Source organism: Rana temporaria, chromosome 5 (genome assembly GCF_905171775.1).
Source record: "Rana temporaria chromosome 5, aRanTem1.1, whole genome shotgun sequence".
In the NCBI taxonomy this organism is placed as follows: Eukaryota; Metazoa; Chordata; class Amphibia; order Anura; family Ranidae; genus Rana; species Rana temporaria.
The window spans coordinates 144,729,658-144,843,382 of record NC_053493.1 but is presented as its reverse complement, the minus strand read 5'-3'; the positions used below and the strand labels follow the sequence as shown (position 1 = coordinate 144,843,382).

General features: G+C 44.0%; 1 protein-coding gene across 1 annotated transcript; it reads left to right on the top strand.

Annotated features, from left to right (window-relative positions):
• Window positions 1–20,085: 20,085 nt before the first annotated feature.
• On the top strand, window positions 20,086–94,434 carry EPDR1 (ependymin related 1). Its single transcript, XM_040353208.1, has 3 exons — window positions 20,086–20,411; window positions 65,686–65,894; window positions 93,915–94,434. Exons 1-3 carry the CDS (start codon window positions 20,146–20,148, stop codon window positions 94,103–94,105), a joined length of 666 nt encoding a protein of 221 aa, XP_040209142.1. The 5' UTR covers window positions 20,086–20,145; the 3' UTR covers window positions 94,106–94,434.
• Window positions 94,435–113,725: the final 19,291 nt, after the last annotated feature.

The following is a 113,725-nucleotide window of genomic DNA, read 5'->3' as shown; positions in this document are numbered from 1 at the left end:
GCACCCCAAAGCTCAAACATATCTGTATATATATATATATATATATATATATATATATATATATATATATATAGATAGATAGATAGATAGATAGATAGATAGATAGATAGATAGATAGATATATAGCAGTAGGGTAATTGATAGTGTCAGTAGAGCAGCGGACAGTGTCAGTAGGGCAGAGATTAGTGTTAATAGTTTATTTTTATTTATTTTTCATTATCACTTTTTTACAATATTTATTTTAAATTGTAATTTCTTTTTTGTGCCCCATCGGAGAAATTATGATGAATTCCATCAGATTTCAAATATACTGTAGAACATATTCTATTTTACTCTGATAGAATTGTGTCAGAATTCCGATGTGCTTTTGGCCGGGCAAAAGCCTGATCATGTGTACGGGATATTAGAGTTAATACAAGTTGGAGAGTGACATAATATTTAGAAATAACCATATCATGCATTGGTTAGTGGAGCGGTTCAACCTCAATGAGACCAGGGCCAGGTCATTTATTTCCAAAACTTTTAATGCCTCAAAATGTATGGGCTGCCAACTCACCCCAACATGCCTAAAATCGTACTTTATACATGACTCTTTTTTTATAACACAGCAAACTACTGTGTGGTGTGCTACAATGCAGGTGCCTTATACTACCTTAGTGAATTGGGTGCTATTAAAAATAAATTATTACAAATAAATTATTAAAAATAAATGGCGCTGCACGCATGCTATGTGCATTACCCTTAGCTGTGGAATGTGAATCCGGTCTCAAATAAAATTATATTCTTACAATAAAAGTATGAGAATACAATGGTGCCTGCTGTGTACAGTTCGCCTATGGATCTACCTTGCAGTCATGTAATCAGTACATGACTACAAGCTAGATCCATAGACATACATAGCAGGCTGTTCTGTTGCCATTTTAGGCATTGACATATCTCCTCAAGCCCAGTCAGTCCCGACAGCTTGGTCACCTGCTGACTTTGCACCACCTACTAGCAGCTTAAAGAGGAAGTAAACCCTGATGGGTTTTACTTTCTCTTTGTTCCCCTGCAAACCCTGCAAAGTAAAAGCATAATGGACTAGTATGCATTGCATACTAGCCCATTATGTACCACTTACCTGAAAACGAAGCCTGCGGTGTCCCTGCTGGTGACCGCATCCATCTTCTGCCCTCTTCCTTCCGGAGCCATGGACTCCAGCTCTGTGACTGGCCGGAGCCACGTGATGTCCCTGACTTGCATGCGCGCAGGAACCTTCAGTCAGGGCACGTACGAGTGAAGAAATGGCACGGAGGTCCATTTTTTCACAGCGCATGCGCCAATGACATCATCGGCGCAGTGTACAGGAAATATCTTCTAAACGGCGCATGTTTAAGAGTTATTTCCACTACCTATAGGTAAGCCTTATTATGGGCTTACCTATAGGTAAAACTTACAAATGTGGGTTTACAAACCCTTACTCAATAAGAAAGATATTTAAAATATATTGATTTAGTTGCAATTTAACTTTAGCAGCTAGTAGAACAGCGGATGTTTTTCTAGACTGGTTGACACTGTGGTGGACTCTGATCGACACTGTGGTGGGCACTAATTGGCACTTTTAAGCATATTTAAACCCCCAAAAAAATGAATTAAACATATTGCATTTTAACAGTCCTTAGATGTGGAAGATGTATTAGTTTTGTTTTTCATGTTTTTGTTTTCCTGCCAGTTAGAGCCGGTTCACACGAGGCAACACGACTTTATGCGCGACTTTGCGAGGCGACTTGGACACGACTTGAGCGTGAACCACAGCGCGACTTGGGGCGACTTACAATGCGACTTGAAGATGCGTCCAGGACAGGGGACTCCACGCCAAATTTTAAATAAAAAAACAGCATGGGTTCCCCCTCCAAGAGTATACCAGGCCCTTAGGTCTGGTATGGATTTTAAGGGGAACCCCTACGCCGAAAAAACAGCACAGGGGTTCCCCCAAAATCCATACCAGACCCTTATCCAAGCAAGCAGCCCGGCCTGTCAGGAAAGGGGGTGGGGACGAGCGAGGTCCCCCCACCCCAAAGCACCTTGTCCCCATGTTGATAAGGACAATTGGGCCTCTTCTGGACAACCTTGGCAGTTGGTTGTCGGGGTCTGCGGGCAGGGGCTTATCGGAATCCGGGAGCCCCCTCTAATAAGGGGGGCCCCAGATCCTGGTCCCCCACCCTATGTGAATGAGTATGGGGTTTTTAAAGTAATTTATTAGGCAGCTCCAGGTGTCTTCTTTTTCCGACTTCGGGGGTCTTCATCCGACTTCTCCGCTCTCTCCGGCATCTTCTCCCGCTCCGGTGCCTTTTGCTGGGCTCCTCCGCTATCTTCCAGTTCTTTTACTAGCGGTGGCCGGTCTTCTCCATCGTGTTCTTCCCTCTTCTCCCGCTCTCCGGTGCCTTCTGCCGGGCTCCTCTGCTTTCTTCTTTCAGCTCTTTTACTAGCGGCGGCCAGGTCTTCTGCATCGTCGTTCTTCCGATGTTGACTCAATGCTCTCTCCCGCTGTAATGCCGTGTGCGCGGTGCGCAATGATTTATATAGACATGGGGTGTAGTCATCTGGTGATGTCACCTGGTGACCACGCCCCTTATGGCCTCACAGTCCCGGGGCATGATGGGGAGCGGGAGAAGAGGGAAGAACACGACAGGGAAGACCGGCCACCACTAGTAAAAGAGCTGGAAGATAGCGGAGGAGCTCGGCAGAAGGCACCGGAGAGCGGGAGAAGACGCCGGAGAGAGCGGAGAAGTCGGAAGAAGACACCCAAAGTCGGAAGAAGACCCTGACCCCAGAGCTGCCTAATAAATTACTTTAAAAACCTGTCTAGTGTGTTTTTTTTCTTGACACTTTTCCCCCCCAGGTGAATGGGTAGGGGTAGGATGTACCCCATACTCATTCACATAGGGTGGGGGCCAGGAACTGGGGGCCCCCTTAATAAATGGAGCTCCCGGATTCCGATAAGCCCCCCGCCTGCAGACTCCGACTACCAATGGCCATGGTTGTCGGGAAGAGGCCCTTGTCCTCATCAACATGGGGACAAGGTGCTTTGGGGTGGGGGGGCCGCAGGGCGCCCCCCTGCCCAAAAGCACCTACCCCCCTATGTTGAGGGCATGCAGCCTGGTACAGTTCAGGAGGGGGGGTGTTCGCTCGACCCCTGCCCCTTTCCTGACCGGCCAGGCTGCGTACTCGGATAAGGGTCTGGTATGGATTTTCGGGGAACCCCCACGCCATTTTTTTCGGGGTAGGATGTACCCCATACTCATTCACATAGTGTGGGGGCCAGGATCTGGGGGCCCCCTTAATAAAGGGGGCTCCCGGAATCCGATAAGCCCCCCGCCCGCAGACTCTGACAACCAATGGCCAGGGTTGTCGGGAAGAGGCCCTTGTCCTCATCAACATGGGGACAAGGTGCTTTGGGGTGGGGGGGCCGCAGGGGGCCCCCCTGCCCCAAAGCACCTACCCCCCCATGTTGAGGGCATGCAGCCTGGTACAGTTCAGGAGGGGGGGTGTTCGCTCGACCCCTCCCCCTTTCCTGACCGGCCAGGCTGCGTACTCGGATAAGGGTCTGGTATGGATTTTGGGGGAACCCCCACGCCATTTTTTTTCGGCGTAGGGGGTTCCCCTTAAAATCCATACTGGACCTAAGGGCTTGGTATGCCCTTGGAGGGGGAACCCATGTCGTTTTTTTTTTTATTTTAAATTTGGCGTGGAGTTCCCCCTCAAGATTCGCACCGCACAAGTATCAGCTCTGTGGAAGGGAGGGGTTTGCCTGAGAAAACGATTTTCTCTTTCTGTAAAGTTGCTTCCGTTAAGACACTGATCCAACTTTGGAGGCAACTTCCATTGAAATCAATGGGTACAAGTTGCCTACAAATCGCCTAGAAGTTGGATTGAAGTAGTACAGGAACCTTTTCTGAAGTCGGAGCGACTTCAGTAGTGTACATTTACATTGATTTTCTCATGTCACTCAACTTGACTTGACTTGAATTTGCCCCTGTGTGAACCAGCTCTAACACTTTCTTCCCTAGAAGGACAAAACACACTCATGGAACAGCTTTGTCACCCTTCGGTGCCCTCACAATTTGGTTTACAAATACCTCCTTTATTTCCATTACATAGAGAGGAGTTGCTTTGTAGGTCACTAAAGATAGTGGAGAAAGCTGATAGCATTGTTTGACATGTCAGTTCTGTACAGGAAGTTACAAAGACACTTGGACCCTAACAATATCAATAGTTTTCTCTATTTTCAGAAAATGCCTAAAAAAAGAAAACAAATGCAGCCGCCACAAGTACTGGTAAGCTGTGGGTGCAATGAGGTAGTAGGCTGTTGGCCATTTTGAATGGCACTCCAGTGCACTTCACCAATGCTGCATTGAATTGCAATGCTACATTAACCAGCCCATTAAAATGAAGGTCTGCCTTAATACAACACCTGCTAATGCACAGCATAAGTAGCATGAAAACACATAAGCAATAGTTTGAACAGGTCCATAAAGTGTTACTAAATGTATTTTTTTTAAATAAAATAATAAACATTTTATACTCACCTGCTCTGTGCAATGGTATTGCACAGAGCAAGCCAGATCCTCCTCTTCAGGGTTCCCTCACTGACAAACTTTCAATCTTTTTTTGTTTTTTTTTAGCAAAAAATAAAAAACCCAGAACAAGACATAAGTTTCACTTTAAGGAAATTTTCAGATAAGCTTATGCCGCGTACACACGGTCGTTTTTTGTGATGAAATAAAATGAAATTTTGAAAAACGTCATTTTAAATGACCGTGTGTGGGCTTCACATCGTTTTCCGTCTTCTGATAAACGACAAAAAAAAAAATGGGTTCAGAAGCTGAGTTTAGAGGCATTTTAAGCGCCAAGCACTTCTAAACGCAGCTAAACGCGGTAACCATGTTTCATTTACAGGCGTTTTTCGTTTTTGGCTATTTAAAAAAATATATATATATCTTTTTATAGAAACGCTTCTAAATGCAAACGTGACAAAATGCGGCAAAATGGACATTTTAAACGTGGGTTACTATCTGTCAACTTAAATCGTTCAGGAGCGGTTGTAAAAACATCCCGTGTACATTAAACTGACTTTAGGCTATCTTAGATGTTACGGCTTGATGGTCAGGCTGCTTTCACACTGAGTCGCTTTACAGGCGCTATAGTGCTAAAAATAGTGCCTGCATAGTGCCTGTAAGGCCCCTTTCACATTGGGGCGTTTTTCATGCGATACAGCGCTAAAAATAGCGCTGCTATACCGCATGAAAAATCATGCCCTGTAGTGTTCAATGTGAAAGCCCGAAGGCTTTCACATTGAAGCGGTGCGCTAGCAGGAGCGCACCAAAAGTCCTGCTAGCCGCATCTTTACTGCGGTATAGGAGAGGGGTGTTCACCGCTCCTATACCGCGCCTTCCCATTGAAATCAACTAACTAGTTATGAATGAATTCTCCCTGAATTGCCGCTAGCGGGGGTTAAAACCTCACCGCTAGCGCCCGAATATCGCCCGAATATCGCGGTAAATACGACGGTATAGCCGCGCTACAAATAGCGCGGCTATACCGTCACCGCGGCTGCACGCCCCAATGTGAAAGCAGCCTAAAGCACTTCTCCTCTCACTCCAGTGTGAAAGCCTGGGGGCTTTCACACTGGAGCGGTGCGCTGACAGGATGGTAAAAAAAGTCCTGCAAGCTGCATCTTTGCAGCGCTGTAGGAGTGGTGTATACACCACTCCTAAAGCGCCCCTGCCCCATGAAATCGATGGGCAGCGCTGCTGAACTGCTGCAGCGGTGCTTTGCGGGCGATTTTAACCTCTTTTACGGCCGCTAGCGGGGGTTAAAAGCACCCTGCTAGCAGCCGAAAAAACACTGCAAAAAAAACAGGTAAAGCGCCTCTAAAAATAGCGGCGCTTTACCGCCAACGTCCCCAACGCCACAATGTGAAAGCAACTTAAAGGAAAAGCCTCAACAGTAGCTTGCAATGAGAAAGAAGAAATTGCCAGGCAACACAATTAACATCTCAGCACTCACAGTTCCTTGCCAGGAAACACCTGCAACACAGAAGTCATTTAACCATTTGCTTCTGTGATGGATGGGGAATGGAATTTCATACAGTTCATTTTACTTTGCAGAATTCCCTCAACCGCACAGCCATCACTGCACCTTTTGCTTTCCTTGCTACAGAAACTACTGTGATCTTTTTTCTCTCTGCCTAGAGTTCTCAGTGCTCCCAGACCATTCCTTATGCCGTGTACACACGGTCGTTTTTCAGCATGAAAAAAAAACAAACATTTTTAAAACGTCATTTAAAATGATCGTGTGTGGGCTTCACATCTTTTTTCGGCTTCTGAAAAATGACAAAAAAAAAATTCGAACATGCTGCATTTTTTCATGTCGTTTTTCAAAATGTCGTTTTTCGTGTTGTACAAAATGATCGTGTGCGGGCAAAGTTTTAGACCCGCGCATGCCCAGAAGCAAGTTATGAGACGGGAGCGCTCGTTCAGGTAAAACTACCATTCATAATGGAGTAAGCACATTCATCAAGCTGTGACAGACAAAAAAGCGCGAATCGTCTTTTACTAACAGGGAATCAGCTAAAAGCAGCCCAAAGGCGAATAGAACTTCCCCTTTAGAGTGCCGTCGTGCGTGTTGTACGTCACTGTGCTTTGTTCATCATTTTTCAAAAACGATGGTGTGTGGGCAACATCGTTTTTAATGATGAAGTTGGAAAAACATAGTTTTTCCATGCCGAAAAAAGACCGTGTGTACGCGGCATGAGTCCCCCTGCTTTCTCCATCTCCATTTCAGGCACTGCCATTGAATAATTGCTTTAGTCAGGTCTTGTAAGTATGTAATTTCCCAGTTCAATTCTCAGTGACAGAACCTGTCGTTCTGTGTTAGGTAGCACAGCTATGTTAAAGCGGTTGTAAACCCGCATCCAAATTTTTTATTTTTTTTTCTCCTGCAAGGCAAAAGTCATAATGAACTAATATGCACCGCTGGAGTGGCGATGACGTCACTCCCGCGCGTGCGCGCGGGAGATTTAAATTCGGCAAGGTCTGGCGGCTGCCGGTCCTTTCGCCGTAGATCCCCCCTGCGCATGCGCCGTGGCGCATTGCGAGGGGAATATCTCCTAAACCGTGCAGGTTTGGGAGATATTCTCCTTACCTACAGGTAAGCCTTATTATAGGCTTACCTGTAGGTAAAAGTCAAAAAAGTGGGTTTATAACCACTTTAAGTGAGTTGCTGTTCTGTTCCTTTAAACTTTTTCTAAACTGAGGTGCTTTTGAATTACTTCTTACCTGATTTTATTAAAATCTGAACTCCAGGCAGATAGAAAATACTTGTTTAAACTACTTGAAGACCACCTTTTTTTGGACTTTTTTGGCACTTAGAACCCTCAAACATTATATGATTTTTTAAAGCAGAGGCCACAGAAAATACATTTTTAAGTTTAAGTTTTGCAATTTATTTTATCTCACATGATATTGGTGCACCTGTTTTTTAAATGCAATTTTGGGAAAATACACACTTTTTTTAATTTAAATGCAAAAAAACATAATCCATAATCTAGTTACGGAACCGGAAACTACGGTTTGGAGTCCAACAGATGTCACTTCCGGTTGTCGGTGGAACGCACGCCAACAGTGACGTCTCCGATTGCAGTCTCTTGCTAATATATGCCTGTTTTTACTCTGCTTTTTGTAAGTATCCAGTTTATTTGCGCAATAAAGATATTGCCAAACAGTACTTCACTATAGTTTCCTCCTTTTTATCTCATTTCGGGCACCATTATCCATGGATGATTGTTATGAGTATGCGAGATCTTCTTTGTGAATTAATGTAAATCTGCCCTTTCCTGGCCAACATTTTAAGCCTGAAACGACCCCTAGACTGAAAAGCTAAGACCCCTTTCACACTGAGTGCATATTGCAGGCGCTATAGCGTTAAAAATAGTGCCTGCAATCCCCCTCAGACAGCTGCTCCATTGTCTCCAGTGTAAAAGCCCGAGGGCTTTCACACTGGAGCGTTGCGCTTATCAGGACGGTAAAAAAAGTCCTGCAAGCCGCATCTTTGGAGCGGTGAAGGAGCGGTGTGTTTACCGTTCCTCCACTGCTGCTGCCCATTGGAATCAATGGGACAGCGCGGCTATACCACCCGCAATGCGCTGCTTCAGCAGCGCATTGTGGGCGGTTTTAACCCTTTCTCGGCTGCTAGCGGTGGTTAAATGCACCCCGCTAGTGGCTGCAATGCGCCGCAAATCCGCCCATAGCGTCGTTGGTAAAAATAGCAGTTTTACCACCGACGCTATGGGCGGCTCAGTGTGAAAGGGGTCTAAGGGTTCATTACATCTGGTGAGTGGGGACACAGGAGGGGGTGTTGCGCACCTCAAATTTTGGAGCACTTTGCACTTTGGATTGTAGCACATCGTTCACTAATATATGGACATTCACTTATTAATGAATTGTTATTATGTGATTATTTAGGTCATTGTTTTTTATTATTGCGAGCGCTGTAATATTTATATATTTTTGATCTGTCAAGTGAATAGCACCTTGTGTACAGCACCTGCAAGATATTTTGTTCACAATTTTTCACTTCTAGCGCGAGTATATATATTTCTAATATATTTCTTCACAGAACGACAGTCTGCCTTGTTTACATTCCGATCGCGGGTGGCCAGCGGCCATCGCGGTCATCGTGGCCGCCGGACCCGCAGATTGGCTCCCGCCATGTCCATTGACAGCAGGAGCAGGTCGCCGGTGGTGCGTGCGCACGCCCCAGATCGGTGAGTGCGAACAACATACAGGTATGCTGTTTCCACAGCCAGGCCGTTCTGCTGCAGTATATGTGGGTGGTCCGGAAGTAGTAAAATAATTCTAATTTTTTTTTTTTACGTTTTCACACCTCTCATTTTTCAGAGATAGAGGGAGGGACCCTTTATAGCTCAAAGTATGACAATATAGCTCAAAGTATGACACCCACACCCCTGTCATACCCCAAAGCCCCTTGTTTGCTTTTATGTGGCCCTTGGGTGCTATTTTAGCTACTGAGAACAATGAAGGGCACGATGCCTACCAGTGACATCAGCGATGGAGCATAGGGCCAGATTCACAAATGAGATACGACGGCGTATCTCCTGATACGCCGTCGTATCTCTGTTTCTATCTATGCGACTGATTCATAGAATCAGTTACGCATAGATAGCCATAAGATCCGACAGGTGTAATTGTTTTACACTGTCGGATCTTAAGATGCAATACCGCGGCTGCCGCTGGGGGGAGTTCACATCGAAAACCAGCGTCGGTATGCAAATTAGGAGTTACGGCGATCCCCGACGGTTTTTCGCGTTCGCTACGTCGCCGCTAGTCTAGTTTCCCGTCGCAAAGTTAGTAATTTTTTTGGTGCCTTAACTTTACATAGCAATCGTATTGCTGTGTAAAGTATGGCCGTTGTTCCCGCGTCGAAATTTAAAAAATAACGTCGTTTGCGTAAGCCGTCCGTGAATACGGAATTACGCTACGCACGTCGCCGTTCAAAAAAATTACGTCACAGGTTGCAAAGCACGGCGGGAGTTAAGAAACGGAGCATGCGCAGTAGGTCCGGCGCGAGAGCGCGCCTAATTTAAATGGCACACGCCCATTTAAATTGGCCCGCCTTGCACCGGAGGCCGCCGGCGTAGTTTTCATCGCAAGTGCTTGGTGAATCTACGATACGTTACGCCGCCGCTGCCCTATGTGAATCTGGCCCAAAGTTCCTCCCAAGGACACCAACAATGGGGCCCAATAACACCAATGATGGGGCACAATTCCTCCCAATGACACCAACGATGGGGCCCAATGACACCATTGATGGGGCACAATACCTCCCAATAACACCAACAATGGGGCATAATTCCTACAACTGAATGAAGGGGGATTGTTTATTCCCACTGATGCTGGGACAACATTTTGCACTCCCTGGCCCAGATTCTTGTACGAGTTACGCCGGCGTATCTCCAGATACGCCATCGTAACTCTGAGTTTGAGACGTCGTATCTATGCGCCTGATTTTTAGAATCAGTTACGCATAGATTTCTCTTAGATCTGACCTGCGTAAGTCTCTTACGCTGTCGTATCTAAGTTGCATATTTAGGCTGGCTGCTAGGTGGCGCTTCCGTCGATTTACGCGTCGAATATGGTAATGAGCTAGATACGCCGATTCTCAAAACGTACGTGCGGCCGGCGCATTTTTTTACGTCATTTGCGTAAGGCTTTTGTCAGCGTATAGTTACCCCTGCTCTATGAGGCGTAGATGAGGCGTACCAATGTTGGGTATGGACGTCAGAACAGCGTCAAATTTTTCACATTTTACGTCGTTTGCGTAAGTCCTCCGTGAATAGGGCTGGACGTAAGTTACGTTCACGTCAGTTTTCAGGCGTTTTAGTGCTAGATATAGCGCCTGTAAAGCTCCTGAAAACTGCCTCCCATTAATTTCAGGGTGCTATACAGAGCTCTCAAAATTCCCTGCTCATTCAAATGAATGGCTAGCGCTTTCAAAGTGCCTGAAAAGCACTTTGAAAGTGCCGCAACACCCGCCCTCCTCTAGACTCCCCTTGTCAACATGCATTTTTTCCTATGTATTCACTAAATGATCACTAACATCCAGTCAAAATCCAGAAAAGTAACCACATGACTTCAGAAAAGGAGTGGGGGTGGGAATTAAAACATAATGCCTGTCTCCAGGCTAGTGCATGAGATATGTAAATAACCTGTCACTCACAGCAAGGGGGCGGAACGGACTAAAGTTTTTCTCTGTAAAGTCCGTTTTATTTCACTGAACAATAAAAGAAGATTGCTCAGAGCTGGATTAACTCTGTGTGGCAAGCCTGGGCACAGATGATAGGAAATCTTATACTGTACATTGTGACATCAATTTTTTTTAAAAAAAATCGGGTTTACATCCACTTTAAGGAATCCTTTTTTTTATGTATATTTATATTATATACTGTTGTGTCTTGGTATGATGCAGTCTGAGAACTTCTCCAGCAGGGTATCAATGCTTTACAAGGCTTTATTGTAGTTGGAAAGGACAGTCACAGCTTAAATCAACTGTCTTTGTGAACATAATCAATGACTTCTGCAAACTAGAGGAGATCCAATACTAGTGTTCTCCTGTTTACTATAATTTTTTAGTGTGTCTGGTGGCATTGTCATTGAAAACACACACAAGAATGATGTGTGAAAGTATCAATACTATCAAAATAAGAGATCTGTGGATAAGCCATTACTATCTGCTACCTATTACTCATGTCAAAAAATTGATATACTACAATTACCATCATCATCATCATTATTTTCCAATTCCCATTAAGCAACACAATCAGTATCTGCATCATCCAAAGCCATCAATATCACTTTACCACCAGCCGTAGCTGTTCTGTTACCCAGCCACTTCTATCAGACCATCCTTACACAGTGCCTCATCAGAAAAACTAAACATTTCCTATCAAATACTTACTGTAATTTTCTTTTCCTGATGGACTCCATGGCAGCAAACTTTTGGGTAGACCCACACTCACTCCTACCAAACCTAGACCTAAGCTCTATGAGCTTGTTGGCTAGCTCGAATGAACCATCCAGTGATGATTCTAGATAATATCTCTGTCCCTCTAGTTTTACTAGAGAGAGTGGCGAGAGTGACACAGATGTCCTACACACTGAGGAAAGCTGTAGCTTCTGAGCATGCTTGAAGTATCCCAATATCCATGGCATGGAACCAGTTATCCTTATTGGTCCTGCATATGGGAGCAACAAATCTTTTGTTCTCATTGGATGCAGAAACCACCTTAAATTGCAACCCAGTATGAATATTGTTCCCCATTGATAACGTCTACTTGATGACGAAACGCATCTGGGACGGCGCACACTGACGTCACCACGTGTTTACGATTGGAGGAAGGGCTCCTAGTGCCGGCCGGCAACACTATTATTGTTTTTAAACAACGTAACTTGCTGTAAGTACGTTTTTGACTTTTTAAAATAAAATTTTAATCGCAGAGTTACACTATTGGTCCGTATCTCTCTATCCATCCATGCACTGAGGATCTGCCTGTCTTAGAGGATGCGAGTGCTCCCTGCCTTCCATTTGGATTTCGCCATGATCCCATTCCAAGGATGGAGTCTTTATATGCCCACTAAGCTTGTGGTTGCGGTAAGCGGCTTTCCATCAGTTTGGTGGTCTCATCACAGGAATTTTTTTGTTCACGGTGGTCGTTTATATCCTGCTTCTGGGGTCTGCATTGATCCCTCTCACATTTATTTGGACTTGAACATTACTATTTCATTTGAATGGCACACACAAGTGTGTTTGTCTATATCATTGTTTAGAGGCACTATTGATTTATATTGAGCACTGGCCTTTTGTGCTAGTCCTATTCATTGGCGCAATATATTTTTTAATTTATGCTCAGTATGAATATAAACACTACCTATATTAGGCAGGATGCCAACAAGGATTCCTCATGGCCCCAGGCCCAGTTGACAGGAAACCTCCTGACTGTGAAAAAAAGAACCCAAAAGGCTCTGACACACGATCGGATATCTGATGGAATCTAATCTGAAGGATATTTTCATCGGATATCCGATGAAGCTGACTTTCATCAGTCTTGCCTACACACCATCAGTCAAAAATCCGACCGTGACAAAACGCGGTGACGTAAAACACTACGACGTGCTGAGAAAAACTAAGTTCAATGCTTCCGAGCATGCGTCGACTTGATTCTGAGCATGCGTCGAATTTTGACCGATGAACTTCCACACAGACGATCGTTTTTTTCTGTTGGTTTTTTATCCATAGGAAAAATTTAAAACATGTTCTATTTTTTTTCACCGATGGAAAACAAACGATGGGTCCCACACACGATCGGTTTGTCGGATGAAAACGGTCTGTTTTCATCGGACAAACCGATCGTGTGTACAGGGCTGACTGAAAAACACTCATAATAACATTTTAGTGCCAGCTTTTAGTAGTTTTAGCAGCAGTTAGAACCAGCATTTTTTTTTTTTATGCTGGAAAATCGCTCCCAAAAATGCAAAATAGGCAGAAAGTAATGGGTGCCCCGGGAGCCGCACATCAATTCAAAGCCTGCCATGTGACAGTTAATGGAAGTCTCAGCCTGGATCCCTGCCAGGCCATGCCCCCAATGTGTTTCATTCTGCCAACCAGAGCTTACTCATGGGGTATGCCTACCTTTCCTTCATTCCCCTACAACTCTGTTCAGTACCGGGGGCCAAATAGATTATTTGGTACTTTTGGGTATGAAGGAGCATGTCTAAAGGAGCAATTTGGCCCACTGCTATATAGCCAGCCATACATGGGCCAACATTTCAGCAGGTACCAGCTGACTTTCAATCCATGTATGGGCACCCTAGTTGTACACAAGTCAATCTATAGCCAGGAGCAATATATAGTGCTGGGAGCAATAGTCAGCGAAACTAACCATTGTGTTCTGCCAACATTGAAGGCATTCCCTACTCCCCGCCAGCAGAACACAATAGCGCTGCAGGAAGGATTCCCCCATCAACACTGACTGCCACACTCCGTTGAATGACGTCTTTATTAAGTAAAATCAAAACAGTCCAAAATTATACAGTCAAAAATGAAAAGTGAACATCAGTAGAAAGGTGGCAGAGCCAGCACCTGTCGGTTTCAGTAGGGCGGGAGCAATCCAGGGCATTAGCAGCTTTCAGAGGGGTATCACTCTTTTATTTTAGGCTGGGTTCACACTATACTACACAACTTTCATCCTACTTTGCTCTGCAACATTGGTCCTACACTGATCCTACATTGGTCCTACATCCATCCGACTTTCATGAACAGGATACTACTTTGATCCGACTTTGTCCTGGACTTGAAGTCCGACTTTCAATGAGTGGGGATCCGACTTGGATCCCTGCCAATATCAGGCACTGTGTTTGATATGAATCTTGAGGGGGAACTCCACGCCAAATTTTAACAAAAAAAACGGGATGGGTTCCCCTCTAAGAGCATACCAGGCCCATGGATCTGGTGCGGATTTAAATGGAAACCCCCTATGCCAAAAAAACGGCGTGGGGGTCCCCCAAAATCCATACCAGACCCGTATCCGAGCAGCAGCCCGGCCGGTCAGGAAAGGGGGTGGGGACAAGCGAGCGCCATCCCCCCTCCTTAACCATGCCAGGCCGCATGCCCTCAACATGGGGAGGTAAGTTCTCTGGGGCAGGGGGGTGCGCTGCCCTGCCCCCCCCCACCCCAAAGCACCCTGCCCCCATGTTGATGGGGACAGGGCCTCTTCCCGACAACCCTAGCTGTTGGTTGTTGGGGTCTGCGGGCGGGGGGCTTATCGGAATCTGGGAGATCCCTTTAACAAGGGGGCCCCCAGATACCGGCCCCCCACCCTAGGTGAATGAGTATGGGGTACATCGTACCCCTACCTATTCACCGGGAGGAAAAGTGTCAAGAAAATAAACACACTACACAGGTTTTTAAAATATTTTATTAGTCAGCTTCGGGGGTCTTCTTCCGACTTCTCCGCTCTCCCGGGGGCTTCTTCTGACTTCGGGGGTCTTCTTCTGTCTTCTCCGCTCTCTTCTTCTGCTTTCCGCGCTCCCCGGTTCTTCTCCCGCTCTCCGGTGCCTTCTGCCAGGCTGCGCCGCCGCTGCTATCTTCTTTGTAGCTCTTTTACTAGCAGCAGCGGCCAGCCCGGGCTTCCTCCGCCGTCTTCTTCCTCGTCGCCTTCTTCTTCCCTCTTCTTTTCTTCCGGTGTTGACTCGCCGCTCCCTCCCGCTGTAATGCCGGGTGCGTGGCGATTCATATAGGCCTCTCATGACGTCACAGTCCGAGCATGCTCCGGGTGGTGACGTTACCACCCGGAGCATTCTGGGACTGACGTCATAAGAGGCCGCACACCCGACATTACAGCGGGAGGGAGCGTCGAGTCAACACCGGAAGAAAAGAAGAGGGAAGAAGAAGACGATGAGGAAGAAGACGACGGAGGAAGCACGGGCTGGCCGCTGCTGCTAGTAAAAGAGCTACAAAGAAGATAGCAGAGTACAAGTCGCATGCCAAAGTCGTAGCGTGCAACACTGCAATCCGACTTTGATCCTACTTCAATGATATTCAATGGAGTGAAGTAAAAATCAATGTTTCCCTATGAGAGCCGTCTTAACTGGTCCGACACAAGTCGGTCCGACTTTGAAGACGCTCCCTCTACTACTTTGGTCCGACTTTGATCCTACTTCACTGAACATCATTGAAGTAGGATCAAAGTCAGAACGCAGTCTTGCACACTCCGACTTTGGCATGCGACGTGTATTCTACTGATCTTGAGGGGGAACTCCACACCAAATAAAAAAAAAAAAACGGCATGGGTTCCCCCTACAGGAGCATACCAGGCCCATGGGTCTGGTGCGGATTTAAAGGGGAACCCCCTACGCCGAAAAAATGGCGTGGGGGTCCCCCCAAAATCCATACCAGACCCGTATCCGAGCAGCAGCCCGGCCGGTCAAGAAAGGGGGTGGGGACGAGCGAGCGCCCCCCTCCTTAACCGTGCCAGGCCGCATGCCCTCAACATGGGGAGGTAGGTGCTATGGGGCAGGGGGGCGCACTGCGGCCCCCCACCCCACAGCACCCTGCCCAATGTTGATGAGGACAGGGCCTCTTCCCGACAACCCTGGCCGTTGGTTGTCGGGGTCTGCGGGCGGGGGGCTTATCGGAATCTGGGAGCCCCCTATAACAAGGGGGCCCCTAGATACCGGCCCCCCACCCTAGGTGAATGAGTATGGGATACATCGTACCCCTACCCATTCATCTGGAGGTAAAGTGTTAAAAATAAATAAACACAGGTTTTTAAAATATTTTATTGGTCAGCTCCGGGGCCCCGCCTTGCTTCTTTAGCTCTTTCACGAGGGGGGGCTTGCTTCTTCTGACGTCTTCTTGGAGGGGGTCCCAGTCTTCACCGCCATCTGGTTCTCTTCCGCCGGGTGGGGGCCGCTTTCTTCTTTAGCTCTTTAACAGCGGCCCCCCTTCTGTCGCCTTCTGCCTTCTCCTTCTGCCTTCTCCTTCTGCCTTCTGCCTTCTCCTTCTGCCTTCTCCTTCTTCGCTGTTGACACGTCGCTTCCTTCCGCTGTAATGCCGTGTGCGGCGGCTCGCACCGACTTTTATAAGTCTCTCATGACGTCACAGTCCCATCATGCTCCGTGCACCCGGAGCATGATGGGACTGTGACGTCATGAGAGACTTATAAAAGTCGGTGCGAGCCGCTGCACACGGCATTACAGCGGGAGGAAGCGACGTGTCAACAGTGAAGAAGAAGAAGGCAGAAGAAGAAGGCAGAAGGAGAAGGCAGAAGGCAACAGAAGCACCCCCCCCCGCCCGCCGAAGACATCGGAGGAAGACCGGGAGGGGGCCGCTGTTAAAGAGCTAAAGAAGAAAGCGGCCCCCACCCAGCGGAAGAGAACCAGATGGCGGTGAAGACTGGGACCCCCAAGAAGACGTCGGAAGAAGCAAGCCCCCCCTTGTGAAAGAGCTAAAGAAGAGAGGGGGGGCCCCCGGAGCTGACTAATAAAATATTTTAAAAACCTGTGTTTATTTATTTTTAACACTTTACTTCCAGGTGAATGGGTAGGGGTACGATGTACCCCATACTCATTCACCTAGGGTGGGGGGACGGTATCTAGGGGCCCCCTTGTTACAGGGGGCTCCCATATTCCGATAAGCCCCCCTCCCGCAGACCCCGACAACCAACGGCCAGGGTTGTTGGGAAGAGGCCCTGTCCTCATCAACATGGGGGCAGGGCGCTGTGGGGTGGGGGGGCCGCAGTGCACCCCCCTTCCCCATAGCACCTACCTCCCCATGTTGAGGGCATGCGACCTGGCACGGTTAGGGGGGGGGGGCGCTCGCTCGTCCCCACCCCCTTTCCTGACCGGCTGGGCTGCTGCTCGGATACGGGTCTGGTATGGATTTTGGGGGACCCCCATGCCGTTTTTTCGGCGTAGGGGGTTCCCCTTTAAATCCGCACCAGACCCATGGGCCTGGTATGCTCCTGTAGGGGGAACCCATGCCGTGTTTTTTTGTTAAAATTTGGTGTGGAGTTCCCCCTCAAGATTCATATCAAACACAGTGTCTGATATTGGCAGGGATCCAAGTCGGGTCCCTGCTCATTGAAAGTCGGACTTTAAGGCTGGGTTCACACTACTACACTACTTTCATCCTACTTTGCTCTGTGTTCAATGTTTCCCTATGAGAGCTGTCTTAACTGGTCCTACACAAGTCGGTCCGACTTTGAAAATGCTCCCTGTACTACTTTTGGTCCTACATTGATCCTACTTCAGCCCATTGAATATCATTGAAATCGGACCAAATTAGTATCCTGTTCATGAAAGTAGGATAGATGTAGGACCAATGTAGGATAAATGTAGGACCAATGTAGCAGAGCAAAGTAGGATGAAAGTAGTGTAGTAGTGTGAACCCAGCCTCAGGCTGGGTTCACACTACGGCTGGGTTCACACTACTACACTACTTTCATCCTACTTTGCTCTGCTACATTGGTCCTACATTTATCCTACATTGGTCCTACATCCATCCTACTTTCATGAACAGGATACTACTTTGGTCCGACTTCAATGATATTCAATGGGCCTGAAGTAGGATCAATGTAGGACCAAAAGTAGTACAGGGAGCATTTTCAAAGTCGGACCGACTTGTGTAGGACGCTACAAGACGCTCTCATAGGGAAACATTGAACACAGAGCAAAGTAGGATGAAAGTAGTGTAGTAGTGTGAACCCAGCCTACTACACTACTTTCATCCTACTTTGCTCTGCTACATTGGTCCTACACTGATCCTACATTGGTCCTACATCGGTCCTACATTGATCCTACATTGGTCCTACATCCATCCTACTTTCATGAACAGGATACTACTTTGATCCGACTTTGTGATAGTCTGACTTGTTCTTTGACCAATCAAAACAATCCCAGAGTGAGATAAATTCCTTTTACTGCTGCTGTAATCACAAGTCGGATGTCAAAAGTCGGATGGTTAGGACAAGGCTCCTACTTTGGTCCAACTTCAATGATATTCAATTGGCTGAAGTAGGATCAATGTAGGACCAAAGTAGTACAGGGAGCATTTTCAAAGTCGGACCGACTTGTGTAGGACCAGTTAAGACAGCTCTCATAGGGAAACATTGATTTTCACACGTCATGCTACATGAGCTCCCAATGTAGGATCGTTGTCGGACAAGTGTGAACCCAGCCTAAGTCCAGGGCAAAGTAGGATCAAAGTAGTATCCTGTTCATGAAAGTAGGATGGATGTAGGACCAATGTAGGATCAATGTAGGATAAATATAGGACCAATGTAGGATCAGTGTAGGACCAATGTAGCAGAGCAAAGTAGGATGAAAGTCCTACATTGGGAGCTCATGTAGCATGACGTGTGAAAATCAATGTTTCCCTATGAGAGCTGTCTTAAAGCGGAAGTTCACCCAATTTGTTTTTTTTTTATATTTTCCCCCTAGCTTCATGCTCGTTTTGTCTAGGGGAATCGGCTATTTGTTTTAAAAAATAATCCGTACTTACCCGTTTTCGAGATGCATCTTCTCCGTCGCTTCCGGGTATGGGTCTCCGGGAGCGGGCGTTCCTTCTTGATTGACAGTCTTCCAAAAGGCTTCCGACGGTCGCATCCATCGCGTCACTCGTAGCCGAAAGAAGCCGAACGTCGGTGCGGCTCTATACTGCGCCTGCGCACCGACGTTCGGCTTCTTTCGGAAAATCGTGACGCGATGGATGCGACCGTCGGAAGCCTCTCGGAAGACTGTCAATCAAGAAGGAACGCCCAGTCCCGGAGCCCATACCCGGAAGCGGCGGAGAAGATGCATCTCGAAAACGGGTAAGTACGGATCATATTTTAAAACAAATAGCCGATTCCCCTACTTTGGTCCGACTTCAATGATATTCAATGGGCCTGAAGTAGGAAAAATGTAGGACCAAAAGTAGTACAGGGAGCATTTTCAAAGTCGGACCGACTTGTGTAGGACGCTACAAGACGCTCTCATAGGGAAACATTGAACACAGAGCAAAGTAGGATGAAAGTAGTGTAGTAGTGTGAACCCAGCCTGAGGCTGGGTTCACACTACTACACTACTTTTATCCTACTTTGCTCTGCTACATTGGTCCTACACTGATCCTACATTGGTCCTACATTGGTCCTACATTGATCCTACATTGGTCCTACATCCATCCTACTTTCATGAACAGGATACTACTTTGATCCGACTCTGTGATAGTCTGACTTGTTCTTTGACCAATCAAAACAATCCCAGAGTGAGATAAATTCCTTTTACTGCTGCTGTAATCACAAGTCGGATGTCAAAAGTCGGATGGTTAGGACAAGGCTCCTACTTTGGTCCGACTTCAATGATATTCAATGGGCTGAAGTAGGATCAATGTAGGACCAAAGTAGTATAGGGAGCATTTTCAAAGTCGGACCGACTTGTGTAGGACCATTAAAGACAGCTCTCATAGGGAAACATTGATTTTCAATGAAACCGTTGTAGGACAAGTGTGAACCCAGCATCAGGGATGAGTTTGGGTCTGGTCGGAACCAATGTTCATCTGAATCCAGAAGGAAACTGTCAGTGTTGGTTCCCTCCAGCTGCACATGTACAAAGGAGCAGGTACAACATTGATCTAATAGGTCATTATAGAAAAATTATATAATGAGCATCCCTGTACCTTTATGTAGGTGCAGCTGATCCCCCCACCAGCAGCTGACAGGCCCGGGACTAACAAGCTCAACTTTACTCCAGATGGCTAAGCAAAGCATCTGAGCTGATTAAAAGTGTCTGTATATGTTTTACATTTATTCTGCTCCAAGTAGCCCAATGTACAACTTCATTGCTCCAGTAAGTGTGTGTAGAATTTTGAAATATGTAATTTGTTATAGTAATTGTGTATATAAACTACAATGAATGCTCTATGCTCTTCGATCTTGTGATCTGAGTGCATTACATCACTGCATTTACTGACTGCTCCTCCCTTTGCAGATAGTCAGCACAGAAGAAAGAAGGGAGGGGGAAGGGTAAACACTGCTGGCTGCAAACACAGATGATGGAGACAGGACAAGTGCAAGGTTTATGCTGTCTCATAATTGTAGGCCTTTTACTAATCACCGCGACCAGCTCCGCAAATGCTAGATATAGATCATCATCGGATCCAGTGACCCCATGTGAAGCACCTTTGCAATGGGAAGGCAGGATAGTAGTGTACGATCACAACAGCGGTACAAACACTAGGGCAAATGTCACTTATGATGCCAAACAGCAGAGAATTCGGATTCTGGAAGACAGAAAAAGCCTGATACCCTGCAAGAGGTAGGTTTTATTCAGAATTTAGATAACAGTAAAGAACAGCCATACGAGGACAAATGTTTATAGTTAATCATCACAAGGCCTGTTGTGTCAGTTATGTTTAACTTCTCATCTCTAATTTTGTATCTTTTATTGTCTAATATTTATCTGTTCTAAATGTAATAATTTAGAACGCATACATTCGGTGCTTGCAATCCCTTTCCAAAAAAAGACTTACTGGTTCTTGTTGACCATATCTTATTTTACACATTTCATAAAGGACCAGCCCAATATTATTACCAAAAAGGAATAGAAAGTGTTAATTTCACTTAATGCCCTTCTTTTTTTACAGCATACAGAACTACAATTTAAGTTTACCTCACAGGCAATACATTAGATATCTGCTATTTAACCTCTTCAGCCCCGGAAGAAATTACCCCCTTCCTTACCAGAGCACTTTTTACGATTTGGCACTGCGTCGCATTAACTGACAATTGCGCGGTCGTGCGACGTGGCACCCAAACTAAATTGACATATTCCCCCCCCCCCCCCAACAAATAGAACTTTCTTTTGGTGGTATTTGATCACCTCTGTGGTTTTTATTTTTTGTGCTATAAACAAAAATAGAGAAACAATTTTGAAAAAAATGCAATATTTTTTACTTTTTGTTATAATAAATATCCCCCCCCCCAAAAAAAAAAAAAAAAAAGATTCTTTTTTTTCTCAGTTTAGGCCGATACGTATTCTTCTACATATTTTTGGTAAAAAAATAGCAATAAGCGTATATTAATTAGTTTGCACAAAAGTCGTAGGGCCAGATTCGCATAGGTTAGCGGATCTTTAGATCCGCGTAACCTATCTGGTTTAAGATCCGCCGCCGCAAGTTTTTGAGGCAAGTGGTTAATTCACAAAGCACTTGCCTCAAAACTTGCGGCGGTGTATCGTAAATCCCCCGGCGGAATTCAAATTCCGCGGCTAGGGGGCGTGTAGTATTTAAATCAGGCGCGTTCCCGCGCCGATCGAATAGCGCATGCGCCGTCCGCAAATTTACCCAGCGTGCATTGCGCTAAATGACGTCGCAAGGACGTCATTGTTTTCTACGTGAACGTAAATGGCGTCCAGCCCCATTCACGGACGAGTTACGCAAACAACGTCAAATTTTTCAATCGCGACGCGGGAATGACGGCCATACTTAACATTGGCTGCGCCTCATAGACCCAGGGGTAACTATCCGCCGGAAAAAGCCGAACGCAAACGACTAGTTATGGCTGCGCTCTGCGATTTTTATTGTGACCGTGACTTTGCGGCGGACATATCGGACACTTTTGACACATTTTTGGGACCATTCACATTTATACAGCCATTAGTGCTATAAAACTGCACTGATTACTGTATAAATGTGACTAGCAGGGAAGGGGTTAACACTAGGGGGCGCTGAAGGGGTTAAATGTATTTACTAATGTGTGATTCTAACTGTAGGGGGAGGGGACTCTGTGTGTTCCTCTGTACTGGGAACATCAGTCTCCTTACCTGACAGGACCGTGGATCTGTGTGTTTACACACACAAATCCACAGTCCTGCCGTGTTTGCGGGCAATTGCAGGTGCCCGGCGGACATCGTGGCCGCCGGGCATGTGCACCGGGGTTACGGGCACGCACTGGCCCCCCAGGCAGCCGGGAAGCCCAGGACGTCATATGATGTCCACCCAGGATGGGAGATCCCATCTGTGGACGTCATATGACAATGGGCGTTAGGGAAGTGGTTAAGGAAACCTGTACTGAATTTTTACGGTGCATTATTTTCTGCCCGGCTGTCTTCAAAATGCAATGCTTTGAGAGCCACTGGCCTAGAACAAGCATGCTGATCTGTAAAGACCTAATGTGCATAATTGTGTCAAGACGGTACTGAAGCCATTGGGTCAACATGACATTCAGGGAATGAAAGATACAACACAAAAACATAATATAGAACTGCAAGCTTGTGCCTTATACAAAGAAATTAGTTATTACATGTATATTATACCTTCATATACAGTATAAAGCTTATACTAAAGAAGAAGTAGTTTGGAGACAGTCACTACTGACCTCCCCTTGTAAAAATACTGATTGAGTGCTGTAGGTGGGTTCGAAAACATCCTGACCACTAGCACTGGCACATCTGCCATTGTTGTATAGTGGTTGTAGCTACCTCTGAGGCCAAAAAGAGACACTAGGCTGCAAATCATTCAGCACCAGTTGTCAATAAATAGGAGCCCACAAGCTTTTAGTGGAGGAGGCAAGTACAGTAGGTTATCCAGGATAGTATGAATAAACCTCCAGCCCCTGCTTGGAGTAGAAGAAAAGGCTGCCACACTTGGAATAGATCACAAGTGTCCATGTTTATTGTAAAAACTGTCCACACACAGGGTAATGGCAGTCTCGCTTTAGAATTGCCCCTCTAACGCATTTCACCAAATCAGGGTTTAATCATAGAGATTAGTTCTGATTGGATGAAATGTGTCAGAGGGGCGGTCTTAGGGTAGGGTCTGTCATTGTCATGTATGTCTATGGACAGTTTTGACAGTAAATATGGATGATTATGATCTATCCAATGTGTGTCAGGTTTTCTTTTACCCCCTCTTAGAAAGCACAGACGGCTCAGCTTGCTTCGTGCACCTAGAGTTCGAGTGGTGCCAGGGAGCAGTAGTTTTGAGCAGAGAATCCTTTTAATCTGATGTTACCCCAGCGCCTGCTAACATAATGTGAACATCCTGTTCATTTGAGAAGATATCAACAATGTATGAATTTAACGTGCACTGTTGCTGAATTGGTGCTGTATTACAGTATCTAGTGCGTTAGAATGCGTCTATAAAAATACCTTTTGCATTTGTACAGTTCTTGACTGTTTCCCATTTAGTGGGACTGTCCCGCTTTTGGAACACAATTCCCCATCTCTGGGTTTTCTCTTTCTGGTCTAATGTATAGACCTCTATAAGAATGTACTACACTAAACCTTCCTTTAAATGACTGCATTGTTCATGATCAATAAAAAAGGAAGGATAGACCATATTGGCCCCATAAAGATTGAGGAAGGACATCTGGTTACAAAGGATGGGGAGATGGCCAAGGTATTGCATTTATTCTTCGTAGTCTTCACGAGGGAATCGGGGGCTTCAGTAACCAAAACTGCAGTGTTTATCCTCATGACACACAGGAAGCACCTCCATGGTTAACAGAGGACAAATTTAAAATTAGACTTGGTTAACCTCAAGGGGTTGTAAAGGTAAAAATGATTTTTCCTAAATAGCTTCCTTTACCCTAGTGTAGTCCTCCTTCACTTACCTCATCCTTCCATTTTGCTTTTAAATGTCCTTATTTCTTCTGAGAAATCCTCACTTCCTGTTCTTCTGTCTGTAACTCCACACAGAAATGCAAGGCTTTCTCCCAGGTGTGGAGTGTCGTGCTCGCCCCCTCCCTTGGACAACAGGAGAGTCAGGACGCTCTCCACGTTGCAGATAGAGAAAAGAGCTGTGTGTTAGTGGGCGTTCTGACTCTCCTGTTGTCCAAGGGAGGGGGAAGGCACGACACTCCACACCAGGGAGAAAGCCTTGCATTACTGTGTGGAGGTACAGACAGAAGAACAGGAAGTGAGGATTTCTCAGAAGAAATAAGGACATTTAAAAGCAAAAATCGAAGGATGAGATAAGTGAAGGAGGACTGCAAAGGTAAAGGAAGCTATTTAGGAAAACATTTTTTTACCTTTACAACTCCTTTAACATTAATAAATCACCGGGACCAAATGGCGTTCACCCGAGGGTACTTAGGGAACTCAGTCTAGTAATTGCCAGACCATTGTTCCTAATTTTTACTGACAATCTACTGACTGGAATGGTACTAGACTGCTATGACTAAGCATTAGTTGTTAATGCGAAACGCGTCAGCTGTCTATCCCACTGTATGCTGTTGTGTGCTGTGCATTTTTTCCTTTTTACAATAAAGAGCACGTCTTTTTTCAACAAGACTTTTTGGAGTGCGGCTGTCCATCCATTCTTCCACCTGCTTAATGGTGGTACTAGTAGATGATAGGCTCAGCAATGGCATGCAATGCCGAACTGCTGCTAACAAAGCAAACAGAATATTGGCATGCATTAAAAAGGAAATTAACTCCAGAGATACAACGGTAATTCTCCTGCTCTATAAGACTCTGGTCCGGCCGCACCTAAAGTATGCTGTCCAGTTCTGGGCACCAGTATTTAGGAAGGATGTACTGGAAATGGAGCGAGTACAAAGAAGGGCAACAAAGCTAATAAAGGGTCTGTAGGATATTAGTTATGAGGTAAGGTTTCAAGCACTGAACTTATTCTCTCTGGAGAAGAGATGCTTGAGAGGGGAAATGAGTTCAATTTACAAATACCATACTGGTGACCCCACAATAGGGATAAAACTTTTATGCGGAAGGGAGTTTAATAAGACACGTGGCCTCCACCACTATCTAACTGGTGTTGTGGCAATGGGTGTTTCATAGTGAAGTGTGAACTAAGCAAAGCTCTTCTTGCTGTATGTTTACCAAACCCAGTATGAAATCTGCAAACCCCAAACATATTAGAGAACCCTTCTGAAGTCTATGAAAGGCAAGTCATGTAATATTTTTTTCTCGTCCTTATCAAGGCCAAGCAAGCATTTTGTCAGGTCACCTGTGGCCAGGTGACAAGTGCACCCCGTTGGGGTCAGGGATGCACCACTAGGTAGTGAACCCTATAGCCGACTGCTGCTATCAGAGAGGAAGTGTGAACCCAAGATCGCCCAGGGCACGGAGTCTAAGACCCAGCTTTGTGTTCACCAGAGCCTCTAGTGGTGAGGATGGCCTTTGCCGCAGCTGGATCCAGGTCGCGACCCCTGGGATCCCCTAGGTCACGCTCCAAAGAGAGAGAGGGGAAGCAGCAAGCAGGACAACGGTGGTGATGGGTAAGCCGAGGTCAGGGCAACAGGCAGACTAGGGTAACCGAGGGACAGGCAAAAGATCAAGGGCACAGGCAAACAGGAGAAGTCAGGGACGAGCCAAAAACGGTACACAGGAAGATAAATGTAGCACACTGCAGACAGGAACTTAAGCAAACAACACTGTTGAACAGCACTGCAGGCCTGTAGTGCAACAGTTAATATAGACTTCCTGGGATGGCCTGGGTGGGGCCATACAGGAAGTAGAGCAGGGCTCAAAATTTCAAGTCCTGAGCTACTAGCCAGGCCTCAAGAGTTACTCGCCACCAGTTGCCCCACCTAATTCATACACTGCCCTGCGCCTAATTGCACCCGTAAACATGCCCTCGTAGATTATCTCATGGAATGACAATGTTTTATGCAGAATCAAGTTACAAAATTAAATATTACCAACAACAACTTTAACAAAATGGGACAGGGCACTGGGGGCAGACCAGAGGGACAGGGCACTGGGGGCAGACCAGAGGGACAGGGCACTAGGGGCAGACCAGAGGGACAGGGCACTATAACTGGGTCTCTTCCCCATTCTCTTGCTGTCTCCTCTACAACTCCCATCCATCCTCTCTCTCTCTCCCATTCATCTCATCATCAGGAGCCTGTGTGTGCGGCTCCACGCTTGCATGTCCCCAATTCCCCCTTTTATTCAGGCTGGCAGAGAGGAGAGGAGCTGCAGCACAGTGGGAGGGAGTACAATCCAGCGCTGAGATCCACACAACTGCACAGCCATTGACACCATAGCACAGCGCACACTGACGGCGCACAGCACACATTGAGACCAGTCTGTTCACAGTGCTCAGGCTAAACTGTTGGACACTTACATAGAGTACAAGGAGAAGAAAACTGCACAAACTAGAAGGCTGACGCTCTCATGTCAGGGCAACTTTCAGTGAGCGCTGCACCGGAGTGGTAATTTTTGCAATCCTCCACCTCACTCATTACTTTCTGCTCTCCAGCTACATTGGTCGGGGCCCTGGGGAGGGGGGCAGGCTCAGAGAGGTCATACTGTTAGGTCCCATGGCTTAATGAGAATTGTAAGTAGAGCACCTGTGTACAGCTCTGCCTGTGCGCGGCTCACCAGACTACTTTTCCAGAGCATGCACCTTTCCTCTTCGGCCGCCAATCTCATCGGTTCTCTAAGTGTAGGCACAGATTGGAGGGAGATTGGTCATGCAGCCCTGTCATCACTCGCCCCCAGCTTAAATCCACTCGCCAAATGCTAGTAGGCGAGTGGAAATTTTGAGGGCTGAAGTAGAGGAGATAAGAAGGTAACCAGAACAGAGTCAGGCCTCTTAATGGACAGATGGAAACAGGTAAGCTACCAGACTATTGTATATTCATGACACATTTACCAATAAAAAAAAATCAATATACCATTAATGTACCTTGTTGCAGAAAAGAAAAAGCTTTCCTTATATTCTGGGACAGGGGTTACCTCAGCCTCCAGTCTTCTATAGAAAATGACTCTATTACTTCCTGCTATTCGTCCCTTAGGCCGAGGAAAACTGTTAAGACTCAGGAAGTAATTCAGCAACTGACCTCATTAACACATACCTTGCACCTTCCTTCCCCTACAGGAGATTGCTCCTACCACACCCTGTACTCACATACAATTAATGACAATGAACACCATTCTCACTAATTACAGAGCTAGAGTCTTCCTCATTTTGAACCTTACCTTCTTCTTGCCTGTGACAAATGTGCTGCAAACTAATCAAAAAGCGCAGTTAAAAAATGTACCGTGCTCTGCTCCAAAAGGTTTTGGAGCTTCTTTGGCGTGTTTGTTGCACATAGTGCAGCCCATCCAAGTGAATGGGCTGTCCTATGCACTACAAGTGTGGAGCTGTGAATGGGGCCTAACACCTGAGTATCTGAGTCCGCTCCCTCCTGTGTATTTGTATAGGAAAGTTGGCGGAAATGAAATAAGAGGTGGTATAGTAATGAGGGAGGTGTGGTCCAAATAAACACCCTATTCTGTAATGGAGTAAGGCCTGATGGGAAAGTGTGTTTCCTGGAATGTCACATGATCTACAGGAAATGATGAAAGCAGAAAGCATTTTTTTTTTACGTGAATGGGTACAGAGTACCTAATACCCTTGTTGCTCATTTATTCTCCCCTCATTTTTTTAAATGTACTGTATATTCATTATCAATTATATCCAGCATTGTTGATTCAGCCTCAATCACGATAAGCAGTGACCCATCAACACAACAATGCTGTCCCGCCACTGTTCCTGTAGCAATTTTTTTTTTTTTTTTTTAATACAGATAGATAGCAGAGATACATAATAAAAATCAGACAGAAGGAATAGTTGGAGGTCATACGGTGTGATAAACATATCAAATGCCCCATCAATACACAGTATGAAAGGCACAAAGTGATGGCACGATACAGAGATATTGTCAGTGTGCGAAGCCGGGGAGGTATCCAGACAACTACCTGCGAGACCCAAAACATATACGTATGCAGAGCTATACAATACAATAAACACTTAGGCCCCGTACACACGGCCGAGGAACTCGACGTGCTTGGCACGTCGAGTTCCTCGTCGAGTTTTGGGATGAAGCCGCCGAGGAGCTCGGCGGGCCGCCTTCTCCCATAGAACAACGAGAAAATAGAGAACATGTTCTCTATTTTCTCGTCGAGCTCCTCGGCGGCTCCATCGAGCCAAAACTGTACAGACGACAGAGTTTCTCGGCAGAATCCGGGTTTTGACCGAGTTTCTCGGTGAATTCTGCCGAGAAACTCTGTCGTGTGTACGGGGCCTGACAGCTGCTCGGGGGGCAGAACAAAAAACTAAATTTTTCCAGGGAGCCTGTATGACATTGTTGACCAAATATGCTCATATTTCATCAATGACATCTTATTGGATCACTGTCAGCTTGTTTACATGTTGAAACAAGCCAGTAGAAATCTTGACTTCAGGTGAACAGAAAACAAAAATCAACAAGTTTTCAGTATGAATGAATGAATGAAAAATTTATAAAGCGCGGCACATGCGAACTGAATCGCTTCTGGGCGCTACTACATAATACATGAATGTTGGCCACAAACAAGCAGTTGTAAACATAGAAGTCCGGTTTCTGTGTTTACAAGTGACAGCTCTTCTCCCAATGGCTCTCACAGATCTGATCTTCTGAGCAGCTTTCTCTGACTGCAGGATTGGGACAAGGTAGATGAGGTACTCAGGGTGCAGTGCGGAGGCTGACACCCCCACTGGAGGATCTCCCTGCAAGTGAGAGAGGCAGAGCCACCTACAGTGTGTGGGGAGGTTTTAGAGCCAGCTGGGTGCTTCAGCTTAATACAGCAACAAAAGTAGGACATATGGAAGATGGTGGAGCTTTTAAGGAGGGGGAGAGAAGAAGGGGGCAGTGGATGGGGGGGGGGGGTTGCATGTAGAGGTCAGAGCTAAAAAAGGGGTGAAAGTGAGATGTGGATGTGGATGCAGAGGTAAGCAGCTGTTGAAAAAGGCAGAACTCTGCACTTTGTATGCAGTGCACTCCTAAACTCTGTACTTAGTGTCAGTTCACACTAACGCGACTTGTTGTGTCGGCCCAAGCCGCGCGACATGAGAAATTCAATTGAAGTGAATGAGAGACGTCTTAATGTACACCACTGATGTCGCTCCGACTTCAGAAAAGGTTCCTGTACTACTTCAAGGCGACTCCTAGGCAACTTGTACCCATAGATTTCAGTGGAAGTCGCCTCCAAAGTCGGATCACATCTTAACTGAAGCAACTTTACAGGAAAAGAAAATAGTTTACTCAGGCAAACCCCTTCCTCCCACGGAGCTGATTATTCTGTGATTGGCCACAGCCAAAGTCGCCTGTCCTGGAGGCAACTTCAAGTCGCGTTGTAAGTTGCTCCAAGTCGCGCTGAAGTTGCGCTGAAGTCGTCTTGCAAAGTCACGCTGTAAGTTGGGTTGCCCCTGTGTGAACCAGCACTTAGAGGTTGAGTTCCTGCACCTGTTTTGTGAGAAAAAAAAAGCCTTGCAAACAAGTACCGTATTTATCGGTGTATAACACACACAGGCGTATAACACGCACCCTAACTTTAAGAGGGAAGTTTCAGGAAAAAACTTTTCACAGCCCCCTGCGTATAACACGCAGGCACAGTTTACCCTCTATTTTAAGGGTAAAAACGTGAGTGTTATACGTCAATAAATACAGTATATCTTATGATTTATAGCCTTTAAAAAACACTTAACGACCGCCCACTGTGTATATATGTCCTGTTTTTAAAGATGGATATCTCGGTAACGGCAGCAGCTGCTGCCACAACCGAGACATCCATCTCTTCAGCGAGCGGTCCTGTCAACGATAACGGCGGTCTCCGCAGCGGATTCGCCGCAAGATCGCCGTTATCGGTGATGGGAGAGGGCCCCTCTCCTCCCGCCGCTCTCCCACGCCCTCCGCCGCTTACCCGAGCCGTCGGTAGCGGCGGAGGCGATCGGGCCATTTCAGCTGCTGTGTGGGGATGCGAGTGAGGGCAAGATGGCCCCCACCCGTCCCCATAGCATTGCTGGGCGGAAGTGACGTCAAAACATCAGTCCCGCCCATGCGTCTTAAAGAGACATTTTTTTGTTGTAATTTTTTCAAATGACAGAATTTCCATATTTTTTTTTGCATTTAAGTCTAAATATGAGATCTGAGGTCTTTTTGACCCCAGATCTCATATTTAAGAGGACCTGTCATGCTTTTTTCTATTACAAGGGATGTTTACATTCCTTGTAATAGGAATAAAAGTGATAATTTTTTTTTATTTCAGTGTAAAAAATGATAAAATAAATAAAAATAAATAAGAAAACAAACACAATTTTTTTTAAAGCGCCCCGTCCCGACGAGGTCACGCGCAGAAGCGAACGCATACTCGAGTAGCGCCCGCATATGAAAACGGTGTTCAAACCACACAAGTGAGGTATCGCCGCGATCTTTAGAGCGAGAGCAATAATTCTAGCCCTAGACCTCCTCTGTAGCTCAAAAAATGAAACCTACGTCGCATATCGAGATTTTTAAGGGTAAAAGTTTGATGCCATGCCACGAACGGGCGCAATTTTTAGGCGTGACATGTTGGGTATCATTTTACTCTGCATAACATTATCTTTCACAATATTTAAAAAAATTGGGCGAAATTTATTGTCGTCTTATTTTTTAATTAAAAAAAAGTTAATTTTTTCCAAAAAAAGTGCGCTTGTAAGACCGCTGCCAAATACAGTGTGACAAAAAGTATTGCAATGACCGCCATTTTATTCTCTAGGGTGTTAGAAAAAAATATATATAATGTTTGGGGGTTTTAAGTAATTTTCTAGCAAAAAAAACTGTTTTAGTCTTGTAAACACCAAGTCTGAAAAACACCTTCTATCCATTTTTTTGTTTATCCATACCCAAGGTTTTTGGCAAAACATGCATTGTTCTGATACAAAAAAAGAATAGTTTGGACCAGGAAAATTGCCCATCTCTTTTTTTTTTATCCAGCTAATAAAATGACTACATGTTTAAAATTCCAACTTGTGACATTCTGCCCTTTTGAAAATAATAAAGATAAATGTGTGTTAAATATTTTTTTACAAAGCCAGTTATTTTTTTATTTCAGCTTTCATTTGGAGTCAGTATTAAGGGAAATGCATGCTGAATAGAACAGGCAGTTTGAACCTGGCAATTCTCAAAACACCAGAGATGTGTTAGGATCTTCACATTTGATCAGCAGCCAAAACTTTAAGGCCCCGTACTCACGACCAAACATGTCTGCTGAAACTGGTCCGCAGACCAGTTTCAGCAGACATGTTTGGCCGTGTGTTGGCCCGAGCGGACCATTTTGGGACGGATCGGACAGGTTTCCAGCGGACAACTGTTTCCCGGACTTGTTTTAAAACAGTCCGCTGGAAACCTGTCCGCCCGGACATGTACGGTCGTCTGTACAGACCTACCGTACATGTCCTGCCGCCCGCATCCCTCGCATGCGTCGAATGACTTCGACGCATGCGTGGAAGCATATTTAAGGCGGCCCGCCCACGTCGCCGCGTCATTGTCGCGGCGACACCGCGTCATCGACGCGGCGACACCGCGGACACGCCCCGCGTAATGTTTACGCGCGGGCTTCTGTTCGATGGTGTGTATAGCCATCGAACAGAAGTCCCCGGGCAGTCCCCGGCCAGACATGTCCGATGGAAACGGTCTGCAGACCGTTTTCATCGGACATGTCCTGCCGTGAGTACAAGGCCTAAGATGTGTAAAACCAACCAGGTCCCTTGAGCTGATTTACATAAAGCTCACTATTGTTACACATTTCAGAAAAATTATCTCACTCTTTCTAAAGCAGAACTCTATCATGCACATACCCTTAAAATTTGGCAGCGTGGTCGGTTAAGGATAATGTAATATCTGTTCCTGGGAACTGCATATCAATGTTGACGTCAAAAATAAAGCTTTAATCACCCATCCTGGCTGTTTAGTCCAAAACAAATATTTTGATTTCTTTTTCTTTTCCATTCTATTCTTTGAACAAATATTTCAAAATGACACACTTCATCTTTTTTCTTTTTGTCCAAGTACACGTTCAAAATTATTGACTGTAGTTGTTCCGAATACTTGCGCAGGTTGCCATCTGTAATGTTTTAACGTGTTTACTTAATGGGTCATGTCATAGTAATATTTAATTATGAATACCTTGGACCCAAGAGGTTATTAAAATGTCCAGAAAATAAAAAAATATACAGGAACTGATATTGTTAGTTTGTGTTTTAAAGGTAATCTCTGAACATAAAGGCCCAGATTCAAGTAGATGGGCGCAAAATTGTGCGGGCGTAACGTATCTCATGTACGTTACGCCGCCGCAAGTTTTTCAGGCAAGTGCTTTATTCACAATTGCGGCGGCGTAGCATAAATCACGCGGCGAAATTCAAATTCGGTGGGGAGGGGGCGTGTTTCATTTAAATGAAGCGCGTCCCCGCGCCGAACGAACTGCGCATGCGCGTCCCTAAAATATACCAGTGTGCATTGCTCCAAATGACGTTGCAAGGACGTCATTGGTTTAGACGTGAACGAAAATGACGTCCAGCCCCATTCACGGACGACTTACGCAAACAACGTAAATTTTTAAATTTTCGACGCGGGAACGACGGCCATACTTAACATTGGCTGCGCCTCATAGACCCAGGGGCAACTTTACGCCGGGAAAAGCCTAACGTAAACGTCGTAACTGTACTGCGTCGGCCGCGCGTACGTTCGGGAATTCGCGTATCTAGCTAATTTGCATACTCGACGCGGAAATCGACGGAAGCGCCACCTAGCGGGCAAAAAAAAAATTGCAGTTAAGATCCGACGGCGTAAGAGACTTACGCCTGTCGGATCTAATGAATATCTATGCGTAACTGATTCTAAGAATCAGTCGCATAGATACGATGACGCTACGCAGAGATACAACGGCGTGTCTGGAGATGCGCCGTCGTATCTCTTTTGAGAATCTGGGCCTAAGCCCCTCCCAACTAATCGCCGTGTTAGTTCCAAAGAGAATCCTAATCTAAGAGCCCATTGCTTATCATATCCAAAGTCATATGGCACTCCAGGTCTTGAGCCTTCTCTATTGCTACAGCAGAGAGGCAGGGTACTTCCCTCTAAATTCTCATGAGTGCTGGCCATGCCCTGCAGTGGAGTAAGTAATAGGGATAGCAGGGGGTTAGTTCATTTATCTTAGTAGGGCTGGGCGGGTCAGTGTCAGGAAAAAAAATAGGTGTGTAGAATTTATACCCTTTAGCACCCAACTGAATAAAATAAAGCATGTTTGGCATTGTCATTAGTACAAATGATAAATATTTTGGCTTAAAAAAACTTTATATAGACACCTACAGCTTTCACAAGCTTGGTGGCAGATGGCAAGGGATTAAAGCGGAGTTCCACCCAAACATGTCATTTTTTTGGGGGGGAGTGGGGGCTTTGGTAGGAGTGGGACTTCCTGTCCCACTTTCTCCTTCCGTCCAGGGACCGCCTCTGCGACTTCTCTTCTCGCCTTAGGCGGCCCCTCCCTCTAGGCCAGAGGTGTCAAACACAAGGCCCACGTGCCGAATCCGGCCCTCCAGGCCATTTCATGTGGCCCTCGCACCCCTCCTGTAGCTGCAGGAGAGCTCCAGCCCTCGTCCTCGTCCTGGTCCTCAGCCAGACCCCTACTTTCTGCTTTCAAGCAATGCATCCAGCTTCTTCCCAGCAGCAGCATAAGGAAAAGGGGTGCACTGTGATATAAGGAAGAGTGGGGGACTCAACTTCTGATGGTGGGGTGGCTCTTGACATCTAATGTAAGGGGAGGGGATGCGCTGGACATCTAATCTTACAGACACAACCGCCCCTTTTAAAGGGCAATCATAATGCTGATGTGGTCCACGATGAAATTGAGTTTGAAATTGAAATTGAGGAAGAAAAAAGGAAAAAAGGAAAAAGTGTCTGTTTATTAAAAGTCAGCAGCTACACTTTTTGTAGCTGCTGACTTTTAATAAACACTTAAAGGCTGGAACTCCGTTTTAAGTACTATGAAGTTGCCTTGGTAGATGTGCTTGCCATGCTTTTAAGAACTTTGGTCAAAAATTGCCAATCAACACCACACAGATCTTTTTGTCTCTAAATGGTCATATATAGCGACAAAGTGCTTACTCTTACCTTAACTGTGCTCTCTGTGTCCCAATCTGCCACTGGAACCCAGAGGAAAACCTTGTACTTCTGACTGTGGGCCTTATGTGACAATCCTTCCACAATGCAGCACTTTTTGTCCTAGCAAATTATCACCAAGTCACGGTGTCAAAAATCTTATATTTGCATACATTTTCAGAGGTTTAGGGGTCCAGCATTGGCTTTAGACAACAGGGAAATGGGTTTGCTGTCCGCTGACGTCACAGAGCCGGTCCAGGCTAGAGAAAGATTGTGACCATATAGTCGGGATCCAGCAAGATGCCTGGACCTGTACTTGGCTCAGCCTCTCAGCAAGCCTCTGAAAGCCTGAGCCAGCCGCTTCCGCCCCTCCACAGCCCAGCACTCCAGTGAGCCAGGGGAGGCAGAGTAGAGAGCCAGTGACTGACAGTCACTAGCTCTCTGCTCACAGTGCACTGAAAACTGAGCGATCAGCAGTGTTTGATCACTCAGTTCTCAGTATTAAGCCTTGTACACACAATCAGATTATCGGACGAACGTTTATCTGTTTTTTGTTGCATGCTAATGTCATATCGAAAGCGAAGAGGTTACTCACCATACAAAAATTCTCGTACGACAGAATTCAACCTCAGAAGTGATGCAAACTTAGAGGCGGCGGGGGACAGATGCAGCATCGGATCGACACAGCATCCATCTAGGGGAATACAAATGTTTGTTTTTTAAACCCTGAACTTCACTATTATCTGTGCAGATATATATTTCTTAGTCTGCAAGGTGAAAGTGCAACACAATTTTATTACCTCTATTTTTTCGTGTTTTTTGTTTTGTTTTTTTTAGGGGTCTTTTTATTTCTTTTACATATATATATATATATATATATATATATATATATATATATAAATAAATAAATAAAGGGCTCAGAGGTCCCCAGGGCCCCATGTGGCAAACACCCTTTTTTTTTATAAATGTTTATTTTTTTATTTTATTTATTTTTATTAAAGGGCCCAGAGGTCCCCAGGGCCCTGGATGGCAACCCCCCCTTTTTTTTATTATTTTTTTTTTATTAAAGGGCCCAGAGGTTTCTTTTTTAATTTTTTATTAAAGGGCCCAGAGGTCCCAGATGACAACCCCCCCTTTTTTTTGTAATTTCTTTTCATAAAAAAATAAATATTAAAGGTCCCAGAGGTCCCCAGGGCCCCCCCAGATGGCAACCCCCCTTTTTAAAAAAAAAATATATATTTTTTATATATATTTTTTATTTATTTATTTTTATTAAAGGGCCCAGAGGTCCCCAGGGCGCCCCGGATGGCTACACCTCTTTTTTATATATATCTTTCTCTATTTCTTCTTTTTTTTGTAAAGGGCCCCCCACTTCTCAATTCGCGGCAGCCCCCCCCCCCCCCGCTTCTCAATTTCAGGCGGCAGCATCCACCACCGGTTCCTGAAGCTGTGTAAGGGGCCCCATAATTCCTGATGGCAGCCCTGAATGCAGATAATCATGCATGTAGCAGAACTCCTTCCTGTCAACGACAACCAAATTTAGTGTGAAAATGTAAAACAGAAGTGAAGGGTGCAATGCCCTTATGGTGTTTAATAGAATTGCCCTTTGTAACAAAATATTCTCAAAAACATAAAGTCAAGGTTAAAGCAACTCAGATAAATAATCACATCGGTGATTTAGGGGTCAAAGGGAGGCACTACTAAGCGCATTGGAAAACACAGAAGACTGACACTTCCAAAAGTATTAGTTTTTAAAAGGGACTTGAAGAGCAGTAATACCTCTTTATCACAGCAGAGTTCAGTGGCAAGGGTACCAGGAGAGACAAGTATTTATGTTCTTCTTAGCAGGGGGAATCTTTATTAGAAGATTCATTTTTGTGACCGATTTATCTCAATTTGCCAACCAAGGACCAACATTGGAGTGTGGACAGATCTAAAAGGAAAATGTACCAGTTCGGCTTGCTGATGAGGACTAAGAATCCACTAGGTGTCCTTAACCGGTTAACGCCCGCCCACTGTATATATACGTCCTCTTTTTAAAGATGAATATCTTGGTAACGGCAACAGCTGCTGCCACAACCGAGATATCATCTCTTCAGTGGGCGGGCGTGTAACCGATAACGGCGGTCTCCGCTGCGGATTCACCGCGAGATCGGCGTTATCGGTGGCGGGAGAGGGGCCCCCCTCCTCCCGCCGCTCTCCCGCACCCTCCGCCGCTTACCGGAGCCGTCGGTAGCGGCGGAGGCGATCGGGTGATGCTGCCTGATCAGTGAGGACTCGAGTGAGGGCAAGATGGCCCCCACCCGTCCTCATAGCTTTGCTGGGCGGAAGTGACGTCAAAACGTCAGTCCCGCCCAGCGTCTTAAAGAGACAATTTTTTTGTTGTCATTTTTTTAAATGACAACATTTTCATTTTTTTTTTTTTTTTTTGCATTTAAGTCTAAATATGAGATCTGAGGTCTTTAAGAGGACCTGTCATGCTTTTTTCTATTACAAGGGATGTTTACATTCCTTGTAATAGGAATAAAAGTGATACATTTTTTATTTTATTTTTATTTCAGTGTAAAAAATTATAAAATCAATAAAAATAAATAAGAAAACAAAAAGCGCCCCGTCCCGACGAGCTCGCGCGCAGAAGCGAACGCATACGCGAGTAGCGCCCGCATATGAAAACGGTGTACAAACGACACAAGTGAGGTATCGCCACGATCGTTAGAGCGAGAGCAATAAGGCCCCTTTCACATTGGACCCGTAGCTGCGTTGGCGGTATATCGCCGCTAAAAATAGCGGCGCTATACCGCCGGGATTGCCGCGGGAATCAGCCACTAGCGGTGCGGTATTAACCCCCGCTAGCGGCCGATAAAGGGTTAATACCGCCCGCAATGCGCCTCTATAGAGGCGCATTGCGGGCGGTATAGCCGCGGTTCCCATTGTTTTCAATGGGAAGGAGCGGTATACATGCCGCTCCTCTCACCGCTCCAAAGATGCTGCTGACAGGAGATTTTTTTGTCTCCCGCCAGCGCATCGCCTCAGTGTGAAAGCCCTCCGGCTTTCACATTGAGTCTGCAGTGCAGGAGTTTTTCAGGCGGGATAGCAGAGCTATTTTTAGCGCTTTACCGCCTGAAAAACTCCTCAATGTGAAAGGGGCCTTATTCTACTCTGTAGCTCAGAAAAAACAACGTATAGAATTTTTTAAACGTCGCCTATCGAGATTTTTAAGGGTAAAAGTTTGACGCCGTGCCACCAGCGGGCGCAATTTTTAAGCGTGACATGTTGGGTATCATTTTACTCGGCGTAACATTATCTTTCACAATATATAAAAAAATTGGGCCAAATTTATTGTTGTCTTATTTTTTTATTCAAATAAGTGAATTTTTTCCAAAAAAAGTGCGCTTGTAAGACCGCTGTGCAAATACGGTGTGACAAAAAGTATTGCAATGACCGCCATTTTATTCTCTAGGGTGTTAGAAAAAAATATATATAATGTTTGGGGGTTTTAAGTAATTTTCTAGCAAAAAAAAATGTTTTAGTCTTGTAAACCCTGAATCTGAAAAACATCTTCTGTCCTTAAGTGGTAGTAAACATGCAATGCATAATCCACCTGTATGAATTATTTAACCACTTTAGCCCTGGAAGAATTTACCCCCTTCCTGACCAGAGCACTTTTTGCGATACGGCACTGCGTCGTTTTAACTGACAATCATGCGGTCATGCAGTGTTTCACCCAAACAAAATTGACGTCCTTATTTTCCCACAAATAGAGCTTTCCTTTGGTGGTATTTGATCACCTCTGCGGTTTTAAATTTTTGCGACAATTTTGAAAAAAAAAATATATTTTTTACTTTTTAAATATATAAAAAAGCTAATTTCTTCCTCAGTTTAGGCCGATATGTATTCTTCTACATATTTTTGGTAAAAAAAAAAAAAAAAAAACGCAATAAGCTAATATTGAATAAATAAAAAAAAGTTATCACATCTACAAAATAGGGGATACATTTATGGCATTTTTATTATTTTTATTATTAGTAATGGCAGTGATCTGCTATTTTTATTGTGACTGCGACATTGCTGTGGACATATCAGACACTTTTGACACTATTTTGGAACCATTGACATTTATACAGCGATCAGTGCTATAAAAATGCACTGATTATTGTGTAAATGACACTAGCAGGGAAGTGGTTAAACACTAGGGGGCGATCAAGTGGTTAAGACCCCTTTCACACTGAGACACCCATAGCGTCGGCGGTAAAACACCGCTATTTTTACCGCCAACGCTGTGAGTGGAATTTCGCTTTTAACCCCCGCTAGCACCCAAGAAAGGGTTAAAACCGCCGGCGGTATAGCCACGCTGTCCCATTGATTTCAATGTGCAGAAGCAGTATGGTAAACACACCGCTCCTTCACCGCTCCAAAGATGCGGCTAGCAGGACTTTTTTTACCGTCCTCTTAGCGCAACGCTCCAGTATGAAAGCCCTCTGGCTTTCACACTGGAGACAGTGGAGCAGCTGTTTGAGGGCGGATTGCAGGCGATATTTTCAACGCTATAGCGCCTGCAATATGTCCTTAGTGTGAAATGGGTCTAACTGTTTTCAATCACTGTGTTCTAACTGTAGGGGGGATGGTCTCACTAGAACATTTGGAAAAGTAGATCTCTGTCATTTTTCTAGGCAGAACAAGGACATGCCTTGTTTACATAGGCATCTCCCTGTTCTGCCTCTCCGTGTCACGATCGCGGGCCACCGTTGGATAACGAGTCCGCGGGACCCGCAGGCACGCGGCGGACGCGGGCTCGCCTATTACCCTGCAATTTAAAGGGGATGTACAGCTACACCCACTTGTGCAGCTGTGCCATTGTGCCGACGTTCCTAGTCATGCGCTGGTCGGCAAGCGGTTAAAATAATCAAATGGCCTGGCACTTGGTGGTAAGAATTTTATAGTTGTTAAATTCATTTTCAATCCTGTTTCTAGAGACATTTTTGAATTAGAGGGTGCAGTGAAGAAAATACAGCACTTAACACGCACTCGAATGCCTCAAGCATTGAACCAAATGAACACAGGCGCAATACTCGAAAAAATCTAAATCAGAGATAACCTTTATTTTGTACGGTACTCCAGAAATATGCTCAGCAATAACAACCCCTTATAATCATGTCACTGACTCAGTCTGATAAGCAGGACCATATGGTCAGACATGAATATGATACATCAGTGGATATCAACACCTTGGGTGGATAAAAATAGTCAAGTAAATAGTATATTGTGCAATGAGTCGTGGTAAATCTCTGAATGATTACGTTTATATTTCAATATAATAAGATTTCAACTCTAAAACTTAGGAAAAGTCTATAAATAGTCTACGCTATATTTTTATTTTTTACGTTTTAGGTAGTATAGAAAACCCCAGCATTGGCTTTTTCCTTCTGAAAATGTTAGCTGACCAGCTAGCTCCAACCTAATACTTTCTGACTTACTGTCCAGGAACATGCATGCAACAAACAAAAGCCATTTCATAAAAAAATGTTGAGTAGTCACCAGAATAGTAAGTGAGGGTTAATGTTATAATGAGGAAAAATATTCCAGTTCCATATTCCAATTTTTTTTTTTTTTTTATCTTAATGCATATGCATTAAGATTACAAACCTTCTGTGTGCAGCAGCCCCCCTAATACTTACCTGAGCCCATCCCTATCCAGCAATGTTGCAGGAGTGTTTCAGCTGCCTGGGACTCTCCCTCCTCATTGGCTGAGACAGCAGCAAAGCGCCATTGGCTCCTGCTGCTGTCAATCAAAGTCAGTGGGCCAATAAGGTGAGAAAGGGTACAGGAAGCTGCGGCTCAACTCAAGTGCAACCATAGCAAGCTGCTTGTTGTGGGGGCACGCAACAGGAGAAGCCAGGAGTGCTGGCGGAGGGACCCGAAAAGAGGAGGATCGGGGCTGCTCTGCACAGAGCAGGCAAGTATGACATGCTTGTTATTTTTAAACGCAAAAAACAAGACTTTAGTATCACTTTAACTCAAGTTGGACTCCAGACCCAATATCATTACACTAGAATATGTTTCACATTTTTATACACAGTTTAGGAATAACACAAATAGTTCTGAGCACATTCTTATTAAAATGTATCTTTTTAACATTATAATAGTGTTTTATAACTCAAAATTACTAATTTTGACCTGAAAACTATTAGCCAGATTCAGAAAGACTGGCTTATCTTTGTGCAGGTGTAGCGTATCGCATTTACGCTACGCCACTGTAAGTCAGAGAGGCAAGTTCTGTATTCACAATGTTACTAAGTTATGGTGGCGCAGCGTAAATGGGCTGGCCTAAGCGCGCCTAATTCAAATGTGGAACAGGGGGCGTGTTTTATGTTAATGATTCGTGACCCGAAGTGATTGACGTTTTCAACAAACGGCGCCGTCCGTGGACATATCCCAGTGTGCAGTGCTCCAAAGTACGCTGCAAGGACGTATTGGTTTCGACGTGAACGTAAATTAAGTCCAGCCCCATTTACGAACGACTTACGCAAACGATGTAAATTTTCAAAATTCGACGCAGGAATTATCCGATCGTGTGTATACAAAACTCCGAAGTGCAAACACGCATTCTCAGAAGCAATACTCACCATAACACAACATTAGCAGAAGTTGCCCAAAGGGTGGTGTTAAAGAGCTGAAAAAACACATAGTTTTGTGTTTGTTGGCCAACAATTCTTTGCTGTTTGTATGCAATACAAGTTCACGGCCAACGCACTTCGGACAAAAGTCCTACGCTTTGTCCGATGAAAGTCCGATTGTGTGTACGAGGCTTAAGTAATAACCGACTCCTGATATACCATGAACCAAAAGGACAGCAAAAGAAAAGAGAGGCAAGAGGAAAACCTCAGCAATGAGCAAGGTATCGGTGGACTACATGGAATGTTAAGTACCGTATTTATCGGCATATAACACGCACCCCAATTTTTAGAGGGAATTTTCAGGAAAAAATAAACAACTTTGAAGCAATCTAAGGGTCAGTGCCCATGAATGTCCATCTGCAGCCTGATTAATATCCATCTGCAGCCTGATTAATGTCCATCTGCAGCCTGATTAATGTCCATCTGCAGCCTGATTAATGTCCATCTGCAGCCTGATTAATGTCCATCTGCAGCCCATCAATGCATGAATGCAGCCTGATTATTGCCGTTTTATTTTAGCTTCATTTACAGCCTCACCGTCTATTATCAAATCAACCTGAACATTGTAAAATCACAGAGCTGTCATCTCCTGTTTACTCGGCTCTCACACACACAGTCCCGCCTCCGCCATCGGCATTAGACCAGCTCCTGTGATAGACAGAACACTGGTCTAATGCCGTGGCTGTGTGTGAGAGGTGACAGTCGAGTGAGAGCCGAGTGGAGAGGAAATTACGGCTCTGTAAATTCCGGCGGCGCTCTTCCCCCTTCTCCCCCCCCCCCCGAGGTATGCTGTCGGCGTATAACACGCACCAACGATTTTCCCCTGATTTTAAGGGGAAAAAAGTGTGTGTTATACGCCGATAAATACGGTATGTCGTTTTGGCATTTCAGGACATTTATAGTGGTATTTTGACAAATTGCTCTAAGTTCCTCTTGAAGTTATATATGCAAATCATATAGAGGTATTTTTTTGTTTAAAAGTGTAACAAAAAATGTAAATTTACTTGTATCAGATACATCTAGAATTCATGACGTCTGTTTAAACCTCTTCTCCCTACTGCTGTATTAAAAAAAAACTGGCAAGGGAGCTGGACGTGTATCCTGTAGTGTCCTTTATAAACATCACTCCAGGAATCATAAACGGTGGCTAGTTCATCCGTTAATGGCTGTGATCTAGTTGTGCCTGTGATCTGAGGATTAGATAACAGGCCTTGGGTACACAGCCAATTAGAACGCCTCTGTATCTTGTGATTGCTATGATGTCCAATAACAGTAACTGCAGGCAGGGCCGATCCGCCCTATAGGCCCACTATGCAAGCCGCTTAGGGCCCCGCAAAGCTGCGAAGGGCCCCCCAAATTACTAGAGGCCCTGCCGCCCCCTCACCCCGCTTCTCAACTCGCTGGCTGCATGGGAGAAGAGGTAAGAAGTCAGCACCCCCTGCTTCTCAATTTAATGTAAGATGTAATTTCCGACAGCAGAACACCCCCTACCCCCGCTTCTCAACTTTCTTTAATGTGACATGTCATTGTCGTCAGCGCCCCCCGCTTCTCATTTTTAATGTGCCATGTCATTTTGCTTGGGGCCCCAGGGAGGTCAGGATCGGCACTGACTGCAGGAATAAACCCTCTAGTGTTTACTATGAGAGGCCCCCCTGTTACAACAGAGGAAGGGACAGGACAATCTGATCAATGAATGAATCCTTCATCGGCAGCAGAAAGGGGGACAGAAGCATTTTTTTTTTTTTTTTTTTTTAACCTCTTCACCTTCCTTATCCTGCACAGTAACCCCCTCATCTTCCTCCTCCAACTGTATGTAACCTGTACCCATTCACCAAATCCTCCCTGTGTATGATTTTAACATTAACTATATCTGTAGTGCACCATCACCAAGCTCCATGTTTTAATCACCTTAACCACTTCCAGACCGCCGAACACACATATACATCGGCAGAATGGCACAGGCAGGCAAATGGCCGTACAGGTACGTCCCTTTAAATTTGCCACCTTGCGGGCGCACGTGCCCCGGATCCCGCAAACTCAATGTTTGCCCATGGCCCGCGATTCTGAGACCGAGAGGCAGAACGGGAGATGCCTATGTAAACAAGGCATTTCCCTGTTCTGCCTAGTGACATGACAGGGATCTACTGCTCCCTGTCATCGGGAGCAGTAATTGCTGTCATGTCAGTGGTAGCCCACCCTCCCACAGTTAGAATCACTCCCTAGGACACACCTAACCCCTTGATCGCCCCCTAGTATTTGACCCCTTCCCTGACAGTGTCATTTACATGGTAATCAGTGCATTTTTATAGCATTGATTGCTGTATAAATGAAAATGGTCCCAAAAAGAGTGTCAAAAGTGTCCGACATGTCCGCCATAATGTCGTAGTCTGGATAAAAATCGCAGACTGCCGCCATTACTAATAAAAAAATAATAAAAGAAAAATGCTATAAATCTATCTCCTATTTTGTAGACGCTATAACTTTTGCGCAAACCAATCAATATATGCTTATTGCGATTATTATGTTTTTTTGCCAGAAATTTGTAGAAGAATACATATCGGCCTAAACTGAGAGAGATTTTTATATATATATATATATATATATATATATATATATATATATATATATATATATATATATATATATATATTGGGGATATTTATTATAGCAAAAAGTAAAAAATATTGCTTTTTTTTTTTTAAATTACGCTCTTTTATTGTTTATAGCACAAAAAATAAAGACCGCAGAGGTGATTAAATGCCACTAAAGGAAAATTCTATTTGTGGGAAAAAAAGGACGGCAATTTTGTTTGGGTGCAACGTCGCACGACCGCGCAATTGTCAGTTAAAGCGACGCAGTGCCGAATCGCAAAAAGTGCTCTGGTCAGGAAAGGGGGTAAATTCTTCCGGGGATGAAGTTGTTAATAGCAGCATATTTCTTCATTTTCAAAAATTGCAGGGAAAAAAATGGAGAGCATAGTGGGATATCTACTTTCCAAAAAAAGGTCATTTGGGGGGGGGGGGGGGGGGGGTTACTATGTTGCCATTTTTATTTGATATGTTTTATAACAAAATCAGATAAACTGTTTTTTTTTTTTTTTTGTTTGTCCTTTGTATAGTAAAAAAGTAAAAAAAAAATAGTTATTAAATACCACCAAAATAAATTTTCATCAAATATTAAAAAATGTTGTACTTCTAGACTGAATATTTGTCAGTCGAAAAAATCCCAGGCCTGAAAACTGAAAATATGTCTGTACAAAAATATTTTGACTTGGAAAGTCACATCCCAATGAGAATGAAAAAAAATGTGGACTGACTAACTTAGACCCCACTAACTCTGTGTGATCTCCCCTATTACATAGTTACATAGTTAGTCAGGTTGAAAAAAGAAACAAGTCTATCCAGTTCAACCATAAAAAAAATAAAAAATAATAATAACAATAATAATAATATCATACAATCCCATATACCCAATTCCATACCCACAGTTGATCCAGGGGAAGGCGAAAACCCCCAGAAGAGCACAATCCAATTTGCTACAGCAGGGGAAAAAATTTCTTCCTAATCCCCCGAGAGGTAATTGGATATTCACCAGATCAACTTTACCTATAAATGTTAGTACCCAGTTATATTATGTACATTTAGGAAAGTATCCAGGCCTTTCTTAACCACTTCAGCACCGGGCCTATTCTGGCACTTCTCTCTGTCATGTAAAAATCATATTTTTTTTTGCTAGAAAATTAGTCAGAACCCCCCAACATTATATATATTTTTAGCAGACACCCTAGGGAATAAAATGGCGGTCATTGCAACTTTTTATCTTGCACGGTTTTTGCGCATTAATTAAAAAAATAACAAAACAGTAAACTTAGCCCAATTTTTTTATATAATGTGAAAGATGTTACGCCAAGTAAATAGATACCTAACATGTCACGTTTTAAAATTGCGTACAGTCATGGAATGGCACCAAACTTCGGTACTTAAAAATCTCCATAGGACGACGCTTAATTTTTTTTACAGGTTACTATTTTCGAGCTACAGAGGAGGTCTAGTGCTAGAATTGTTGCACTCGCCCTAACGCACGTATTGATACCTCCACATGTGGGGTTTAAAAGGTGTTTAGATATGTGGGCGGGATTTACATGCGTGTTCGCTTTTGAGTGCGAGCTACCGGGGACAGGGTAGTTTTTAAATTTAATTTTTTTAATTTTATTTTACGTTTTTTTTTTTTACATTTTCTTTTTACACTTTTTTTTTATCACTTTTATTCCTATTACAAGGAATGTAAACATCTCTTGTAATAGGAATATATTGTGACAGGTCCTTTATGGAGAGATGGGGGGTCAATAAGACTCTACATTTCTCCTTCAGGCTGGAAAGCATGAGACCTGGAAAAAAAAATTCACCAATATCATGCTTTCAGTCGCGATTGCGTCTTTGTTTACTTCCGGCTACCCAGGCGTGACGTCATAACGTCGCGCCTGGGCCTCCAACAGCCAGCAATCATCGTGAGCCGGCACTGGCCGATTCATTCTCCGGGCCTCCGAGAAGCACCAGATGGCGGCGGGAGGATGTCCCCTCCCGCCACCTAAAAGAACGAGCTGCTATGATCGTTCTTATGGTGCACAGTATCGCCCACCGAAAATAATGATATCTGAATGATGCCTGTAGCTGCAAGCATCATTCAGATATCACCGCACAAAGTCGAGGACGTCATATGTGTAGTAATGGTTAAACCAATCTACTAAGCTGGCCAGAACCACCTCTGCAGGGAGTCTATTCCACATTTTCACAGCTCTTACTGTGAAAAAAACATTCCGTATTTGGAGGCAAAATCTCTTTTCCTCTAGACATAAAGAATGCCCCTTTGTCCTTTGTGTTGACTGTAAAGTGAATAACTCAACGCCAAGTTCACTATATGGACCCCTTATATATTTGTACATGTTGATCATATCCCCCCTTAATCTCCTCTTCTCAAGAGTGAATACATTCAGTTCCTCTAATCTTTCCTCATAGCTGAGCTCCTCCATGCCTCTTATCAGTTTGGTTGCCCTTCTCTGCACTTTCTCCAGTTCCCTGATATCCTTTTTGGGAACTGGGGACCAAAACTGAACTGCATATTCCAGATGAGGTCTTACTAATGATTTGTACAGGGGAAAAATTATATCTCTCTCTCTGGAGTCCATACCTCTCTTAATACAAGAAAGGACTTTGCTCGCTTTTGAAACCGCAGCTTGGCATTGCATGCTATTATTGAGCTTATGATCTACCAAAACCCCCAGATCCTTCTCCACTATGGATCCTTCCAGCTGTACTCCCCCTAGTATGTATGATACATGCATATTCTTAGCCCCCAAGTGCATAACTTCACATTTATCAACATTAAACCTCATCTGCCACTCAGTCGCCCAATTAGACGGAGCATTGAGGTCGGCTTGTAAATCGGCGACATCCTGTAAGGACGTTATTCCACTGCATAGCTTGGTGTCATCTGCAAAAACAGAAATGTTACTTTTGATCTCAGACCCAATATCATTTATAAAGATATTAAAAAGTAAGGGTCCCAACACTGAACCTTGGGGTACACCACTGATAACATTGGACCATTCAGAGTAATGCCGCGTACACACGATCATTTTTCGGCATGAAAAAAACGTTGTTTTAAAAAAAAAAATATTTAAAATGATTTTTCCATTTTTTTGGAGCATGCTACATTTTTTAACGACGTTTTAAACAATGTTGTTTTTCGGTTTGTAAAAAATGATCGTGTGTGGGCTATAACAACGTTAAAAACCTGCGCATGCTCAGAAGCAAGTTATGAGATGGAAGCACTCTTTCCAGTAAAACTACTGTTCATAATGGAGTAAGCACATTCAGCACGCTGTAACAGACAGAAAAGCGCGAATCGTCTTTTACTAACACGGAATCAGCTAAAGCAGCCCCAAGGGTGGCGTCATCTAATGGAACTTCCCCTTTATAGTGACGTCGTACGTGTTGTACGTCACCGCGCTTTGCTAGAGCATTTTTTAAAAACGATGGTGTGTGGGCAACATCGTTTTAATGATGAAGTTGGAAAAAGTTCGTTTTTTCTACATGCCGAAAAACATCGTTTTTTTTAATGCCGAAAAATGATTGTGTGTACTCGGCATAAGAATCATTAACCGCTACTCTCTGAATTCTACCTTTTAGGCCTGATTCACACCGATGCAGTTTTAGTGCTTTTTGCATTTTGCAGATTTGCACTACAGAAGGTGTTCCATAGGAAACCATGTTAAATGGACTATATTGCAAATCTGCAAAATGCAAAAAGCACTAAAAATGCATAGGTGTGAATCCAGCCATAGCCAATTTTCTATCCATTTACAAACTGATATTTCCAATCCTGTAGACTTTACCTTACACATGAGCCGTGTGTGGGGAACTGTATCGAACGCTTTTGCAAAATCCAAGTATACCACGTCCACCGCCACACCTCTGTCCAAGGTTTTACTTACCTCTTCAAAAGAGTATTGAGCCTATAAAGTCCGGCTTTTGGTCAGCCGGTAATAAAAGGGTAATGCAGGCCCGTACTCAAGTGGTTAAGTGCTTTTGGGCAATTTTCAACAATCAAGTAAAAATCGGTTATATACTGTCTCACAAAGCAGTTTCATTGAGGGCCTCCAAGGCTTCTACTTTGGCCTGTGTGTCCACTGACACGTTTTCATAAAAATGATGTGTTTGTATTGTAAAATAGTATTTCCGTTGCCAGGTTATTTGGAAATTGTTGCTGGTTGAAGTTGTACAATTGAATGCTTCTTCTTTTTATGTGTTTATTTACTTTACAGTAACTAGGTGATGCAGACTTAGCACAAAATGTAAGATAGAAACACTTGTATACACTCACATATTTTATCAGCCTTATTCCAGTTGTCACACATACGTTGCAACACCTAATCATATCACACCATTTATCATGTAGTTTGTTGGATCGTGTCATTAAATGATAAAATAGAAATTTAGTTCTCAGCTTTTTTGGATGCAAATTGTTGCAATTGAGCTACTTCAAAGACTCAAAACGAATACTACACGTTGTGTGGAAGGTATTTAGAGTACTTTGTGTTTAAAAGAATTCTTATTTTTGCAACTCTGATGTGCCCTGCTTTGAAACTCACCCATTATTTGGATCGGTTACCCAACGCTGTATCCTGGCCTAGGCCAACAAGGCCCAGGCCTAGAGCAGCACTTTGCAGGGGGGCAGCACGGAAAGCGTCCCCGTTGGCTTGCGCTACACTGTTGATATAATGCAAGCTGCTCAAGGTAGAACTATAGGCAACACTTTTTTATTTTGGATAGAGTAAGGGAGGGTTATAGCCTCTGTCATTTCATTTTTTTACCATCCCTGTCCCATTGCATAGATTTCCCATCACTTCCTGCCCCATAGCCAAACAGGAAGTGAGAGGAAATCTATGCAAATTAAGGGAATCCATTGCCCCCCCACCCAGGCCCTAAGAACTAGTGTCCCCACTTGAAAATTTCAAGGCGTGTCTTAAACAGAAAGGGTTGTGGCCTTGACAGGAAGGAGTGGGTCATATTTAAATTAGGGGTGCACGAGTCTAGTCAGGCCTAGGGCAGCACAAAACCTAAATACAATACTGTGACTACCTCTATAGCGATGCAGCATATCGGCTGTTTTAGCTCAGCAGTTGGCTGAACTTTATTTTATTTTGTAGTATGTCCCATGCACACCCCATCACCACTTTACCTCATCCAGGTAGAAAAGAAAATCTCAATGCACCCCTCACATCCCCACTACACTTCTTCCATTTTTCTGGATGTGTAAGAAGAAATTACATAGGAGTTGCAAAAACATATCGTATATTTCACACAATTATCAAAAGTGTTTTTAAAAAAACAGAGCTTGAATAAAAAAATGCAGGTTGCAAAAACACCCCCTTGGAACAGTATATGGATATCAGCTCTGTGTGTGTCTCCGCATGCACACAACCCGGTTTGGGAGCAAGCCTGTATGTGTGCCCCCATAGGGAGCACTGGAGGGGGACCCCAGAAGAGGAGGTAGGAGGAAATACGCACAGAGCAGATAAAGCATATTTTTTATTTTAGGCAGACTATATACAGTAAATACTTTAAAGGGTAAGTTCACCTTTTGTACCTTTTCTAAATTTTAGCTTCCCTATGCACCAATATAGCATTTATGTACTTTTTTTTGCATAAATATCAATGCTTTGCATTAAATCTACAGACACTTACTTTGCTTGTGCTCATCCATGTTTCCAGACGTTTCCATTAGTAATGTCTTTCTTCTTGATCAGATTAGAGGTCATGACACAGGAAGGAGTTGACCAGCTGACCTCATTAGCACACACCCTGCATCATCCACCCGCATTCACAGGTGCACGTTTTTTAAATCAAATCAGTGATCACCCTTCTTACTAAATACACAATATACAATCAGATTGCCTAGTGTACTCCCTCCTATGTAAGAGTACATAGGAGGGAATGGACAGAAACACTCAGCTGTCAAGCCCTGTTCACAACTCTGCATAGCAGGAACTCGCATTCCCACATTGGTTTTTGTTTTTTTTAGTGAGGGGGGGGGGCATTTTGGAGCATTTTTACTCATCACACATAGGATGGGCCGCCCTACACACAGCAATCGCCCCAAAGAAGCTTCATGTGAATGGAGCCTCATTGTTCTTGTGTTATCGACCAATTTCACTTTCAGTCCCCATTCACATCTAGCATAGTGGGAGCGTATGTTTTGTGACTAATTTTTCCTGTGACACGCATAGGACAGCCTGTTGGTTACATGTGGTTAATGGGACATTTTGGCATTTTATGGGTTGTGCGTTTGGCAGCATTTGCCCTTCGTTTTTTCACAAAATGTGTGTTTGCTTCTGTGTTTGGTGAGCCGTTAACAATTAATGACACTGAAAGCGCAACTAGTAATTTTAGGTGTATAAACATGGTCGGCTATACACTATACAATCTGATTGTACAATCTCCTTTAGATTTACCAAATTGATATAATCGGAGGAAACGCCTATCTAGTCAATCACTCTATATCCAATCAGGCGCTTACACTACATAGTTGATGGCAGATCTAAAGGACAATTAGATTGTATAGTCACTGTATGGTGAACTTTACAGAACCCAGGAGACCCGTCTCCTGTTTTCAATACTACAGCTCTATCTACATAGGAATGGAATTTCGAAAAAAAAAGCGTACAAAGGTAACCTTACCCTTTAACCACTTGCCGACCGCCCACCGTCCTTTGACGGCGGCAGTATGGCTCCCCTGCATGACTCGCCGTAGCTGTATGGCAGCCGCTTCAAGGGGTATAGGGCGCGTGCACGTGGTCGCCGCGTCACTTAGGATCGGTGTACATGCCCAGCAGCCGCGATGTCCGCCGGGCACCCGCGATCGCTCCTGACAGAGCCAGAAAATTGATCTGTGTGTGTAAACACACAAATCCCGGTTTTGCCAGGGGAGTAGAGACAGATTGTGTGTTCCTAGTAAGTAGGAACATCAATCAGTCTCATCCCCCTACAGGGAACACGCTTAACCCCTTGATCGCTCACTAGTGTTAACTCCTTCCCTGCCATTTTGATTGATTGCTGTATAAATAGCAGGGGGCTGCTTCACACAAAAGGCTTTTTATTTTAATGCATAGAATGCATTATGATAAATAAACATTCTGCCTTTACAACCCCTTTAAGGCCTGGTTCACACCTATGCCTTTTTTAGTGCTTTTTTCTATTTGCAAAAACGCACTACAGTCCATTTAACATGGTTTACCATGGAACATAGGGGGGGGGGGGATTAGGTTGCGCTAAATAATCAACACAACATGAACATTGTGCAAAAACAAGTGTATATAAATTAAATAAATAAAGGTCGATGTCCCTCCAGAGGGTAAAGACTATATACTATAAAGTTTAAATTGATAAATACAAATTGTGTTCAAAAATCAGTATATAAATAAAATTGTCCAATTCTCGATATTGATTCAAAAACTGTGGTAAAGTGAGGGAAGAGTCCACCACCAGTTCAAGTAGAAGTTGATTGAAAGAAGAGCTCCTCATGATCACACCAGGAAGAAAGGTAAGTAAATGCCCTTACCAGAATTGTTGGACCCCTGTTAGATGAGGTCAAGAAGGCCTGAACATCCACCCTGTCAGGTGATGGGAAATCCCAGGGGCTAAGCGTTGCTCCACTTCCAGCCGATCCTCATCAGGTTCAGGAAGGTGACTGTCTTTTCAAAGGCAATCCGCTCCTGGACTCAGCGTCACTTTTATTCATCCTTTGTTGTATCTCAGCTTTGCTGATTCTGCTGCCATCTCCTTGTTACAAGCATGTGATCCAGTAACCGCTGCTTGTCATTTCCCTAGACAGGTTTCCTGATGATAACAACAATGGACCATGCAATGTTGGGCACTTCGTAGTCTTCATTGATAGAGAGTGAGACAGGGTGAAAATGCAGGGCACAGCCAGAGAACAGGAACTCAGTGGTGTTGACCTAATCCGGAATACTATGCCAAGTTCTTGTAAGCCCAGCTGTTGATGCAGGTTGGTGTGGTTCCTTATTATGGCTATTTTCCACCCGGCTTCCGGGTACTCACTCCCGCGGGAGTAGGTGTTTCTATGCAGAGGCGCAATGTCACCTGGATTTCCCATCACCTGACAGGGTGGATGTTCAGGCCTTCTTGACCTCATCTAACAGGGGGTCCAACAATTCTTGTAAGGGCATTTACTTACTTTTCTTCCTGGTGTGACCGTGAGGAGCTCCTTTTTCAATCAACTTCTACTTGAACTGGTGGTGGACTCTTGCCTCACTTTACCACAGTTTTTAAGTCTTTATCGAGAATTTGACAATTTTATTTATATACTGATTTTTTAACACAATTTTTATTTATCAATTTAAACTTTATACTATATGGGCCTGATTCCCCAAAAAGCTGCCTAACTTAACTTTCAGCAGTTAAGTTACACTGACTTAAAATTTCTACCTAAGTGCCTGATCCACAAAGCACTTACCTAGAAATTACACGCCGTGTAACTTAAGTGCCTCCGTCGCAAGGCGGTCCTCCTCTCCGGGGGGCGTTTAAAATTTAAATGAGGCGCGCTCCCGCGCCGGCCGTACTGCGCATGCGTGTGACGTAATTTTCCCGACGTGCAGCGTGCGAACGTAATTTACGGCGGGCTTTGTGGATTGCGACGGGACACTAAAGTTGCGACGGGTGAAAAAAAAAAAAAGCGCCGGGAAAACAAAAACAAAAAAGAAAAATTGTCAGCGTCGCTCGGCATGCATTCCTGAGAGGGAGAACTCCATGCCAATTTTCAAAGAAAAAAACGGCATGGGTTCCCCCCCCAGGAGCATACCAGGCCCTTAGGTCTGGTATGGGTTGTAAGGAGACCCCCCCTACGCCGAAAAATCGACGTAGGGGGTCCCCCTACAATCCATACCAGACCCGTATCCAAAGCACGCTACCCGGCCGGTCAGGAAAGGGAGTGGGGACGAGCGAGCGCCCCCCCCCTCCTGAGCCGTGCCAGGCCGCATGCCCTCAACATGGGGGGGTTGGGTGCTCTGGGGCAGGGGGGCGCACTGCGGGCCCCCCCACCCCAGAGCACCCTGTCCCCATGTTGATGAGGACAGGACCTCTTCCCGACAACCCTTGCCGTTGGTTGTCGGGGTCTGCGGGCGGGGGCTTATCGGAATCTGGGAGTCCCCTTTAATAAGGGGGCCCCCAGATACCGGCCCCCCACCCTAAGTGAATGGATATGGGGTACATCGTACCCCTACCCATTCACCTGGAGGCAAAAAGTTAAAGTTATTAAACACACAACACAAGGGTTTTTAAAATAATTTATTAGTCTGCTCCGGAGGCCCCCCCTGTCTTCTTTATTAGCTCTAATACCAGGGGGGGCTTCTTCTTCCACTCTCCGGGGGTCTTCTCCGCTCTCCGGGGGGGTTTCTTCTTCCGCTCTCCGGGGGGGGGGGTCTTCTCCGCTCTCCGGGGGTCTTCTCCGCTCTCCGGGGGTCTTCTATCTTCGCCGCTCTCCGCTGTTGACTCGGCGCACCCCGGTTCTTCTGCAGCTGTCCGGTGCCTTCTTCTTCAGCGCTGGCTGCCTGCTATCTTCGTGTGTTAGCTCAATTACTAACAGGCAGCCAGCGCGGTCTTCTGTGACGTCATGTTCTTCTTCTCCCCTCTTCCGATGTTGACACGTCGCCTCTTCTCACTGCAATGATGGAAGCGCGCCTTGCATCCCATTTATATAGGCATCACCGTCCCATCATGCTCCGGTAGGTACCCACATGGTGGGTGCACGTGGGTAGGCACCCACCACGTGGGTACCTACCGGAGCATGATGGGACGGTGATGCCTATATAAATGGGATGCAAGGCGCGCTTCCATCATTGCAGTGAGAAGAGGCGACGTGTCAACATCGGAAGAAGGGAGAAGAAGAACCTGACGTCACAGAAGACCGCGCTGGCTGCCTGTTAGTAATTGAGCTAACACACGAAGATAGCAGGCAGCCAGCGCTGAAGAAGAAGGCACCGGACAGCTGCAGAAGAACCGGGGTGCGCCGAGTCAACAGCGGAGAGCGGCGAAGATAGAAGAAGACCCCCCCCCCCGGAGAGCGGAGAAGACCCCCCCCCCGGAGAGCGGAGAAGACCCCCCCCGGAGAGCGGCAGAAGAAACCCCCCCCCGGAGAGCGGAGAAGACCCCCGGAGAGTGGTAGAAGAAGCCCCCCCTGGTATTAGAGCTAATAAAGAAGACAGGGGGGGCCTCCGGAGCAGACTAATAAATTATTTTAAAAACCCTTGTGTTGTGTGTTTAATAACTTTAACTTTTTGCCTCCAGGTGAATGGGTAGGGGTACGATGTACCCCATATCCATTCACTTAGGGTGGGGGGCCGGTATCTGGGGGCCCCCTTATTTGAGGGGACTCCCAGATTCCGATAAGCCCCCGCCCGCAGACCCCGACAACCAACGGCAAGGGTTGTCGGGAAGAGGTCCTGTCCTCATCAACATGGGGACAGGGTGCTCTGGGGTGGGGGGGCCCGCAGTGCGCCCCCCTGCCCCAGAGCACCCAACCCCCCCATGTTGAGGGCATGCGGCCTGGCACGGCTCAAGAGGGGGGGGGCGCTCGCTCGTCCCCACTCCCTTTCCTGGCCGGCCGGGTAGCGTGCTTTGGATACGGGTCTGGTATGGATTGTAGGGGGACCCCCTACGTCGAATTTTCGGCGTAGGGGGGGTCTCCTTACAACCCATACCAGACCTAAGGGCCTGGTATGCTCCTGGGGGGGGGGAACCCATGCCGGTTTTGAATTTACAAATTGCCGTGGAGTTCTCCCTCAGGAATGCATACCAAATGCCGTCGCTTGAATGGGCCTTTACAAGGTGTGACTAATTTTCCACATTGTAAAACCAGCCCTAGTTTTGCGCAAGCAAATCGGAACTTACGCAGAAATCACAGTGCTGAAAAGCGTTGTGGATCTGCTTAAGTCCTCATTTGCATACTCAAAGCTGCTTTTTAATGAGAAATGCCCCCAGCGGCGGATGCGGTACTGCATCCTAAGATCTGACCGTGTAAGTGTCTTACACATGTCAGATTTTCTGCCTAACTTTGGAAAAAGCCTTTTGAGGATCGTTTCCAAAGTTAGGCACAGACTGAACAGCAGTTCCGCCTGCGTATCTCTTTTGGGAATCAGGCCCTATAGTCTTTACCCTCTGGAGGGACATTGACCTTTATTTATTTAATTTATATACACTTGTTTTTTGCACAATGTTCATGTTGTGTTGATTATTTAGCACAACCTAATCCCCCCCCCTTTTTTCCACATTAGCATGCCTTGTGACCGCGCTCAGCTCTACTCTGCTTGATATCCTGTTGCCAAACTTTGCCTGTATCCTGACCATTCTCTGCCTGTCGTCTATACCTACATCTGATCGTCCGTTACCAAACCCGGCTTGTCTGACTACGTATTCAGTGTCTCCCCAGCCCTGCATCTACCATCCTGTTTCCTGCTGCACCAGCTGGACTGACAAGACCAAAGACGAACCAGTCACCCATACACCGCCAGGCTCGTGCGGCCACTGTTGCAACATCGGTGGCCCTTGAGCCAGGGTTGTACGAGAAGGCCTTTCCACTGCACGTCAGGCTCATCCGGCAGGTACGTAACACCGCTCTTCTTGTTTGCAGGATTTCCAGATATTCCCTTCTTCTCCTTGCTTGTGCAAATACCTCACTGTTTTTCCCAGACGTCTACATAGAGCTTGATAACTTTTTCTTTGTTGGTGAGAAACATTCAGCCAATGCATCTATAAAAGAAGAAGATGGTATATTTTAGGCTCACCACAGACATAAAGTGGATGTATACCGATTCTTAAAATATGAGCTGGGCAAATATAGCTGCAGTGTTTTCTTATCTCACTTCGAAAAACCCTAAGTCCCGTGGCTTTCTCCTGCTCCGTTCTTCTGTTATCAGCAGGATTACTTCTGACAGTTCTCTGCCAACTGTCATAAACCCAGCCTTAATTTTGTGTCAGGGTGGGTGCTATAAATAGATTAGCAGAGAGCTGGTCTATTCACAGCACAGCTCTGCAAGTCTCTGCCTATGTGGAGTGGGGGAGTGTGCCTTTCCTCCAATCAGCTGTCTCACAGTGTATGGCAAGAATCCACACCCACAGGTGAATCCGGAAGAGACAATTCTAACAGGATGTGCACTTTCTAAGCAGTATATAAAGCTGAAGAAAGCAGATATACATGTAAAACTTATGTAGGGAGATTTGTTTCATCTCTGTGTATCATCAGAGGCCACTTTAATAGCTAATTCTAAAACTTGGTATAGTGACTAGAATAAAAGCAGTACCTCAGTTAAAGAAAGGGCACTGACCAAACCTTTACCAGTATCTCCAGAAGCAGATAATGATTTCCTTGCAATAAAGGTCTAGTAATTGACCTGGAGGCGATTGTTTGTTTGTTTTTCTTACTATATAATGATCCATATATGTCTACTGAACAATGACACTGACGGTAAAAACTAAAATCAGGCTTTTTTTTATTTTGGCATGGGGAAATATTATCATGTTATTGCATATTGCATTGCATTTTATAGGTTTTGTTTTATAAATAAGCAGAGCGTTGTCTTTTTTTTTGTTTTTACATTTTGGATAGGTACTTTGTATGCTTGATGTCTTTCTGTCCTTTAACTTATTAAATGTAATCCAGCTCAATATGTATTCCTTTGGCAGTGCAATAGATAGATATATTTCAAGGCATCCTTATTGTGGGAAGAAAAAGATATTAAACATAGAAGGAGAGAGACCAGACTGTCTGAATTCCTGGACTAATTTCTTACAAGGGGTTTTGAAGGATGAAGTGAGGTTGTATGAAGCAAAAAAATAAATAGAAGATGAAAAAGGGCACATCAAATTAGAAAATTGCTCAGTTCAGTCAAAGGACAATCTTTCCAAACTGATATGCTTGGTCTATGGAAGCAACTTGGAAATAATCCTTTGCTCTATTAGCACGAATAGGAAGGACTTGTATATGCATAAAACCACAAACAGAAGCAACCTTTGGCTAAATTCTCTCTGGAATAAGATATTTTATTCGGAAATCCCATATCCAGAAATTTCCAATAACCAGAGAAAGGAAAATGTGAAACATAGCTGTTTTCAATAATAATAATAATATCGAGCATACAGACATGGTCAACTTTTTTTTTTTTTCACATTCCCATAGATCAATAAGACATATGTTGGCAATAACAAGTCAAATGATTTTTTTGGGTGGAAAAGTACCTCTTGTTTGAGAGAAGCTAAAGAAAAAAATCTACTGTTATGCAATAAAGGTCTAGTAACACGATCGGAATTTCCGATGGAAAACGTGTACACACGATTGGAATTTCCGATGGAAAAAGTCAGATGGACTTTTTCCATCGGATACTCCTATCATGTGTAACCCCCATCTGAGTTTTTTCATCGGAAATTCCGATGAATTCCACCGGAGTTTAGATTTTTCTCTGATGGAATTCCGCAAAAGCCTGATCGTGTGTGCGCGGCATTAGGAGCTTCTTCATATGGCCTAAGACCTAAAGTGAGGAAAGATTTGACCTACATTCAGGTTTTTACTTCCATCCAGGGCTCCGTTGGAGATATTTCACAATGGTTTCACCAGCCTAGAAATTAGGAAGACTCATGAAAGAGGGACTTTCCTTTCTTTTACTGGCTGTTGGACATTTTCCCTCATTTCCTGTCTGGAAAAACATTGCCACCAGATAGCTGTAAAGACCTGACAGGTTATATAAACCGTCTCTGCCCTATCCAAGCTTAGATAAAAAACTTTGGGCTGATACTATGTTTCCACCCAAAAATGGAACTTCCGCTTTTCGGAACCCCCCCCCACCTTTCAGGGGGTGCAGATACCTGTATAATACAGGTATTTCCACCCACTTCCGGGGATAGACTCCCATGGGAGTCACTCCACTTCCTGTCCCCTCCGCTGCCTTTTGGGAAACACACTGGTCCCAGGAGACAACGTGGACCACTGGGTACGCGCCGCGATACTCGCGCATGCGCAGTAGGAAACTGGGCAGTGAAGCCGCAAGGCTTCACTTCCTGATTCCCTCACCGAGGATGGCGGCAGGGGCAGCCTAGCGACAAGCGATTTCTCGTATTCTGCTGTCGACATTGTGGGCACCCTGGACAGATAAGTGTCCATTTAGTAAAAGTCAGCAGCTGCAGTATTTTGTGGGACCTCCGCTTTAAGCTGAGTTTTTTTTTTTTACAGTAATGTCTAAAAACTATACAAATACTATAAAGTGAAGAGTCTGAATAGCCACACTCCCATAAAATCACCTTTATTGATCCATGATAGAAAAATGACAATCCATACAGCAATGGGGGTACAAATAAAGAACAGCTAACGCGTTTCACACCTTCCCTGATGCTTAGTCATAAGCTACAACTCCCTTGTTTGACCCTGACTAAACAGAAGAGGGTATATATATCCTCTCAACATGTTCTAGATGGAACCTGGAAAATGTTCACGAAGTAGATGAACTTAACTATTATGCCACTAAGCTTTTTTGATAAACAAGAGCTTTTAAAAGCCGCTATCTCCCTTTAAAGTAGCAGTGGCAGTCATTTTAATATAAGCTGTTATTTTAAACACGTACTTATCTATCCTGACAATAGCACATGCGCATTGGTCCAGACATATGGACATATTTTTAGGCAAGAAACTTTGGCAGCTTCTTGTTTCATTTCATATGTAAATATATTTGTTAGGATAAAAAAAAAAGATAATTAGTTCATTACAAAAGGACTACTCACAGATCTTTTAAATGGCATATATAGAACTGTGTGGCTAGTTAAGAAATATGTATTTATTGGAGCATACAGTGCCAGAGAAATCTAGCCATGCTTGTAACTCTACTATGCTGCACTCTTTATCACAAAGCTTTTCCACTGTAATGCCTGGTACACACGATCGACAGACTTTTTACCGCCGGGAAACCCGAGGGGGAGGCCGAGAACCGGCTCGGTAGCTTTTTACCCCTACACACGGATGGTTTTCCTGGTAGGAAACCTGCCATTAGAGCTTTGGCCGGGAAACTCAGCCGTGTGTGCTCCCCCGCTGGCTTTCCCCATAGGAAAACTGCCGGGTTAAAAAACGCCGGGAATTCCGGTGGGAAGAATGGAAACATGTCCTCATTTTTCCCACTGCGATTCCAGGCCAAAAGCTGTCATGGCAGTTTTTCCGACGGGAAAACTGGTCGTGTGTACGGGGCTTTAAATTACACATTATGAAATGGCTAGTGCTGGCAACAAGGTACAAAGGAATCTTGGTACTGGCAGACAGGTAACTATAAAGGTTACATTAAAATATTTTATTAATGTAGCGCCCCCTTACTTTCAGCATGGGCACTACGCTAAAGTTAGTGGGGAATGGGAGAGTTATTTTGCTCCCATTCACAATTTGCTAAATTTGGGCTGCTGTCATTCCTGAACTGTCCTGTAGGTCAGTCTGCTCTCCAGGGATGTAGTTTCCATCCCTGGGCGGCAGTTGGCACTAGAGGGGTTCTGGCAGAGCCACTTTTCCCCAGCAGCCAATTTGAGTTTTCCCTCGCGGGGCATGCTGGGGGAGAGTATATCTGTGGCAGACGCCATTTTCTTTGGTTCTTCGCGGGTTCCAGGTTCCAGGTGCGGCACCCACCTTCAGGGTGTGCGCATCCAACGGACCCCGGTGATGGCCTACCAGGCCGGGGTCACATTCTACGTGGAGCTCCACTTTGCTAAAGGGGCCCCAGTGACTTGCTGGGTCCCCAGTTTGACTGAGGAGATCCCAGGCTGTGTGCCGTTTGATGGGGGATCGGCTTGAGGAGAACCCGGAGGCAGGTTGTCCAACAGGGCTTAAATGAACCATCGGGGATCTGGTGACCGGAATGTTGACAGGTACACTATTGCCGTCATCCGGTGACCTATGCTTAATCCATTTAGCTCATTCAAGTAATTGGCCTGTGGCAGAGGCCCTAGAGCCAGGTCTGTGGCAGAGGCCTGTTCCTCCCCGAAATCTAAAGTGACACTTCGGCTGCCAGGCTTGTGGCAGAAGTCTGTCCGGGGGCACATCACCCACTCTGGCTAGAGTGGCAACGAATTGTGTTTATTACTACTGTGTTACTGAGAGCAGGATTGCTCGGTCCATATCGAGGCCTGATACTGAAAAGTTCTCTCTCTTGCTTCATCAACCCTTTTCTCCTCATTTGATGTTGATGTTGGGCCTGGAAATAAAGCATTTGAAAACCCTTATTCAATGACTGGACCTTCGCTCACTACTCTAAGCTACTCTACTTATCAACTACACCCCTAGACAACACTGAGGTAACTTAATACGCCGATCCCAACAACAACCAGCGGCTCCTGCGGGGGTAGCGCTACATTAAGTTTATATTATTTTAAGATTATGTTTTATGTCTGTAGAGAGGCTGTAGAACAAGACAATGGGCACACAGGGAACAAGGAGTAGAAGCTAAGTGCAACTCTCTAGAGTTTCAAAAGCGAAGCAATAGCTATAGCTATTAACAAATGCCTTTCTGGAAACAGAGCAAAAAGATTCAGGGCAAACAGGGGACTAAAAAACCTGGCAGAGACAAAGAATACAAAGACTTACTGAGTCAGGGGTATCAAAAATTGCATACGTTTCCCATCCACCAAGAGGGACTCGAGGACATCAACACCCCTTTCCAGTTTAGAGAGAGCACATGCTTCATTTTAAGTTTCTGCTGTTGATCATAAGGACTGGTGTAAGCATTTAGGGGCAGATTCACAGAGCAAGTACGCCGGCGTATCTACTGATACGCCGGCGTACTTTCAAATTTCCCGCGCCGTATCTTTAGTTTGAATCCTCAAACCAAGATACAACGGCATCTGGGTAAGATCCGACAGGCGTACGGCTCCGTACGCCTTCAGATCGCAGATGCAATACTTCGGCATCCGCTGGGTGGAGTTTGCGTCGTTTTCCGTGTCGGGTATGCAAATGAGCTTTTTCCGACGATCCACGATTGTACGCGCGGTCGTCGCATTCTCTTGCGTCATCTGTAGTCAGCTTTTTCCGGCGTATAGTTAAAGCTGCTATTTTGTGGCGTATAGATAGACTTGCCATGTTAAAGTATGGTCGTCGTTCCCGCGTCGAAATTTGAATTTTTTTTTTTTGCGTAAGTCGTCCGTGAATAGGGATGGACGTAAGTCACGTCTAAGTTAAAAAAATTATGTCGTTGCAACGTCATTTAGCGCAATGCACGGCGGGAAATTTAGGAATGACGCATGCGCATTTCATTCCGCGTGGGGACGTGCTTCATTTAAATGAAAACCGCCCCCAACCCTGCCCAATTTCAAATACGCCGCCGGAAATAGCCTGTCTTGCTAAGAAGATACTTGGTGCACTAGATTGATATCTTGTTGGGTAAGGGACAGGGTCATTGGGTGAGGTTCTTTAGTGAAACCCTTTACTACCTTACTGCATGAGTATTATTATCTTTTTTTTTTTGTGCTCAACTGCCATCTGCTTGCAGCACCATCTTTTTGGGATATCAGTGTGGTGGAAAAGCCAACAAAAGGCTAAATAAAAGCCACGTTGACTGGTATTAACAGAGCAGTGGTCTACATAGCCCTCCTGCTATATGGTTGCCATAATGCTTTTTTGATGTAAAGAAATTGTAAACCAAAGACAAATGGGCAAAAGGCAGATTTGCAGATCTTATTCTGAAAAATTTGAAAGATCTAGAATCTAGAAAGACAGCCTTGAGCCAGTGACTGTTTTACATGTGTTTATTTCGTTTCTATAATTTATATTTTACTATAAATCTGACAGCATGTTATACTAGAATATGACCTCTGTTCAGCTGCACCAAGTGTAAATTTAATATCACCTGATAATGTTTAATTTTGAAATTAAATCCATATGAAACTAACTGGACACAATTTCTTTATAGTTTTCAGTACATTTGCAGCAAAATAAATCTGTTATATTTGTTCTCTTTCCCAACTGCATTTACACATTAGGTGCTGACATGTCATATAACTTTCAGTAAAGCCTCATACCATTTTCTTTGTCCTAAACTCAAGTCAGTTACTTGGAAATTACACAGATGCTGCAGTTCACTGAGTTTTAAGGAAAGGCCATGCATACATTTTATAAAGTTTCACTTAAATCAGAGTAAGCGTATTTAAAAGATTGATTGCTATTTTAAATGTTGCATAATCCATGGAAATGAAAACATACATTGGGTGATTTATGAGTATGCATATACAGTATATAGGTTTGTCAAGTCCCAGACTACCCAAGTTGTCCATTGCAAGTAACTGTTCAGGGTACAAGCTTATGGAAAGAGTATGAATTTTTTTTTCTGTCACCTTGAAAAAGCACCACTTATTCGGACTCCAATTGTAAGATTAGGCTGGAGTAGAGTAATACACTTTGAGGGTGATAGTTCAAGGGCAAGAAGAGAGGAAAGAGATGAGGCAATAAGAAAAGAGTTAGACGTAATGAGACAAAATCAACTAAAGACGGCCATTAAAGCATTAAAAATAGGACCGCTCAGGGACCTTACAGGATTTGAGGAAATATGTCTGAAGGGTGAGGAGTTGAGACATGGCCTTTCAGTGATGTATAGCATGTGGGTGGAGACAGAAGCACCAAGGGAGTTGCCGTTTATACGTACCTGGGAAAGAGAGTTGGAGGTCGTGTTTTCAGAGAATCAGATAAAAAAGATTTTTAACTTTACACATAAAGCCTCATTGGCGACCAGATATCAAGAGGGAGGGTATAAAATTCTAACCAGATGGTACAAAACTCCCGTAGCATTAAATCGGATATTCCCGGAAGTTTCAGATAGATGTTGGCGATGTGGTAAAGAGGAGGGCACAATGCTACATGTTTTTTGGTCCTGTGTAAAGTTAAAAGACTTTTGGAAAATGGTCAGGGATATAGTTAAAGATATCTTGGAGGTGGATCTGGGAACTGACCCGGCCACATACCTCTTATTGGATTTACCAATTTCTTTGGCCAGGTTTAAAAGGTCCCTGATTAGACACCTATTGGTTGCAGCAAGGGCATGTATTCCAATTCTATGGAAAAGTGCAAACACCCCAAATAAACAACAATGGCTAGGTAGAATATCAGAAATTCAACAGATGGAGAAACTTACCATGGGCATAAGAGAACAAGAGGATAAGTACAGACTGATATGGACACCCTATATAAGATATAGAGAGGGAGATCTTTGAGAGAATAGGGAGGAGGGATGCACCGGCGACAATAACCTGGAGAGGTTCCCCTTTTTTTTTTTTTTTTGGGGGTAGGGTGGATGGGAGGTGGGGGGGGGGGATATACCTATGGGTTATTCAGGAACTATAGTTATTACTGTAAATCTTTATAGAAAGAATTCAAGAAGCAGAGAAGCTGAGTATATTGAGTTATGTGGTAACATATAGAAGCCATACTGTTGTGTAAATGTATTAACATGATGTGGATAACTTTGAAAAAATAATAAAATAGAGAATTTTGAAAAAACAGGCAGTGGAAGCTCTATTGGCATTGCTGGTTGTCTTGTCATACCAACGGCCACCACAAGATGGCACCAGATCACAGAAAGAACCATAGGCCTGCAGAAGGCCGCAAAGCCGTGACCTCAATTACCGGCCGGCGCGGCCCCATTCGATCGTGCGGCGCACGGAGATGCAGGATACCAAGCTGTGCCGCCCCAGTCGTCGAACCCTGGTTTAACCAATCTTGTTTTTTTGTACAATTCTCCTTCAAGGGGGTGCTGCAAAGGGTGTGTCCTATGCCTACATACTTTTGCTGATAGGTGTCCCTCATTCCCATCTCAAAAAGTTGGGAGGTATGCTAGTAATACAGTACAATGTTCTTACTGTAATAAAAAACAGCCACTGCTGTTCTCTATACTTGTATGTAGGGGTCTTGTATCTGCACTTTGCAGACAACAATTGGTAGGGGGATCTGTTATTCCCACTCAAAGCTCTGCTCCTTTTTGCATTGAGTGCAAAAAGTACAGATCAGAGAAAACAGAATGAACAGTATACTGTATGATGGTGTTCTGTTCCACTTATATGTATTTTTTAGGTTTACCGGTATGTATTGAACAGTATCAAATTACTATTCTAGTGGTGGTTTAGGACCCCTTCAACTTGTTGTCATTTGGTTTCACACTTTGTTTTACCCTCCTTCATTCAGTCCTAGCTAAACCATCCCTCTTTCTACCACAATCAGTCAGTGTTAGTTCCTCGCTTAGGAGAGTCTTTAGGGTTAATTTACTAAAGACAAATAGACTGTGCAATTTGCAAGTGCAATTGCACCAATTTTCCCCAGAAGGGCTAAGCTGCATGTGTATGGTTCCAAGCCAGCAGATGACCATACTAGACAGACTGGGTCTATGGAGGTAAAAAGTCATAGTGTGATACCATACAAGGTAGTATTTATTATAAAGATTAAAAAATTAACAGTCACATTTGGAAGAACATCATAGGCATATCATAAAGTGCAAGAGCAATGTGTGTGAATGGGTCCACCCGACGCGTTTTAACTAAACAGTCATCATCTGGGGTGGACCCATTGAAACGCGTCGGGTGGACCCATTCACACACATCGCTCTTGCACTTTGTGATATGCCTATGTTGTTCTTTCAAATGTGAGTGTTCATTTTTTTATCTTTTCAATAAATACTACCTTGTATGGTATACACCTCACCAAGTCAACACCATCTGGTAAGCCTCTTCCTTACATTGGTGGTGGTGTCTCTATTCTTTCACAGAGAGGGTCATATCCATGTGGGATTCTTAATTTCAACCCTTTTGGACTGTTATTTGTATGTGGTCACAATAGATGACTGCTTCGTTCTGATTTATTTACTTTAAATATATATTTTTTTTCACGGATCACACTCTTGTTAACCTCTTCCATACAGGGCAGTTATACACACTTCCATACCAGGCCTATTCTGGCACTTCTCTCCTGCATGTACAAATCATAATTTTTTTGATAGAAAATTACGCAGAACCCCCAAACATTATATATGTTTTTTTAGCAGACACCCTAGGGAATAAATCGACGGTCATTGAAACCTTTTATCTTGCACGGTATTTGCGCAATAATTTTTCAAACGCCTTTTTTTTGGAAAAAAATTGTTTCATGAATTAAAAAAATTAAAAAACAGTAAAGTTAGCCCAATTTTTTTGTAAAATAGGAAAGATGATTTTACACCGAGTAAATAGATACCTAACATGTCACGCTTTAAAATTGCGCACACTCATGGAATGGCGCCAAACTTCGGTACTTAAAAATCTCCATAGGCAACGATTTGAAAATTTTTACAGGTTACCAGTTTAGATTTACAGAGGAGATCTAGTGCTAGAATTGTTGCTGGCACTCTAACGCACGCGGCGATACCTCACATATGTGGTTTAAACGGCGTTTACATATTCGGCGGGACTTGCGTGTGCGTTCGCTTCTGCGCGCAAGCTACCGGGGACAGGGGCGTTAAAAAAATAAATTTTATTTCTTTTTTTTTTTTTTTAGATATTTATTTCATTTTTTACACTTTTTTTTTACATTTTTTTTTTTTTTGATCACTTTTATTCCTATTACAAGGAATGTAAACATCCCTTGTAATAGGAATGTGTGTGACAGGTACTCTTTATGGAGAGATGCGGGGTCAATAAGACCCCACATCTCTCCTCCAGGCTGGAAAGCATGAAATCGGTGAAAAAAAATTCACCGATCTCATGCTTGCTGTTGCTTAGCAGCCGCAATCGCGGCTTTGTTTACTTACGGGAACCCGGGCGTGACGTCATCACATCGCGCCCGGGTCCTCCGACGGTCATAGAGATGACTGGTGACCATCTGGTCACCAGTCATCTCTCTGCTTCCTGCGAGCGCCGGACGATTCGTTCTCCGGGCCCCCGATGGCACGGGAGAGCCCGGAGAAGCACCGGATGGCGGCGGGAGGGGGGGATGTCCCCTCCCGCCGCCTGTAACCGCCGGAACCGCCGCTATGATCGTTCTTACGTTGTGCAGAATCGCCGGCACAAGAGAAGGATATCTGAATGATGCATCTAGCTGCAGGCATCATTCAGATATCCCCCCCACAAAGCCCAGGACGTCATATGACGTCCACTCTGAGCGGCAAAGGTTCTTTGTGGACGTCATTTTACTATGGGCCGGTAGGGAAGTGGTTAACTGAATTTTTCATAAAAATAAGGGCTACACTTTTTCATATTCACCAGTTTGGGCTTTGTCTCAGCTGTGTTGGCAGCCAATTTATGTGTTCACTTATTGCACAGCGCAGTATATCCCATATACAATTTTTCTCTAACTTTTAATTGGACTATTTTATGTATGGCAACTTTCACATATTGACAACTGTGTGTTCTAAATGTGATTGAGATGATGCCACAAAGTAATCCATTATTCGCTTGTATTTCTTTCTAATAGATTCTTTGAATATATCTTTCTGTACAAAGAGTCGTTGATGTTTCAGATTGAACAGGTTACTAAAACCTGTGTTAAGAGCGCTCTGACTGCACAATGGGATCCATTTGACATACCTGAAAATTCTACCTTTGAAGATGAGTACTACATTGGAGGACCTGGGGACCAAATCATAGTCCAGGAATGGTCTGACAGAAAGCCAGCCAGAAAATGTAAGTATTCACTGCTACCAGCTTTAATAATGGCTGGTATAGGTGCAGACTATAATGTGCACATCTTCAAATGTAATGGAATTACCATGGTGACTATAATAATACTGATTCCACAGGAAAAAGAAAAAAACAAATCACAGGAAAATGTATTTAGTGTGAGCTTCAATTTAGAGTTAGCATTGCAGTATATACTGTAATTTATTAAGGATTTGCGACTTTCATTTCACATAATTGATCTTATTTTCACTATATTAAATCTTCTATAGAGATTTGTTAGTGGCAGATTGGCAACTAGAGGGAGCTGTGAGTCGCTCAATGTAATAACCACATGCAATCTTTACGTCTAGAGTAGGTTTAACCTCCATGGCTTCTTCCCAGTAAGAGTTGTGAAAAAGTGGAATAGACGCCCTCAGTTGTGGATTAGACCCCTCCCCTTACTACCCACTTGTTCTGGGCAGCTCAGTTGATTGTTTAAAAAAAGAGCTGAATGCATTCCTAAATGCACAAAATACAACTGGATATAAACATGTATAGGTAATAACAACTGTCCCTGATTTGGAGGGATTGGCCTTCATTTGGAACAAATTCCATCGGTCCCTGTTGCTTCTCATTTGTCTCTCTTTTTTGTTGAATTTACAGTATATGCCTGTCTATAAAATGCGTTATTTATCTATTAAAAAGTGTTTTACAGTGCTAATCTTTTTATTCAATCTATAAATTGTTGCATTTATAAATTACGAAAGCCGATATAAAGAATTAGTAGTGGTAAAAAAGTACTTGTGGGTTTAAGCAATCATTTTTGTCTATTAATTCTCCTTGTAACAGGAGCATGGCAAGAGGGGTGTCATATGCCTATATACTTTTTCTACTAGATATCCCTCTTCCTTATCTCAGAAAGTTGGGAGTTATGATAACACCAGAGATTGATGATCCAAGGAGTTTCCTATTACCTTAGGGAATCAGGAAGAACTTTTTTTTTTCCCATGCTGGAGCGAACTAATGTTGTATAGTTTGTTGTTATTTCCTCTGTATTAACTGAATGTATATGGTTCTATATGAGGAAATAGAGGACTTCTATTTTTTTTTCCAATGGCTGAACAAGAGAGATTTGTGTCTTTTCTTACCCAACAATATAACTATGTAACCTTACCTCCCCCATGTGTTAAAATAAATCCGCGCAAGTATATTTAGTAGAGCTGGTGCTGGTCCTACGGAGACAAGTGCTCCATAAAAGAGACTCCTAGTGTAAGGTGCAGTGTGCAAAATATACACAAAGTGCTAAACGATCCAAAGTGCCAAGTGCCTATGTAAACTACTAGAATGATTCCACAGTATATATCATAAATGCAGCTATGAAAATAAATAAAAAAATTACATAAAATATATATCACACTGCTGTGCAAATTAAAGTGCACTAGTAAACACTAGATATAAAATAGGGTAGTTTCCACGCCAAGTACTAAATAAAATTTAAAACGTGTATACAAATATATAAAATAGTTGTAAAAATTAGGCTGCTCCTCAGGGTACAGAGGTGAACTGTGGAATAAGTGTTGTGGGTATTGAAGAGGGCGCTAGATTTATATAATACCTGCCATGATTGCGCGGTGGGTATTATGAATGTGATTCACTTGTGTTAGCTCTTTTTTAATTTGTCTATATTAGATCCACTAACACTTCAATCAATATGTAATATACATTGTAAGTGATAAAAACCATGAAAAATTGGTTGTGATATATAATGTGTACAAAAGGTCTACCAATTAGACCGTGATACAATAGAATATAAAAAAAATTGAAAAAAAATTGTGAAAATAAAGTTCGTTTTGAAAAAAGTTCACATAGGAAAATTTCTTCTATAAGTGGTCATGCAATCAATTTCCAGATGATAGGACAGCCTTCACCAACTATTCAACTTCACCCCTAAGTGCTCTGGATAATCAAATGCGCTTACCACAATGAATGGACCACTTTAATACAAGTAGGTCATAAACGCTGAGCAGGATAAGTGCCTGCACACTATGCGGCAATGACTGGAACCGTGACTTCAATTTCGATACCGGTGAATAGAGCCACAAGGAGACAAAGAGGGGATCTCATAGTGTATTACCATTTATTTTAAAAGACATGTTTAAAAATTACTGATTGGCCTCTTACCTGAATAAGTGCCTGCATGCGTAGTAACTCTTGTTAGAGGATGTCGCTCGGCTGGATCAGGAGGCTTGGTTGGTCCTGGGCTGTGCAGCATTTGTCGGGTGCCGAGATCAGCTATGTGTGGGGTGACCAGATGGAAGCCACCGACATATGTTTCGTGCTAGGCACGTCATCAGGGGGGCCACTAGTAAACACTGCTAGGTAAAGAAAATGTGCAAAACGTAAAATTCCTGTACCATTAGGGTACCTATGTTAACCCTTTAAGAGATGTGCTGATAAAAAAAAAAAAAAGTAAAGTAAGTTAAGTAAACAAATCCAATTGCCAAGTGCTGAGTGATTCTAAAAGTGCTTCATGCTCTTGTTGTATGCCGTGATCACTGCAATCCGTGCTCTTATACACCCTGCACTCACCAACTGTTTCACCCCTTCTTAGGGTCTGGTGCCTTCACAGTATAGGCCACTGTGTAGCCCTCTGGCCGTTACGCGCCCCCCTGCGCTGATGATGTTAGTCCAGTAATAGCCCATACATAGGAGAGAAAGGAGCCCCAGATAGTGTAGTATCGTTTTATACTTTATTTAAATAAACGAAAAATGGGTACTCACATGTAGACAAAAAAAGTATGGCATATAATGTTGACAAAAGTCTGATGCCTGGAAACGATGTGACGTTTGTAGCGTGTTCTACCGGTTTCGTCGTGTGACTTTATCTGGAACACGCTAAGCGTCACTTTCACTTACTTTTTATAGCAGACTGTGACCTGTCTTCCACCATTTTGGGTGTGATATTGAAGACTGGAGCCTGAAATAGATCGCCCACCATTTTGGGTAGGTTTTTGAAGACCACAAAAAGTCAAGCAGCGGCCATGTTTGGTGGGATTTTGGAGACATAAGTCTTACTTCCTATTATTAAATTGTTAGTATTAGCCTGACGGCTGTTTAAATTATTTTTGAAGACACAGATCAATACAAGGTTGTAAAACATGCTATGTGTTACTGGAATCTTATAACGTCTAATCCCCAGGTCACAATGTGCTATATTAAGACGGATAAAAACAAGCTAAAAAAATTGGTTAAAAATTAGGTTAAAAAAATATGTTAAAAAAATAATTAAATATATATGTGCCATGGTGATGAACTAACCCTATTATGTTCCTACATCAATTACGGTGAAAATAAACCAGGAATAAGAATGTACATGAATCAATAAAATGAAATGTGGTGATATATTTTAACCACTTAACACCCGCCCGCCGTCAAATGACGGCGGGCGGAATGCTCTATTGTTCTGGCCGCCGGGGCACCCGCAATTGCCCAGTAACTGAGCAGGGACGTGGAGCTCTGTGTGTAAACATAGAGCTCCACGTCCTGTCAGGGAAAGGAGACCGATGCTGTGTCCCTTGTACATAGGGACACAGATCGGTCACCTCCCCCAGCCACCCCCCTCCCCCTACAGTTATAACACTCACTAGGCTACACATTTAACCCCTTCCCCGCCCCCTAGTGGTTAACCCCTTCCCTGCCAGTCACATTTATACAGTAATCAATGCATATTTATAGCACTGTTCATTGTATAAATGTGAATGGTCCCAAAAATGTGTCAAAAGTGTCCGATGTGTCCGCTATAATGTCGCAGTCCCGAAAAAAATCACAGATCGCCGCCATTCCTAGTAAAAATAAATAAAAAATAATCATTATGTCCCCAATTTTGTAGGCAATATAACTTTTGCGCAAACCAGTCACTATACGGTTATTGCGATTTTTTTTTACCAAAAATATGTAGAAGAATACGTATCGGCCTAAACTGAGAAAAAAATATATATATTTTTTAAAAATGGGATATTTATTATAGCAAAAAGTAAAAAATATTGTGTTTTTTTTTTTCAAAATTGACGCTCTTTTTTTGTTTATAGCCCAAAACATAAAAACCGCAGGGGTGATCAAATACCACCAAAAGAAAGCTCTATTTGTGGGGAAAAAAAGACATCAATTTTGTTTGGGAGCCACGCCGCACGACCGTGCAATTGTCAGTTAAAGCGACGCAGTGCTGGAAGCTAAAATCTCGTCTGGGCAGGAAGGGGGTGTATGTGCCCAGTAGGCAAGTAGTTAAATTAAAAAATATAAAATAAAAATAAATATGAACAAGGAATATTATATTACTACTATCCAAATACCCCCTACCATTTGTGTGATACAATTGGAAGTGTCTTAGTTGGAAGATAATTATAAAACCTAATAAAATGGGAATTAGGTAAAATATAGAATAAATTGTTAAAACTTAAAAAATTGGTTAGGAAACCGTTAAGATCTAGATCTATGTTCATGCCTGAGGGCTGGAGAGTGTCTAGCTGGGTCTCATTCTGAGATACTTTAATCTTTTTATTTTCCCCTCTCCAATGTCCCTTAATCTTATCAATTCCATAGAAGATCATACATGTGGGGTCCCGGTTGTGGTAATCTCTGAAATGTCTGGAAACACCGTGTTTGTTAAACCCGTTTTTGATATTGGTTCCCGTATTCTGATGTGTAACTCTCTTGTGGTTCTGCCCACATATTGCTTCCAGCATGGACATTTAATGACATAAGTTACATGGGTGCTTTTACATGTAATCAGTTTGTTTATGTTATGTTCAGATCCATTAGCTAAAGAGGTGAACTTCACTTGTTTCCTATTAGTTTTTTGCTTACCCTACAGGGTAAGCATGTGCCGCATTTGAAAAATCCTTTGAGGTGCTTAAAGATTTTAATTTGCTTCAGAGGGTCCAGGGCATTATGAACAAGCCGATTTCGTAGATTCGGTGCCCTTCCCCATACAGCAAAACTGCAGCCACCCATTAACTGTAAGCATACCTGCTTATTGAATAAATACATGTTTGCAGACTTAAGCCCCGTACACATGGGCCGAATGCGAGGCCAACATTAGGCCAACATTCGGCCCATGTATATGGGAGCAGATCCAACGAGCATGCTTGAAAACTGGCACCCAACCACCAATGGCTAAGAGCGCTGACCCTAATGCCACGTACACACGTCCGGAATTTCCAACAACAAATGTTCGATAGGAGCTTGCTGTCGGAAATTCCGACCGTGTATAGGCTCCCTCGGACATTTGCCGTCTGAATTTTCGACAACAAAAATTTGAGAGCTGGTTCTCAAATTTTCTGACAACAAAACTTGTTGTCAGAAATTACGACCGTGTGTACACAATTTCAACGCACAAAATTCCACGCATGCTTGTAATCAAGCAGAAGAGCCGCACTGGCTATTGAACTTCATTTTTCTTGGATCGTCGTACGTTTTGTACGTTCTTGACAATCGTAATATCCAACAACATTTGTGTGACCGTGTGTTTGCAAGACAAGTTTGAGCCAACATCCATCTGAAAAAAAAAATTTGTTGTCGAAATGTCCGATCGCCTGTACGCAACATAAGTGTTCTGGCAAGGGGGCCATCCCCCTGTCAGAACACAACAGCTCAGTCGGGGAGATCACTGTACTAACGTCGGATCGTTAGTACAGCGGCTCTGACCAGAGGTGACCGTTTTTTTTTTTTAACTCATTGTGTGTACCAGACTTTACCTATCAACCAGGCCACAGCTATGCTGTGTTAAAAAAAAAAGCAGTTCCTTTATTAATCCTAAACAATGACATTAATGCCAGATTAGTGTCTATGGTTTCCTACTCGTCATTATACCCACTTCGTCTGAACCCATGCTGTCATAGATCTGCCTCCTGGGGTTGGATCATCACAGCATCCTGTACTCACTTTACTGCTCCATTAAGCAGCAATCATACTTCATTCAGTGCAGCAGTAAAAACCTGTAATAAAGAAATACACTGTATATACTGTATATTACACTTCTGACTTACACCCCTTGAGTCTCCAATCAGGCTTAAACTCCATCTTCATAGTTCTAGGACTCCCATGGCTGTGAGCTTACTCTCTTTTCATGAACTGGAAAGAGCGGCAGTTGATTTCTTAGGGTGACCCATGCTTCTCTGCATGTGTATTCAATGTCACACCTCTGAAGTCTGTTCTACTCCTCCATACTTAAAGCGGGGGTTCACCCAAAAAAATTCTAAAGATTACATCCAGCATACTAACGACATGTAAAGTATGCTGGTATTTTCTTTTTCTCCGTACATACTGTGTAATTGTTATTTTCGCCCAGGCTTCCGGCTTCTGATTACTGCGGGACTGGGCGTTCCTATTGAAAGCTTAGCTAATTGACGTCTGGTGAAAATCTTCCCATGTCGCATAAAGCCCATCACCAGTTTTCCATAAATAGCCGACATGCGAGTCGGCGCTATATGGCGCCTGCGCAGTCAGATCTACATGGCGGCCGCAGGCGCCGACTCGCATGTCGGCTATTTACGGAAAACTGGTGACGCGTTTTATGCGACATGAGAAGATTTTCACCAGACGTCAATCAGCTAAGCTTTCAATAGGAACGCCCAGTCCTGCAGTAATCAGAACCCAGAAGCCTGGGCGAAAATAACAATTACACGGTATGTACGGAGAAAAAAAAATACCAGCATACTTTACATGTCGTTAGTATGCCGAATGTAATCTTTAGAATTATTTTTTTTGAGTGAACCTCCACTTTAAGCCCAGGGCCGGATTAACCATGGGGCTGATGGAGCTGCAGCTCCAGGCCCCTTTCTCAAGATAGGCCCATTTGCCCAAAAAAAAAAAAAAAAAAAAAAAAACTTTATTTTTTTTAAGAATTTTTTTTTTTAAGATAGAATTTGGGGGGTTGTAGCTCGATGACCAGAGCTCACAGAAACCCCACATTTGGGGGTAGGCATGGGAAGAGCTACCCCACAACTGGTTAAAATATGGGACGGCTATCATTTATGGTTCCGGAGATACGGGCCTGCTTGCACAGCCTGTCAGAAGCTACATACAGAGCGGCCAATATAAATACAAGCTGACACACTGCAGCAGACTGATAGGACAGTGCTTATAATAATTATTTGTATATTACTCATGGGAATTTACCCCTTGCCACCCAGGTCAATTCTGACACTTCTCTACTACATGTAAAAATCATCATTTGTTTTTTGCTGGAAAATGACTCTATGGTGGTCTTTGCACTTTTTATGTTGCAGGGTACAGAGCTGCACGATTCTGGCTAAAATGAGAATTGCAATTTTTTTGCTTAGAAGATAGATCACGATTCTCTCACGATTGTTGCGGCGTAACATCATCTTTCACATTAACAACAACAAACAAAAAAAAATGGGCTAAATTCACTGTTTTGTTTTTATGGTTTTTATTATTCATTGAAGTGGGAAAATGCAGTGTGACATAAAATATTGCAGCAATAGCCATTGTATTCCCTAGAGTCTCTGCTAAAATATATATAATGTTTGGCAGTTCCAAGTAATTTTCTAGCAAATAATATTGCTTTCTAACTTAAGAAACAAGTGTTGGACTTTAAGTGGTTAAATTTAGTTACAATGTTTCATTTTGTTTACAAACTTGGCAGACTGCCCCGATTTGTTCTTTACACACAGAAGTTTATCCCTTTGATCTAAGAAGGAAGTGTCAGTTACAATGTTTCCTGATAAAAACTTGGCAGATTGCCCAGATATTTTCTTTTGACAGCTGAAAGTCTCTCCACTTGTTATATGAAAGAATCAGCAAACTCTGCATTGAAGATCGTCAGGGGGGTTGAATCGAGATCCCGATTTTTTTAACGATTAATTGTGCAGCTCTAGCACGGTATTTGCGCAGCAATTTTTCAAACAAGTTTTTTTGGAAAAAAATGTTTCATTCATTAAAAAAACAGTTAGTTAGTTAAGTTAGCACAATTTTTTTTGGTATCCTAAGCGATGCTTTAAATTTTTTTAGGTTACATGTTTAGAGTTACAGAGGAGGTCTAGTACTAGAATTATTGTTCTCGCTCTAACGATCGTGGCGTATGTAACCTGTGTGTATCTGGCTCTGATACTACCAGGGCCTACCCAGTCACTGACTAGTATCTCTCCCCAGCCTGTCCCCACACACCCCCTCACCTGTCCCCACACACCCCCTCACCTGTCCCCACACACCCCCTCACCTGTCCCCACACACCCTCTCATCTGCTGACCTGTGGATGGGGGAATCACTCCTGCAGTGTTATTGTGTTCTGCCAGTGCGTACAATGATCAGTGTTGCTAACTTTAGCTGGCAGCACTGATTGTTTTAAGAAAAAAAAAAACAGGCTGGTTGTACTCAAGTTGATTAATAGATTGACTTGTGTAAAACCAGCTAGCCCGTACATAGATTGACTATGGCTGGTCTCTGCATAATTGGCGTAATTTCAATCCATGTATGACCCGCTTAACCACTACTCAGTCCCTAAATATCCTTCCACTCCTGTACATAGTGCTCACTGTCATACTCTCCACACTTCTCTCCTGTACATAGTGCCCACTGTCATACTCTCCACACTTCTCTCCTATACATAGTACCCACTGTCATACCCTACACACTCCTCTCCTATACATAGCACCCACTGTCATACCCTTCACACTCCTCTCCTGTACATAGTGCCTGCTGTCATACACTTCTCTCCTATACTTAGTGCCCACTGTCGCACCCTCCACACTCCTCTCCTGTACATACTGCTCACTGTCATACCCTCCACACTCCTCTCCTATACATAGTGCCCACTGTCATACCCTCCACACTCCTCTCCTATACATAGTGTTCACTGTCATACCCTCCACACTCCTCTCCTATACATACCGCCCACTGTCATACCCTCCACACTCCTCTCCTATACATAGTGTTCACTGTCATACCCTCCACACTCCTCTCCTATACATAGAGCCCACTATCATACCGTCTACATTCCTCTCCTGTACATACTGCCCACTATCATACCCTCCACACTCCTCTCCTGTACATACTGCCCCATCATACCCTCCACACTTCTCTCTGGTACGTACTACCCACTCTGTCATACCCCCTCACTCTTCCTGTACATACTGCCCATTGTCATACCCTTCACACTCCTCTCCTGTACATAGTACTTTTTTCCGTACCCTTTGTACTCCTCTCCTGTACATAGTGCTTTTTTCCGTACCCTTTGTACTCCTCTCCTGTACATAGTGCCCACTGTTAGACCCTCCACATTCCTCTCCCTCACCTGCACATACTTCCCACTTATATACCGTCCATACTCCTCCCCTATGTCGCTTACCCACAAAAACAGTTCTTTAAAATTATACTGAATATCCTCAATGTTACCAGCTCTAGAATGGACACACTTTTGTTAGTTCAACTAAAGGAAATATCAGTTCTCATATTTGTTCTGCCCCATTATTAGTACTCATTTAATTTTGTGATTACTACTATGATTTATAGAGGAACATCGGGGATCTCAGCTACTCTAAATATAGCACTTATATAAAAAAGTGGCCCTGAAAATATTTTTTAAATGTTGGCAACTGTGCACTTAGGCACTGCCCAAGGGCCACCGTCCACTGGGTCAGTAGGGGCCCCATGAGAGGCTCCTGGGATCCTGTGATAATAAAGCGGTAGTAAACTTTCCTGACATTACTACTTTTTAGAGGCCCTGGGGTAGGTTATGCCACAACGTACAAGTATGCCCAGCATATTAGCACATTAGTGTACACTTACATTTTCAGACTGAGCCCTCCAGTGCTGCGATGAATCAGGCGGGGCCTGGACACTTCCATCTTCACCCGGTCTTCCTTCTGGGTTCTGTGCCTTTGGTCACTTGCCTTGGCTGGGCTGCGTTCATGTCATTCCCACACATTTATTTATTATTTATTACACCCCATTCACACCTCCGCGACAAAACGCCCGACGCCGGCCGCTCGTGCCGCTGGAGGGGAGAATTCCCATTGCTGTCTATGAGATGGTTCACATCTCATAGACGCCGTACACCTGCGGCATGAAAAAAAGTCCCGGACCCTTTTTTTCAGGCGGCATTGGCGTTCGGCCATACAAAGCAATAGGAAGGATTTGTAAAAAAAAAGTTACACTATTCGCGGCAAAATACGCCGCGTACGCCGCGTAATGCAGCCTAAAAGGCCCCACCAAAATCCTCAGCACCAGGCCCATGATGTTCTTAATCTGGCCCTGTTTAAGCCACTTCCACCCCCTTCCATTCTATGTGGAGTTCAGGGATGTTTTCTTCAAGTAAAGGCAGACTGTCTACCTTCTCATAGGTCCTAAGACTGCCCAATAGATTTGGTCCTCGGTTTCACCCCTTCTCCCATGTATGCACTTACCCTCTCTCGGTCTCCAAATCTTAAAGGCATGGAAAAGTACATTGCCAAAAATCTTAATCAGGATTCATTCACCCACCTCATCCTCAGCAGGGGTGGGTGAATTTTTTACACAGAAGTGGGACGGTTCCCTTTTATCCTTTCATCATATCTTTTTCACACTCAGCAAATTCTTCAACCATCTCCATCGGGCCAAAATAAAATCAAAACTGGACCTATGGGGGGGCCTTACAATTTCATCAGAATCTGTACTGGAGATGAATGGAATACCATCTTCAATAGCAGAGATGGGCGTTATGAATAACTGGTGATGCCCTTTGGGTTGTGCAATGTCCAAACGGTCTTTCATCCTCTTGTTAATGACATCTTTAGAGAGATACTTTGTACACTTGGATGATATGTTGATGTTCTCTTCTCATCTCTCATCCAATTGTCGCCATGTCTGTACTGTTCTCCGATAACTGCAGGTCAAAACCCTTTAGGGGACGCTGAAAAATTGCAGCTTTGAAGTTTCATTCTTAGGGATCATCATCTCAGGAACATAGTTTGCACATAGACCCCTCTAAAGCAGGGGTGGGCAATTATTTTTTCGATGGGGCCACATGAGAAACTAAAAATATTTTGGAGGGCCGGGCCAAAAGGCTAAACTCAATACTGCATAAAATCAATTGTATTTCTTTATAAAAAGCAGTAAATATCATTGTTGGAAAACTGGGGGACAGAGGCTGGGGACATGGCACAGGAGGGGGACAGAGGCTGGGGACATGACACAGGAGGGGGACAGAGGCTGGGGACATGGCACAGGAGGGGGACAGAGGCTGGGGACATGGCACAGGAGGGGGACAGAGGCTGGGGACATGGCACAGGAGGGGGACAGAGGCTGGGGACATGGCACAGGAGGGGGACAGAGGCTGGGGACATGGCACAGGAGGGGGACAGACGCTGGGGACATGGCACAGGAGGGGGACAGAGGCTGGGGACATGGCACAGGAGGGGGACAGAGGCTGGGGACATGGCACAGGAGGGGGACAGAGGCTGGGGACATGGCACAGGAGGGGGACAGAGGCTGGGGACATGGCACAGGAGGGGGACAGAGGCTGGGGACATGGCACAGGAGGGGGACAGAGGCTGGGGACATGGCACAGGAGGGGGACAGAGGCTGGGGACATGACACAGGAGGGGGACAGAGGCTGGGGACATGACACAGGAGGGGGACAGACGCTGGGGACATGACACAGGAGGGGGACAGACGCTGGGGACATGACACAGGAGGGGGACAGACGCTGGGGACATGACACAGGAGGGGGACAGAGGCTGGGGACATGACACAGGAGGGGGACAGAGGCTGGGGACATGACACAGGAGGGGGACAGACGCTGGGGACATGACACAGGAGGGGGACAGACGCTGGGGACATGACACAGGAGGGGGACAGACGCTGGGGACATGACACAGGAGGGGGACAGACGCTGGGGACATGACACAGGAGGGGGACAGACGCTGGGGACATGACACAGGAGGGGGACAGACGCTGGGGACATGACACAGGAGGGGGACAGACGCTGGGGACATGACACAGGAGGGGGACAGACGCTGGGGACATGACACAGGAGGGGGACAGACGCTGGGGACATGACACAGGAGGGGGACAGACGCTGGGGACATGACACAGGAGGGGGACAGACGCTGGGGACATGACACAGGAGGGGGACAGAGGCTGGGGACATGACACAGGAGGGGGACAGACGCTGGGGACATGACACAGGAGGGGGACAGAGGCTGGGGACAGGCAGCCACTGTTTAATCAATAACAATTGATTAAACAGTGGCTGCATGTGATGGCACAGTGGCTGCGTGTGATGGCACAGTGGTTGCGTTTGATGGGCACAGTGGCGACAATTGATGGCACAGTGGCTGCGTGTGATGGGCACAGTGGCAACAATTGATGGCACAGTGACTGCGTGTGTTGGCACAGTGGCTGCATGTGATGGCACAGTGGCTGCGTTTGATGGGCAGAGTGGCTGCGTGTTATTGGCACAGTGGCTGCGTGTTATTGGCACAGTGGCTGCGTTTGATGGGCACAGTGGCTGCATGTGATTGGCACAGTGGCTGCATGTGAGTGGCACAGTGGCTGTGTTTGGGAACAGTGGCAACAATTGATTGCACAGTGGCTGCGTGTGATTGGCACAGTGGCTGCGTGTGATGGGCACAGTGGCTGCGTGTGATGGGCACAGTGGCTGCGTGTGATGGGCACAGTGGCTGCGTGTGATTGGCACAGTGGCTGCGTGTGATGGGCACAGTGGCTGCGTTTGATGGGCACAGTGGCTGCGTTTGATTGGCACAGTGGCTGCATGTGTTTAGGAACAGTGGCAACAATTGATTGCACAGTGGCTGCGTGTGATTGGCACAGTGGCTGCGTTTGATGGAAACAGTGGCTGCGTGTGATTGGCACAGTGGCTGCGTGTGATTGGCACAGTGGCTACGTGTGATTGGCACAGTGGTTGCGTGTGATTGGCACAGTGGCTACGTGTGATTGGCACAGTGGCTGCGTGTGATTGGCACAGTGGCGACAATTTATGGTGGCGAAGTGGCTGCGTGTGTTGGCACAAGTGGCTGCGTGTGTTGGCACAAGTGGCTGCGTGTGTTGGCACAAGTGGCTGCGTGTGATGGGCACAGTGACCTCTCCCGGCCCTGCCTACTGTTATCACAGCGGCGGGGAACATAACAGACAGCGTTCGTTTGAACAGCTGTTTTCCCCGCTGCGCATAGACACTCCCCTTTGGACGGATCTGTCCAATCGCGAGCAAGGGGGAGTGTCTATGTGACTCCCCCTTGCTCGCGATTGGACAGATCCGTCCAAGGGGAAGTGTATATGCCATAGACACTCCCCCTTGGACGGATCTGTCCAATCGCGAGCAAGGGGGAGTGTCTATGTGACTCCCCCTTGCTCGCGATTGGACAGATCCGTCCAAGGGGGAGTGTCTATGCGCGGCGGGGAAAACAGCTGTTCAAACGAACGCTGTCTGTTATGTTCCCCGCCGCGGTGATTAACGTGGCAGCGGCGGCGGGGGTGGGCCGGATTAAAAGGTCCGCCGGGCCGTATACGGCCCGCGGGCCGTAGTTTGCCCAGGTCTGCTCTAAAGTGTCTGCACTATTGGATTGGCACCTACCCACCAGCCCTAAAGCCACTTAAAGATTCTTGGGATTCTTCAATTAGTACCGTTAATTTATAAACAATTATTCCATATTGGTGGCAATTACTATTAAGAGTCGTAACATAATGTTTTCTTAAGTCCATAGAAGCAAACTGTGCTGGCTACACAAGGTTGTTACTTAAAGCGTTAGTAAAGGATTATTTTTTTTCATTTAAAATAACAAACATGTTATACTTACCTCCACTGTGCAGTTCGTTTTGCACAGAGTGCCCCCGATCCATGTCTTCTGGGGTCCCTTGGCGGCTGTCTCTGGTCCTCCCCGCAATTACTCACCACAGTCATGCGAGAGCTCGCATGGTGGTCAGTAGTTGCGGGCGCGCTCCCGGCCAAAGCCGCTCACTGTATCACTCGGCCCCGCCCCTCTGCACACTGCGTCACTGGATTTGATTGACAGCAGCGCCAGCCAATGGCTGCGCTGCTCTCAATCCATCCGCTCTAGCTAATCAGCGGCCAGGCTGAGCGGCGAAGAGGATATCGGGACCGGGACTTTCGAGGGGTCAGGTAAGTATAAGGGGGGCTCGGGGGGGGGGGGGGCGGCAGCATTCGATGTTTTTTCACCTTAATGCATAGATTGCATTAAGGTGAACATTTTTTTTTCTTTACAACTCCTTTAATTTGCAACATTTGAAAAATGTGCAATGCATATTAAGTTTTAAAACACTATTGGCACTATTCAACAACAGTGCAAAGAACAAAGATATTATACTTTGATGTTTAAGTAATCCACAGTATACAACTATAAACATGAAAATGCCCTGTACAGTAATTCATACGTTCCAACATTTGAAGAAAGAGAGACAGCCTGGGAAGGAGAAAATAAGCAGCATGTGTAGCATACCAAAGCAAAAGGTTGGTTGTTGTCACATATCCCCATTTCCACCCATGGGTTGAACACACAAACCCCCACAGCAATGGTCAACTTCTTATAACCTCACCTTATACTAATCAAGACAGTAACTCTTTCTCAGGATGTATATGGCATCTATCGCCCTCATCATTGGTAGCCATGTGTCTTTTCCTAGTCCTCGCAGTAGCATAACTCTGCATGTGTCAACCAAGCTATCAGTGTCTGAGACAAATATACTTACAGCTCACAATGGGAGGTTTTCTCTAGATTAACAGTTGTACTTTCATTCCCATTTGAAAAGGGTTACATTTTCAATTTATTTAACAGAAGCTGGTATAGGTTGTTGAGATTGGGGTTCAAATTAATTTTTGTCCATTGCCACTAGCAATACTAAAAGTGAAAATGTGCAGCACTTATAGATCTTTCAGAACAGAACCCTGGGGGACCCCACTTTGCACCCTGGACCATTCTGAGTACTCCCCATTTATCACAACCCTCTGAACTCGCCCCTGTAGCCAGTTTTTAATCCATGTACTTCACCCTATGGTCCATGCCAACGGACCTTACTTTGTACAGTAAAGGTTTATGGGGAACTGTATCAAATGCTTTAGCAAAATCCAGATAAACCACGTCTACGATCCTTTATCTAGATGGCAGCTCACCTCCTCATAGAAGGTTAATAGATTGGTTTGGCGAGAACAATTCTTCACAAATCCATGCTGATTACTGCTAATAATACTGTTGTTATTACTAAAATCTTGTATATAGTCCCTTATCATCCCCTCCAAGAGCTTGCATACAATTGATGTTAGGCTAACTGGTCTGTAATTCCCTGGGATGTAGTATTGGTGCTACATTGGCTTTTCTCCAATCAGCTGGTACCATTCCAGTCAGTAGACTGTTCGTAAAAATTAGAAACAATGGTCTGGCAATTACTTGACTGAGTTCCTTAAGGACCCCCGGGTGCAAGTCAACTGGTCCTGGTGACTTATTAATGTTATGTTTTTCAAGTCTAAAAATAATTGCTAGCCATGAGGGTGCTTCCTGTGACATGTCATGAGGATAAACATTGCAGTTTTGGTTACTGAAGCCCCCCAATTCCCTTGTGAAGACTGAGGAGAAGAATAAATTCAATACCTTCGCCATCTCTCCATCCTTAGTAACCAGATTCCCTTAATCATTCTTAATGAGACCAATATGATCTGACCTCCCTTTCTTACGATTTATTAGAGATTTTTGGGATTTCTTTTTTAACTCTCCTCCGCTATGTGCCTTTCGTGTTCTATCTTAGCAGCCCTGATTGCACCCTTGCATTTCTTGTTGCATTCTTTGTACAGTTGGAATGCTGATGACGATCCTGCAGCCTTGTATTTTTTGAAGGCCTTCTCCTTTGCTTTTATATGCATTTTTATGTTGGAGTTAAGCTACCCAGGACCTTTTTATTAGCTCTTTTAAATGTATTTCTCATTGGAATGCACTGACTAATGCCCTTTTTTTAATATACTCTTAAAGCATACCCATTTTTCCTCTTTGTTCCTAGATTTTATCCCAATTATTATCTTCTAGCAAGGATCATAGTTTTGGGAAGTTGGCTCTTTTCAAATTCAGTGTCTTTGTATTCCCCTTATGTTTACTATTTGTGTGATTTTTTTCTAAAAATAATTGACCTGTGATTGCCGTGATCAGGTCCATATTGTTGGTAATCAGTAGGTCTAGTAACACTTAGGGCCTGATTCCCAAAAAAGCTGCCTAACTTAACTTTCAGCAGTTAAGTTACACTGACTTAAAATTTCTACCTAAGTGCCTGATCCACAAAGCACTTACCTAGAAATTTCAGTCCGTGTAACTTAAGTGCCGCCGTCGCAAGGCGGTCCTCCTCTCCGGGGGGCGTTTAAAATTTAAATGAGGCGCGCTCCCGCGCCGGCCGTACTGCGCATGCGTGTGACGTAATTTTCCCGACGTGCAGCGCGCGAACGTAATTGACGCCGGGCTTTGTGGATTGCGACGGGACACTAAAGTTGCGACGGGTGAAAAAAAAATATACGCGCCGGGAAAACAAATAATTATAAAAAAAAATTACAGCGTCGCTCAGCATGCATTCCTGAGAGGGAGAACTCCATGCCAATTTTCAAAGAAAAAACCGGCATGGGTTCCCCCCCCCAGGAGCATACCAGGCCCTTAGGTCTGGTATGGGTTGTAAGGAGACCCCCCCACGCCGAAAAATCGACGTAGGGGGTCCCCCTATAATCCATACCAGACCCGTATCCAAAGCACGCTACCCGGCCGGTCAGGAATAGAGTGGGGACGAGCGAGCGCCACCCCCCCCTTCTGAGCCGTGCCAGGCCGCATGCCCTCAACATGGGGGGGTTGGGTGCTCTGGGGCAGGGGGGCGCACTGCGGGCCCCCCCACCCCAGAGCACCCTGTCCCCATGTTGATGAGGACAGGACCTCTTCCCGACAACCCTTGCCGTTGGTTGTCGGGGTCTGCGGGCGGGGGCTTATCGGAATCTGGGAGTCCCCTCAAATAAGGGGGCCCCCAGATACCAGCCCCCCACCCTAAGTGAATGGATATGGGGTACATCGTACCCCTACCCATTCACCTGTAGGCAAAAAGTAAAAGTTATTAAACACACAACACAAGGGTTTTTAAAATAATTTATTATTCTGCTCCGGAGGCCCCCCCTGTCTTCTTTATTAGCTCTAATACCAGGGGGGGCTTCTTCTTCCACTCTCCGGGGGTCTTCTCCGCTCTCCGGGGGGGGTTTCTTCTTCCGCTCTCCGGGGGGGGCTTCTCCGCTCTCCGGGGGTCTTCTTCTATCTTCGCCGCTCTCCGCTGTTGACTCGGCGAACCCCGGTTCTTCTGCAGCTGTCCGGTGCCTTCTTCTTCAGCGCTGGCTGCCTGCTATCTTTGTGTGTTAGCTCAATTACTAACAGGCAGCCAGCGCGGTCTTCTGTGACGTCAGGTTCTTCTTCTCCCCTCTTCCGATGTTGACTCGTCGCCTCTTGACACTGCAATGATGGAAGCGCGCCTTGCATCCCATTTATATAGGCATCACCATCCCATCATGCTCCGGTAGGTACCCACGTGGTGGGTGCACGTGGGTAGGCACCCACCACGTGGGTACCTGCCGGAGCATGATGGGACGGTGATGCCTATATAAATGGGATGCAAGGCGCGCTTCCATCATTGCAGTGACAAGAGGCGACGTGTCAACATCGGAAGAGGGGAGAAGAACAGAAGAGAAGAAGATGACGTCACAGAAGACCGCGCTGGCTGCCTGTTAGTAATTGAGCTAACACACAAAGATAGCAGGCAGCCAGCGCTGAAGAAGAAGGCACCGGACAGCTGCAGAAGAACCGGGGTTCGCCGAGTCAACAGCGGAGAGCGGCGAAGATAGAAGAAGACCCCCGGAGAGCGGAGAAGCCCCCCCCGGAGAGCGGAAGAAGAAACCCCCCCGGAGAGTGGAAGAAGACCCCCGGAGAGCGGAAGAAGAAGCCCCCCTGGTATTAGAGCTAATAAAGAAGACAGGGGGGGCCTCCGGAGCAGAATAATAAATTATTTTAAAAACCCTTGTGTTGTGTGTTTAATAACTTTTACTTTTTGCCTACAGGTGAATGGGTAGGGGTACGATGTACCCCATATCCATTCACTTAGGGTGGGGGGCCGGTATCTGGGTGCCCCCTTATTTGAGGGGACTCCCAGATTCCGATAAGCCCCCGCCCGCAGACCCCGACAACCAACGGCAAGGGTTGTCGGGAAGAGGTCCTGTCCTCATCAACATGGGGACAGGGTGCTCTGGGGTGGGGGGGGCCCGCAGTGCGCCCCCCTGCCCCAGAGCACCCAACCCCCCCATGTTGAGGGCATGCGGCCTGGCACGGCTCAGGAGGGGGGGGGGGGCGCTCGCTCGTCCCCACTCCCATTCCTGACCGGCCGGGTAGCGTGCTTTGGATACGGGTCTGGTATGGATTGTAGGGGGACCCCCTACGTCGATTTTTCGGCGTGGGGGGGGTCTCCTTACAACCCATACCAGACCTAAGGGCCTGGTATGCTCCTGGGGGGGGAACCCATGCCGGTTTTGAATTTAAAAATTGCCGTGGAGTTCTCCCTCAGGAATGCATACCAAATGCCGTCGCTTGAATGGGCCTTTATAAGGTGTGACTAACTTTCCACATTGTAAAACCAGCCCTAGTTTTGTGCAAGCAAATGGGAACTTACGCAGAAATCACAGTGCTGAAAAGCTGATGAAAAGCGTTGTGGATCTGCTTAAGTCCTCATTTGCATACTCAAAGCTGCATTTCCATGAGAAATGCCCCCAGCGGCGGATGCGGTACTGCATCCTAAGATCTGACCGTGTAAGTGTCTTACACATGTCAGATTTTCTGCCTAACTTTGGAAAAAGCCTTTTGAGGATCGTTTCCAAAGTTAGGCACAGACTGAACAGCAGTTACGCCTGCGTATCTCTTTTGGGAATCAGGCCCTTAGTTTCTAGTTGGTGCATTTACCATCTGACCCATGAAATTGTACTGCAGGACATTTAGGAACTGGCGAGCCTTAAAGGGGTTGTAAAGGTAAATGTTTTTTCATCCTATGCATTAAGGTGAAAAAACATCCGACGGTACCACCCCCCGAACCCCCGTTTTACTTACCTCAACCCTCGAAAGTCCCGCGCGCGTCCTCGTGATCCTCTTTGGTTCCCAGCCTGGCCGTTGATTGGCTAGGCTGGACGGATTGATAGCAGCGCAGCCATTGGCTGGCGCTGCTGTCAATCATATCCGATGATGCTGACGCGGCGCGAGGAGGAGCCGAGACAGCCGCCGAGGGACCCCAGAAGACAGGATTCGGGGACACTCTGTACAAAACAAGCTGCACAGTGGAGGTAAGTATAACATGTTTGTTATTTTTAAAAACAAAAATGTTTGCCTTTAGTGTTCCTTTAAATTAATGTGCGGTTCCTTCCACCCAGTCTATGCCTGGATAATTAAAATCCCCCATTATGACACTTCCCATTCTTGTCGCTAATCCAAGCTGTGATAGGAGGTCCGCCTCTGCCTCCTCCCTCTGGTTAGGGGACCTATAGCATACTTCCAGTATCATCACCGGTTAAGGTAACCTTTGAAAAAAGTTAACAACCTGCCAGTTACCACTTGCAATCACAGGATCATCCATACTGTAGATTTACAGCTCACAACAGAAACTTGCACAGACCCAGCAAAGTGTGGTAGCACATGTTCACAGTTCTCATCCTCAGGATACTGTTGCTTTAAAACTAACAGGGATACAGGGATACACATGTCACACTCAGTGTGTTGTGTCTTTCATTGGTACTTGTAACACAATGTGGGGTAATTTACTAAAGGCAAATCCACTTTGCACTACAAGTGCTAAGTGCATTTGAAATTGCACTGAAAGTGCATTTGGAAGTGCAGTCGCTGTAAATCTAAGGGGAAGATCTGAAATGAGGGGAAGCTCTGCTGATTTTATGATCCAATCATGTGCAAGCTAAAATGCTGTTTTTTATTTTTTTCCCTTGCATGTCCCCCTCGGATCTACAGCGACTGTACTTCCAAGTGCACTTTGCACTTGTAGTTTGCACTTGTAGTGCAAAGTGGATTTGCCTTTCGTAAATAACCCCCATTGTGTACATAGTTTGTTAAAAGAGAACATATTTAGCAGGCATCAGTAGACTCCAAACAAAAACATTTCAGCTTTTCCTCCACCTATTGTGAGATTTAGCTTCAAATGGAGATTTTTCAAGGACTCAACAGAATAAATTTTAGGTAATTTTATTCATTCAGATATCAAAGTAACACAGTGTTCTGCCCATGCAGGGGTTGTTAGCATAACAGGTTCCAGTCTCCTATTTTGCTATACAGCTTTGTCTATTTCTCTTTAGGACTGAGCTTCCCCAGTCTTGGAATCTTTGCTTAATCAGAGTTTTCAGTCACCGGACAGGACCTGTTATCTGCTCACATACAGCCCGCTATTTGATTAGGTTGTAAACACCAGTCTGTTTGGACAGGGACGATATCTGTCCCTTCACAATCTTTAGCTTTTAGATGGTAGTCTTGCCTCACAACTTTTCTGTGTAGGCCAGACTGGTCTGTATGAGTGTGTGTCTTGCAGCACACAGAAGCAGAGCCTAACTAGAAAATACCTTCTGTTGTGAGCAAAAACCCATTTGACCCATATCAGTTTTACACATGTCCAGGGCGCATTTCCCTGCTGAAAAGGGCACTTTTGCACCTTTATACAGTAAACCATCTGTCTGTCAAAAATATATATACACACAGTACACGGGAACAAAATCTCTCTGATCTGCTTTCCTCCCCAGTTGTCCCTCTTTCATATTCATTGCGATCCCTATAAAAATGTACTATTTAACTACTAAAGTATTATACTGCAAAAAAAACATTCTCCCATCCTCTGAATTATTGCATATAGCCCTGTACACACGATCGGATATCTGATGGAATCTAGTCCGATGGATTTTTTCGTTGGATATCCGATGAAGCTGACTTTCATAAGTCTTGCCCACACACCATCAGTCAAAAATCCGGTTGTGTCCGAACGCGGTGACGTACAACACTACGACGAGTCGAGAAAAATGAAGTTCAATGCTTCCAAGCATGCGTCGACTTGATTCTGAGCATGCGTGGATTTTTGTCCGATGGTATTCCACACAGACGATCGGGTTTTTCTATTGTTTTTTTATCCATAAGAAAAAATGAAATTCTATTCAATTTTTTTACACCGATGGAAATAAAACTGATGGGGCCCACACACGATCGGTTTGTCCAATGAAAACAGACAGTCCTTCGGTTGGTTTTCAGCGGACAAACTGATCGTGTGTACAGGGCTTAAATCTTTTGTTAACATCATAAAGGAAACACAATGGTGAGAAAAAGCTCTTGTGGGCTTAAAGCAGAGTTCCAACCACAATTAGCATTTTTTAAACGTATGTCCTTTCATCCTGCAATTTTATAATAAAAATCTAGTCACTTACTATTTTACAATCCGCCGCCGATCCGCATAGATATTCAAAAAAGATAGTTTATAAAACTATATCTACACCGTTGTCATTTTGCTTGTGGGCATTGTGAAGCCTACAGGCACTTACTTCCTGGAAGTCTTGGATGGGGAGTGATAATTGGACAGCGCACTGCATCCTGGGAAATGATGACACACATTTCCCAGGAGCATTAGAGGGACATGATGTCAGAATCCTAGGTGGTTTCAAAGGCAGATTTCGTGGGACCGCATAGCAACAGGCATTTCCAGATGAGTAAAAAAAAAAATTCTTTTTTTTTTTCTTTTTTAGTCGTAAGCTAAAGTTTAAAGCAAAATTGATTTTTTGATGGAACCTCCACTTTAAGTAATAATTTTTGGCCTATTAATACTTTCAGATAATTAGGGGGGGGGGGGGCAGGTGTGCATTTTTTGCTTGCATACTTCAGTAAAAAGATGCCCCACTTTTTCTCATAAATTTGGGAGGTATGTATACAACAGCAGATTACAAATAGCTAAAATAAAGGAAATTATAGTTTCCCCTTTAGAAATAAAAGCAACAAGCCTTTCTTTATGTCTTTCCATAGATACCAATATAAGAATACTAAAATACACTTGTTTTACCTATAGGAAAAACTGTGGACAAACTGAAAAAGATATTACCTTTAAAAAAGATGAGATGAAAGCGCATGAGGAATTTCATTGACCTTAGGAAAGGAAGCTTCCTTAGTTACCTATAGTGATTTGCACGTTACCAAGATCAACAATGCCTGTTCATTTACTTTCAGAGCTTGTTATCCCAGGAGCATACCTAAACATTAATGCTGGACACAGTGGAAACTTGTACATTGAAAGGTTGACAGTATGGTTCTCATGGGAAGTCTTCAAACCTTACAGTGCTATGAATAGGTTCACATGTTACTCTGAATAGGTCTGAGATGGTAATCCAATTCATATTGCGCAAAGTCCTTTTTTATCCAATTTCTTTTCTCTTTAATTGTCTACACAGAGACTGAGATCCCTCTGGTGAGTGAACACCGGCAGAAATGAGAGAAAAACAGCTGCAAAATGTCTGATGTATTGACCAGTTCTTACAATGTTAGAACAAGTGATTTCAAGCACAAAGTTGGGCTATAGAAATAATAAATATTACTTTTGGACAGGCACCTGCTATGGCTTTTAGCAGCTCTCACATTTATTCACTGTTCTGATTCATCTGTTAATCTTCTACCATATAAATACATCTACTACATACAGTAGAAATATCAGTATTTCATTTTATAACCAAAGGTGCCCAGAGATGTCAGATGACCTTTTTCTGATAGACATTAGGTGAATGTTTTCTATCGTAATGGAATTTTTGGGCAAAGCCCTTCTGTTCCCTCAAGATTTGGGATGGGCCGAACACCACCCGATAGGGTTTGCATCGGAAAACCTCCAACAGGCAAAAAGTTCTAGCAAACATGCAAACCCTATTAAAGTCACTGGGCCAGATTCACATAGGTTATGCGGATCTAAAGATCCGCTAACCTATGTGACTTAAGATCCACCGCCGCAAGTTCCCGCGCCGATCGAATAGCGCCGATCGAATAGCGCATGCGCCATCCACAAATTTACCCAGCGTGCATTGTGCTAAATGACGTCGCAAGGACGTCATTGGTTTCGACGTGAATGTAAACTCGTCCCATTCACGGACGAGTTACGCAAACGACGTAAATTTTTTAAATCGTGAGGCGGGAACGACGGCCATACTTGACATTGGCTGCGCCTCATAGACCCAGGGGTAACTATCCGCCGGAAAAGGCCAAACGCAAACAACGTAAAAAAAAAGCGCTGGGCGGTCGTTCGTTTCTAAATCGGCGTATCTCCTCATTTGCATATTCGTTGCGTAAATAAACCGAAACGCCACCTAGCGGCTGGCCTGGAATTGCATCCTAAGATCCGACAGTGTAACACAGTTACACCTGTCGGATCTTAGGCATATCTATGCGTAACTGATTCTATGAATCAGTCGCATAGATACGAACGACGAAACTCAGAGATACGACGGTGTATCAGGAGATACACCGTCGTATCTCTATGTGAATCTGGCCCTATGGGACACAAAACATTAATTAATTAAACGTCGTCCCACGAGTGCCCCATATGTTTTTTTTTTTCTACATTGGACTCGAACAATGGGCCCATTCCTTCTCAAGATAGCACCAATGACAGGAGAGCATTATTTTTGAGTCAGATTGCAATTACTCCTTATTTCCCTTCTAACAAAATCAGTAGTGCTGTTTTCCCTATTTGCATTCAACATTTCAATTCCCAGGCCCCAGTCATCACTGTGTTCGGAAACCACAGAACATGATTTTCAACATTTTGAAAATCATCTATCATCTATCAGCGCAATCTATCTTTCACAGTGGTATTTCCTTCACTGGAGATTTGTATGTGAGGGAACTAAATGGAGTAACTGGAATGCCATGCATTTTACATCACATCACATTATGTCATCGCCTTATTTAAAATTGATAATGCCATAAAATAAAACACAATAAATATAACATTCTAGTTGGTTGGGATGGGGGACCAGATTATTACACTAAAGCCCTGTACACACGATCGGATATCTGATGGAATCTAATCCGATGGATTTTTTCGTCGGATATCCGATGAAGCTGACTTTCATCAGTCTTGCCTACACACCATCGGTCAAAAATTCAACCGTGTCCAACGCGGTGACGTAAAACACTACGACGTTATGAGAAAAATGAAGTTCAATGCTTCCGAGCATGCGTCGACTTGATTCTGAGCATGCATGGATTTTTGACCGATGGACTTCCACACAGATGATCGTTTTTTTCTATCGGTTTTTTATCCATAGGAAAATTTTAAAACATGTTCTATTTTTTTTCACTGATGGAAAACAAACCGATGGGGCCCACACACAATCGGTTTGTCCCATGAAAACGGTCCATCAGTCTGTTTTCATCAGACAAACCGATCGTGTGTACAGGGCTTATCCCAGGCACAACTGTATATGTATGCCTAGAGTTTGCATGTTCTCCCTGTACCTATGTGGGCTTCCCCTGGGTACTCCAGTTTCCTTCCACACTCCAAAGATATGCTGGTAGGTTAATTGGCTACAGTTTTAATTGGCCCAGTTATGTGTATGTAGCGCAGTATGGGCACTACACTAAAGTTAGTGGGGAATGGGAGAGTTACCTTGCTCCCATTCACTATTTGTTTAAATGTTGGGACTTCTGTCATTCCAGAAATGTCCACTGGGTCAGTCTGTGGTCCAGGGATGCAATGTCATTCCTGGCCAGCAGTTGGCGCCAGAGGGGTTCTGGCAGAGTACGTTTCTCCAGCAGCCAATCAGAGGAGCTTTTTCCCTCGCGGGGGGGTGCTGAAGAGGAGTATATCTGTGACAGGTGTCATGTGTTCTAAAATCTTCGCGGGGTCCACCTGGCCATAGTTGCAGACTACTTGGAACCTCATCCGGAGGTACAAGGGGACCCCAGTCAATTTTGGCTGGGTTCCAGATTCTATTGAAAGGATCCCAGGCTGGGTGCCGTTCGATTGGGGAGTCGGTTTGAGGAGGACCCGGAGGCATGTCGTCCAACAGAGCCTGAACAAACCAATTGGGGATCCGGTGACCAGAGTACTGACAGGTATGTTTGCTGTCATCTGGTGACCGATGCAGAAATCTACTGGGAGGATTCACTCCATCTATCTATCTAGCTCAGTTATTGTAATTGGCCTGTGGCAGAGGCCCAGAGCCGGGTCTGTGAGAGAGGCCTGTTCCTCCCAGAAATCTTAAGTGACATCTCGGCTGCCAGGCCTGTAAAAAGGGGTCTGTCCGGGGGCACTTTACCCACTTAGCTGGAGTGGCGACGAGTTACAAATTGGTACTATACAGAGCAGTACTGACTGCTCCATTTAATATCCAGGCCTGATACTGCAAGGTTCTTCCTCTCTCTCTATTCATCAACTTTGTCCTTCCCAATTTATGTTGATGTTGGCCGTGTTGGCCTGGAAAATAAAGCATTGGAAAAAAAACTTTATTCACTGTCTGGACCTTCTCTCACTGTTGCTTCTACAATTGCACCCCTGGGCCATATTAAGGTAACTCAATATGCCGATCCCAAAAACAAACCAGCGGCTCCATCGGGGGTGAGCGCTACATGTATATATGAATATGAGTTAGGGACCTTAGCTTGTAAGCTCCTTGAGGGCAGTGACTGATGTGAATGTACAATATACTGTATATGTAATAGTGCTGAGTAAATTGTTGGCGCTATATTCAGTAAGTACCTGTATTAAAATTCAAGATTTGCATAGAAAAAAAAATGTTTTACGAGCTGTAAAACTTGCCTTTTGAACAATTCCATGATACCAACATGATCAGCATGACAAAAAAATAGTCATGCCCTGTGAATATGCATATCACTCACTGCAGAATGCTTTGTGTTGGTACTACAACTTAAAGGGGTTGTAAAGTCTAAAAAAATTTACTTAAATGCATTCCTCAGCCCCCCTTTACTTACCTGTGCCTCATTCGATCCAGCACCATGCACGTCTGCAGATCTTTTCTCCCCCTCACTTCCAGGTCTCGCTGGCTTTGCTGAGGCATCGGGAGCCATTGGCTCCCAGTGCTGTCAATAAAAGCAAGTGACAAGGGAGCGGGGGCGGAGCCGAGTCCTGCTGTCTGTGTCAATGTATGCAGCAGAGAGACTCTGGTGCGAGCATGCACGAGTGCTACCATGGAAAGTGGCTTCACATGGGGCACTGGCCAGAGAGGAGGGGCCATAAGCACTAGCGGAGAACCAAAAAAAAAGAAGTTCCTGGCCACTCTGTACGATTCCATTGCACAGATTAGGTAAGTATAGACATGTTTGTTATGTAAAAAAAAAAAGTACCTTTACAAACCCTTTAACATAAGGACTTGCATGCATCTGGCTATTAAGGAGTGACATAACCTTTAAACCTGCAAAAACTCCACCTCTCTATTCTCCAGACTTGCAATGGCAAGGTGTTTACAGAAATGCCATCTTGTATGACTTCATCAGTGGCAGCCGAAATGCAAACGGGAAAATGTAGTATTTACAATGTGTGTGTCCTTCACTTGAAGTTGCTGGAAAGGCACCACAAGTGCATGCAAATAATATCAGAAGTCGGAGAAAGCAACTTCAGGAAGCAATAAGCAGCTTTTGCAGCATGAATAGTTGTAACAGGATGGTTAATCAACTGGATGATCAGACAGACAGTAACTGTAACATTTACTGTAGTTATTTAAACAGTTGTACAGTTAGAATCAATTATACAAAACAGGGTTGGAATAGCAAACAGCATGCAAACACTGCAGAATAATACAAAACAGATTATGAAAGCTGCACAAACGAGGACTCTCTACAGCAATGTCTGTGTGGCTCATTTAGGGTAACATGTGGATAATAGAATAGTCTCTATAAGGCCCCTTTCACATGTACAGATCCCATGAGGATCCGTACATGTGTATCCACTTGCTCAGCGGGGACCGCTCCGTTGATCCCCGCTAAGCCGGCAGATGACAGGGCGACCCCTGCACACTGTGCAGGGATCGCCCTGTCAGAACTCTGCTCTCCCCTATGGGGAGATAGGATGAACACGGACCATCTGTCCGTGTTCACCCGATCGACTCTGCAGACGGATGGAAAAATAGGATTTTCCTCCGTCTGCAGAATCGGAGGATTGCAGACACTGCTGAGATCGGGTGTCAGTGGATGTTCATCTGCTGACACCCGCTATCTCATAGGGATCAATGTATGTCCCTTTTCCATCCGTAAACAGAAAAAGCGGACATACGGTCTGCTGGTGTGAAAGGGGCCTAAGACTCAACAACAACAACAATAGGTCAAACTGAGGTTCACTACTTTGGTAAAACAACACAAAACACAGCTACTTGTGACAGTGATGTCCAGGGTAGCTCTGGTAACACAGACAGACAGATGGAGCGATCCAAGGACAAAGGGTCACCCCACTGGAACTGCAGTACTTTCTTAGCAATTTCAGAGCATCTCCCCGCAGAATGTTAGTCTTTTGAAGAAGTTGCATGCTGTTAGGCTCTGGCCCAGCTGCCCATACACCAGTTCTGACAGTGGAGTGCCTCTTACTTGGCTGCAGATAACTTGCCCAGCTACCTTTTGGTTCATCAGGTATGGCCTCTCTGTACTACTGGGAGGAGGGGGGGGCAGAGAAACTTACCTGGGAATATCTGGGAAACCAGGGAGTTGCGGGTAGAGGAATTACAGGGGCCTGCAACTGCATCTGAACATAATGATTAAATTGGCACTCTGCTACAGAGTCATTTTTGGAAGTAAGCAAGCATACTTAGTATATAATTACATAGTATTTGGATAGATAATATTGTGCTGATTCCATAACCGCAAAGTTCTGTTTTGTCTTTAGGTTGCCATTAATATTTTATATACTTGTTGGAATTCAGAGATTTTAAAAAAATGTATTTTACTTTTGGTAATGTTCAGATAACAATTTTCTCACTTGTTCACTTTGTTTTTCCTACAGATGAAACCTGGGTTGGAGCGTATACAGACAAGGATTGTTACCCAGTGCAAGAAACCTACACCAAGAATGAGAGCATGACTACCTCCACGCGATTCTTTGACTTAAAGCTAGGCATAAAAGACCCATCTGTATTTACCCCTCCAAGCAGCTGCCAAGCGGCACTGACACAGTTAATGAGTGATGGCTGCTGAAATCAGCAAGGCTTTCATAAGGGACTTATGCAGTATGTAGTTGAAATCAGTTTAAATGTAGAAAGGATAACAGTATTTTTGTCATGCTAAAATAAAAAGTTAACGTTACACATATGTTTTTATTATACAATATAGCTGTATTGCCCCAATTTTTTGTGACCTGAATCATTTAAAAAGCAATACTAGGAATAATACCAAAAACAAAACTGTCTGTGCAACTATGTGCTGATAACTATGTACTGATGCCCTAACTGCCCCTAGCAGCCAGCTACCACTTAAAAAGCATTTCACACCAATCTAAACATAAATACCAAAAAATAAGTGCAGCACTTCTAAAATAAGACTAAATCATAAAGTGTTATAACAATAATATAGTGCAAGCCTAAAATACAGGTCTGTGAACATATAATCAACAAAATATAATTGTATGTGAAATGACAATAATATCAGAAAATTCTTAAAAACATTATGTCAAATGGTAAAATTATAAACAAAGTGCCCTTAAATGATTCAAAGCAATTCCACTTCAAATGATATAGTAAATGCAATCATAAAAAAAGTGCAATGTTCATAAACCAACATGCACAAGTCTAAATTTCCAAGTGCTCTTAGTGATAATCTTCTCATGCAGGAAACAGCTAGAGTGCTCTACCACTCCAACTAGTGCACCACAAACTGCTCACCTAAATACACAGACCTCTTAGGCCCCGTACAGACGAGGGGACATGTCCGATGAAAACGGTCCGCGGACCGTTTTCATCGGACATGTCCGCTCGGAGATTTCGGACTGATAGTTGTACACACCATCAAACCGAAATCCCCGCGGACAGACAGCGCGGTGACGTGGCGGTGACGTTGACGCCGACACGTCCGCAAACCAGGAAGTAAAATACTTCCACGCATGCGTCGAATCTATTCGACGCATGCGGGAGATTTCTGTTCTGTTTCATGTTCGGTCGTGTGTACGAGGCCTTACAGGTAGGTTACTGGAGGTCTCAACTGGAGTGTAGTTGATGCAAGGGTTAAATTAATCAAAAGACACACACACAGCAACTAGCTTTATACAGCTAAACAAGGCTTATAAATGTCTTATAAATGGCACATTAGGCCTTGTATCTTCTGATGAAGTCCCATAAGGACAACCCAATGACATCATCCCACAGAAGAAAGGAGGCTGCCAGTGATCACCACAGAGCGAGATTGAGCTTCTGTTCACACCATTGTTATTTACAGTAGACTGCTGTCTCTTTTTAAAGGCCGCTGACCTTGAGTTTCACGTGACTGTTTGTTTTTTTGTTGCGCTTAGGCACTTTTAAACAAAGCTTGCAGTGAGCACTATGTGATTTTGTCTTTCTCATGTACTTGCTGTGTTTGGAGCGAAATGCTGAGTTTAAACTACTTGTATGTACTATGCTGATGGCTAAGACCAAAGTGAGTGGATGAATTTACCCCTTGCACCAAGCAAGCTCTTTTAAACCTCCTATACCTAAGAGGTCTGTGTATTCAGGTGAGCAGTTTGTGGAGCACTAGGTGGAGCACTCTGGTTGATTCCTGCATGAGATAATTATCACTAAGAGCACTTTTAAAAAATGTAAACTTGTTGGTTTCTAGACATTGCACTTTTTAATGATTGCATTTACTATGTCATTTTAAGTGGGATTACTTTGAACTTTTATGGACTTTTTGTTTATGTTTTTACAATTTTATTTAATGTTTTTTAAAACATACAATTCGTTTTGGTGATTCTATGTTCACAGACATGGACACACACATGCATTTTTAAGGTTTGCACTTTATTATTATTGTTGTAGCACTTTATGGCTGAATTTTATTTTAGAAGCACTGCACTTATTTTTTTGGTATTATTACTAAATTAAACTAACTACAACTAACTACAACTTCTCTTGATAGGCTTATTTAGAAAACAGTGCAAGGAATAGAGTGCTAGTTGTATAATGCAGTAACCTACAGCACAAGTTATTTAACTGAGAGAAGTAGTTATATGCTTCTTTACATTGTCTTATGTTTCTGGATTAAATAGTATGCAAAATATATATAGATATACAGTATATGTAAACAGAATGGCAATATACATTTTATGTGAGCTAAGTGTGAAAAATATTTTTTAGTATTTCCAAAGTACTTGAGGAATATGTTCATTTCAATTGCTAGATTAACATAGGTATAAGGTATATAGATTTGGGCATTTCAATAAAACACACAAACACACACTTTTTACTCTTCCAAAAATAAAATTGAGGATGTCTTACATGGAAAGCAATATGTTGACTTGCTATTCAGAATATGTGAATTGTTTGCAATTCACAGTTAAATTCAATCTTTGATGGTATATGTGGCTTGAGTAGCTGTCAGATGTTCCCACCTGAGTTCCCTTATCTTGTGTGCTAATAGGGAGCCGACAGAGGGATTCGTATCCATTTGCAGTGCTTTATGGTCTGCAATGAAAATGATTGCATTGAAAATGTATAATGAACATAGTGAACTCAACAGCACAGTCAATAACCCCAAGTTAATGACATTGCAAGCCAATGAAGGTGAGCATTAAGATATTACAACTTATGTCCCTTAACATTTTGTTAATTAAACTTTAGCATCTTTGTAAGTACTGTATATACTCAAGTATAAGCCGACCCGAATATAAGCCAAGGCACCTAATTTTACCACAAAAAAATGGGAAAACGTATTGACTCGAGTATAAATAAGCCTAGGGTGAGAATGCAGCAGCTACTGTAAGCAGAAAAGAGGTTCAACGATGCCCATTTGCAGCTTTACTGTGCCCATTTGCACGCCTCACTGTGCCCATTGCAACCTCACTGTGCCCATTGCAGCCTTGCCGATCGCCATACCTGATTCTATACTCCTGACTGTGTACCTGATTATAGTGACATGCAGAGTCAGACGGCTGGTGTCCATTGTTAAAAAGTCGCGCCTCCTCCTCGTTCTGTTCCGCGATATGCAGAACACTTCCCAGCAGTGTGTTCAGTGTTCTGCCTATCACGGACATCTTTTCATCCTCGGACAAGAGGACGTCCGTGATAGGTCCGTGATAGGTAGAACACTGAACACAGTGTCTGCTGGGAAACTGGGGCGCGACTTTTCAACAATGGACGCCCGCCGTATAACTCTGCACCATAATCGGGTACACAGTCAAGAGTATAGACTTGAGTATAAGCTGAGGGTGGCATTTCAGCCAAAAAAGGGCTGAAAAACTCTGTTTATACTCGAGTATATACGTTAATTTCGACCACAAATGAGTAATTAACAAAATGGAGAAAATCAGTTTAACAGAATGCTCAATTACCAGATTGATTTATTATGTACACAATTTGAAAAAATTATCAACTGAAGTTCACTATCAAATGGAGTACAGTACATTGTTCTGGCGACCATCTGATTTAGCTTCAAGTACAGTACCACACAAATGCACTAGAGTCCTAAAACAATTGCAGACTTACTTCCCATGAACTATTGAACAGCAGCACATGGAGACTCACAAAAAGATTCAACAGTGACATTTTGGTTTCATGTTTAAAGAAAGTTGAGTATTTTGCGCAAATTGATCCAAACAATACAAATACACCTGATGATCAACACATAGTAATTCACATTGCTAAACTGTAATTTATCATTATGTGTGGGCTTTAATGCATCAGATTCTAACCAACACTGACATATTGCTTTAACGTTGTATCTATTCATTTGTATTTTAGGATACTCAAGCTATTCTTACATGCTTTGTATACAACTGTAACCCAATCAGGGATAAATCATTTACTGTCGAAAAAATTAAATTAACATAACGATATAGTTTGCATGAATAACATCTGAAAGACAATCTAAAATACTGCAAGAAGGATAAATAAAAATTATTATTATTGTATTTGTTGTATTTTTTTGAAAATACCTCATACTACACTGTGGAATGTTTAACTAATGTTCTGGTCATTTTTTTGGACAAAAAATATATAATATTGCTGCTTACAATCCTGAATACTTGATATTCATTTATTATATTATGAACAGTGGCCCTTCCTTTTTGACCCCTTCCACTTCCCATAAGCCCCACCCTTTATAGACTCCTGCCACTCCGTCCCTTGTATTCCACTTGCTTTCACCCATAGTGTATAGTATAGTGTAATACTATACACCAGGGATAAGCAATTCGCGGACCTCCAGCTGTTGCAAAACTACAAGTCCCATCATGCCTCTGCCTCTGGGTGTCATGCTTGTGGCTGTCAGAGTTTTGCAATGCCTCATGGGACTTGTAGTTCTGAAACAGCTGGAGGTCCGCTAATTGCATATCCCTGCTATACACTATACTATATACACTATACACTCTATACCAGAGATGGCAAACCTTGGCACTCCAGATGTTTTGGAACTTCATTTCCCATGATGCTCACCTACACTGCAGAGTACATGAGCATCATGGGAAATGTAGTTCCAAAACATCTGGGGTGCCAAGGTTCGCCATCACTGCTCTATACTATATACACTATATGCTATACACTATACCAGGGGTCTTCAAACTATGGCCCTCCAGTTGTTCAGAAACTACAACTCCCATAATGCCTAGTCATGTCTGTGAATGACAGAGTTTTACAATGCCTCATGTGATGTGTGGTTCCACAACAGCTGGAGGGCCGTAGTTTGAAAATCCCTGCACTATACTATATATACTATACACACTATACTATATATACTGGGGCAGATCCACAGAGATCTGCACCCGCGCAGCGTATGAGAGATACGCTACGCCGCCGTGACTTACTTGTCCTCGGTTCGAATCCTGAAAGAATTTGCGCCGTAAGTTAAGGCGGCGCAGTCTATCTCTGGCAGCGTAACGGCACGTAATTCAAATCGGCGATTAGGGGGCATGTTTCATTTAAATGAAGCGCGTCCCCGCGCTGAATGAACTGCGCATGCGCCGTCCCTAAATTTCCCGCCGTGCATTGCGCTAAATGACGTCGCAAGGACGTAATTTTTTTTAACATAGACGTGAATTACGGCCATCCCGATTCACAGACGACTTACGCAAACAAAAAAAAATCAAATTAAACGCGGGAAGGTCGGCCATACTTAACATGGCAGGTCTAACTACACGCGACAAAATACCAGCTCTAACTATACACCGGAAAAAGCCGACTAGAGACGCCGTAAAAAAATGCGCTGGCCGCTCGTACGTTCGTGGATCGTCGGAAATAGCTAATTTGCATACCCGAGGTGGAAAACGACGTGAACGCCACCCAGCGGACGCTGAAGAATTGCATCTTAGATCCAAAGGCGTACGAAGACGTACACCTGTCGGATCTAACCCAGATGCCGTTGTATCTTGGTTTGAGGATTCAAACCAAAGATACGATGCGGGTAATTTGAAAGTACGCCGGCTTATCAGATACGCCGGCGTACTCGCTCTGTGGATCTGCCCCACTATGTACACTATGCTATACTATATACTATAAACTATACTACAGTGCCTTGAAAAAGTATTCAAACTTCTTAACATTTTCCACATTTTGTCATGTTACAACCAAAAACTTAAATGTATTTTATTGGGATTTTATGTGATAGACCAACACAAAGTGGCACATAATTGTGAAGTGGAAGGGAAATTGATAAATGGTTTTAATTTTTTTTACAAATAAATATGTGAAAAGTGTGGTGCGCATTTGTATTCAGCCCCCTTTACTTTGATACCCCTAACTAAAATCTAGTGGACCCAATTGCCTTCATAAGTCACCTAATTATTAAACAGAGTCCACCTCTGTGTAATTTAATATCAGTATAAATACAGCTGTTCTGTAAAGCCTGTTAGAGAACCTTAGTAAACAAAAGGCATCATGAAGGCCAAGAAACACACCAGACAGGTCAAGGATAAAGTTGTGGAGAAGTTAAAAGAAGGGTTAGGTTATAAGAAAATATCCCAAGCTTTGAACATCTCACGGAGCTCTGTTAAAACCAAAAATAGAAAGAGTATGGCACAACTACAAACATACCAAGACATGGCCATCCACCTAAATTGACAGGCCATGCAAGGAGAAGATTTATCAGAGAAGCAGCTAAGAGATCCACAGCTCAGGTGACAAAATCTGTCCACAGGACAACTATTAGTCATGCACTAGACAATTCTGGCCTTTATGGAAGAGTGGCAAGAAGAAAGCAATAAAAGGTCACATTTGCGAGAAGCCATGTGGGCGGCACAGCAATCATGTGGAAGAAGGTGCTCTGGGCAGATGGGAAAAAAAAAAAAAATTTGGCCCAAAAGCAAAAAGCTATGTGTGGTGAAAAACTAACACTGCACATCGCCCTGAACACACCATCCCCACTGTGAAACATGGTGGTGGCAGAATCATGTTGTGAGGATGCTTTTCTTCAGCAGTGGCAGGAAAGCTGGTTGATGGGAAGATGGATACAGCCAAATACAGGGCAATCAGCTCTTGTCTACTTTGCTATTCACTGGGTACTATATGGATACATTAGGTGTCAATTACTATTTTACGCTTACTCATTTACCACAAATTCAAGACATATCTCTGCAGTTTATAATCTGAACTAAAATGTTTAAAATGTTTCTATTGATTTTTTAACACTTACAGTATATATATACAGCATTTTAGAGTGGTTCAGAACAAAAACATTTTTAGTATTTAAACTCCCTGGCGGTATTATTACGTCAGATTTTTGTGTCTCAAGTAGTACATTGTTTTGCACAGAAATTTGGCATTTTATATTGTAGGCCTGTAATTCTTAAAAATAACTCACTTAAATCTGTCCAAACAAGAGTCTAGTAGACATCCCGGGTATGATAAAGTTTGAAACACAAAATCATAAGTTATAACATTATAAATAATTATCAAAAATAATAATATAATAATAATAAATTGTATTCAATAATGGAATCAAATAAAAAAATACTGACTCACTTGCAGAATTGTCGCTGTCGTCACTTTCAGTGTTTGATGACGATTTTCCCCACGAATCACTATTGCTCAATTCTGCAAGTGTTATAATTTATTATCGCTGTTTTCTAGCTGGTCTAAAACAACTTTTGATGCAAAGGGCCACTTTTTGGTTGCCATGGATAAGCTCAAGTTTCCAGGCAGAAAGAACAGTATATATAATATAAAAGTGCATGGACAAAGTACTAGGGACAAAACGAATGTGAAATGATTTGATACAGTAATGTAATCTTACAAATTACAGTGTATGTGTTCTGTATTTTTCACTATTTTAAATTTGCCGCCGGGCTTTGCCCTCATGCGTTGCGACGCTCGCAGGGAATGGAGCCCGCCACAGTGATGAATCGAACAGAGTACACAGCCCGCGGACACAGCGGGAGGACATCGCAGGGTCCTGGGGACAAGGTAAGTAACTTTGCTTGGATCCTGCAATGCAATCCCGAGTGTGGCACGGGGTTACCACTTTTGGTAATGGAAATTCACCCCGAGCCACACTCGGTATTACAGCCAGGGGGGTTAAGCAAGTTATTGATCTTCATACACAGGATAGGATGCAGAAAGAGCTTACTGCTAGTATTTACTTAACAGTGCAAATAAACCAGTGAATAGTTTCAGCTTTTTAGTATCAATAACCAAATGAGACACAGGTACTGTATATCCAAAGAGACAGATGTGTACTCTCATTTTACTTTATGCAGAACTAGCATTACATACTGATATAAAACAAATGCAGCAAAGTAATAAACATGGTTTAATGCTTTGAATATTAGTACTGAGTTTGTAAGCCCTTTGTGGTTATAAATACTCATAATATTATGGACTGTAAAGTATACAGCACACTGTAATTCCTTTTTCTGCTTTTTTTGGAAGCAGATGTATTACCATGAATAACTGTATTTTTGTGGTTAATATTTGCAAAATTCAAAAACAGTAACACAATACAACAAAAGGAAGAAATCTACTGTTAAACCTTTGTTAATACACTTTTCATCTAATTGTAAAACAACTGTAGATACATGTTTAAGAAATTAATTCAGTTGCTATGACTGAAATGTGTGAATGCAATATTTTGCAGGGCTTTTACAACAGGACAAATCTACATCATTGCATCAAGTAGAGGCGAGAAGGATGAGTGTAGTTTGTAAATTTCTTTCCCCTTTGTTATATCCATTGTTGAGAATTTACCAGATGCTATGATTTTGCCCTTCCATAGTGTTATTGGAGAAATTTAATATAATGCCTTTAGGTCTGCTGGCTTAATAGGGACAATAGTAGGGGCTTTGTTATGTGCCAGCCCTCTCACTTGTCAGTGTGTGTTGGAGTAGTTTAGGGAGTGATGACAGTCTATGTAGGGGAAGTTCCATCAATCACTACTCCAATCCTCCTGTCCAAACTAGACCTCAAAGGGTGAGCGCAGCAGTATCAAGCCAAAAAATGTATATATTGATAATGAAAAGACCAAGACAGACCCCAGAGATATGGCATAATAGGAAGAATATTTAAACAAAAGTGAAAAGTTTGCATTGTCTAGCTAAATGCTCAATAACAATAATTATTTTGTTTGTTTGTTTTTTGGACCGCCGGAGGGGATGGAGACCCTGAATATCCTATCACTAAATGCTAAGGGATTAAATACACCAGAGAAAAGGAATATTGTTCCACATGACCTGCAACGATTTAGAATAGACGTCGCTTTCATACAAGAGACACACTTTAGAGATGACAAAGTACCGATTTTAAAGAGAACGTCATACCCTACAGTTTACTACTCTACTAATCAAATAGCTAAGTCGAGAGGAGTTTCTATCCTTCTAGCAGGAAGAGTACCATGGAAGTACATAGTCTAAAAAAAAAAGAAGATAAATGCTCAATAGCATGTGTTCCATGTTCCCTCAGATGTGGATCACTATGCATTTCACACAAAGCCCTGGTTAGTTCTCATGTCAGATATGATGTGGTTAACTATTAAATACAGTTAATCCAGTTTATTATGCCACTTGATGTATCAAATGTGGATCTCAATGAGCTTTCATAAAGCATATATCAATTGCACAGGATTTGCTCACTCACTGCGGAGCCACCATACTACCAGCACATTGCGGTCTGGTTGCACATACAGGCATGTCATGACTCTATTAGACCCCTTTCCCATTGAGGAGTTTTTCAGGCGGTACAGCGCTAAAAATAGTGCTGCTATCCCGCCTGAAAAACTCCTGCACTGCAGACTCAATGTGAAAGCCCGAGGGCTTTCACACTGAGGCGATGCGCTGGCGGGAGACAAAAAAATCTCCTGTCAGCAGCATCTTGGAGCGGTGAGAGGAGCGGTATGTATACCGCTCCTTCACCGCTCCTTCCCATTGAAAACAATGGGAAACCGCGGCAATACCGCCCGCAATGCGCCACTATAGAGGCGCATTGCGGGCGGTATTAACCCTTTATCGGCTGCTAGCGGGGGTTAATACCGCACCACTAGCGGCTGATTCCCGCAGCAATCCCGGCGGTATAGCGCTGCTATTTTTAGCGGCGTTATACCGCCACCACGGCTCCCGCCCCAGTCTGAAAAGGGGCCTAAGATACATGCTATAGCATTGGGACACTGGCTCTTTCTTGTTTTGATTTCATTGAAATATAACAAAAGGTCCTAATTATGCCTCATCCTACCTCCCGGATTGTTCATTGATTTAAATAAACGTAAAAGATACTATGCTTCGAAGAATGAAGATAATTCTATAGATACAAATATAGAAGAGGCAGGAGCTACAGCTTGTGATGAGATGCTTGCATTGAATACCTCAAAAGAACTCTGAGAAGAAAGTCGCCAAGAAGGAATACTGCAGCTGTACTAAACCTTGTAGATAATGCCAATGTGATCATTGGACAAGTTAATAAAAGGGAAGGACTGGTAATTCAGAGTCTAGGAGGCTTTTAGGGAAGGACAGTACCTATGAAAAATTCAAAAGGGAACCAGTCTTATGCCGCATACACACGATCGGATTTCTGATGGAATAAAATCCGATAACATTTTCGTCTAAATTCTGATGAAGCTGACTGTAACGGCACCCCAAATGGGAAAGGGGTTAAAGCCGTTTAGGATATTCCATTCCCGAACACAAGCCAGCTACCGACACTCCACAATCCGGAGAACACGACCCATAAGAATTCCTCCATTAACGAGACACACAGCTCTTTGAGGTTCAACAGGAATAGAACCTTTTTCGAGAAATACAGTTCTTATATACACTTTAGGATACTGCAGTAACCAAATGAACAATGACCCAACTCCACCCACAACATCACACAATGGTTACCTAATGAGCCCCAAGACTCATCTTTTAACAGACATCCCGACTCTGGGCCCTGACCTAATTTACATGAGCTAATTAACTACACCTGACCTTTAGGCTATCTGTTAACTTACAATACACATTTATCACAGTAGCAGACTTAATTACCACAATAGACAATAGAATTCAATCACACCCTTGCACACCCAATCACACCCTTGCAATCAACACAAGCTTTATAGTACACTACAGCCAACACACAATATATATACAGTATATACAATATATACCGCATTAAATCTGACTAGCACAGACCATAGTGGGGTTCTTATTCACCCTGGGCCCCTATTAGAGACACAGGGTGATCTACACATAAGGCCCCGTACACACGACCAAACATGTATGCTGAAACTGGTCCGCGGGCCAGTTTCAGCATACATGTTCGGTCGTGTGTAGGCGCGAGCGGGCCGAATTCCAGCAAACATTTGCCCGCCGGGCCTTTTCCCAGCAGACAAATATTCCTGGACGTGTTTTAAAACCGTCCGCTGGAATCCTGCCCGCTCGGACATGTACGGTCGTCAGTACAGACCTACCGTACATGTCCGAGCGCCCGCCGTCCCTCGCATGCGTCGAATGACTTTGACGCATGCGTGGAAGCCTTTAAATGGCAGGCCCGCCCACGTCGCCACGTCATCACCGCGTCATCATCGCGGCGACGACGCGGACACGCCCCGCGTAATGTTTACGCGCGGACTTCTGTACGATGGTTAGTACAACCATCGTACAGAAGCCCTCTGGCAGGCATGTACGGTGAAAACGGTCCGACGGACCGGTTTCACCGTACATGTTTGCTCGTGAGTACCCGGCCTAAGAGGCATCTTATGTGTAGCTCTAAAATAATCAACAAGCCAAATCCCATTCATTTCAATAGCCTCTGTTCACATATGAGTGTTCTGTCATCTGAAGCAAAATGGCTGTCACTCAAAAAAAAAAATGTGCTTCTTTTTGGCAGATTGCAAGCGTTTTTGGCCCCATAGACTTTAATAGAAATGACTGATTTGAGTGTTTTGTCATGCGGTTTCTGCGCAAACATCAGCTCTCCGCCCTTAATTTCCTCTCCCTCTCCTCCCCTAATGCTCTCTATGGGCTTAACAAAAACGCTTGAAGCTATAAATCGCTTATATTATGCTTAAAAAACGCTTGTGATACTCTTCTAAAAATGCTTAAAAACTCTCAAATAAAAACATCAGTAAATCGCTACGCTCAGGTGTGAATGCAGTGTAAAGTATATGTATACCCAAAACATTTTGCTTTTGTTTTGGATAGTAGTAACCTCTGTCAAGTTATTATTGTTGGAATAGAGATGAATAAATAAGCTCCTACCTAAATATATCAAATAAACCAAACCCTACCAAAAATAAAAAGGTGACTCTACTTCTGTCAAATTACAATTATATCATAAAATAAACAGTGCAGCGCAATAATATAAATGTCCATATATAAATCAATCACATGGTCTCCATAAGTGCATCTGTGAAAGCACAAATCAGATGGATGCAGTGATGAACACGAAAAGTAGACAGGTAATGATGATCCCTTCACCCAACGTTTTATCCTGGCCTAGGCCAACAAGGCCCAGGCCTAGGGCAGCACTTTGCAGGGGGGCAGCATGGAAAGAGTCCCCGCCGGCTTGCTCTACACTATTAGCACTGCTTCTAATTTTGACTGTCCTATCATCCTGGACCACAAATATTTCTCACTATGCTATATGTTTTCTGCTGCACCATTGACATGGTTATATCTTCTTAGTCCTCTCCATAAAATTATCAGAAATTTGTGCTTAAAGTAGGACTATAGGCAACACATTTTTTTTTTGGATAGAGTAAGGGAGGGTTAAAGCCCCTGTCAGTTTATTTTTTACTATCCTTGTCCCATTGCAGAGATTTCCTTTCACTTCCTTCCCCATAGCCAAACAGAAAGTGAAGGGAAATCTATGCAAATTAAGGGATATCATTACCCCCCCCCCCCCTCGGCCCTCAGAACTAGTGTGCCCAATCGAAAATTTCAGAGGTGTGACGGCAGAAAGGTGTGAGTCATATTTAAATTAGGGGGTGCACGAGTTTAGTCGGGCCTAGGGCAGCACAAAACCTAAATACACTACTGTCTTCACCACAGATAAGTTGGACTCTCACCTCATGGAATCGACCTGAAACAGGTCACTTAGCAGGGAACCCACACTCTGAGTAATAATCACAAATCCAGCACCTTAGATGGACTCCACATCATGTAAAAAACAAAAGGAAACAATCTAGTGCGCTCTGCTTGAAATTTATTGCATAAAAATAGCAAGAAACCTACTTACAATATGTAGCACTCTGCGCGAGTGCCAGCTTAAAGACGTGTAGTGGTTTCTAACCATAAAGATGGCCGACGCCAGACGTAGCTCCAAAAATTATGTTTATAGTGGAGTCAGCCCTATATAAGAATAAAATGCAGTATTGTATTAGTAATATATAATGAAAAAGACTCTGGCAGAATTCAATAAAGTTGCTGCATCACTAATACCTCTTGGTAATGTATTGCCCCAAATTCACAAAAGTACAAGTTCTAGACAAGTATATGAACCTGGCTCATTCTTCACTATTTTTAGAATGCATAAGAGACACTTTTGCAAAATCTGCCTGTGACAGTCTTTATGAATTCAAGGAACTGTCTGCTAATATGAACAGGTTATGGTAAATCACTTACAATGCAAATGTGTTTTTCTATTACGTTCCCTGCAAACACATCCGATTTTCTAGTGTTCAAGGCTCATTCCAGCCAGAAGCCGTGGTTCCTTTCCCCCAGTCCTGATGTCACCTTTGCTTCAGACAGAAGCTGGGGAAGCCTAAAGGTGGTCATAGATGGACAACTTTTTTTTGATCAGCCGACTCCTCCTCTGTCAAAATGTAAGAATTTTCCAACATTGCTATTTGAGAGAAGCTGATAGTTAGATCGACTTCTCTCTAGCAGTAACGGTTATAGATGGATCAAAACTCTGCTGGTCCCAGCTGAACCGGCCACATTTTGATCCATCTATGGCCAGTTTTAGGTGATCTGCAAAGACAGTCTATGCAGATCACACGAGGTTCAATTGTTAGTGAAATGCATTGGAAACAAAATTGTAAATGGGTGAGAGTGGCCATTGGAGCAAATAAACCTTTCAAGCAGGAGTACCCATGAAGTATGGTGTCTTATTCGATTGTGAGGTCATTTCCAGATGAAAGGATAGCTGAGTGTCAAAAGCAGAGCAGAAGGCCAACATAACCAGGAAACATATCAAATGCAGGACAAACGTTGTCAGCAACCAAGGCCAATATGAACACACAGGAAGGAGTCGCCCCTGAGAGCTAAGAAACTTCAAGCTGAGAAACATCAGGATGGAATGAGTTGTCTCTGAAAAAGGAGCCCAACCATAAAGAAAATGTGTTGATACCTGCTGACCTTCAAATGTGTTTTTTCCGAGTTTGAAAAGCAAGACGCACACAAAAGGAATCTAACTGTGAAGATGTAGTGGTACTGGCAGAAATTATTAAACAGTGACAACTGGCTGTGCCTGAGATAGAACAAATAACAGTTGACTGCCTGGCTAAATGAAGACAAAGCAAGTAAGAGCTTGACTTGTATATATTAAAAAGGAATCTGTTCTTTTTTTGAGATATACATGTGTGTGTGTGTGTGTGTGTGTGTGTGTGTGTGTGTGTGTGTATATACAGTATCTAACAAAAGTGAGTACACTCCTTACATTTTTGTAGATATTTTATTATATCTTTTCATGTGACAACACTGAAGAAATTACACTTTTCTACAATGCAAAGTAGTGAGTGTACAGCTTGTAAAACAGTGTAAAGTTTCTGTCCCCTAAAAATAACTCAACACACAGCCATCAATGTCTAAACCACTGGCAACAAAAGTGAGTACACCCCTAAGTAAAAATGTCCAAATTGGACCCAATTAGCCATTTCCCTCCCTGGTGTCATGTGACTCGTTAGTTTTACAAGGTCTCAAGTGTGAATGGGGAGCTGATGTGTTAAATTTGGTGTTATCACTTTCACTCTCTCATACTGGTCTCTGGAAGTTTAACATGGCACCTCATGGCAAAGAACTCTCTGAGGATCAATTGTTGCTCTACATAAAGATGGTCTATGGTATAAGAAGATTGGCAAGACCCTGAAACTGAGCTGCAGCACTATGGCCAAGACCATACAGCGGTTTAACAGGACAGGTCCTACTCAGAATAGGCCTCGCCATGGACGACCGAAGAAGTTGAGTGCACGTGCTCAGCGTCATATCCAGAGGTTGTCTTTGGGAAATAGCTGTATGAGTGCTGCCAGCATTGCTGGAGGGGTTGAAGGGTCAGCCAGTCAGTGGTCAGACCATACGCCACACGCTGCATCAAATTGGTCTGCATGGCTGTCGTCCCAAAAGGAACCCTCTTGTAAAGATGACACACAATAAAGCCCGCAAACAGTTTGCTAAAGGACAAGCAAACTAAGAACATGGATTCCTGGAACCATGTCCTGTGGTCTGATGAGACCAAGATGAACTTATTTGCTTCAGAAGGTGCCAAGTGTGTTGCAGCAACCAGGTGAGGAGTACAAAGACAAGTGTCTTGCCTACATTCAAGCATGGTGGTGGAATTGTCATGGTCTGGGGCTGCACGTGTGCTGCCGGCACTGGGGAGCTTCAGTTCATTGAGAGAACCATGAATGCCAACATGCACTGTCAGGACCTGGGCTTCAACCTGGGACCTCTTCTGTGTCTGGCATTGACTCTTCTCACTGAGCTATCTGGGACACCTGATCGTGACAGAATAACGGCGTCAGGCTTGAAGACCAATTGCAATAGCTGTCACAGTACAGGCAGTCACTTCTGGCAGATGACACAGGCTAAGTACTAGCTGGTTTTCCCCAGAGCTCCTGATGGCGGAGATGGGTTTAGCTGCAAGCTAGTACCAGGTCGCGGTCCTCAAGTTTGCCCCACCAGGGTGTGAGCAAGCCGGGGTCCAATAGCGGATAAACAGACAAGGACAAAACAGCAGCGTGGTCAGTAAACAAGCCAAGGGATCAGTCACAAGTGGCTGCAGGTTGGGATCAAGCAGTAGAGTAGTCAAAGAACAGCCCGAGGGTCAAACACGGGTGGTTTCAGATTGGGATCAGGCAGTAGAGTAGTCCAAGAACAGGCTTATCCAGCAGATCAGGCAGGGAACTGTCCAGCGTCCCAGATAGCTCAGTGGGAAGAGTCAATGCCAGACACAGAGGAGGTTCCAGGTTCAAGCCCAGGTCCTGACATGTGCTGTCACATACTGAAGCAGAGCATGATCCCGTCCCTCCAGTTATTGGGCCACAGGGGAGTATTCCAACATAATAACGACCCAAACACACCTCCAAGATAACCACTGCCTTGCTAAAGAAGCTGAGGGTAAAGATGATGGACTGGCCAAGCATGTCTCCAGACCTTAACCCTGTGGGGCATCCTCAAACGGAGAGTGGAGAAGCGCAAGGTCTCTAACATCCACCAGCTCTGTGATGTCATCATGGAGGAGTGGAAGAGGACTCCTGTGGCAACCTGTGAAGCTCCGGTGAACTCCATGCTCAAGAGGGTAATGGCACACAAGATCTTGATACTTGGACAGCAAATTTCCATTGTTGTACACTCACTACTAAATTGTAGAAACGTGTCATTTCCTCAGAGCTGGTTCACACAGGGGCAGCACAACTTGCCGAGCAACTCGGCAAGGGAATCTGCCCATGACTTCAGAGGCAACTTGCAAAATGACTTCTGTATTGTACAGGAACCTTTTTCTAAGTCGGAGCGACTTGAGTCGCTCCTATTAGAATGGTTCCATACTACAGAACGGAGCGTCACGAGTGTGAACCGGCTCTTAGTGTTGTCACATGAAAAGACATAATAAAATGTTAGGGGTGTACTCACATTTGTGAGATACTGTGTGTATGTATATATATATATACCACAGGAAAACTCTGCAAAAGCAGATATGGGAATGCAATTTGTCTTTTTTGTTATGGCATGACAAGCTAGCAAAATATTGAATTAAAACAGATTGATACCGGCCCAAGGTTTGTTATAACTGTATTTATGTGGTTACCAACCACTTCTGAGAAATGTGTTCAACATTAAGAAAGAGGAAATCTTAAACAATGTGTAGGCCAACTCTTGCCACTTTACCTTGGTTTAACCTTTCCATGTTTTCAATGAGAAACATGCAGGGAAACGGAGAGTAATGCATGTAACCACATCAACTTGGAACACCAGATAAACTAACATGAAACCCTTTAAGTGGGAAGAGATACAAAATGACACAGACATTTTGGCTCCAAGTGCATTTGAATGATATACAATAATAAGATCCCATACGGGAGGATCATAAAAAAAGAACAAACATCGAAAGCTACACAGTTAAATTTTCTTCTGCTTTGCAGTATTTTATAATTTACCACTCAGGCTATAGTGACTAGGACAGTAGCAGCCAGCTACAGACTACAAGTACATTGATTCTATTGTCTGTCCTCTGCAAACAGAACATTCTCAGAGCTATTTAAATACATTTTTATAAAGTACATGGGTTGAAAATGACTGCATTAAAATAGTATACAGAAAAAAGAAGGCATAATTGGCTAACACAGAACATAAATGCTTCACATCCCAACATTTAAAAAAAAAATTCCCCAAACATTTACAAGTAGATGGGACATTTAGGGCACAATTAAGATCATACTCATGTATAAAAATATAAGCCAATATTTTATTGATACAAATAACATATATACATAAAAAAGCACTAGCTACAGAGCACGCACAGAATAAATTAGCAATACAATCGTACATATGTCCCCATATACAGGGATCCTATTATCACCACTGTTCCCTTACATTCTCAGGTATTCAAACTCTCATAGTAAATATACTCCTCTCTCTGCTTGCCATATTATAGAATGGGAAAAGGGACACATCCTCAACCTTTTTCACATAACTATGCTTCCTTATGAGGTATTGGTAAAATATCAGAAGTAACAGAATAGATGTCTAAAATAAGAGATGTTGTAGCCACTAGGTAAACTCATCATCTCTGGGGTTGAGGGAGGGAGATCATAAAGGAATATGTTATCATTGCAATCCAAAACCTACAGTATTCACTATCACAAGCAAAAAAGATAATCCTTCCTTCATGGCTCAACACAATTGTGTTGCCCTCTACAGCGTTTCTTCTTTAAACATCTAGGGCCAGATCCACATAGCGGATCGTATTTTTATGCAGGCGTAGCGTATACGCGTAGCGTATCCTAGTAACGCTACGCCGCCGCAACTTTGAGAGGCAAATGCTGTATTCACAAAGCATTTTCCTCTAAAGTTACGGCGGCGTAGCGTAGTTCTCCCGGCGTAAGGGCGCGCAATTCAAATCTATGTGATGGGGCATGTTTTATGCTAATACGTCGTGACCCGACGTAAATTACGTTTTTTTTTACGGCGCATGCGCCGTCCGTGGGGGTATCCCAGTGCGCATGCTCGAAATTAAACCGAAACAAGCCCATGCTTTCGACGGTGACGTCATTCTACGCAAAGCCCTATTCGCGAACGACTTACGCAAACGACGTAACATTTTCAAAATTTGACGCGGGAACGACGGCCATACTTAACATAGGATACGCCTCATATAGCAGGGGTAACTATACGCCGGAAAAAGCCGAACGCAAACGACATAAAAAAATGCGCCGGCCGGACGTACGTTCGTGGATCGCCGTATCTAGCTAATTTGCATACTCAACGCGGAATTCGACGGAAACCTAGCGGCCAGCGTAAATATGCACCTACGATCCGACGGCGTACTAAGACGTACGCCTGTCGGATCGAGCCCAGATTCCGTTGTATCTTGTTTTGTGGATACAAAACAGAGATACGACACAGGAACTTTGAAATTACGCGGCGTATTCATAGATACGCTGGCGTAATTCGTTTGTGGATCTGGCCCCTAGTCTACAATATAAACTTCCAATATTCATCCCATACCTCCTGAAGAAACATTATGTGAAGTACATTGAAGGGGGTGTTTCTTTTACGACTGTATAATCTAGCTAATAGATAGAACAGTGTATTTACTATAATTTTATGAGAGAGATTTTGAATATCCAGCAATGCAAGAGAACAGTGCTGACATGCAATGTAAGGGAACAGTAGTCACCTGCGTATGGTGACATGTATAAGAAGTGTATTCTGTACATGTCCTGTAGCTAGTGATTTTTAAACTACAAATTTTATTTTTAACCTGTATGAATAAATATTTGGTTGATTATTTATTTTTTTCTATGAGTGTGATCTTAATTGCACCTCAAAATTCTCAGTAGTATGTTTGCAGTCATTGACCATCTCCTGTATTAATTCTGCAGTGTCCGACCACTCTTATAGAATGTTAGTAGTCTCTGTTTCAGACAACAGTAATATGAGACCCTGCAAATAGCAACACTATTGTCGGCCAGTTATGTGCACTCCTTCAGTCCGGCATTGGGCTGCCAATCAGGTCTGCTTATGCCTCCTACATAAATGATAGGCAACCCGAATCTCCATGGAGGTTTGATGGGACAGTGCTTTCCAAACCATCACTTGCGCAAGCAGCCCTGTATTCACCTCAATGACATGCCTGCTGAATACTTTTGCATAATATAATGAGAAAGTTTGTCCCACTCCTGAGAAGTCTGTACACAGGGCCGCCATCAAGGGGGTACAGGCATTACACCTGTAAGGGGCCGTTTTTTATTTTTATTTTTTTCGCCTGACTTTAGCAACTTGCGGCAGGAAAGAGAAGAGAAGTCTTGACGTTGTTTTGTTCGTCAGCATCAATCCCCCAGTCCCGCTTATCATCTCGCGGCAGGAGAGATGACACTTTCGTTACCACAACCCCCTGCTTATCATCTCGCTGCAGGAGAGAGGAGGACCCCCCTGATTCTCTGCTCCAGGGGGGCCCTGCCTAAAGCTGTGTAAAGGGCCCCAATTTGTGATGGCTGCCCTGTCTGTACACCATAGCTCCATGTTGCTACTGTCAAAAAGAGTTGTGTAACATCCCAGCTATGAATACAGTCTATAAGATTTACCAATTACCCTCTATGAGAAAAGTGTAAGCAGAATTCAGAAAGCACTGCAGTCTTTCTGAGTAGAAATGTGTGATTCATTTTGTTAAGAGTCAAAATTCAGACATTTTTGTTATTGAGAGATTCGAACACATCACAATACTAATGAATGTCAGTGAATATTTAAAACATTATAACAAAACAACAAATTAATTTGTATTAATTTGTTTCATT

Coding starts and splice junctions, on each gene's coding strand:
- EPDR1 (XM_040353208.1), top strand. CDS start 20,146: ATGATGGAGACAGGACAAGTGCAAGGTTTATGCTGTCTCATAATTGTA. Junction 20,412..65,685: donor AGCCTGATACCCTGCAAGAG/GTAGGTTTTATT, acceptor TCTTTCTAATAG/ATTCTTTGAATATATCTTTC. Junction 65,895..93,914: donor CAGAAAGCCAGCCAGAAAAT/GTAAGTATTCAC, acceptor TTTTTCCTACAG/ATGAAACCTGGGTTGGAGCG.